The sequence below is a fragment of the Falco biarmicus genome, chromosome 2 (genome assembly GCF_023638135.1).
Source record: "Falco biarmicus isolate bFalBia1 chromosome 2, bFalBia1.pri, whole genome shotgun sequence".
In the NCBI taxonomy this organism is placed as follows: Eukaryota; Metazoa; Chordata; class Aves; order Falconiformes; family Falconidae; genus Falco; species Falco biarmicus.
The window spans coordinates 7,280,134-7,392,527 of NC_079289.1; the positions used below are offsets into that span (position 1 = coordinate 7,280,134).

General features: G+C 39.6%; 2 protein-coding genes across 14 annotated transcripts; one reads left to right on the forward strand and one right to left on the reverse strand.

Moving 5' to 3' along the window:
• Positions 1 to 4,476: 4,476 nt before the first annotated feature.
• On the forward strand, positions 4,477 to 75,589 carry PICALM (phosphatidylinositol binding clathrin assembly protein). 10 transcript variants are annotated; one of them, XM_056327768.1, is made up of 24 exons: positions 4,477 to 4,796; positions 34,380 to 34,522; positions 36,801 to 36,876; positions 38,121 to 38,223; positions 40,428 to 40,521; positions 41,031 to 41,142; positions 42,475 to 42,581; positions 43,845 to 43,886; positions 44,583 to 44,668; positions 45,881 to 46,004; positions 46,343 to 46,479; positions 48,796 to 48,896; positions 53,854 to 54,003; positions 55,458 to 55,541; positions 55,885 to 55,965; positions 58,544 to 58,651; positions 59,576 to 59,707; positions 59,797 to 59,827; positions 60,609 to 60,708; positions 62,464 to 62,487; positions 64,530 to 64,589; positions 66,780 to 66,884; positions 73,051 to 73,153; positions 74,120 to 75,589. In XM_056327768.1, the coding sequence occupies exons 1-23, from the start codon at positions 4,667 to 4,669 to the stop codon at positions 73,141 to 73,143; spliced, it is 2,223 nt and encodes a 740-aa protein (XP_056183743.1). In that variant the 5' UTR covers positions 4,477 to 4,666; the 3' UTR covers positions 73,144 to 73,153; positions 74,120 to 75,589. The 10 variants fall into 10 exon arrangements, with proteins under 10 accessions (XP_056183743.1, XP_056183744.1, XP_056183747.1 ...); XM_056327769.1 differs by lacking the exon at positions 62,464 to 62,487; XM_056327772.1 differs by lacking the exon at positions 55,458 to 55,541.
• A 5,380-nt stretch (positions 75,590 to 80,969) lies between these two features.
• On the reverse strand, positions 80,970 to 102,130 carry CCDC83 (coiled-coil domain containing 83). 4 transcript variants are annotated; one of them, XM_056327780.1, is made up of 11 exons: positions 102,025 to 102,130; positions 98,770 to 98,882; positions 95,870 to 95,954; positions 93,746 to 93,914; positions 92,959 to 93,126; positions 90,097 to 90,188; positions 88,867 to 88,935; positions 86,281 to 86,402; positions 85,171 to 85,256; positions 83,499 to 83,683; positions 80,970 to 81,630 (listed from the first exon to the last, which is right to left on the reverse strand). In XM_056327780.1, the coding sequence occupies exons 2-11, from the start codon at positions 98,853 to 98,855 to the stop codon at positions 81,439 to 81,441; spliced, it is 1,254 nt and encodes a 417-aa protein (XP_056183755.1). In that variant the 5' UTR covers positions 98,856 to 98,882; positions 102,025 to 102,130; the 3' UTR covers positions 80,970 to 81,438. The 4 variants fall into 4 exon arrangements, with proteins under 4 accessions (XP_056183755.1, XP_056183757.1, XP_056183754.1 ...); XM_056327782.1 differs by having other exon boundaries at positions 102,033 to 102,094; XM_056327779.1 differs by lacking the exon at positions 102,025 to 102,130 and adding an exon at positions 101,485 to 101,884.
• Between the last annotated feature and the right edge of the window lie 10,264 nt (positions 102,131 to 112,394).

Here is a 112,394-nt window from a genome sequence, read left to right on the forward strand (position 1 = left end):
ACAGAGAGGCACAAAAGAGAAAATGTGGGAGGAACATAAGAAACACCAAAGCTGTCACCATTTCCAGAAAGAGGGAAGAGAATTAAAAGAGGTGTCTGGTTCAGTGTGGACTTGATAAAGCTGGCTTTGTCTGCAAGGACAAGATTTGGACTAGACGGGAGGGCAGTGAGGAGCTAGAAGAAAAGCAGGTGCTGTAAGAGGAATGCAGAGCAATAGGTGATGTCAGCACTAACATTCTGGATAGGCTCAAGGCGGGTATTTAGATGGAAGAGGGTCATGTATTTGAAGCAGGAACGAACAGAGCATGGAATGATGATCAGTAGGAAAGGAAGGAGACGAGTACTTAAAGCCTGAAGGATCAGAAACATAATTTCATGCAAATTGAATACAAGAGAAGCAAAAGTAAAATCTATCAGGTCTTCATGTTACTTGTGGGCAAGAGGAATGTCTGGAGTAGTGGAAAGGGGTATCAATTAAAACAGTATCTCAACTCCACTGTGTCTTGTGACTATTTTGTGATGTTCCAGCAGTCCTCAATGTCATGCCGTCTACTCCCCCCACATGTAATCTGGCCACTCTGCCGGCTGCCTGATCCTGCTGGCAGCAAAAATGGGTAAGGAGAACCACACACCTAGACTACTTTATTTCACTGTGCCACTAACAAGTGTTGCTTTGACTGTAACTTTTCTACATCCCAGTTTCTTTATGTTTGTCTTCTTAGAGGTATTACAGGAACAAATTATTGTATATAAAATAATTTGATGAAGTTTCTATGGTGACACAAATTACATTGAATTATTATTATTATATTCAAGCTGGAGTATGGCTCTAACATAGAAAAGAACCATTGGATGAATCTTTGCCAAACTCTTTGAAAATGGTTTTGAAACTGTTGTACTACAGTTAAATGGGCAGAGTTCTACCAGGCTGGGCAAAATTAGGCTACTCAAGACTGCATCAATAACCTTAGATTGCTGTATATAGTCCATGAGTGGCCTGGTTCTAACCATGCAGCTGCTCTGGAGTTCTGCATTGCCAGAGGTGCACGATAAATAAACCTCTGTGGAACAGAACAGCAAGGGACATTGATGACTAGTTAACTGGAGCTGCACGAGAAGGTGACACAAGGGGATACAGGTCTTGAGAGGTCATGGACATGGGCATATGTCATAGCTTGCTTGCTACATCTAGGAAGCCAAAGAGCTGGTGTTTTGTTTCCTACAGTCTATTCTATAGTTTATGTCTCTAACTCAAACAGATGCTAAATTCCTGTGACTGAAATCAAATTCATCTTTCCTTAGAAGCTGGGGAGAATATTATAACCCTTAACAGCAAATCAAACTATGGTTTTGAAATGGGTCATGGGAAACATCTGGATTGTAACATGTTTCCAAATCATTTAAACATTGAAAGAGTCTTTCCCAACCCTATTCAGGTGGATTCACTGTCTCTGGTTTTCCTCCCCATTGCCTCCTTGCCTTCGCTGTCCCTCTAACCATTCCTTCAGCAGTTCCATCTCTGTTCCATTGGCTCACTCCCATTTCAAAATCTTGCCTCTCTGCAACTTTTCTTCATCACCACCTTCCCAGATTATGGTTGCTGGAGTTTTTTGTTGCTGTTTCCAGATAACACCCTCAATTCCTTGGTAATGAGCCTGCTACAGTTTATTAGCATGTGCTCAGCTTTGTGCCTCACCACTTCTGTGGCCTACACGGGCTGATTTCTAATAGACCCAAAATTCAGCCAAACCACCTGTTTTAAATCTGAAGCTACTTCTGATTAATAGTGCCCCCCAACCCACAGCCTTCCTAATCGTGTGCAATAGTACGAAGCGTGGAGGAAGGGCAGGGATGCCAGCAGCACTGTGAACACCAAAGCACCCAGTCGGATTGCAGGCACCACACAGAGTAGAAATGACACTGTTGCGAGAAAATCATATACATAATAAATGACAGAGGTCATGCTGAGGCAAGGTTTTCAGCACTATACAATACACATGGGGAGAAACAGCCCTGTCAGCTTGTCTGTCCTTCCAGGATAGCTGGATGCCAGTGAAACAGACACTTTTGGGAGCTTGTGAATGCAAGATACAACATTTTTGCAGGAGTTGGATCCAGACTCTGGAAGAACTTTTCACAAGAGAAAAGAATGTTGTTTAGGTTTGCGACTTTGCTAAATATAGGACTCCTATCTTTGCAGTAGTTTCTCTTCAGATATGTACTCCTTTCTCCTTTCATTCTGAAGCACTCCCAGGCACACAAACAAAACCAAATGAGTTATAAACTAATCAGACTTGTTTTTTTTCAGGTTGGAAAGGAAAAGATAATATTTTGATTTCAATTTCCAAATCTTTGGGAGGTGCTCTGATATTATCTATCACAGTGCTTCAAGCTCCTCACTGTCATGTTATCAACTGGCTCCCAAGCAATTAAAAAGCAACACACAATTACAAAAATGTTTTTTCCCATCACTTCTCTCTCCCATTTCTGCTTATGAACAAAAATAACAAGCAGAATTTTTAACTGTGGGGTAAAACTGTGAGGTTCCTCTGCATATGAAGAGCTGTAAAAGGGCTGAATTTATTTTTGGTTTTGGACCTCTAAGACCGAGGTCACTTTTTGTCCCCTTAGGAATGAGACATTTTGTCCAAATCTGGTCTAAGTAACTCCTAGGGTCACAAGCTTCCTTGGATAGTTTCACTGTTCCTGGAGAAAGCAATGGGCATAATCAGGGAAGAACTGATGGAGCCCAAATTACTTAGGCCAATTCCATGGAACTTCTCCAAATAGCAGCTTGAAGTGGGGTGTTGAAAACCTGGTCCTAGCTGAAGTTAGCATAAGAAATACCAGCAGTGTCAAAATTATTTATGTCTCTGATTTACAGTATAATTTTAAAACAATACAAAAAGATGTTGTATTCTCAGCAATATGTTTTGCTGTTTTCAATAGCCTATAGCAGTCTCAGTGTTTTCATGGTGTGAAGCTTTATGCTAAAGCTGTCTTATCTGAGCCCGCTGCTGTATGTATCAGTGATTTATTTCCCTGGCACGGATATTTGGGACTCCAGAAGCAGTTCAGGAGCCAAGACATACAAGCACGACAGTAGCTTCAAAGAGCCTGGCATCATGAAGGAAGCAAATTCTATTTGTCCGAGCACTCCTTGCACAAAAACAGCAACGGCGTTATTTGGGTTCAGCTTTTACCAGATGTCCTTTCTCTGACACCGATTTTTCCTTACACATTAAAAACAGATAATCCTACTTCTATATCCTGTCAAGCAGAGACGAGTATCATTTGTATACTGCTTCTGTTTAAGTTGCCTAATAAATATTTCAGTGGCTTCATGGATGAGGGACAGTTACAAGACAGCTCCTCAGGAGGCACTTCTGGGAGAGGAATAACATTTGTCTGCTGGAATCCTGTGGTTTTGCTGTCTTACTGCTGTGTGTTGGGGAAGAGGAGAAGAGCCCTACTGTAACAAGTAAGGAAAGTTGCAGGTAGGTGAGAGGCTGTGACTGCGCTTTGGCAACGCACAGCAGGAGGTAACATTACCTGCAGTCTGGGTCATGTACCTGCCAGGCTTACAGGAGGCACCTTACGGAACAGTTAAGTAACTTCTACGAACAGAAACATGAGGTAACTTCATATGAAATCCCAACAAGCTAAGAACAGAGCCACGGACCAAGGCCAGGAGCCCTGAGAAGCATTAGCTGAGGAGCAGAACAGTGGGAAGGTGATCATGAAAGACCCGTGCTCACGGAAGACCCGGGAACCACCAATTTTATGCTTGCCATGCTGCGCATTTGCAAAAATTTTTGGCAAGCTTTCAACTAGAAATAACTGTGAGGAGAAGCACCATCCCAGCAGCCTGCGCACGGATTTTTCCTTGATGCTTTCATTGTCTGAGGTGACAACTGAAGGAGTTCCCGCAAAACTTTGAAAGCTGAGGAATACAGAAACTTCCTTCGGGGCAGGGACACCTCACCGGCTCCACAGGATTTTACACAGCGCTTGAACTCGCCCTGCTGAACCCACACAGGGGGGGCCCACCTCACAGGGGTCCCCCAACCCCCCCCCCCCGCCCAGCCCCCGGGGCCTGCCCGCCTCCCCTCAGCGCCCTCCCCTCAGCGCAGGGAGCCGCGGGAGCGGGCTGAGGGCAGCGGGCCCCCACAGTCGCCTCGTAACGCCCCCCCAAAGCCCGCCACACCCGGCGGGGGCGCGCGCGCGGCGCCACGTGACTCCCCCGTCCTCCCTCCCCCCTCCCGGCTTGTTGCACTGAGGAGCTTCGCGCGGGGCGCGCTGGCGAGGAGGGGGCGGTGCGTGTCACGTGGGCGGGGCGCCGGGGCATCACGTGATGCGGGCGGCCCGGAAAGATCCGAGGAGGAGCGTCGCCGCCGCCATTTTCCTGCGGCGCCCAGTGTGTGTCCCCTGTCCCCGGCCGAGCGGAAGGCGCGCAGGGGGAGGGGACGGCGGCTGGGGGAGGGGGGCGGGAGGAGGAGGGGTCCCTGCTCGGGTGACAGGTCCGTCCCTGAGGGCGGAGCGGGGGCCGCCTGCGGCACGGCGGGGTGAGGAGTCCGTGCAGCTCCATCCCCCGGCTAGTCCTCCCGTCCCGGCCCCTGAGGAGGGAGCGGAGCCGCTGTCGGTTCCAGCGCCGCCAGCCACCCGCCATGTCCGGCCAAAGCCTCACCGACCGCATCACGGCGGCGCAGCACAGCGTGACCGGCTCGGCGGTCTCGAAAACCGTCTGCAAGGCCACGACCCACGAGGTCATGGGGCCCAAGAAGAAACACCTGGACTGTGAGTACCGGGGGGGGGATGGCGGCCGAAGGGCTTTCTCCGCGCCTTCCGTCGGGCTCCGCGGAGGAGAGGGGTTGCCCGGCCTGCCCTGGGGTCTGTGGAGCGGAGCGCCCGCGATGGGGCTGCCTCCGTGCCCACCGGCCTCGTGGGGACGTGAAGCCTGGTCAGGCGGAGGAGCTCCGTGCGTTTCAGCGTAGGGCATTCTCATGGGGGGGGTGGGGGTGGGGGGTGTAGGATCGGGGACGTGGCGGTGGAGAGCTTGGGAGAGGCTGTTCAGTGTATCTGCTCTCCAGAAGGGGCCTTATTAGCTCTTCGCTATGCACAGGACCCTGGACAATGAGACCTGCTTGCCCCGTACCCCTGCCTTGGAGAGAGAGAACCGCGGAGGCTAAACGGAGGAGTGGGCTCTAATTTCCTCACTAATTGATCTAATTTGTATTTTGCTAGGGCAGCACTCCCCCATTCTGTAGAGGAGGTGCAGGACTTTGAAGAAGGAATAGCTGACCAGTTACCTTAATTCTTTTCCAGATAGTCTATTAGGAAAAAAATGTATTATTACTTCTCTATCGTTCTTGTAACTCTTCCATGTAGAATATGGGAAATGAGCTTTTGAGAGGCTAATCTGCCTTAGTAAAGGTGTTCTTCTTAGACCTTTCTAGTCTGTCTCTTTCACTTGGGAAGATGGGCCTAAGGAATTCTTTAGACCTTCAGTACCGAAGCTTAACATCCCATACAGGGACTGGTCATTTTTCAGCTTCTATTGAAAATAGATCCAAGGTGGGAAGGCTTAAAAGGGTTTTTCATCAACTCTGATCCATCCAGGTGATTATGAAGAGAACGATGAGCACCAAAGTTCATATTAGTGTGTCTCCCACTAAGCTGTAAGGTCACAGGACTGAAGATGTTCTTGGCTTGAATACCTGATTATTTTGCACTTATTTATTCTAGGCCTTTGAGGACCCTTCTCTCCTCTCCCTGCCCCCCTCCCCCTGCCTTCACTTCTCCCAATATGTAACAAAAGATACTGGTGAGAGATGTGCGGCTGTGCCTTCTCTGTGCATGTCTTCTCCTTTATTCCCACCCACATCTGTGAGGAGAAGGTTGGGTCTTCGTGTGTCTTGAATTTGTGCCATCTAAGTTGCTCTGTATCCAAAGGAGAAGGCCAGATGATACTACTAGGATTAATTGGACTGTAGTTATTTTTTCTTTCCACCAAAATGGGGGTCTGACTTAAAGGTTTAAGAAATTCTGTGAGTACCTGAGTGGGATTTGATCAGTTTTTTAGGGTAGTGCCAGAACAGCTGCCTCAGGTTTTTTTTCTGGTATCCCCTCTTCCATTTCTTCTCTTGCCTGAAGACTGAGTAGTGAGTGAGTGGCTTTGTTATTTCTGGTCAGCCCAGGTGTCAGAAGGCTGAGGAAATCTTTAGGCTTTAAGTAACTTGGTCCTCCGGTAAAGAAGACACCTCGTCAAGTGGCTTATTTATGAAGCTGTGGTGTTACTGGATTTCACACAATGGAAAGGAGGCTTTCTGGAGAAAACTTTGTCAGGTTTAGCCTGGAATAGTCCTAAAAGTACAGTTTCAATAATAAGCTATTTAGCAGCTGAATTATTTCATGGTACAAGCTTTTTTAAAAGGGTGGTGTTCTGAACACAGTTGCTAGGGGACATCCTGATTGAGACCTATAGGATGCTGCTGTAGAAGGGTGCTTGAACTTCCTTAGAAAGCTAGCTAGTAGTTGCTGGATGATAAGACCGTTTCTGTATTTCCCTTGTCTACTCTAGACTGTCAGAAGTTCCAGTTCCTGCCTCATTCTCAGAGAATCCTTTTATCGGAGCAAAGCCAACTTTTTTTTTATTAGCTTTACTACTAGTCACTTTTTTTAAATGGTTAAAATAGATCATGGGTAAATAAGTTTTTTATGCTGCCCTTAATAGTTAGTTAGAAGTCTCTGTGCCTTGCATCAGGAAATGACACATAGTTCCTTATTTTCAGAATTTTCTTTGTTTGTAACATTTATGGTTGTATGTTTAAAAATGAATGCTTTTTGCACAAGCTGTGACTCAAGCCCCACCTCTGAATTATTTGCACATATCTTCCTTTTACAACAGTTTCACTAGTTATATCGATTGACATCTCACTGTGAATGACAATCAATATACCAGTTGTCATAGGTGGCATGCTCCTTAAATACTTTTCTAATTAGTGCTTATTGTGATAATTACAATTAATGCTTACATCGTTAAAGGTTGTTGGATGAGTTGATGAGCTGAGTTTTCTAATACTGTCCTGTAATGAAGTCTCAAGTTTTGTACGTTTTCTGTGACATGACATACATTCTTTGTTAATGTGGTAATTGTATTGGTTGTACAGATTGCAGTATTTCTGACTGTCCTGTTTCTGAAATTCTTTATTAAGCTTAAGTCATCATGAACACATTTAAGTAGCTCAGCCTCATGTTCACTTGTACCAATGGGGGGAAATCCAGCATAGGTACCTGAGCACGATTATTCCTATCCTTGTCTTGCTCTTGACTGTTTATAGAGTTCCAAAACTGAAGTGCTCCCCAGCTTAGGTGTGTGTCCCCTCTGTATTTCCCTCAGTGACCATTACCTTAATAATCAAAGAATATGAAAGGGCATTCTTAGCCCATGATGGTAAAAATATAATCTGCTCCAAAGAATGCTTTCTCTCCCATTACAAAGCTTAGGTGCTTGTTTGGTTTGGGGAAGAGAGAGAGAATTCTCATTTACAAGTGGACATGGCTTATGATGGGTAAGCAGCAATCATCTTATGGCCATAGATTTGTGCTCAGGATATGTTGGTGTTTTTTTTTTTCTTCTCGTTTTGAAGGTCCAGTCTTCCAGCTGGGTTAAAGGTTCTCTGTTTTGTAATCTAGGTGCTGCTTTTGTAATGATGAATTACTAGTTTTATGGTAATCAGGTTTAACAATCTTGAAGCCCTTAAAGCATAGTTCATGAAATTTCTTTTACAGAAAACCTAGTGTCACTAGGACTTTGTTCTAGTTTTCACACCTCTGAGCAGTGATAGCTCAAAACGGGTTTGTGTGTTTAACTTTTACACTGAGATTTAAACAACCCTTTCTTTCCTGTTCAGCTTTTTGTTGCTGTCTTCAGTGCTGTATAGTGATGCAAAGAACAAATGCTTTAGGTTGCTTGCATGTAAATGGTGCCGGAAAACTTGTTGCCAAGTTTCACTTTTTTTTACATGATCCTAATAGGTGCTATGCACATGTGTTTGCATGTGTATGTGGTGAACAATTAATATTTGGAAGACTGGAAGATACATACTTAATGCCAAGTAGGAGGTTTCACTAGGTCAGTTGAGTGAAACCACTGTAGCAGTGATATTGCACTAGCATAAAAATCTTTGTGTATGTGTCCATGTTGTGGAGTGTAGTTTAAACAGCTTTGATGTGAAACATATTTAGGGTTGGGTTCTTGAATGGGTATGGCATGGTAACCCTGTCTGCTTGTAGCTAATGGAGTAGTGCTCTTTAAAGGAGAATGTGGATGGATGGCTTGGAAGGAAGTTGCAATGCTGTAATTATCCATCCTTAACAGGAAATCTCTCTATGGTTATGCCAGAGTGTACTTCCTTGACTTCTTATTGTGAAGAAAAATCTGCATTTTTAAGAAAGACTGTAAACCAGAGCCTGGCCCTGTGTTGCGTAGACATTGGTGAGAAGCTCTGCAAGTGAAAATAAACTTAACTGAGCTTGTTGGGAACTTTTTTCCCCCCAAGTCCCTAGTGTGGCTGTTTCGGTTTTGTCTAGAGGCTACTACTAGTACAATAAAAGTCCAGCTAAAGACTTGCTTTATGTCTGTGCTGGAGACATCTTCTGTTTCCAGATGAGTTAGTAGGCAGAGGGTATCTTGTAGAACTGAGGGACAGGCATCAATTGTTTTTCCCTGTATCTCTCAAAAGATTTGTAGTAAAGCTGGGAAAACCAGCATTCTCAGTGCTCATCTAACTGCGTTATTTCAGTGATGTGATGACTTAACTCCTGGTGTCTGTGGATCCTACTCTGTTCTCCAGTAGAATTAGATTATCCACATTCCTTTTATGGTATTGTAGTACTTCACCAAATTCATATTTTCTTTCTGGTTTTGGCAGGATTACCTGAAGTTTCTCGTGGCTTTGCTTCCCATTTTATAGTTTATTACATTTCTGGAGGCAATCCATTGTTATTTTTGCCTAGAACTGTTCCGTGTAACTGTAATTGTTTCAAATACAGATAATTGCATTATTACTACTTTCTTTTGAAGTATTCATTTTTGAACTTTTCCATGATTCGTGTATCGTTTCTTCCTTAGCCAACTTTTCCTAACTTTTTACTAGAATTCTTTTGGAATACTTGTTTGTGCCTTTCAGCAGAGTACAAGAACTATCATACTCCTCTAGACTGCCAGAGGGACAATTTTCTACCACAGCTGCTCATTTGCAGAAAGAATAGCCATTTAGTTCTGCAGCTGTTGTTTTATTTTACTTAGCCTGAAGCAGTATTCTGCTTCGGATGAAGTAAGAGGCAGGAGCTAAGGAGGAGAAGCTGTAGGACACCTGCAGTCAGCTTCGTTGAATCTTCATACTGCCTTTGTTTCCCATCAGCTGTGGTTATTCAGGTGTCATGTAACTTTGGGCTATAGCTCTTGTTGTGACATTTTTTTGAAAACTGTTTTAATGGTGTGTTCATCTCATCTTCTAAAGGTGATGCTTGTAAGAGATGTTCTTTTGCAGTTCAGCCTGTGACCTAATGATCTATTTCAGTCTTTAGTTCCTAATCCTACAATCAGTTTTTGATCTGTAGATGGTGAAAGTTTTAAGCTGTTCCTAGTGACTTGGCTCACAAAGTAATACTAGTTTGCCTCATAATACAGAAGAGATGACTTATCCAACATGGAATTTAAAGCTTCCCTTTTTTGCTTTGTGTATGTTGCCTTATATAAAGTACATGATCAGTAAACTGCTGCTGCTGATGGAATGCTGGGAGAGTTCGCTTACAAAACGTTACTGACATCTTGCCCTCCATGGAAAATGCAACATGTTTTCTAAAGCAGAGACACTTTTGTGTTTGAGAGCTTAATTTTTTTAATGGCCTTCTTAAATTTAAGTGTCTCAATATCTTCAAAATCTTTTCACTCCTTAATTCTCAAACATCAGTTGCTTCTTTAAAAATAGCCCATTGCTCTGCTACTGGTTGGATATGTGCACTTTTGTTTTCTGTAAACCGTGCAGAAGCTGTTCCTCAAGCATGTTAGAAGAAATCAGGTAAGTATTGTAAATTACTTGTTTCTATAATCTCGGAGTCTTGTAGTGGGACAGTTACTAAACATTTCCAAACAGTTTATAATACCAGTTTAAAGCAATAATCTCAAGTATGTGTTCTTCTGAGTATCTTAGCAGGCTCTTCTGCTGTAGCAATGAAAACTTTGCTTTGTGTCAAAAGAACTGGTTTTTTTGTCCATCAGTGTATGACTTTTAACTGTTTAGATTTCCTGCTGGTTGAAGTCTTAATGCTGGAACTAGTTGTAATTTGGAGCAGATTGTTACCCTGAAAAGACTTAGGTAGGGGAGAGATTTTTATTACTGATTGTCTTCACTGGATTAGAAGTAAATAAGAAATAACTCGTTAAGTGGAACCAAGTGAGAAGGAAAGAAGCTGATGTTCGATATAAAATTGTTGGTTTGGATTTATTTTTCCTCTCGTAGCAGTGTTTTCCATTGTGAAATGTGATTGTGAGCAGGCAGGGTATAACTTTTATTTACTGTGTATCCTTCTAAGCTCAAAGGAAGTAGAAATGCTGTTGTTAGACTTTGTATTTCACTCCCAGCTTTACATCACAGCTTTATCAATTAGCTGGTAGTTTCTAAACCTCAAGGTAATGTTAGTAAATTCAGTGCTAACTTGTGGTAGACTAACCATGGCAAATCCAAGTTACGAGTAATATGTGACAAATTGGGTATTGAGATTTGAGAAATTAGGGAACTAAGCTGTATTTAAGTGTGTGAAAATAACTTAATGAAGTTAAGCATTTCATAAAGACTTAACAAATATGCTGGTTTTTCCAATTGTGACTAAACATCTCCTGTGCTATTTTGCTAAAAGGAGCTTTATTAAAGTAATACTTACCTGGATCATTTGTAGTATTAAACATGAGTAAATCAGGCTTTTATAAGTTTTACCTCAAAACAGAGGGTGTAAAATAACAAGGTTACACAAAATTTAACTTGGGATTGTCAATTCCTAGCATGAATCATAAGAAAATTTACTGGAGGGAACAGTGGTGGCATAAAGGGAAGTCTAGTGGTTTTATTTTAATTCATGTTATGGCACATACATGGTCTATAAAAAAAAAATACAAAGGTGGGTTTTATACTCATTCAGAGCTCTCGTATAATTTCCTTCAGACCTAGTAGTTTACTGAGGAAGAGCTCTGCATGTCAACCCCTTCTTTTTCCCTTTCTCCTGAAAAGACACTTTTGAAATATTCACTTAGTGTTCTTCATTGCTTCCTCCCAAGCAAGCAGTCCTTCAGTCATAACATCCGTATGCTCTCGCAGTGGTGCCATTCTAGCAGCAGTAATTCTTTTGCTTATGTAGGAAGTGGTAAGTTTGCACGAGTTGAAACTGCTCTGGTATTTCACATATTTACTCTAAATATGGTACTTGCAGTAGCATGTAGCTCAGCTATTCCAGTTGCCAACTGTCTGTTATGACATCTACAAAGTATCTCTGTTGTTTGTAACCTTTGGTTTTCATTTAATACAGTTTAAAGCACAAATTATGGATCCTTAAAAACTGTTTCATAGTCAAATACTTAGTGTATAAAATTATTTTTTTATTTTATCCAGTTGAAAAAGGTTGTAATGAAATTAGTATTGTTCCTCAGTTACTTTTGTTCAAAAAACCAAACCAGAAACAACTCACTAGTATTCAGCTATGTGGCGCAAGTTTCTAAAATTACAATAGTAAACTGGATTTCCAGACCCTGAGTGGATAACATACAAAGTTTTAAACTAAACACGGGTTACAAACAGAAATAAACGTGTTGTAAATATTTTTTAAAAAAATATTTTTCTTGCCTTTAATCTGGCAGTAAATCCATTCAGAGCAGCTCTGGTTGTCTGTGATTTTTGTTGCTTTATCTGCCAAATCAGAAGGTTGAATGTCTTGGCTATCAAAAGGTGGAAGCAGGTGTCTTCATGTTCCTTGGCATTCTGAAGGACTGCTTATAACTTGCTTTGCTGTTGGCGATGTTTGAATTCTTCTGGGGTGGATAATGAGCTGTAATGCGATATGGTAATGTTTCTGTACCTGTCTCTTGCTGTTAAAGTGTGTACTTTTTGTTTTGGGTTTACTTTTCTTATGTAGTGTTGTGTCCCTGTTTTCTCCTGTTCTTCCCATACGTTCAGGGATCTCATCAGCATTTCACCTACATTTGTTTTCAGTTATACTTGGATTATTTAGCTGGTATCTCTGCTCTTGCTGACAAATGGGTCAATATTGAATTGGAAATTGGGTCACATTTGAATTTGATTTATCCCCTTTCTCTCCCTCCCACCCGGTATTGCCATAATAGTTGCAGCCATCGTTGCAACCTGTTTCAAGCTTGATGAATTTTTCTGATCTGCAATTCTGTGTATTCATGATCTGACTATTTTTTCTGTGAAATGTTAAAAGTTGTTTAAACTGTTGTGATGGTTAAGACCCCATACTGAGAATGGTGGTGTAATTTGATTGGATTTAATTCTGTCTGGTTTTCTATTTGCCAGAAGCTGGTGTTTGTAATTCAGTAAGTATAATGTTATGAAGAGATTAAAAATAACTGTCACTTTAGAAATCAGTCTGTTAGGAATATTTACTGAAGTATAGCAGCTACATATAGCTGTAGTTTGCAAAGCAGTTCTTCATTTCTGTATGGCTGTAAAGCTAGCTTCATTGAGTCTTGCTTGCTCATGAAATACCTTCATCCTTTTCATCTGTCTTACAAGGGGTATTTAACCTTAATATTTACATAAGAAATTATGTCAGTTTTTAAGTTTTAGGGGTGAAATTAAGGTGTTTTACTTGCAATTACTTTTTATTCATCACTGTCTAACTAGTACTGTTCAAATCAGTTGTAGTTAAAAGGGAAAAATAACCTTTCTGAACAATATCCTCTTGACAAGCAGAGTTGTTTACTATTTAGAAATATACTAGACTCCTTAGATTTTTAAATTTGAATTAGTTCTCAGGCTGACAGTCCACATCACTTTGCTTTCGTTGATACAGACATGCTCTAACTGTCTTTTTTAATTCAAAATACTGAATTTGGATTTATTATCCTTTTAATAAGATTTTCAATAATACATTAATAACCTGTCTTACATTCAATAGGAGTTACTTCTCCCTGAAGTGCTTGCATTTCAGTCATGAGTGTCACAGTACAGCACTACAGGATAAAATGTAGACTATCAAAAATATATGTGAAAGGGATTTTAATCATAGGAAAGAGAGAAAAATCAATGGAAACCAATTATGAACACTTTTGCATTCCTGGGCTGTAGTAACTTATAATAAGGCTATGAAATGCATAGTAAGTTGCTGCATTTGATTAGCTTTTGAATGGAAAAGCTCCAGGTGCACAACTAGCTGTAAAAGGTTTGAAAGACAGGGACTAGCCCACTATGTTGGGCTTTGCGGGGAAATGATGTTCTAGATACAGGCTTTTATGTTCTTGATAGTTAAAGGGAATTAGCTCAAACTTTCTTCCAGATCTGTTCAGTAGGATTGTTAAGCCTATCAAATGTCATTAACTGACAAAAACAGAGTAAATTTTCTAGCAGATTACTTTGCATTAAAAATATGGTTTACATGAAGTTTGTTTTGGTGCTGAATTTGGTGTGTAAGTGGATGGAAATCCAGAGAAGCTTTTGTGTTAGTTCTCAGATACCAGGGAGCAGCACAGTTAGTTCAACCTCTGATATTTGGATTTGCATTGTTAGGAATTTGAAGCTTTTATAATTTCTAGGGGCTGATTTTCTGTGTTGTTGTTTCTTGCTTTTTTTTTTACATAAAATTATTTTATGAGGAGACTTTCTTCAGATTTGATTATCTGTATGTAATATACAGTGCACCGGAGGAGATACTTTCATCCTTATTTTAAACTGTTAATGAGGACCCTTTGTACACAGGAATGTGGTCAGCCTCTTAGTATATGGTAGGGCTGACACAAGATGTTATAACACCTTGTTTTACTATAGCTCCATATTCTTTTTAGCTCTCTGAGGTTTTAACCAGTGAACAAATCTTACTTTGAAGCAAATGGAAAACTGTATTTTGAATTGTTAAGGCTTTCCGTTATGAAACAATTTCATTTAAAAAATAGAATCTGGCTGAAGTAATCTTTCCTTTTACCGAGGACTGAAAAGCAGATGTTATTTACTTCTGCTCTTGGCTTTAGTTTATCTTAGAGGCTGTTTGTGATAGGGATATGTCTTTGTGCATGGTAAATAGAGAAATTCCCATCTGAAAGCTGTGGGATATGGAGGAGTTATTTCTGTGTACAGCTTCCGTTACTGGTCCAGTTTCAAACTTAAGTGTTTGAAGCTCCATGTTTGCTCTGAAACTTTGTGAAACTTGATAACCACATGGTCACTGATAAAGTGCTTGGGAACGACCTCTAAAACTGGAGGATGAGGGAAAGAGCTGATCTTGATTTATGAAACCAAGATATAAGAGCATTGCTCTAAGAGGGTGGGTTCCCCTTTGTAAGGTCCTTTGCTTTATGTACTGAAAATGAGTAAAGCTTCATGTATGGTGCTGGGAAAATACAACTTCATTTTCATTCTCCATGTTCAAGGATGACCATTCCTGCTCCACCCTGACCTGTATAACAGTATATTTAAAACTTTGAGCAGCTTTGACATGGGCTGTAAAGGATGGTTTTGATCCAACCAGCTGAAGCTGTTGTGCCCTTGTAAAAGAGTGCTATTCAAACGTACGTTGAAGCTGTACTTCGGCTAAGCCAGGATGAGTTTTGTTGGTTCAGGGAGCTCCGAATATTTCATGGGAGTTGTTAAGTATAAATTGAAGAAGGAAAACTAAATTAGGCAAGCATTTCCAACGTGTCTATTAATAGCATGGAGGATTTTAGCTGTTCCTTTACTTGACTGCCTCCCTTCATGGGAGAGCTGCATGCTTACAAGTACATGAGTGTCAGTTGAAACAGTTTTGTGATGATGCCTCTGTTTTTGATGGGGAGAGAAGTGATGGTTCTAAATTTCATTTTGTTTCTTTGAGCTCAGGTGCTCTGTTTTATCTAGTTTGTTTGCTAACAGTTCATGTCAAAATCTGGTCCTGTATTGGACAAAAGAAAAGGTATGAAAGTGGCTATCAGTGACAAATCTCCTTTAATGAGTTCACCTACTTTAAAGTGCAAAATGTGAAATAGATGGTATGGAGTTGATGGAGCTTGCATTACAGTGGCTGCAAGACTTACTTTAGATGAAAGTATCTTGAACTTTAGCTGCTTGAAAAAAGTGGTAATTTAGATCGTAGTGACACTACTTCAACCAAAATTACTAGAATTTTGCACATCACCTAGAATGTTAGCATGGAAAGAGCAGCTTCATGTGTTTTTAATGCTTTTTTCTCCTATTACTGCTGGGAAGAATGAAGATTAGTCCCACCTAGGGAGGAGACAGAAGTCATATAGAGATTGCAGATGTGTATATGGCCTTGAATATAAAGAAATCACTCGTGAGACTTAAGTGAAGGAGCAAGGAATAGAAGGAAAGCAACACAATGTTATGTCTAGAATTAATTTCAGACTTTGTACTATCATATCGGTCCTCATGCTTTTTTACAAAGCTATTTTTCTTTCAGTTTTTCAGCACAGAGAAAGATAAATCTCAGACATGTTCTGCAAAACTGTTATTCAAACTGTTTTGTATAACATCAGGGAGTACAAAACGTAGCCTGTTTGATCTCTGAGATACTAGCCCAAGTACCCAACTGTGTAAACCCGTGCTCTTGTGTGATTTTCTGCCAGTCACTATGTAGAAGGTTGGTGTTTGATTTTCGTTGAATGATAAATATTTGAAGTTTGAGGATTTGCTGCTTTGCACATTCAGATAATTTGTCAGGAGCTGTTGTGGGTTTTTTTTCTTTAAGAAAACAGATTGTATGATTTCATAGGCAAATAATTTAAATTGCTTTTGTCCTTGGTCTATTAACTGAGATTTGGTAAGGAAAACTTTGCAGCAAGCTTTGGGCAAGTGTCTTTACTACCCCTGCATTGTCACCAGAGAGGGAAGTCTTATGGTAAAATTTTGAGGGTTACTAGTTTGGGGTTGACCAGCTGCTTTTATAGAAAAAACAGAAAGAGAGTAGTATTCCTCAGCAAAACTCCCTCATGAAATCTGTGGGTTTTGTTGCTTATTAGTGTCATTTTCTTGACTTTGCCTTACTTTCCCCATTTTTCCCCATCTTTTTCTGTTTTTGGTGGATGACTACTAACGTCATGGTTTATAAGCTCTTAAATCAGAGCTACAGTTTTTATTAAGACCTTTTAAGCTTTGTTTAGTCAGCTAAAACAGTAAGCAATCATCTGACAGGGTTCTGTTGAAGCTATTTCCTGAGAGGTCAACAGAAAAGTAAGATACAGAGATTTTCCACACAAAATAGGAAATATTCCATAGCTGGGTTGTACCATGGTGTATGTCAAGTTTATTCATAGTATACTTCAGCCCATATTCTTACTGTCAGCAAAGTTTTGCTACAGTAGGTGAGCATTGTGTTGTTTATAAGGAAAAGCATATAGCACTGTCTTGTAATAAATAGTACTGATTAAAATCTGAAGAATTTGGACTTAATTCTGTTTCTTATGTGCCAGAAAAGGCACTGCTTGCAATAAGTTTATGTACGGGGCTTTTGATATTTCCTACATGAAAATGAACGCAAATTACTTAGTCATTTTTACATCTTTGTGATGTTGGAAGGGCATGATTTAATAATCATACCATTTTAGGATATAAACTTCTTTGTTGTTGGGTGCAGAAGTTTCCTAGATTTTTTTCCCTTTATCAGGTTAAACTCCCAATTTTGCTGCTCTGTGTAAGTATATGAAAAGTAGTGAAATGTGGAATATTGGGTTTTAAGCAATATACTGCAGGGCCATAAGGACCTATAATAGATACTGTTGCACCATCAGAATGTCTTGACAGTACAGCTTATTTTGTACAACAGACTAGCATGAACTCTTGACAAAAGAAGGCATATTTCCACAAAATGGTATGTTGCCTTGCCAGAAATTAACTGGACAGTCCTTCAGGTAAAGCTGTAGAGGATGGTATCTGCCAAGAAATGTGTCCTACCATGCATTTAAATATTTTTGCAATTACATTGAATTTATTGTCCTATATAATTCTGTTTGCTGAGGACACCAGTATACTTAGTGTGCTGCAGGCATTGCATAGCCTGGGAGGCTGCATAGTAGATGATGTGTTTTGGCATGAGTGCTTTCCAGAAACTGGAAAACCTTTATTGGAGAGAAGGTCATAGTCTGACCAGAATATTTTGCAGCACAAAGGTGGATATACACATCTTCATCTGCAGTTTCAGCACTGATGGAGGTAGATGAATACAGAGGCATAACTCCTTTAACTCAAATACGTGCTTCCTGACAGCTCCCAAAGGCATTCAGGAAAAATGTGCTATTCTTGCTCTGAAATAGATTCTGTTTAGAAGGAAATCTGATTTTCAGTTTCTTAATTGAAATTGGGAGAGAATAACAGATATTCCAAACCAACTTTGCTAGAGTGAGTAAGACTTTTGAGCTAGTGAACTGAGACAAGTATTGAAGTAGCCAAAGCTCAGATCAGATGCTTTGGTTATTTCTTATCCTTGGTTTTGTCTATTAAACTGTCTAATTAAAGATGCAGCACTGCCTTAGTTCTAAAATAACAAAGATCAGGAGATTTTTTTGGCTTGAAAATCTGTTCAGTGAGATGTGGTGGCAGGAGGTCAGGCTGGCGTTAATGCTTGATGGTGGATTTGGTTTCACTATGCTGTGTAGTGATGGCACACAGCTACTACAAAATTACTCTCTGATGCATCTTTCAGAAAGAAGTGATATGGAAGTTAAATATCAAAGAAACAGCTAAATTACACTTGTGTGAATACTTTGTATCTTTAGAAGATACATATATTTATACACTAGAGGGGTTTACTGACAAAATGTGCTGTGCATGAAGTCAGGTGTGTTTTCTCTGGTTGTCTGTAATGTAGGATTAGGAAAGTCACAGACGTTGGAGGGCAGCAATGGTACTTTGGCCGCTTTTGGGTATACTTTAACATGTTTGATATAAATCCCATATAGATCAGATGAGCTTTGGGACTGGAAGTTCTGAAGACAGGCCGTTTTAGCTGTATTACAAATGGTGGCATCAACAACTATGGGACTTACTCCCAGAAGTTGAAATTGGGAGTTCTTTGCAGGATTGAGGAGGGTTAGATAATGAAGTGAACCCTAGTTATGTTAAATGCCCATTGGAAAAAATAGGTCATCTTGCAGCAAAACAACTGTAGAGTTGTGCTCATTGAGGATTTTCTTGTTCTGCAGTGTCTGCTGTTGACAAAATGGTTTCTCTGTTCCAGTAGGCTGGGCTATAATAGTGTTACTGCTAGCAAGCTGCCAGGTAAGGGCATTTGTTGATACTTTGCAATCTAGGAGGTGTTGCAGGGCAATCTGCAAGGACTGGTTGCATTCTGTTGGCAGTACAACAGTGGGTTGTACATGTGTTTCACAAGTCTTGTTTTCAACACACATCCATTAGTGCTTTTTATTTTTTTTTTAATTGTATGGAGGTGTAATAGCTATGGAGTATTTACAGACGAAGTTCCTTTGGAACAGAAGGCTATAAGTGCAAAGTGCATGCTATAACCAAAAAATTACAGTAGGCAGATGGCTTGGGCACTATTCTTGTCAGAGAGAAAGATAGAAAACAGCATGGTGACATATGCAATGTGTATGTGGTGATGAAGAGACCTGAGGGTTACTATCTTTGACATCACATACTGATCTCTCTCAGCTATCTATAAACCATGTGTGCCTTCTCTATGCACCTTAAGGTAAAATCATTGGATAAACTTGCATGTGTGCAGGCTGTTTGCTTGAAATAGCTTCATGTTTGCAATAGGAGATCAAAGTAGTGTTAAAGCTATACAATTTTCAAAGTAGTCTTCATCAAAATAAAAATGTTCCACCCAATGCAATTCCTTGTGCTTCCATCCATCTATTGTGTTTGACTATCCATGCTATAAATATTAGATACGTAAATATTTATTATAATATTTAATATATTAATTTAACACTATAATATATTAAATACTTATTTCAATATTGCATCAAATAGCTGTCATTCAAAATTAAAACCAGCTCGACCACCTGTTCTAATGTATTCTCAAACAATACCAGTCACGCAGAACTCTAAGGTACGTACCTGCTTTATAGCTTGTCAGAACCTAAAGAAGTGGGTGTGTCCTCAAGTGTTTTCAGTTGTGCTCTGGAAATGTTAAACAAATAACTTTTCGTAATTATATTCATGAATGCATTGACACTAGCATGTGATCAGTGAGAAAGAATATTTGCTTCTCCCTGGCTTAAATAGTCCAGTGGGTTAAATACTCAGATGGAATGTATTGATTATGCAAGAATTGTCATGTTAGTTGGCAAATACAGGCATTTTTCATCTTGTAATCAAGAATCACCTTTAGAATATGATTCATAGGCTCACTATTAAGTTTGTTTGTAAAGATAGGATCAAGGCTTTAAGTTTACAGGTACTTTTCAGTGGGAATAACGTGCAAGTGTACGTGTGGGAGCTAATACTTGTTTTGGAGTAGATTTCATGATAAAATGCTTTTAAAAGGAACTGTAGGAATTGAATGTAGAGCAAAAGTGGTCAGTAGTTTTAGCATGTCTTGCATGTTTCTCAGCCTTAGGGTACTGAAGCAGTAGTTGATTTGTTTTATTTAGAGGAAGTACTTAAGGTCTTTTTTTTTTAAGAGTAATGCAATATTGATCAAACTTGGAACTCTGCAAGGATAATGCTTTAGTAGAAGAAAAATACTTCAATATCTGAAAAGCTGTTGTGAGAAGTGTTACTTAAATCAGAGGGGGAGAAAAATGTTACCTTTATAACTAATTGTATACATCAATCTCCTTCATGTGAAATACAGGCAATGAGGAGTTCACAAAGTTTTTGAAAATTAAAAACTTGTGTATACATGGTGTGCAGGAAGTGTTTGGCTACAGTGTTGGGCAAAATTTTTTTAATCTTTGTGACCTGGATCATTTCTGCTGCTAAGTGCCCCCCCCCCGTTTAAATTTGTTTAACTTGGTACATGTTTCAGTTAAGTAATGGTGTTGCATGTGGGAGATGGCAATTTTAGAGAGGTTTTTCAAACTGCTACCATGGTATGCAGAAGGAGAGCAATGTTACCGATTTGTAGTATGAAAGGGTACAAAGTCAGGCTTTCACATCCTCAGCTAAGTCAGTTCCAATGGGCCATGGATTATCTCGTGTAGGCTGAGCTCACATAAACCTCCACTGGTATGAACATTAGTTGGGAATTGCTGTTCACATTTTGTGCCAAGTATAGCTGTGGACTATTTTTTCTTTGGACTTTTTAGCTTGTATTCATTGAGCGTGAGTTCATCATATATAAATATCATCACTACATATGTGTGCTTAAAACCTGTCTCTGCATGTTGGATTTGTAATAAAAAAGTGTGTATTTTTGTATTGAAAAGATCTTATAATTCACTCTTTACAGTGGCATATGAAGAAAGCTGTGATTGGAACAAAAAAACCCCACCATACCAGCAAAAATCCCTAGTAGAAGACATAGTTCACTGTGTCAAAACAGTTTTTTTTGCAGAAAGGTGTGGAATCGCTGATGGTTATTAATCTGAAGATTTTTTTGCCAGTATGCCACGTCCATTCCAGAGATTCATGACCTTTAATTTCATAATAATTAACTTTAAACCATGCCTGTCTAAAAGTGTAGAAAATGATACTGAGATGGCTCAGACATTAACAGGCCTTTTTTCTTAAAGCTTCACAAGAGAGATAATTGTGACCAGATAGTTAATAGTTATTCTTTACAAGAAGAAAGGAATGCTGCTTCCTGCCACCCCCCACCCCACCCCCCAAAAAAAAAAACCAACCCAGAAAACCCCAAAAACAAAAAAACAACCAAACCACAAAACCCTATGCTAAGGAATACTTATGTTAGATGAATTCAAATTGGCAGGACGCGGTAAACATCTTCTGAAATGAAATTTTCAATTCTATCTTAAATAATATATTAAATTTTTGGTAGCTGTTCCTAAGAAAATGTGAAGACTGAAGAACGGCAGGCAGAAAGCAATTGTAGGGAAAGGAGAAGACCTGGAGTATCAATCTGTAGAAAGATGATAAATATTTCAGATACTTTTGTACTGATTGATATTTAAAGATTTTAACAAAGAGATTTCTTTCTTGCTACAACAACTGATCTTGATGGGTGCAAGTACCAAGCATGTTTTTTTGATATCCTTTTTTCTGCGTTACTCTCAAACTAATTAGTACATGGGAGAACTGCTTCAATACAGGTTGCTTACATCACTTTGCCATCAAATTGGAGGATGTTTAAAGTGGAGAATATGTCCGTATCTTGTTCTGATGATGCTTGTTAATAATAACCAGTCTGCTGGACTACATTGTGTATTAACAGGCAGTAGCATTGTGCTGGGAATGTTTGCAGCTGCTCTTTCAGACCAAGATTAGGAGACAAAGTTGCGCTGATAAATTGGAGTAGTACTCCCTGAATGCTTGAAAGTGCAGAGTTCTAAATGGGTAAAGGAAGGTGTCAAAGTTGAGTATAAAAGGGTTATCTGAAAGTGGAGAGGCACTACAATAGGCTCTGGCTCATTTCATTTTCATTATAAATTACCAATGTGAGGCTGCAGGAAAGGTAGGTGTCCATCTGTGTGCCTACAGAAAAATATTTCATGAGACAAAGTTTTTTCCATTGTATTTGGTGCTGGGGAGCTTCAGTATCTGGCTTGGGGCACTATTATTTAAAAAAAATAGTGAAACTGTAGAGAATCCAGAGGAGATCAGCTAAGGCAACTGGAAAGTCAGGAAACACTGAAAGAAAAATATTTATTTTATTAAGAAAGTAGATAATGAAGAATAGTGTTTTTCCATTGTGTTGATGGCTTTTATGCAGAAGGCAGATATTCTCTCTCCCCTGTAAAAGACAAGAGGAAGTTTCTTTTTTTAATTTGCACCAGAACATTGGACTTTTGGGATATAAGATAGGTCTAAGGAAATTTGGAGTTATGGGGGTGTGGAGTAACCACTGATGACCAAGGCAGACATCTTTGGAGAACAGTGGATGACTGTAGTTGGACAGTTGAGTAATATAATAGCTCATAGTTGCTGAAAGTGGTAGCACTTTTCCGCTCCTGTTTTTGCTCTTATTCCTGTTACTTTTGCATGTCATCCTTTCCTCTTCTGCAGTGGCTTTTGCTGGTTTCAGTCTTCTTGAGCTGTTTTTTATCTTGTAGAACAATGGAAAAACTATGTGGGACTGTCTCCCCATGCGTCATCCCCCATTATCCCACCCACCACCACTTAAGTTAGGGTTTTTTTCTTTTTATGAGAAATCAAAATGGTTTGGAGAGAAGTACACCAGTGCTGGCTTAATGTAAGTGATGGAAGTGTGCGGCTGTTAGCAGGTAGACACAGGAATGGGACCATCCTGTTTTGTGTCAGTGAGCTGTCATGAAAACATATCCTATGGGTAATTATGCTGAGGATGAAGCAGGGTAATTACGTGTTAACTGAGGTCCTTTCCAAACTTTATTGGTTTCTGTGATTTGGTAGTGATTGGGATGTGGTAAGCTAAGCCTAAGTTATGAGGGGTTTTGAAAATGAAGTAGCTGGTGTTTGAAATAGTGTAAAGGGTGGGTAGTTGGGGGACTCAAAATATAATTTAAGGCTTGCTCTTGCTTCCCCCTTGGTGATTCTCCTAGGCTAAATATGTATGTAACCATCCTAACCTATTCTTACTAATTAATTTTGTAGACCAACACAAACTTAAGTGATGTGTTAAACTTGCATCAAGATCTAGGTGAATTAGGCTGTGGCTTGTATTCAACTTGAAGAGCAGAAATGTTGGAGGAATGAAGGAATGCATTAGCTTGTAGCAGTAGCCACGTACGCTAGATCTGTTAGCTCCAAGTCTGTTCATTTGTGAGCTTGATAGCCTTTTCCTTACATAAAAAGGCAGCGAAAGAGTCATAAACCCAAACAAAACTAGTTGTCGCTGATACAGATTCCACAATCAGATGTCTTTGAGATCTCATTCCTCAGAGGGATCCAGTCTCTAACAACCTATGAGTTTACTCAAGACTGCAGTAGCTTAAGTGGAGCTTAGCAAACCTAGTTGGTCTAAATGGACCTGTTTCAGATAAGGGGTTAGAGTAGATGACCTCCAGAGGTTCTGCCCAACGTGAATTATTTTATAACTCGGTGATCCAAAGTATGTATAACTTAGTTACTCCATTATGATCTGGCAGTTCAGGTTATTTTCTCAAATTGAGCTTAAAAGAATACCAGCAATTTCTTTTGTCTGAAAGTGTAATGTGATGATGCTTGCAGGATGAGTGGAACAGCTTAAAATTGTCATTTCTTGCAAGGAGAAATGTATCTGATTAGATGAGTAGATAAGAGGAAGGATCGTGGTGTTGGTAGATTCAGTTTCTAAACTGCTCTAACTTGTTTACGTGCTGTCATGGTACGTTTATGCTTGTATAAATGTGCCTGTAACTGTTTCTGGATTAATGAGACGAATGTAGTTGAAAGTACAGTATTTATGATATGTAGCTGGATCTGTTGAGACAAAATTTAGCAGCATTTTAATGTTAGCCTTTTAAAGGGGCTACTTGACAAGTTTGAAAGTAAGAAATTATGTGGGAAGTGATGTTCTGCTATGTCTTTGGAAATCAGTTCTGTAAAAGTAGCTTAGTGAGACTTTTAATTTCTGTGGTATTTGTAACTGAAGAACTTGGAATAATCATTATGAATGTTGGATCAAAATGGTAATTGAGCATTTACTGGTATATGGGAATTAAGATGGAAAATAAAAAAAATTAAAAATCTTATGTGTTGGTTTGAGTTGTCCTTCCCTTATTTTTAACTTTTACTGTTTCATTTATTGATGCATTGCTTGTTGATGAGTTTTGGTAGACACTCCTAATGTTCCTCAGAAAAGTCTTCATTGTAGTAGTTGTCCAGCTGATCCCATTTTTACTCTTACTTTTCACAGAACTACCATAATCGGTTTTTACAGTTCTCAAACATAAGAAGTAAAGGTTAGTCAGTGTTGCTGCAGGAGTAAATCTAGACAGTTAGAGATGCCTGAGGCAGTAATGCTGTGTTCACAGGGTTACTGATATTTAAAGTTGTTTCTAAGAATTGCAATTAGAAATTGCAGTTTTAAGTAAGAGAACATGATAGTCTTTTTTGAATTGGAAGAAAAAGGCAAGATGCAACTTGAGGAAATGAAAATTTAAATCATTGGCTGTAAGGCAAGTTATTCAACATGATATTAAACCTGCTGTCTGCATTTTTTATCCTGCTTATCTAATATAAATAAGATTAAATCACATTTCCTTTTAAACATGGAAAGCCCTGAACAGAGTGGGTCTTCTCAGATTTCTTTAACTCTTCCATAAATTGTTTCCTGAGTCAGTGTATCTAGCTCTTAAGATGACATTATATGCAGAATAAGAATTGTCAACAGGAAATTTTATTGTTAATTTTGAGAAATGTGTGGTCCAGATTTTCTTGTCCACCCTTTTGACTGGGAAGTTTGCTGTAGGAAACTGCTTCTAGTAGTCTGGCACAAATGGGCTTATTCAGAAGAAAACAACTAAATTTAGAACAAATACTGCAAATACCTGTATTTTGTGGTAATTATGAAAACATTAAAGTATTCACTCAGTTTTCAATTTATTCGGGTTCTGTAATATTCTTCCAGCAGATTAAATGTCACTTAGTGGCTCAGACTGAAATTTCACATCACTATTTTTCTAGCCTGGTCACTTAAGTTTCTCAATTTGGGGTTTCTCTGTTTTGGCACAGGCTTCATTTGCAGTTACCAAATGTATCTCTTTGAGGAAGAAATCGATTTTAAAAAATGGTCAGTTTCACCTCCCTGAAGTCATGCTAAAAAACTACTTTAAGTATTTTTAGACAGATTGTTTGATTCTCTAATGAAAATTACTTATTTACATTCAGGAACTTTCTAATCGTATTTCCCATATTTAAATAATGACACCGCCTATGGAAGAGGCTGGAAATTATTTAGATATTTACCATATGATTACGTTAATTTACCTGTTTTAAAATGTCAGTTGGAATGTGTAGAATCAGATTTGAATGTGTCAGGGTTCAGTTATCTGTAGATGTAGATTTTTAATAATAGATTTTATAGACAACCTCTGCATTTTGTTCTTATTTCAGTATTTCTAATTTCTTGCCGTTTTTTTAGAAGTGTCCAAAATCCTTTCATGGCACAGTTAAATCCTCTAGTGTTTAAATATTTAAGAACAGTCAAATGTTAAATGTTCTATAAATGTTTTCAAGGGGTTTTACTAGAGTTCATACATTATTCAAATAAAACTGGTATGTAGTTGTGAGGTCATCTCAAGTTTTGGGTTTTGTGTGGTTTTTTAAGTTTAAGTGGATAAAACTAGAATGAACTCTTCATAATCAGCTTGTCAAGGTGAGTGGAAAAAATAACCTCCATAATCCAAAATACTTGTCATCAGCAGCCAACTGAAACTCTTCTCCTCGATGCTTTATATTGGATGTTTGAAAACGAGGGGCTATCTTGATTTGTCTTCTAGTCAAGGATGGAAGATGATGAGCTGTTGTGGAAATTTGAAGAAAACAATACAACTACGAAAAATATCTAATAAAGAGAGGTTGGGTAATTTTAATCTTTTATGTTACACTTCACATGGACTACTTGGGTTAAAAACCTTCTAGTTCAGTAAATGACATGATAAAAACTGACCATGGAAGACTTTGCTGCTGCTGCAGGGCATACCTAAATTAAGTTTCTACTTCGTTTGAGATTTGCTGGCAAATGTTAAATTAATGTAACTGGAGTCTCTGTTTGTTTTTTCCTCAATAACACCTGTTTTTCCCTACTGCATAGTACTTCCCATGTTCTTCTGGAAAGGAAAGATGTGGCAGGCATGTGTGCCTTGCCAGAACCTGTGACAGAACTATTTAAAATCAACATGGGTATATAGATAATCAGCTGATTTGGCGGGGGGCACACAGGGGAAATATTCATCCTAAACCCATAAAATTTGTTTAAAAAATAGTAAAAGTAAATTAAACTCTATACTACCACTAGTGCTTGCTGTAACTGTATTCCTAACACAAAATCAAAAGAAGGATTTTTTTTGTCTAGAGCAGAGTTCCTGATGGCATAAAACCCGATCACTTCAGATTATTTAAGTGATTTGATGCAAACTTGCTGACTTAGGATCTTTGAAATTTTTCACTAAATCCTTAGTAGAGTGTTAGCTGCTGTTACACAGTGTGTCATCATGTGGGAGACGAGTCATATCTGTGCTGACACTCTCATTTACTCTTTGGTAATGCCACTACCTGTGGAACTGTGTAACAGATGTTTATATTCAGCATTTGCATTTCAATTAAGATTGCTGATGAAATGAGGGAGCACTTCACATTTGTTGCTCTGTTTCAGTGAACAAATATTTGTGTAGAGCAAGAAGAATTAACATAAGAAAATGAAACCCTAACATAGTGGAGAGTGGTATAACTTTTAAGTTACGATATGAATTGAAGTCTAGACAGCTAGAGAAAGGAATTGAACTTGAGTCTTACCAAAGCAAACACCTATTTTTTTTTTTTTTTGGTTTTTTTTATTTCAGCTGTTGGGTTAAGTGGAGATCCCAAAGTTTTCCCCAATGTACACAATTTTCAAAAATACAGTAAAATGAAAGTTTTCGGCTTTGAATGTTATGTCTTGTGGAGAAACTGCTCCCCTAGAGGGGGGGAAAAATCATCCTGTATCATAGCTTTTTAAATCTTTAGCTCAAACACCTTATTAAAATAATTTTGTATGGCCTTAGATGAAAGGGGAATTGATCATAAGCATGCTCTTGAGTAGAATTATCTTAAGTATAAACACTGTCCCATATTCCACCATTAGTGATAAGCCACAAGTGTTCCCTCATGCAAGTGGAATGTCAGTCCACTAGCATGTTATCTGTTCAGTTTGAAAGCTAATCCATATGCTAAATGGATTGTGTTGTATTGAAGTCCTCTATGTGGATGTAATTTCATAAGAGTAATTGCTCAACTCATTCAAGAGATGTTTTATATTTCCTTTTACATTTTAAAAAAAGAAATGGCTTTGCTATGTGTTTTGGCTTCAATTATAAACTTACCAATTGGGTAAACTTGATCTGATGCATATTTGGCTTATACTTTGGATCCACCGATATTTATTTAAATTCTAGTAAGTTTTGGCTTTCATCCTGTTAAGATGAAGTGTTAAGGCAAATGAGAGCTTCCTGATGACTTCATACAATTTGGGTAACTTCTGGTGTGCTGAACCTCTGGTAGTTTGGATTTTAGATTTAGATTCTTAGTATTCTGGAAGAGTAGGATATTAAGAATTTTTCGAAGTTTTCATTTGTGCGTGATTATATATATATATTCCTTTGATCATAATATTTTCCTTGTCTGTGCGTTGGGATTATCTGAAATAAAGCAGCATATGCTGTCTGAAAAACATGTAGTCTATTCAGAATGACCTTTAAGCTTTGACAGCACCTTGTGGTGGGGGAGATACTTAAAATGCACATCTGCCCAAAGGTAATGATACAAAGAAATTAGCTATTTGCTTTATTTAATATGGTGGTACTTTAATAGTCTTTTTTTAAAAAAACTAATCAAAGAACCATTCATATATTGGGCTTGTTACACATTTACACAGTTACGCCCAGTGTTTGTGGAAGATCACAGAATAAATTGGAGACTCTTGTTGGACTTGGAACTAAGTATGTTCGTGTTCTGAATATATAAGTTCAGGCTGTTAACATGTGGTTTACTTGACTACTCATCTGTAGTGTCTTTTGTATATTGATTTTATGTTGGCTTGGGAGAAATCAAGTATTTGTTTAATGTGGTAAAGGCATATACGTGCCTCTCTTTAATCATTACTTGCACTTACAGTATTCATTAGTTTCTGAAGTTAAAATACATAATGGCAAATTTTGCCTCTCTTATTGTTCAGGTGGCCATTTCCATATTGAATCTTGCACCAAGTTGCAATGCTGTATTTGTGACACCTATTTCTGTGTCAAACACAGGCTTGACTTCTGTAAGAAGCTGCTCTGGGAGATACTGAGGTTTAATAACAGTAGTACCTCTAGCAGGGGTAAAAACAAAAAACAAAAAACCAACACACACAAAAAACCAGAAAACAGAAAAACAAACAAAAAAACCACAAAAAACAAACAGCAAACATGCTGTCCAAGCAAAGCCACTCACACATTGTGTAGCTGCATTGTGAAAACTGGATCCTTTAAACAGGAGCAGTCATAAGGCTGATCAGCTTATCTTGTGGAGCTCTCCTTTTTGAGCTCTGTTTTTCACTGTTGTGTTTTTGGTTTTTTGGTTTTTTTTTTTTAAATCTGTAAAATGAGCTAATTCTTGCAATGCAAACTTCTTGAGTTCCTGGCAGGACCTCTGACTGACTTTATTTTCTAGTTGTAGTTTGTCTGAATATTGTATATAATACAATTCCCAGCATTGCAGTACTTGTTTCCTAATAATTTTCCAGTCAACTTCATAAAACTGCGATATCCACGTACATGTGTGAATGAAGAGCAAAGTGCTCATATTTTGAAGATTAGTTTGGTCCTGGTTTAGACCAAATTTAGCCAATCTGGAAGAACTATATATTGTCATATTTTCACTTAATCTTTTTTCATCAGCGCTATGGTAATGGGCTCCTTCATTGGAACTGTTACTTGGAGATGCTATTTCATAGATCCCTCGTTCTGCTGTAGCTGCCCAATTTATGAAGGCACTATGTTTTCTAGAATAATTTCTATTCCCAGGGAATTTCCATGTAAGTGTTTAAAAAAACCCTTGTTTTGAAGCAGTTTATCCTGGGCAAGCTCAACGGCTGAATCTTGCACTAGAATAGTCGTGTTTTCAGTAGTTTTAGCAAACATGAATTTGGATTCAGTGAGATGTAGGAAATGAGCATGTGACTACTGGACAAAAGCAGTTAAGCGATTTGAAGCTTTTTTTTCCCCAAGTTATTACATGAGGGGCTGAAATAATTTAATCTGTATCTGAGGGAATATATAAATAAAGAATTGGGTAAGTGGGATGTCATTTACTTTATTCTCCCTTCATGTTTTTTCTAAATTTTTGTTGGTTGGTTGGGTTTTTTTTCTAAAGAATTACTAAGAATGTAATGTGTTTAACTCTTGGCACTATCTGTGCCTACTAATATTGGATGATCAATACTTCAATTACCTGCTTACTGAATGGATGTCAGTCTCCTCATCTTGTATTATAAAAAAACCCCCACCCAATCAACCAACCAAAAAACCCCAACTATCCAACTATCAGCATGTTGGACAGCATAACTGATTATGTGCTCTTTCTAGGTAGCATCTTTGGTATAATAGATGAGAAAGCAATGGTTACCAAGATGGAAATCTGTCATAGTTGCCTGACCTATTTTGGAGTAACTAGGGGTCTGGAGCACACTTTCTTGCCTGGAAGATCTCGTTCTTGTAAATATTTTCAGGTTGATACTTACAAATAGGAGTGTTCAAAATGAGAGGTACAGGCAAACCATTGGAAATGGTCAGATACTGTATGTATATGAAGTAGGTAATTCTGGCCTATGTTCAGTCTACTTGTCAAGTTACTGCAAATGATAGTCAGTTAGGTGTTTCCAAGCCAAATTTTTATAATCTTGGTGTGAATTAACACAGGTAAGATTCTAGGGGGAAAATTTGATTAAAAAAAAAAAACAAACAAAACTTGTTCAGGTTACCCAGTGGTAAGGAGGCTGCTTAGTGCAGAATGAGGCTCTGCACGAGGACTTTGGTCACAGACACATGTTGAAAGCACACATGTTCTCTAGGGTAATTTGTGGCAGATGCCTTTGATGCTTTATTATCTAGCCTAGCTGCCTCATGTTTGATCACTTACAGTGGACTGGCTATTCCACACCTACATGCCTAGTGTGGAGTAGATGCTGTATTTCAAATCAAAATCATATCCTTGTAGCAGCTACTTTGTGTAGATGATCACTGCTTGTTTCTTGGGTATGAATCTTCAGTCTTGCTGTAGATACTTTTTAATGTTTATACTTCTTTTGCCTAATAACTATGAATTGTGTAAAGCAATGAATTATTTGGATCTTTCCTGTAATGAAGGCTAAATGGTTGTGAAGACTGTAGGTATCTTGCTTGGGAGTGCATATATATTCTTTTTCTTGCTCAGAGTATTACACAGTATTTCACTGCATGTTTTATATTAGTTAACTTGAACAGGGTTAGGTAATACAATGGCTTTGGTACAGGTGCACTTGCAAATTTTCAGTGTTACTGAAATGTCTGCAGACCAGACCTTTGTTATGATTCCTTGCAAAATTTTTGCTTGATTGGAAAAAAGCTATAAACCCAAACAACTGAATTATGTGAAAGTCATTTAGTAGGAAACAGTTTTAACTGTGTTAACAAAAATAGAAGAAACTAAACCATACTTATAAACTTCTAGCAAAATCTAGTTTTGACATCTTTGTTGAAATTTGTCTGGTATAGGTAGGTGAATGGAGTTCTTCAAAATGTAAGTCTTACCACTTAAACAGGTCTAATGCTTTGAAATCTTTGTAAGTATATACTCCTGTTGGACTACTCTTTTGGACTTCTAAGTTACTTTGTAAGTGACTTCTCTAGTTTTGCCTGTCTTCATTTTTCTTATTTTCTTTCCATAGACAGTACATAGAATTGCAGATTAATTGAGGTTGAAAGGGGCCTCAGAAGGTCCTGTAATCAACCCTTTGCTTAAACCATGTCAAACTTTAAAAGATCTCGTTGTTTATGGGCTCTAGTGCCTGACCACTTTCATCATGAAGTTTTTCAATTTCTTCATCTGGTAAGAATTTCCCTTGTTGCAGCGTGACTGCTGCTTCTCATCCTTTTGCTGTGAACCTCTGAGAAACATCTGACCGTGAAGGTAGCGTTTATATTCCCCCTCCCTGCCTTTAGCCTTCTGTTCTGCAGATGGACTAAACTAATTTCCTTCAACCAGCTCCAGCTACATCCATGGATACGACTACGTTCATTGTTGTCTTATCTTCCCTCATACAAGTCTCCCAGCCAGCTGCAAGCTTTACTTAAAATTCTTGGTGCTGATTGCTGCCTTCTTTGAAACAATGATCAACGTTTATTATTTAATATCTGTATGCTGTGTGTCTTACACTGTGGAAATTCTAACAGCCTTTAGAGGGTTTGTACTTCCCAGGAGAGCTTTTTTTTTCAGCTGTGAGGTGTTGTGGGCATTAATACAGAAAGCCAGTAGACTGAGTGACTTTCCTTTCTGTAGTATTGATGGGGGTAAGTATTCAATCCTTCTCATTCTCTCCTATGACAAGACGACCAAACATTCAGCACACTTTCACCAATGGTTATTCTTTTTTGTTTGCTCGTTATTTTTTTTGGATTTGTTCTTTTCTAAGGTTAAAGCTATTCCCCTTAGCACTGGGCCCTTTGGTTGTATACATGCCTCTGGTATTGGTCATACCATACCCAGTAACTAGCAGACTTGAGATTTGTTGCTTTGGGCACTTAGGCTTCAAAAATAGGTAGGTAGTATTTTCATAGGTGGGTGTGAGATGAGTTGTGTGAAGTGTAGGATGTGAAAATAATTATATATTTCTTCCTCTCCCTTAATGAAGGATGTCTGTGGGAATAGGATAAATAAGCAAGAACACTGTATTTGACAGTCCTCCTGAATAGGCGGTGCAGCAGTGTGGGCTGCGGGGGACTGTCTTCTCTTCTGCTGTGTCTGTAAGCTGCTGCTTATGTTATGGTTAGCACAAAAATCGCTGATCTAGTTTAATTTAGCTGTGCAAATATTTCTTTATCTAGTTAGCATTGCTTGTGCAAATACTTTCAAAGAAGCTGTCAGACATAACTTTTCTGAAATGTATATAACGTAGGCACTTTGGGTTATCAGGACCTACCAGATTATTAAGCATCTGTGTTGTTCAGCCTGCATTTTGTAGAGAAAGAAACTTCATGTTTTGCTAAACTTGGTTTGTAGTAACTGGTATCGCAGTGCCTCTTCCCCTCATTTACATTTGTAAATTTATTTCCTGCCCTTCAAGGCTAGACTTGCCTGTGTACTTCTGTTCTTGCCTATGTTCTCTCCCAGTTGGCTACCAGTTCTCCTTTGTAATGTGCCTCACTCCCAAGTTCATTGATGTTCTTTTCACATAAACACTCATCAATTCTGTGAAGGATGATTTTCTGCTGGGTTATAGAGCCTGTTGTTTTTGGGTTTTTACACACTGTAACAGATACCAAAACATGATTTGAAGGTCCAATGGTGTTTCAGACATTTCTTCTGGCACAAAATATCATCTAGAATAGATGTTATTAAAAAATATAACTAGATAGTGGATTTTCAAGGGGCACCTCTTTCTTTGTTACTGTTGACTAGTTGGCAAATGTTGCATTTAAGAATAGAAGTTCTCACTTTCTCATGTGCACTTGCATCTCTTATGCCAAAATGTATGACGTGACATCCTGTGATGCATATACCTTTATATTTAATATGCATTCCTACCAGCTAGCCTTGCACAAAACTGCTTGGGCTATTACTTAGGTGGGAAGACCTGACGATTAAGAAGCTGCAGGGCTTGGTTTTAATGATCCAGTTCAGAGCATGCCTCTTGCTGAGTAATATCCTAGCATTGTCCTAACAGCCCCAAATCATCATCCAATAATAGATAACTGACTTAAAAATGAGGTCATGAATGCCTGTAGTCATCAGTTTTGCTTGTAGATAAAGGAATGGCTAATCTCTCTATCTCATCAAATTTTGAATGTAGAAATCATTTCCTGCTTGCTTCCTTTAATACTTAAACTTGTAAATAGCAGCCTTTCAGTTTAGACCATGCTAGTTTGTGTAGCTGTGCTTTCCTGCTTCTCTGAGGGCAGCCCTGTCTTTCAGGAATCCTTCATGATGAATGATTGTTCAAAGCACAATACAAAAGTGTCTTCAAAGGTTAAATATTTGCCTTCAGATTAAACAGATACTTCCAGTTAATCTTAGTAGCCCATAGGCAGGCATAGGGCTTACTCAGGTCGTGATACTTACTGAGCTATGGCTTTTGGCAGGGCTGTCAGTTTGAGTGAAAATTACTGTTTTGTTTTTGGGGATGGTAATAGTAATAAAATGTCATCAGTACTATGTTGCATTAAGTTAAGCTTCATGTTAAATGCTAGCAAGCTGTGTTATTTCACACCTAGATGTTAATACAGTGGCTCCTGTTGTATTTGTCACTAGCATCATGATCTTAAGTCATCTCTTCCTTCATCAACATTTGGAAATTACTGGATTATTGTATATGGCTATATTGGTTGTATTGTAAATATGGCTCTTTGTTTTTATACAGTTGTGACGGTAGCAAATCTAGATGAAAGGCTAACTTTAACAAATATTTGAAGTGTTGCTAGATCTTGTCTACTGGAAATCCAGGTTGAACAAAAATTGGATAGCTTTGTTTTAGCTAGTCAGCCGTGGGTTTTGGTGTGCTTCTAAACAATCTTTTCAGAGAACAACCTGGTTTGTTTCTAACCAAATTCACCTGTCAGCCTCTGGCATTGTAGCTAGAGGCTCCTTTTTCACTTAATGTTTCCTCTGCTCTTTTGAAGGTGTTGATTGCATTGTATCAAGACTAAGCAGTATTTAGATCTTTTATTACACCCATTGAACCAACATCTACAAGGCTTTACTGGTCCATTATGAGGTCGGAAATCTGACGTTACGGTTAATTCTAATCATTATCTTCCGGTAAAACTTGATTAAATGGCAAGATGTAAGAATTATTTTGCTATTTAATGCTTCAGATGTTTGAAACCTGGGAGGTGTTAGTCAGAGATAGTGTAAGTCATTATGGTACTTTTATTCCAGGGGCACTTAAGGCAACTGCAAAAGCAATTGAGGAGCTGGAATCTTGGCGGTGAGCAGAGTGGAGTTTGTATTACAAGGTTCTGGTAGACCAGTGCCATGGTGCTTTTCAAGAGTTAACTTATTTTTCTGGAAAGTCCTTCAGTTTCATAGAAAAATATTACTATATAAAATGAGTGTACTGATATTTTTTGTATGTTACTGATCTTCCTTCACAGAACTCATAATAACAAAAATTTCTGTATTGCAGATTTAATCCAGTGCACAAATGAGATGAATGTGAACATCCCACAGCTGGCAGATAGTTTGTTTGAAAGAACTACTAACAGTAGCTGGGTAGTGGTCTTCAAATCTCTCATCACGACCCATCATCTAATGGTGTATGGAAATGAGGTAATACAAAAACTCCTATGTCTGAGAACAGTTACAGCACTTCATTGCTATAAATGCAAGCTAAATGCTTCCGCTAATTATCTTTGTAAGAAAATCTTTATTTTCACCTTTTTGTCTAACTCTGCATGAACACAGGTCTCATGTTTGTCTGCTTACTATGTTTCTACTTTAAAATCTGTAATTCTAGAATTAAAAGTCAGTGTTCTGAATGCTGGAGGTACATTGGGTTTTTTTCTGTGGTGTTATTCTCATAATGAAACAAACAAAACCAACAGAACTTAACTTGAATGCTGAAAATAAATGGAAGGTTCATGCTCTAGCTAATCCAGATGGTCTTTTCTCCCAGATAACTTGATTCTGAACTGATCTTAATCATTACACCCTAACCTTTTGCATTGAAGACAGATGTATGCCTGTGAGCTGGCTTTGTGCGTGAACATATAAATAACACCGAATACTGTACAACAATTGAACAAACAAACCCCCAGTTGACAGAAAAAGGAATAAGCTTGTTTTGTTCCACAGCTTGAATTCCTATCAGGCCTTATTTTTCAAAATATCAAGCCAAGCATAGCATAAACTTGAATCTTTTGCATTTAAAAACCCAAACCAATATTTTTAAAGCTTTCTTAGGAAGTGTTTGTAAACATTTTTTTACTGCAAACAGTCAGTATAATGTAACCTATATGAATATTGGAATTAAGAGGGATAGCTTTAGAAAATTACAGGCAGGATTTTGTATAGAGGACCAAAACTTTTCAATTCAGGTTGCATTCAGAGTTCTTACAGGTTGTGTAACTGCTTCCTCTGGCTGAATGGCTGGGTTGTGGGGGGTTAAGTGGTGGGGTTTTTATAAGTATACACATATATATATATATATACACACACACACTGGTTTTTCTTGCAGGTTAGCTGCAGAGTGGTTTTGGTCTTATGAAAAATCTATTCTTTGAAGCTAAGTAAGCCACAAGAGGGCAAACTTCTCATGTTGACTTTGAGCGTTATCTATCACTGGGATAATTGACACTTTCCAAAATAGTTTATACACTCTTGCTGTGCTTGCACTTTGAGTCATATAAACTTTAAACTGATACCAATACACTTCATAGTAAGTCAAGGTATTTCATTGGACCACTATCTGAAATCCTTTCTATTTTAAGAATAAAACTGCCAAACAAATCTTGCTTGCCAAATGTGTTACAGAAGTAAGAAGATTGCTGTTCAAGATGAAACTTTTCTAGATGAAGCTAGAAATAGTACTTGAACAACAAACATGGAAATAAAGTGCTTAGAGAATCATGTAGGTTGGAAAAGACCTTTCAGATTGAGCCCAACTGTTAAGCTAGCACTGGCAAGTCCACCACTAAACCATGTCCCAAAGTGCCATGTCTACATGCCTTTTAAGTATCTCCAGGGATGGAGACTCGGTCACTTCCCTGGGCAGCCTGTTCCAATGCTTGAAATTATGAAAACTGTGAAATTATTTAAAAGTCTAGAAGTTTGTCAAGAACCTGTAGATCTTTGTAGAAAAACCTGAAAAGCATTTGGTCCTCCAGATTTTGCTTGCTTTATTTACAGCAAAGGGCTGAGTGCCTTTACTCCAGTCTTTTTTTTTGATGTAACCTACATTTATGCTAATGAAAATTATTCAGTAGCACATGTTATGCTAATCAGCATTATTTTTCCTCTGTCAAAATGTTATTGCAAGTGAATGATTGGTTTATTTTTGTAGGAGCTCTCTATACAGTGGTTCATAAGACAAAACTATTTTTTCTACTAAATTAAAATGTGGTGCCAATAATCTGAAATGTGTCTTTACAAGATGAAAATAGCATTCATTAGTTTTGTGAAACGTAATATCACCTTATTTTCCTATTTAAGCTAAGTACCATTACAAATGTATGCTGAGCAAACATTGGTAAAATGCAATTAACTGTTACAAAATTGAAGTCAGTGAAACAATTGTGAGCACATAAAATGAGAATGTATTTGGGAGATTTTTTTCCAAAGCTTCCAGTTCCATATTCTGGCTTAAAATAAACAGTGTCTTTCAGTCAGAGGCCTTCATGCAATATTTATGTGACTTTGATTTGTTCAGATTTTTACATAAAAAAATAACTAGCTTCAGTTGAAAATTCAGCTGACTTTTTGTAATAGTTTCCAGGTTTGAGATCAGTCTTAAAGCTTAAAAGTCGGATAAAAAGTTTCTAGTACTGTTACCTCAGTTCCAGCTTATTGGTAATATAGTAAAAGCATTCAAATTTTTCCTTTCATCTAGCGTTTTATCCAGTATCTGGCGTCCAGAAACACATTGTTTAATTTGAGCAATTTCCTAGACAAAAGTGGATTGCAAGGTAAGGCATCTTTTTCATTGAAAGTTAGTAGTGTGCTGGGTGACGGTAAATGCAACTTGGTAACTCTAATGGACAGTGTAATTTAAGAAGTAATTTTTTTGTCTGTTTTACCTCACACTCCATTTCTTTAAAATGCAACTGCGGTATGGCAGAAGCTGCTGGAGGAATTTTTCATGTTTAATGGAAAGCTTACTTATAAATGCTTCTGACTTAGCTAAACAGATCTGACTTGTTATTCCTCTTAGTTTTGAAGAGATTTCTCCATTTGTATAGGTATATTTTGATTAGTAAGTTAAACTTAAAAAAATGCATCGTATGTACATCAGATACAGCGTCTCAGGGAAATAAGAGCTATGTCTAAAAAACCCACCCCAAAATAACTTTTGGGAAATAGTTTGAAGACCATTCCATCCATCTTTGAGACTAATTCCATGGGCAAGTAAGTTTTTTCTCTGGAAGGGTATTTCAGTTGAAACATCTGAACCGAACCGTGATGCTGCAGTTCAGTGCAGTTCTGATCATACGTGTAGCTGTCGTAATTATTTTTTCCTCCCGAGGTTGTTTCTTACTTTCTGCATTACTTCTTATGTAGCTTCTTCTAATTTTTGCCAGGAGTTTGCTGAAACAGGCACACAGGTTGGTTGCCTGGGAACAGAAACCTCTTCGGTGTTAACCAAGGATCTACCAAATTGCCTCATTTTATTGAGTCTTAATTTCCATAGTCTCAGTATAGATTATGAACAGATCTTTTTATTTTTCTGTATTCTTAGATTGACAGTTATCAAAATATTTCCTGTTGCCACTGTTTTAAAATAGAAGAAATTCTGTCATGTCTTAATGTTGTCTGCAATGCCTTTTTTTTTTGTACTCAGTTGCAATTGAGAGGATGTGTTGGGGAGTTGATGCAAACATCTTTGTGAATGCATCATGTAATTTTTTTGATAGTCATTTATGTTTATATTATGAAAGAACTTGCATACAAATGCTTTGTTTTGCTTTTGGAAGTAATTTCCTTAGAAATTAAATGTAAACTTCTGCGTAGTTCAGGTCTTCTAGTTATTTGCAGTATTTTCTAATTTACATGGTGAATTTAATGAAGTGCACAGTCTTTCATAATACATTGTATTTTTGCCTGATTCTTGATATTTAATGAAGCTATGTTGTGTTAATATCTTGCAGTTTATTTAGAGTAAGGTTCTTGAATTGACTGGGTAAGTAACAAGCTTCTGAAACTTGTTTTTTAGGTTATGACATGTCAACGTTCATCAGACGGTATAGTAGGTATCTGAATGAAAAGGCAGTTTCCTATAGGCAAGTGGCTTTTGACTTCACAAAAGTAAAAAGAGGGTAAGGACTGGATTTTGTTTTGCTTACCTTAAGGTTTTGTCTTATGTCCTGTAATTCAAGTGGAAAATGCCAATGTTGGCTCTAGCACAGTAGAGACATGTGCTTTTTTCAGTTGAGTATCTCCTGTGACACAGAAAGGCTCAAGTGTCCAGTTATGTGGATTGCAAAAATATTTCACTTCAGTTGTTGTAATTTTGCTTCTTTAAACATTAACAGTTTAATATAAAGAAATGAAAAATGGTATATATCAGAGTATATGTAAAAAAAAAAAAGTTTGGACAAATCTTCCATGATACATCACAAAGTTACTTTGTCTTGCACGTAATATAGGGGACTTTACAATTTACTGATGTTTCTAGCTCTGGAATATTTAAATGACAGGTGTTTTGTGAAATACCTTGCAGTCCTTCTGCGTGTCTCTATTCTTGTTTCAAAATATCTGTATGAAGTTTACTACCTTTGTAAATGTAGTGCAATTCATACTTTTAAACAGAACGTTGCGGAAGATGGTATTCTCAGTTTATCTACAGGAATTAAATTTTTCCCTGGAAAGTGAGCTCCTTTAAGAGAAATGAGTTGTTTGAGACTAGGTGTCTGTTTACATATAAAATAAGAGTGCAGAGCACCAGTAGTTGAGCAAATTAAATGTTATAGTGGATGATAGAATTAATTGGAGATTTCCTTCATTGGGAAGGCTGGAGAGTATGCACTGGTCACCGTTGAAAGTCTTTCCCTCTTTGTCCATTATCTCTCAATGCTGTGCTTTTTAAAGTTTAAAAACCTAATTTTAGTTTTACATTTGGGCATTCTTTCTCATCCATCCATGGGTTAACTTCTGTTGAAGCTAAAAACTTAATTCTTAACCCACAAAAATCTCAAACCTGTTAAATAACTGCAGTAGTAGGCTGTCTGATGATGCCTTGTGTTAATGTTAAAGGCATTGGGAATTGGCCTGGGAGCACAGTCCAAATACCTTATGCGTCCTTGCTAATAGCATAGTCTGATTGGTTTTGAAGTGTGATGATAAAGTAAAAGCAGGGGGAATGCTTGGGCCTCTTTTGCTCTTCCTGCCTTTAGAGATGGTTGGAGTCCCAACAGCACAGAACCCTTTTGCCTTTTCAAGGTGTAGGATGTGTGTGTGGTCAGGTATCTGCAGATACACTAGGGAGATACGCAGTTGTTCTATAATCAGAAGTTTTAGGCCTAATGAGGTGAATTATTTAGCCTATAGCATGTGCCTAGAGGTCCTTCTGTGAGCCAACAGGGCTAACTGTTCTGGTGGCAGCAATCGATCTACCTTTTCCACACCTTGGTTGTTTTTTTTTCAGGGCCCATGCCCTGCCACATTAAGCTCATTGCAGTTGCTCTTTGCTGTTAGGAGGGAGTATACAGCACAAATAGAAAGCTGGAAGCAGCACGCTTTCCATTGCTTTCCAGCCTGGAGAAGAGCCACAGCCTTTTCTGTGCAGATGCACTGCAAGATCTGCACTTGCAGGAAACATTTGGTTTGCTGTGTGCATGCTGATGAACTGCAAGTCTGTCCAATTTGTCTTGCAGAAAGCAGTTGTTTCTTGTTACTGAGGTGATTTAGTCTTTTTCTCCATTGTTGCTTTTCTTGGATAGTTTTGGTATTAATTTGATGAAGTTTTCTCAAATACACAGGCAATCTTAGTCTATTCAATCTGAACAATTAATAAACAACCAAATATTGGTAGTCAGCCATTAAAAGGAATTGTCACGTAGTCTCTATAATCTTTCTGAAAAAACTTGAAAAACACATTGCCATATTTGTTTGTTCTTTCTTACTGCTTTTAGTTGAAAAGAAAATCATCCAAACTGACACAAAATAATAATCAGGTGATTGGAAAGCGTGTAGGTGAAAATTCGCTTCATAAATAACCTTCCGAGCATTTTTTTTGGTCGCCTGATGCATCATAGCTCTGCTGTGTTTCTGAGCATTATCAGTTTCATTTCCTCTGAATGAAAACTCAGATTCATATTTTGGCCAAATAAGTCATTGCTTGGGTACACTGTGGTTATTAGAGTTGTATTGGCTAGCCAGCATTCCTAAACACCAAAATGCCTGCTCTGAATGGCAATGATTTAAATGCTTACTTTGACCTACTTTAATTTTCTACATTATGTTTCTTACTATCAGTTGCCTTCAATTCAGGTGAGGAATTTTATTTTGTTTTGCATAACAGGGCTGATGGAGTGATGAGAACAATGAGCACGGAAAAACTCCTAAAAACTGTACCAATTATACAAAATCAAATGGATGCACTTCTTGACTTCAATGTAAGTTTAGTAGCATGTATGTGTCTAACATACTATTGGCTTTGTCGTACAAACCTGCACAGACTTGTAAAATAGGTTGAGATTAAAGGTTTTGAACTTGGTTCCGTGTTATCTGCACAGCTTAACACAAATAGTGTTGTTCATTGGTATACCCCCAAGAAATCAGAAAAAAGAAATATGATGCTCACTGGAGAGAATGCTTTGTGCTGAATTAGTGGTGTTTGTTATGTACACTGTGTAAGAATTGTTTGTTCACTTGAAAGTAGTTTATTTCTGCCCTTTGTCTTCTAGTTACGTTAATGTTAGTTAAGAAAAATGTCTGCCAAAATGATGTGATCTAATTCTGTGCTGCGAGATCCTGTGTTGATTTGCTGTACTGCTACTTTCCACTAATAGCCAGTGAGATGACTGGAAAGCATGCCTTGGGATAGACTACTGGAGTTCAGCTAGAAGTTTTCCAATGAGGAATCAATTCAGTGAAATTAACTTTTTTTTTCTGATCTTCCTAGGTCAATAGCAATGAACTTACAAATGGTGTAATTAATGCTGCCTTCATGCTGCTCTTCAAAGATGCCATTAGACTGTTTGCGGCATATAACGAAGGGATTATTAACCTCTTGGGTAAATATAACTGCTTTCTGCAATGTTAAACTTTGGGGAGGGAACTCAGTAAACAGTTGCAAAGAGCTGAAATAGTTGAAATAGTCGAAATAGTCTTACTGTAAAACCTGAAAATATTACTGTTACTTCCGATTCAGATTTATTTCCAAGGTTTTTCTGGCCAATTGCATTTTCCATTGCATTGTTTACAGGTATGAAAGCAAAGCCCATTCAGGATTTTCTTCACTTAACTTTTTTTTTTCTTGCATTGGTGCTTTGTGGTTTGGGTGTGGGGGTTTTTTTGTCGTATTGAACTGTATGGCAAATGTGAATTATGGTATTTGTTTCTTTAAGAAACAAGATCAGACTTTGTTTCTTTTAAAGTGGAATAAGTTATGTTCAGTTAAAAATTTGTAGTCACAGTATCTGTGATTGCTTGGCTATTGAAACTCTAATGTTGCTTGGTTTTATAGATTGGTTAGCTTATGTTTCTAGAACATATCTTACATTTTAAGGGGAATTACACATTCAGGGTTCAGGCCCTTTCACTTGCACACACTGGATACGCAGGAGAACATAAATTTGGAAAATAATTAACTTGAAAGTAATCTGATTTGCTTGACTTGGTTGCATGCTGTGATTGGATCAAGCTACCTGATTACTGTTATTACCCAGTGCTTGCAAAAACAGAAGGCAAAATCCAGAATTGGTAAAGGACAGTCTGAAGTCAGTCTTTTTCGGTCTGAAGCCCTCATCTGCTTCTTTTCACTCACTAAGAATTAGCATGTGGGTGCCTTTGCTCATGTTTTGAGTGAAGCTTAGTATAGAAACAGGCCTTGAAAGTGCTGTTTCGAGAAGGGGGATGGGACCCTCTTGCTTTTAGCATGGGTGTTTTGTAATCAATTGCACTTCATTGCAGACTGCACTGCAACAAGAGGCATCAGTCTGGCAGAGTATCAAAATCCTGTGTGACATGTGGCCGCTGGAATAGAGTAGATGCTTGACAGCCAGATTGTAAAATTGCCTTCCCTCCCTGCCCCTGCCAAGAAGATAAATTTACATTTTTCCGGGTGGCCTATTGTTAAACTTGATTGCCCTCTTCAGGGTGGTTATGCTTTTGTGAGATCTAGTACCTGCAAGGTAAGGTGCGGTTGCATGCATATGATCATTAGCTCCTGTTCCAAGAAGCTTTTGTTGTTTGGTGCAAGTCAGGCATATTGACTTCTGCAGTAAACGTAATGAAACAGATCTGCAGGCATTTTCCATTTGTCTTGGTTTACGTGCTTTTACTTTGCATATCCTTTGCAGAATGCTTGATTTCTTACTTAATGTGAGTATTCTTACTGTTCGTAGAAAAGTACTTTGATATGAAAAAGAACCAGTGCAAAGAAGGCCTTGATATATATAAGAAGTTCCTCACTAGAATGACACGGATCTCGGAGTTCCTTAAAGTTGCAGAGGTAAACTTCAGTTAGCCAAACTATGCCCTTTATTTGAAGCCACTTATAAAGTACTTGTTTTCTCGTAAAGCAGGTAAGTGTTCCTTCCAGCCTAACTGCGGTTCAGTCAAGGGTCATCTTCTCAGTCTTGACCCTGGTGATTAGTTCATTTCATGACTGTATTGAAAAACCTGGCTGCAGAATGTTTGTTTTATCTTTTACTGAAGGAGGGTGTATAAATATGCATTTTAAAACTTCTTTATTTTGAATTATATATATTTTTATATAATAATATATAATTAATATATTTTTATATTTTATATAAAACTTCTTGGTTACATAATAATTGTGAGCTTTCTTTGAAGAATAGCCTTGCTTTAAACAAATAAAGTAACTTCAAGGTCATCTGCTGTTTTATATGATTCTAGCTGTATTCTAGTTTGACATCCACAATTCTGCCATAAGTTTTAGATGAAATAACAGCTTCACAAGTAAGAAATTGAGACAAGTAGATGAATGTGATTTTTTTTTTTTAAGATGTTTTGGCTATAGGTGTCTTCATAGATGAAAAAGTAGTTACCTCGTAAAATATTTTTTGTTTTATTTAAAATATATTTAGTCTGTTGCATTCTTGTTTGTAGAGCATTGCTGACTTGATATTCTAGTATTATGGAATTCCTCAGTTGATGTGTTCCTGTTCTTGTTTTGCCTGCCTTCATTATTCATACCTCTCTTAACAAAGAAGTTTTAAAGCTTTTCTCACTGTTCTCTGTTGGAGATACTACCTTCAGGTATCTTCAGTGGATAAGACTATCAACTGAAGTGGAAAGTATTAATCTTTCTGTTGTAACAATATCTATCCTGCTGCAGGGTATCTTAAGTTTAATCTGCGTTTTAGAAAACTTCTTTACAGAACTTTGAAGGTGCTTTGTTTTAGCAAATGCATGCTTTATATCGGTAGGTCTGAGAACTTGGCGCGTAAATTGTGGGATAGGCAAACTGCTCTAGTCTTAAGATTCTGAAACACTTGATTCTTGCTCTGTTCTATTTATGAGGTTGTATCTCTTAAAATATCTCTGTAACACACCTACGTCAAATGTATATACATTTAACAGAAGAACGTATTAAAACCAGCCATTATAGAGTCAGACTGTTAAGATTTAAAATGTAAATGGACAGGTTTGTGCTTTTTACATGACTTCGTCTTAATGTTGTTTGCTTTTTGAGCATCTCTGCCTTTAACAAAAGCAAACAGGTTCTAAAAGCTCATTTGTTTTATTACAGCAAGTTGGAATTGACAGAGGAGACATACCAGATCTCTCACAGGTAGATAAACCTATTATGTGTCTGCCAGTTACGTGTCTGTTTTGGGGCTGCATAATCAGAAAAACTTGGCATTATGGCATTCGCTTATGCTTTCTTGTGTACACTGTCACCAAGTTTTTTCCAAGCTTGTGATTAAATCCAGCCTCTGTTAGAACCTGGCTTCTATATGCAGTGATCCTATTGTAAAAAATCATAGATAATTTCTGTCATACTCCTGAGTGTTAAGACAACATTATTTCTATCATCCTTGAAGATGCAATTAATACCTGTGAGTTCATTTTAAGAAGCTGTGTTTTTTAGCAAGCTTACTTCTGGCTACATGCCCATTAAATCATTGTGAAGGCTTGCAGAGCATGTGCATAGAAATGATTTCAGGTACAGTCTCCTCCTTAGTCTCTCTTGAAATACTGACTGCTTCTGATTGTCTGCTTGCTGGTTCCTAGCTGTTAATTTTAACATCTCTTGACATATTTCAGTACTTACTGGTGAGTCGTCATGACAGAGTAATGTAGTGAGGAGAGTATATCACCTGATATTTTAAGTAATTAAATACATACAGGAGGCCAAGATGCTGTATAAATATTCTGAGCTGTTGTACCAGTTGCCCTTACAGTTGCATTTTCTGAAAGTCTTTTAACTACTGATTTGCTTTCCCTTACGTTCTTCAAATCTGATCCTGAATGTTTCTTTTTGCAGGCACCGAGTAGCCTTCTTGATGCTTTGGAACAACATTTAGCTTCTCTAGAAGGGAAGAAAATCAAAGATTCCACAGCTGCAAGCAGGTGCTTATGCCCTTGTCCTTTTAAAGAATTGTTGAATTGAATGTTAAATCCATTATTTTTGACTACGTTATGAACTATGGTTTGTGTAGGTTACATTGAAGACGTATTGACAAGTTATCATGTGTCTTTTGCTGAGTACTTAAGACAGCTTCTTCCAGGTCAACAGAACTAGAATCTAAGGAGCTGCAAGCACTTGCTGTAGAATCCCTTGTAACATCTAATCTTGAAGTTCTGAAGAGAAACTAAGTTTTTTCACTTACTGCCTGCAGATGTTAATTTTATGTTAACAATTAGATTTATATAAGGTATGCGACATTTATTAATATCCTTAAACTTTTATATCTCAACGTTAATCCCTTTTTTGTCAAAAGTAAGGAAATGCATCCAGAAGTCCTTATGTTTAATCCCCAATTACTTTAAGAATGGATTCTTAAAGCCATATTGTATATGATAAAAGGCATTCACTGGTTTTTGAGTGCTTGCTAAAACACAAAGTGCAATCCAGAGAAGTCCTGTAGGTAACTAACTTGTTTAAATTTGAAGAAGCTTAATACTGGGGGGAAGACTTTCAAAATTAAGTAGTGTTTCTTTATTGCATGTTCAAAAAAAAAGGCAGTAATATTTTGGTTTTTTCATGGTAGTGACAATATCAGGGCTTAGCACCATTTCATTAGCTGCTTTTCAGAATATTTGCTTTCTTTTGTAGGTTTACTTCAGTTTTTAAAGTGTTTGTTTTAAATCTTCTTGCATACTCAAATGTGATGATAAATTGCAAACTTTTCCTCTGGGATATGCTAGGTGCATTGATAGTTTCTTAACTAAACCTGTGAAGTTAGCAGCAGTTTTAATAGGAGCCCAGATTATCGGAGATTCCCATGTGTCTACAAATAATGCCATTTTAAACAAAGAAGAAAAGAGCAAAGACTTCAAACATGAATTCTGTGATGCAGTTCGGAAGCAAAACATTTCAGGGGGGAAAATCCAAAATCCGGTGTATCGGAGTAAATAGCGTGATTTCTAGGCATTTTCATTTTGCAGTTCATGTGGTGTGTCTTGTTAAAACTTACCACTTTGTATTGTGCAGTGTAAGATACAGCCAATGTTACGAAGAGTTCAGGAGGAGACTGGGTGGATACAAGCAAAGTGTTCTTTAGATGTTTCTATCACGTGTCACCTATTAACAGCCAGCTTTTCTCCTGTTGATTACTTTAGGGCTACCACCCTTTCCAATGCAGTCTCTTCCCTTGCAAGCACTGGCTTGTCCCTCACAAAAGTTGATGAAAGGGAAAAGCAAGCTGCGTTAGAGGAAGAACAGGCTCGCTTAAAAGCTTTAAAGGTAGGCATACAGAATTTTAAACTGAAAACACTTTTCCTATGTTCTTATTAATAGGTTATTAGGATTCTTAAAGGAGCAAAGGGGAAAAAAGTTATTAATACTGAACATGTACTGTTGGTACAGTGCTGGAAGTAGAATCTTACGTACTTATACCATACAATTTGTGGAGGGTTTGTTAAAATAATTTCTGAAGCATTTGTGGCACCAGTGACTCTTGTAGCTGAATGCAGAGTGTGGAATAAATAAAAAACATTCTTGAGTTCCGCTTTATTTATCTCCAAAGTCATATACGCAAATGCTGTTTCTGGATTTCTTACGCCAGCTCACTTTCCCAACAGGAACAACGTCTAAAAGAACTTGCAAAGAAAACTCATACCTCTTTAACAACTGCAGCTTCTCCTGTGTCAACTGCAGCAGGAAGCATCATGACTACACCAGCCATTGATATTTTTTCTACCCCTAGCTCTTCAAACAGGTATGCTTCATGGTGTTGCTTCACTGTGAGATGCATAGCAGCTAGGATTTCCTCTTAATTTCTGTTGTGGAGTGTACAATGCAGAAGGTTGGGTATAGAGTACATTAGTGATGTGATAAGAAATGATGTTTTGGGTAAAGTTGATGGGGAAAATAACCTATTACCATAAATAATGTGTTTTCATTGTCCATTTGCAAAATAGTTTCTGATATGAACCAGCTGCTGACAGCCCATGTAGCTTTTCTTAGTCGGTGAGCGAGTTAGTTGTAAACAACACATGCTTTGTCCCCAAAGAACTGTACGAGTTAATTTGGGAATAGTTGAAAAATTTAGTTTGGGAGATCATAAAGATAAAACTGAATTTGATGTTGCATTTATAGATCTTTAAAAGTAGAGTGGTAACAAAGTTCTTGATAGATTTTCAGAAAAAGGAAAGCCTGAAACAGGGTTTGAAAGAAGAGGCAGGTTTTGCAGTCTTGAGTTGTATGTGGAACATCTCTGTCTGCAGGGACTTGCAAAGATAGTGCAAGAGTACTTCCTGCACACTAACATTGATCTTTGACTAGCAGGAGCTGTTGGTATGAGTAAATGTGTGATCTTCATTCTGTAAAATAACCTGTCAAATCAAGCAGTAGCAGAAGGTACAGTGCTTTTATCAGTATAGAAGGAAATAGCCCTCTGAAAGCATATTTTTGCTTTGAGTGTGATTCTAAACATAAAGGATTGCTTAGTAGTTAAAACTCACATAAGAATGTACTTGTCTTTTAAAGTAGTCAGCACTTTGACAGCCACCTTTCCCCATTAGAAAGATATTGTAGGAATTTACTTGACACTAAATATGTAGAAAATAGTTGAATCATGTATTGGGAGCTAGAGAATCTTGTCAGTGTTAGTAACTGAAAAATTTTCTTGAAAAAAATTTTATTTTAAATTGCTTGTTAGAAGCCAGAATATATGAAATGGATGTATGCTTTGAACTAGTAACTTGGATATCTGATCTTGCTTGTTATGAGGTTTGAAACATAGAAGCATCTGATAAAGCTTCTTTAAACAGCCAGAAATGCTACACAGTGAAGACAAGAGCATTTTCTTCTAGAAAAACAAATGCTAGTTTTTCGTCATGTTTAAATTCAGTTGCTGGCAGCATGACTGCTGTGAGCAAAGACCAGATTTTACAGCAGTAGCTGCTATGAAAGGGATATGTTGGGTCATCAGATCAGTTGCTTGCTATTAGATGCAAAGTCTCTGATTAATCCTTATCACTAACTTGAGCAGGCTTTACCTTGAAAATCATCTTGTTTCTGCTGCTCACCTTACAGGGCTGTGCCACACCGTGCTGCTTTTTAACAGGAGCAGTAGTGGCAAAATGTGATTTCAGTCACTGTTGAAACAAAATAGTAAAAACTGAATGATACAAGTGATTGGGTCAGCAAGTGAATATACAGAGATCTAGGATGTTCCTACTTGCCTTTAAACTCATGCCAGTCCCATTTGAAAAGATGCTGGGTGCCACAGTGACTTAGCTTCTGTCTGTGGTAACAGCTGTACATGCAAATTTTCGTTCATTTTGTGTGCTAAGAAGTTCTGGGTGAACCCAGTACTCCATTTATTATCATTATTCAAGACTAATTTAAAGTATGAAACATGCAAGAGGTTGAATTTTACCGTTCCTGTTAGACTTGTATGTTAAACTGCTGCAATAATTTCGAGACTTCACTCTATTTTCATGTGATGGTCTTAGATCTCAGTTTGGTTTTGAATAGTCTAAAATGTGCATTTAAATAAATTTTCACATGACTGATGTGTGAGCAGGTGTTTCAAGGCTTCTTATATTTTGCTTTCCCCAAAGTTCTTTAATAGCTCATTTTTCAGTGGTGGTTGACACAGTGGAAAGATATGAATTGTGGAATTTAGATGTAACATTTTGGTGGTGTAGCCCACTAGAGTTCATTCTGTCAGTCTGCTTTTGTCATACTGCGGGACTTTCATGAGGTTATTTTAAAAGTTGAAGACTGCTGAACATAAAATGCTATATCCCTGGTGTTGGGCTGTGAGGAAGATGAGAAGACTGGTTGTCTTTCTGTCTTAGCTTTGACTAAAGTCACTTGGCATAACACAGAATTTAGTTTGCTTAATTAACACTTTTCTGCAGAACTGAAAATGTGAAGTTCACCACACTTTCTGATTTTGGCATCATTCTGTTTTGTAATGACTAATTAGTAACAAAGCTTTTCTTATTTTTGACAGTCACTAGTGTTTTCCTTGCATTGTAAACTGTAATGAAGTTCAAACAGTTGTATTAATTTATCTTTGTAGCACTTCAAAGCTGCCAAATGATCTGCTTGATTTGCAGCCAACTTTTCATCCATCTGTACATCCTATATCTGCTGCTCCACAAGTAGGAAGTACCTGGGGAGGTAAGAATTCTGATTGGGATTAAGGTTCTAATTGCTATGGCCATGTTCCTGTAAATGTTTCCCCTAGTCTGTGGGCTATTTCTTCCTTAAGACATCTTGCAAAGACAAGCTACAAGGGATGCGGATGAATGATGGGAGCAGAAAAAGTCAAAGCTAGGTATGAATTAAAGTAATGTAGCAGCATGTGGGGATTACAGAGCATTTCAAGATGAGAGTCCTTAGTAGCAAAGTTACTTTAATTATTGACCAGCCCTGTCAGCCCAGCCTTATATCTGTTGTCCTCAAAAGTATGTGAGAAGTTGGTTCTGTCAAGATGTCTGCCAGAAAGCCCATGTTGCACACATGGGAACTTGCACACAGAATTTTAATACACATTTTAAATTTTGTCTGATGTTAAATCAAATAACGGTTGATGATAACCATTGCAGGTGATAATAGAGCAGAACTCGGATGAGGCCTGAAAGGAGGTATTTGTGATAGGCGTGCATAGAAGGAAAGAAAATTAGTTACGGAGTTGGTAACCAGAGTTAGTTACTGAAAATACAGTAAGGCATCTCTTTACAGAGCCTCTGCTGGGTTTCAATTAACTACAAAGGCAAATTAGCAAAAAGCTATGGTTGGATCTCTAAGTGAAGAGACAAAATTTATAAGGAACTTCCCCCCCCCCCCCTCTTATTTTCTCCCCCTTCCCTCCAAAACTTATTTCAGAACACCCAAATTATCATTCTGCCCAGTTGCTAGGGTGGACTTAATGAGTTATACTATTTTATTGACATAGGGAAGTCCTTAAACCAAGGAGGCAAGCAAGAGCATTCTAGGAAGTCATGAATGTTACTTTAATATTAGTTTGAGTGTTAGAGCTTTTAGTCATTTGCTTGAAGCCATTTTTCTCTTTGCTGCTTTGCAATGTTTCAGAATGCTTCTGGTATAGGTAACGTTGCCTGCTTACACCATAAGTTATACTGGTGGAGGATTGAAAGTCTCTTACAAAGATGTTTCTTTTTACTTTTCTGCATAAGTGGCATGTAATAAGAGTAAACTCCTGAACTATGTGGCTATTTCCAGGTTATTTTTTTAAACATAAATCAGATGCTTGCAAAAATGCTTTCTTTTATGATGTGAAAAATTGGGGGTGGTTACTTCAGAAAGTTTCATAGGTGTCAGAAGAATCCTGTTTTGAAATTTTACTATTTTTTTGAGCTATAGCTTTTCCTATATATCTTCATAATAAGCAGTGTTTGTATTCTACTTTTTTATTTACTTTTTGCTGCTGTACTTTGTTTTGTGTACCTTCTCACATTTGTTTGCAGAGAAATAATACGCAATTCTGAGTGATGGAGGCAATACTAATATATGTGGTAGTGTCATAAATATAGTTGTTTACTTGTCCTTTAGTTTCGAGCAGTGCATCTTTTGAGAAAGATGCAGTGAGGAGCTTATGGAGTTATGCATACAGATTTCAATGTTTAATAGGCTTAGAGTTCAGAAATGGAGGAAAGTGTTTTGACTCATCTTGTTTGCTTTCTGGAAAATATCTTCTGTTTCAGCTTGTCCTATTTGTTTCATGGCTGAGAGATAAAAGGGGAAATTATCTTCCTCTCGAAGGTCACATCACAGTCTAGCATTTCTTTATTAACCTGAAAATTGAGCCTGATGAAAGTCTGTGTTTGTTCAGTGTTGTTACTCCTGGTAAGAGTCTTCAGTAACAGTCATTGATGTATCTGTTTACTATTGACGTATTTCTAAATACTTCTAAGATTTAATTAACTGTGAAGATGTCAGATTGTGCTAAAATTTTGGGCTGAAATTCTGAGATCACCATTTTTTGTTACTTTTCATAAAAAAAAAAAAAAGAAAATCTCTTCAGCTTTACAGACATGAACACTTACTTCACAGAGGTGAGGTAGATAAGAAGTGCTTTCCACATTTTACAGATGGGGAAATCTGAGCAATTAACTGACTTGTCTGAAGTCATACGGCAAGTCAGTGGCAGAGCCAAGAATGGAACCTGAACTATTTCCAGTCCTGTGCTCTAACCACTGCACAGCATCCCTCCCTTAGGTAATTTTCTGACATGATGATGTTTTTATTTGGTGTATATGGTGACTTTGAGAAGAGTATCAGACCGGCTACAAGCTGCAATGGACTAAAATCAGTTTACTGTTAAAAATTTTATGCAGCAGCTCTTAGGTGTATAATAAAAGGATAAATTGTTACAAAAGCATCATATTTGGGTTGCTGCCTTTTGTCTTGTGCTTCCAAAAATGTTAAAGCTAACAGAGTTAACAACTCCCAGAGAATGGGTTCTATAATTTAATTCTGGGTTCAGGTTATTTTTTTTTTCAAACTGTAAGATGCCACTGAAAAACCTTTGTCATTGTTCTCTCAGGTAAAATACTTCTAGTTGGAAAAGTTAAAGGTACAATTTTGCAAAATTCAAGTTACTCTTTTTAAATGCACCTGGATCATTAACCCTTAATGATAGCCTGAAGGTGCAGAGTGATTCCATTGACACAAACAGGTGCCGTGTGCATTCAAGGATGAAATTGGGCTTTAGAAACAGAGGTGTTGCTGTCAGGAGAGACAGCAATTTTTAGAGTTCTGAATATGCAAGGCTATAAATTACCCAAACCCAATTAATTTTCAGTTACCTTTGTCACTAGCATTGGCAGGTTTTGAGACTTGGACAAGGTTGAACACACTGGCTAGAATTAGAATGAGGCAGACAAGGGAAAAGAGTCTGACAACAGATTATCAAGACTTTATCAGAAATGTAATCTACAGTTGAATTGCATTGTCTTACTAGTCAAAACACATGAAACTCCATGTACAACCTTGGGATTTGGGAACAGAAAGTCTGTAGTAATTTTCCTGTTGAGTGCATGTGTAAAGTCATTCCAGAGGACAGTAGTTTCAGCCAAATACGGTTAATAACTTTGTCCTTTTTAGCTTTATTGTTTTTCTGAGCTGTTTATTGAGATTGTTCGGAGACCGTTCCAGCTGTGTCTGGTATATGTGCCAGCTATCAATCTGTACCTAAACTTCAGAAGCAAAGCAACTGTATCGGTGTGGAGATAATCATTCTGACCTGTCTGTTTGGATTTTTTCCAATTATAAGGAGACCAAATAGAATGAGAAGAATGTGAAGCAGCAACATAAAAAGCAAGCAGGAGCTGACTAAAGGATAATCTGACCTGGTTTATTGTCAGGTCTCATTGTTCTACAGCTTCTAGGATAGTATTTGAAGCAGACAACAGTTTTAAGCAGTACCTGAAAGCAAGGACTCTGTTCAGGTGGCTGGCTGATTGGCATGTCCACAAGTGCATTAGGTGGTAATATTTCTGTCTAAAACATATATAAGACAATACAAAGTGTTGTATTGCTGATATATATTACAAATACTATATTAGTTTATTCTGTTTATCCTTTATTCGGTGTTGGACACTCATTTTGCTGACTGAATGATTTGGAAAAAGGCCTTTTAAGGTGCTTTGCTCAGTCTTGCAACGTAGCCAAGCAATTTGGGAGAGAAGTCGGGTCTTACTGAAGATACCTTGAGTTTGCAGCAAGTCAAGGCATGTATTACGCTGCAAAGAATAATGCAGTTATTGTAAAATTTAATTTTCTTTTGGACTTGCATATAACTGAAATCTACATGTTATCGAGCTGTGTGGGATTTATAGCTAAGAATCAGGTGGTCAGATTCAGGGGGAGAGAATAATTTGTACTTTCAAGCTGCTGCACACATCATGGTAGTATTTACAAGAGTTGTGGATAAATCATTAATCTAACCAGATTTAAAAAAGAAAACCATCCAGAAACTGAAATACTTCAAAAAAACCCAAACAAACAAACAAAACCTCTCCTATAATTATTATTCAGACTTTTCTCTGTAATGGTTTTGCCTAGAAAAGCAAGTTGCAGTTCTAGGCGCTGTGATAAAACAAGTAGGGCTAGATGCAACTCTCGCTTATTTCACTAGCAAGTTCTTGAGTTTTCCATCAAGGATGCTTTGAAGCCAGACAGCTAAACCACAGCTCCTTCTGTCAGCAAGTATTGTAGCTGCCTTTCCTATCCTGTTTATCTATTGGATCCTGGAGTACAGGAGTATTCTAGCTTGGCAATAGTATCAGTCTTCAGGAAACCTTGAAACTCTCCTGTGTGCCTTGGGAAGTGACTCACAGAGCTCCAAGTTTCCTTCATTCCTCAGTATGGTCTGACCAGTGGTTTTTTTTTTTTTTAATCAGGAACATTTTCCTCATCACTGCGCACTGGTTGTTGTCCCTCAAAGCGGAGTAGGCTTTTGCTTGCTTGCAGCTAATGGCATATCCTCAGTAAGCTTGTTGCTTCTGATGCCCCAGGTAGTAAGGAAAGTGCTTTTGTACTGTATGTTACCTTGGTGTATTTGCAGCTTTTGAAAATTTCATGATGCCCAATAAAAAATAAATCCATAAACACAGTTTGAAGAAGGAAAGTACAGTTCCATTGGTTTTATTTGTTCAGGTTTTTAAAACTATCCTCAGGATGGTAGTGCATCAAAGCCTTGCTTAGCACCTGGGGTTAAGTTGTGCTGAGAGGCAGTCTCTGCTCCAGGGAAGTTGTTGCACGTGTCAGGATGTGACTGAGTGAAGCAGAAAGTGACTGTGTTTTACAGAGGAATAACATACTAATTTTCAGTGTAACACACACTCGGGAAGAAGCACAATTTATAAGTCCAAGGAAGAAAAAAGTAAATGTGTAGCTAATATCTGTAGTATTTTTTTCTTGAGCAGAGAACAGTTAATTCTGGACAACTTGAAAATTAAACAATGAGCCAGGTTATCCCACGTTTAGAGATGTCAGGAGAAAACTATACTTCCTGGACACTCTTTAACACTTACTCTTCTGTCCTAGGAAGCAGCATGTAACTAAATCCGTCTCCCTTTTCTTCTTTCTCTTGCTCTCTGGAATTGAACAGATCCTTTTTCTGCTACTGTTGATAGTGTTGATGATGCCATTCCAAACCTAAACCCTTTCCTTACAAAAACTAACGATGCTGCTCATCTGTCTGTGTCTTCTGATGTATCTACTTTCACCAGTAGGACACCCACACATGAAATGTTTGTTGGTAAAGTACCATTTTAAGCTAATTTCCTATTTCCTAAAAAATTTAATGTTATTTCAGTTTCTAAAGTATATCTGTGGGGCCTTTTAGAAACTAAAAATGCTGGTCATTTGAGGCTGATCTTGTGCTATGTTAAACTTGATTTAGTAACTGTGCCATGAAAATGGTATTGATATCCATACGTGGCTACCTAGATGAGATTCCACCTGATGTTAAGGAACTTACTTAGAGTTAAAGCAGTTGTTTGAATGCAGTTTTATGCCAAGTCTCTTACACTTAGGAGTTTTAAGATAAAATAGTGTGTATGCCTGAGAATGAAAAGAAGATGCTGCTCCTTTGCTTCTCAGGTTGAAATGTTCTTTTTGAATGTAGAGGCTATCTCTGATTTTTTTGGTAGTGGATGTTTTTCCCTGAGTCGTGCTGGCATTAACAAAACTGATAAAGCTATGCATGTTCTCGTGCATGGTCTGCTTAAACCATTTACCTACTAGTTTATTAACTAATGACTCACATTTTTAAAACTGTGGAAATCTTACTTTGTAGGTGATTCAGCATGGCTGTCATATTAGAAATCCTAACATTTCTGTCAGTGCAGCTACACAGTAATTTGATTACTTTTCAATATGAAGAATTAAATTAGCTTTCATAGACTGAAAATCAATTAATTAAATGTCAGTGCTGTTTTTGAGCAAAGCTAGGTTTAAAGACAATAGTGCTGCACCATGGGGTTCTCTTAGCAGGTTGAACCCCACTAGAACTGATCACAGAATTACTCAGTTTCTTGTTAACAGGGATATCAAAGATCTCTTTGTTACAAGTATCAGAGCTAAAGGGATCTCTTTGGCGATACTGGTACCACCTACAGTTTGTCACCTTAGCTAACTGGTTTCCTAGCTTGTCTTTGGTTAGTGGAAAGAGAAAGCGAGAAGGATCAAGCACAGGAACTCTTGCTGTGAACTTACCTCCACAATTCCCAGGAAGGATTAGTTGGCTAATCTGACGTGTGTTTCTAATCACTTTCCCATGTTTCCAATAAAATTTGTATGGTACTTGTGAATGAACCAGGAGCCATTCATGATTATCTGAAATACAGCCTTTTGGGTTGGTTTTTTTTGTGGGGTTCCTATTCCATCAGGTTGGTTTCCTCTGTATAATTTGTTCTGAGTCATACAAAAAGCTGCAGCAGTGCAGGGCTGTGAACAAGGAGCTTGGTGGGTTTGTAGCACTTGGTGATTTGCGCAGTATTCATCACGCAACAGCACTGAAGTTGCTGGAGATGGATTGCGTTGATACACCGCATTCCCTTCTGATGTCTCATTCTCTAAAGATGTGTCTAGAATCAAAGTGGGACCTCCTGACTGATCATGTGAAATGTAAATGCAGTTTTAGTGGTAGCACAAACAAGGTGCTACAATGATGTGAATGTAGATTTAAAGTAACTCTTTCTGGTTCTTTAGATCATTACAACTCGTTTACTCAACTAAATCCCTTTGTGGCAGCCAAATATGAATCCACTATTGGGCTGTATCCTTATACTTCAGGTATAAGAAAAATGCCTTGAAGCTTTTACACTTTTTTCTTCCAAGGGTGTAAAACATGGCATTTGTTTGGAAAAGAGTAAATATTTATCCTAATATAGTTGTAACTTTGAAACTGTGCTTTCCCCTTTTGTGTTATTGATGATGTCAGCTTGTTTCTTGCTGTATGTCTGATGTGTATTGATTTCATTCCATTGGTTCTGTGTTACTAGAGTGTATGTAAATTTATAGACTAACCTAAATTAAATTTTTGAATAGCAGATAAACAGTATGTCTTGGTTCTCTTTCTGTAACTCTTCCTCTTCTCCTTTCCTGGCTTTCTCTCTTGTGTGATACGCCTTATCAGATTCTTTTTGTGGCCCTCAAGCTTACCCTAATGCTTCTCATTTCCGCAATGAGCCTTCTTCTGTAGCTGGTCTATTTGGAGGTAGGTAATGGGGTACATCCTTACCACAAACACAGCAATTTGAATGTGTTTTGTGCCTAGAACTAGTAGGTATTGCCTACAGAAGTGCATTGTTATAGTGGCTCAAATTTGTATTCATGTGCTTGTGCTAGGTGTGTCGTCACAGATGGTACACACTTCTTCAGTTTGTGCTAAGCTAAGGCTTATTTAGTCTAAACACGAAATGAGTATCTCCCCATTTCAGGATCTCTTGTAGTTTACATGTTGCTACGTACCACACAAAAGACTTGCATGTTACAAGTATTTTCTCATCTTGCTCTACCTCATGCTTTTTAAGATAAAGGGACTGGGATGTTCGTGCTGCTTAGGGCATTTTTATTGAGAGATATTACTCTCAAACGGTGCACTAAATTAGTACGAAGCTTTGCAACAGGACATGAGGTGGAGGTATCCACTGCATTAAATTACTGGGTAATCATTTGTGCAGCTGCGTAAGGTCTGTATAGTAACCCAGGACTGATGCTGGTTCCGGAAAGCCATCCAGACAGTTGGCAGGCAGGCTGTGGACTGTGACAGATGATAATCTATCTAAACCAGATTGAACAGGGAGCATTAACATTGTTGCCATGCAAGGTTTAGAAATACCTACTGTGGAAGGGTGAGTTCTTAAAAGCACCAGGAAGTCACGTTTTGGTTTAGTGTCTTTAAGTCGTTTAACAAAAGGTTAAATAAATACTACATATGACTCTGTTCCCTTTGTCCCATATCCAAAAAGAGGGATGGTTAGTTTCTATTAAGCCTTGTTGGTTTTTTCTCTCCATTAAAAATACTGACCTTTTGCACCTTTCAAAACATCCATGTTAGAGAGAATGCCCTGGGCTGCTGGTTCATCCTGGGAGTAGGATTTGATCTTTTTCAGAGGCTGATTCTAAGAGGTCCTATCTATTGTTTTGTCTTCTGGCTTGTCTCATCTTGTTAGTTTCATAAAGCTTGAAACTTCCTAAAATGTGAGAGCAGGAAACTTGGCTTGTTTCAGTTCAGGCTTTTTTCTAAAGGAAAATACGAGCTCTTGTAAGTCAAGTTTTCTATTGGTACAGGCACAGTTTTAAGAGTTGCAGGACATCCCATCCAAAGAATTCCTATCCGCAGTTCAGAGTCTCTGAAATGGCTTGTTACAACTTGACGGTATACTTGTCATAAAGATACTCATTTTGTTTTGTTGATTATTTACTCGCTATCTTTTCCCACGTTACTGCTTCCCATGTTTTGCTGTATGCTGTTTTCTTTGATTTGTTTTTAATGAAAAGTACATTGTTTAAATTCTTAGCAATGGATGCTTTTGAGTTACAAGTTTTATGTTCCTTTAAGACAAAATAGGAAGGAACAGGTAATCCAAATTTGTTTTTTCTGTGAGGTTTATGTTCAGGGATAGCATAGCAACCTATACTGATTAATTTTTTTAGGTGAAATGTGAATGATTTCAGGAAACAGTAAAATTGAAATGAGGTGCTGTCACAGCAAGCTAAACGAAATCAAAGTAGTATTTTTGTCAGTTATTTCCACTCACTGTAATGTTTCACTGCTAAAGTATTTGTGATCCTTTCCTTTTATTTCTCCATATCATCAAAATTTCTGTTACAATCCAGACGAGCTAGTTTTCAAGATGCTGTTGCATTTTTTTGGTGCTTTTCATATAAAGTAGTAATTACTTCTGTAACTGCCTTAACATCAAGGTGAAGTACATGCACGCTTGTGTGCATGATCGTGTATAACATTAAAAAAATATAACTTTAGAAACAAATCAGTGTTCTCTTACATATTACCACACTATCAACTTAATACTGCCAACCATCACACACAATGCTTTGTGCTGCAATAAATTTTCACAGTATTGAAAAAGTGTATTTGGAGAACACTGCTGTATAGATACATACAGGGAGACAAATGGAGTAAGTTCAGACAGGAGTAGGCGTTGGAATGTGGCTCTAACTCGCTATAATTACTGGAAATATGCCTGCAAAACGTGTGTTCAAAAGTGTCTTAAGCGCTATAAAAATTACTAATGTTAAGAATGTCTAATTGAAGGCATTACTAGTCAGGAACTTTGGGATGGTTTGGATCTTACTCCAGTTGTATCAAAGAGAACTGTTCAACTAATATTAAACAGAGTAATTGTCAGGCAAGTAATCTTGAAACAGGTTCTGTACCCAGCCAGCTTATTTTCCTGGAGAAGCATGGGGATTATTTCCTCAATTTTATTGTAACTATTTGGTAAAAGAATAAGGAAGATGCAGATAGTTAGTCCAGAGATTTAGCAATTGGAGGAGTGTGTTTTTGGGCCTCTGTCTCCGGTTCTTAGACAAAACCTTTCTTTGGAGGATTAACTCCAAATAAACTTCAAATGAACTGCTTCCAGCTTGCTCTTTTACATGCTTCTCGATGTCAGGGTGTAGTGTGGACCTTTGAGGTATTCCTAGTCTTTCTGTGGTACTTAATCTACGTATTCAGTGTGTCTTGCATAAAGAAGGTGGATTCATGGGAAATGCTGTATAAAAACATTCAATTCTTTTTTTATTTTTATTTTTCCCCTGCCCCACAGGGTTCACTGCATCTCCTGTTGCTCAACCACAGCCATCAGCTGGCCTTAATGTTGACTTTGAGTCTGTGTTTGGAAACAAATCTTCTAATGTTGTCCTAGATTCTGGTGGTAAGGCACTTATTAAAATAGATGACGTATGTCCTTTAATTTTATTTTTATTCTTGAGGTATAAATCTCTTAATCTGTATTTGCTCGTACTGCTGTGACAGTGCTCCAGCTGAAGAAAAAGCTGGCTTTAAAAGGTCAATAGCAGCATTCTTCATCCAGTTTTTCTTAATTCGTAAAAAAATTTTTCCTTATGCACTATTTCTGTGTGTAGCCTGCTGAAATGTTTACATTGGTTTCCTTCACTTAAATGTTTTGTGCATCAAGACTTCACACAGTGAACAGCCTTTAGTAGTTTTACATACCATCAACTGAAATTAAGCCTGTATTTGTAGAGCATGGTCGGAAGAGTTAAAGTTGCATCTTAATTTTATATACCTGTGCAACACATTTTTGACACTTCTTTGCCTACATGTTGCTCTTTCTGATGTTAAGTTTATTTCAGAAAATGATTAATAATCAAAACATACACAGTTAATTTTGATTGTAGTCGTAGTCAGTACTTTTCTTTTGAGTATCTGGAAAGTAAATCCTTTCTAGTCTTCTGACATTGTACTTGACATTGGATTCGTTTTGGGAAAACAGTGATTTGCTAAAGCAAATACATACGCTTTGTATAAGTTTGAAATACTTTAAATATTTATTCCTTATTTTGTTTTATTTTGATTGCTTTGCTGTCATTGTGACTGCATCCCATGTAAAATTGATGTCAAACTAGTAAAGTGAAATCTCCTTGCTGTAGTAGATCTTAAGTCTCTCCTTTATCAAGAGGCATAGTAAGTTCTGTCCTTCTTGTATAGTGTAGCATCACTAGGTTAAATTTTGTATTTTAGCTGTTGTTGAACTTGCTGTCTCTTGTATTGTATGTCATGACATTCATGGGAGGCCTGTGATTCAGATCACTTACTTTATGTTTATCCTTACCAGGCTTTGATGAACTAGGTGGTCTCCTAAAACCGACAGTGGCCTCTCAAAACCAGAGTCTTCCAGTTGCCAAAGTACCACCTAACAAATTAGTGTCAGATGATCTGGATTCATCTTTAGCCAATCTTGTAGGCAGTAAGTATCAAACCGCTAACACATTCATACTTTCTTAACGCTTTTAAGTGAATGGTATTTCAATAGTATCTTTTTCCACTTTGTGACAGATTTGGGCATTGGAAATGGAACTACTAAAAAGTGAGTATGCTTAAGGTTGAACGTTTTGATTTTCTTGATAGTAAATTTTTATGAAAGTATAGGTTCAAACCTGTGTGTACCACATAACGTTAGCCTTCAGAGCGCGTTTGGGACTGTACCTTGTTTCTCATACAAGGTATAATGAATAGGTGAGAGCTGTTGGGAGGTGACAGTAGACTGAGTGGGAGTGACAGTGTCTGATACCTTTCAGGTTTTGTATATATTTAGGAAATGAGTTCATCAAAATGTTCCTTTGTAATTGTAGGCAGTCTTAGCACAGCTTATAAATACTTTGTGTGAGTGTGTGCAGGGCTGTATTAAAAGATTGTGAAACCACAGCCTCTGACTTGTGGTTGACCTTTTTAGACAAGTGAATTTTGAAGCAGGGCATATTCTTGGATTGTGAACATCTGGTCTAGCAGCAAAGTTGAGAATGTGATTAGCAAATTCAAGGCTTATAGGGACCATCTGTGCCAACTCTGAAACCATTCATAAAATCTAGTATGCAGTTGCTCCTAATTTTCACCCAAGGAAAGTCAGTGAGACTAACGTACCTGTGCTGAGGAACTTGACTGGAATTAGATGAAGCTGTGGTGGCTCATGTACCTTATTTTTTCTACCCAAAACAAGCTGTCATGAGACCTTTTATCAACTCCTTTGCTACATAAGCTTCTTCATTAACAGAAGAAGCCTCATTTCAAAGAGGAAATGGTGTTTACCTGAGGGAGTTTTGTGGGAAAATCCAATGTTTTCTAACAATTTTTAAAAAATCTATTTGAAGTGATGTTAACTGGACTCAGCCAGGTGAAAAGAAACTAACAGGTGGTTCCAACTGGCAACCCAAGATTGCACCTACAACTGCGTGGAATGCTCCGACGTTGGTAAGCAAATACTCATTTTAAAATAGTGAGTTCCCTGCAACTTAGATATGCAGGCTGGTGTGTAACAGAGCAATTTGATACTGTTCTATAGTTGCAGTAAAAGGGTAGTAGACAATTGAGTAAGGGGTGCGTTTGAGATGGGTACTGCTTGGATTTGTTTTTCTTAGCGTTGAGGTTCTAGTAAATAGTTTTTGATGTGACATGTGCAGGTTTAGCATAAACTTCCATAGTGTTTGACCAGCCTCTCTCATGGCAAGGTAGCAGCATTCGTGTTTCACTCAACTGACTTTTTACAAGGGCAGGCAGTGACAGGGCAAGGGGAAATGGCTTTACACTGAAAGAGGGGAGATTTAGATTAGCTATTAGGAAGAAATTCTTCCCTGTGAGGGCGGCGAGGCGCTGGCCCAGGCTGCCCAGAGCAGCTGTGGGTGCCCCATCCCTGGCAGGGCTCAAGGCCAGGCTGGACGGGGCTGGGAGCAGCCTGGGCTGGTGGAAGGTCCCTGCCCCTGGCAGGGGGGTGGGACTGGGTGATCTTTAAGGTCCCTTCCGACCCAAACCATTCATTGCTTCTATGACATAAAACTGAATTCCAGTGGAAGCAGGCACTTTGCAGTCTAGAAAAGTGTAAGTGTGAGAAGCGTGTTCTTCAGGTATACTGAGATGTCAAGTGTGTAGACATTGCAACTCAGCCCGCTCTGGGGACAGGAACAGGCTGAGAGATTAATCTTCTTGATTCTTGTAGAGGTGTCTGTGCAGTGACACGGGCAATACTTCCTTAATGTACATAACGACTGCTTTCCTGCCCTGATGTGCGCAGTTGTTTTAAGTGCATGTCAGTTTTGGTGACCAACTTCATGGTGTCTATTGTAGCAGGTAGAGCAAGGGTTCCTAATTACACATTAAGAGTTTACATGAGTAGTTTTCACAATGCTAACAGAATATTTTTGCATGTGAATCTTACTCACCCTTTCCTTAATGATCTGGAGAACTGTATAAGGATGGAACGGGTAACAAACCGCTCCCGAGGATTTATGGCATCTGACTCTGACTGGGGGAGGGTGAATCTGCAGTGTAATAACACAGTGTTGCAGATTTGGAAAGACAGAGCTTGTATCCCTGGATCCACTACCTCTTCCCTACTGGATGTCCCTTATCAACTTGCTATATTTATGAAGGGAGAAATGTTTGTGGACCTTACTGGAGGGTGTGTAGATATTGAAGGAACTGTAACTACTCACCTGCTTTAATGACTGGTGGTTTGAGTTTACTTGTGTGCTTGAATCTGTTTTAATAACTCATGTCTTGTATACACATCTTCTTGTGATAAGTCATTATCATTTAGAGACACTGTTGAGGCACTTTTCTTCCTGTGAAACTGTTCTGATAACATAAAAATATTGAAACAGAAGTAATCTGGAGGGGGGGAAGTTTGTTTTCCTCTGCTGGTCTATTTATTGTGGAGTTGCTGCTGCTTGCTAAATAAATATGCTTTTGAAAATAAGGCTTTCTCATCTTTTGGAAAAAAGGCATATACCAAATAAATGGACTGTGCAAAATAATTACAAACCTAATAATGATGACAGTATCACAGGTGTATGTTGTCTCAGTAAATGACTTGAATTACAAGAATGTGTTGGGGTAAACATGTAATGTATTTGTGAACTAAAATGCTATCTGTGTATATTCCGTTGTGTAAGTATTTGCTTCTAATCCAGTGTTATTGCATTATGTAATTGTTCTCCCTGGGAAATACAGAATGGCATGCATTTTCCACAATACGTAAGTGAAACAACCCACAGCCTTTTTGCAATCGACTGGCATGCTGATATTAACCACTGCTGTTGCAGAATCTCATAACCTTCTTGCTATTTACACATTTCTCATTTTAAAATCTTTGGTGTGCCAAAAATTGAGCTTTTCCTAGCGTACACAAACTTCATAGGTGGTCTGCAGGTTCTTGATTCGAATGATGGCATGGGAAATACCAAGATTATTTTTCCTTGCTTTAAACTGTACCATTTGCTGCCAGAGAGCTGGGGTTTGTGTCTGTGCTGCCTTTAATGCACTTGGTGAATTTTGAATGAAGATAAAAATGTTTGTGTTTGAATAACTGCATGAAACCTTACGGGCTTCTGTTATACTTGGCACTTTATTCACGTTTATGGTAGATCTTGATTCTTTTTTTTTTTAAGTAGGGAGAGACCAATATGTCATTAATGCTCATATGAAAAAAGAAGATCCAGGCTGACAATTTACAAAGGGCAAGCAATAACCTGTGCTTGCTGTCTGAGGAATGCAGTCTTTCGTTTCAAAGGATTTTTTTCTTTATGTCAACGGTGATATTGGTCTTTCCCTGTATTCTGTTTTTATTGCAGGGTAACTGACTGAAGGATGGTAGGTCCATACTTGAGCACTCAAAAATCAATTTAGTCAGCATGTTTGTGTGTGTGTAGCTGTGTGTACACAAGCAAAACAAACAAGTAATTTTCAGGCTAGCTTTGACAGCCATGTGAAATACATAGATAGTATGTGGTTTAGATAATTCTTGATTGGTGAAATCTGTTCTGATGGCAGTTGAAATGGCAGTGACACTGGCTGGTGTATATGAAAAGGCAGCTGATACCTTAGAACTGAATTCAGAAGCAGTCCTGCTGATGTCCTATTCTCAATACTACAATTTATCTGCTTTAATTAATCCAGTATTATTAATATTTTGTCACTTCCCTCTTTTCTGTATCAATAATCTCTGTGTACCAAGGAACGCATATGGTCTTTGTCTCGTGATGAATAGTAACCCCCACAGCAATAACACAAGAATTAGACTCTTTTTTTTTTTTTTTTTTTCTTAAAGGAGAAACTAACAGGAGGTGGAGTGGCTAGACAGCAAGTTAGCTGAATATTTATAAGCACCAATATACAGTCTGAAAAAAAACTCCCACCTTTTTTTGTCCATGTAAGGGTTAGTATTTAGAAAGTGGGTAATGAAACTATAGAACAAAGAAAGAAAAGTGTATTAAAGACAGTTCTTCGTATCCTAACCATATTCGAAGAGTTATCAGCTGTTTTTCTAAGTATGTGTTGCCAAGCTGTTTACAAAAGTTAGCTTCAACCCCAGGTGTTGCCTGTTGACAGCAATCTCCCTGTAACTTCATAAAAGCTAACTTAGCTTGAGGGGAATATCAACATATCTGCAGATACTAAGAGGACCGTCTTTAATCTGTTCAAATTCACTGTACGAAGTGGGTGAGTGAGAGGGAGTGCAAGCTGGATATTCATGTTAGAGTTCAAATTACACTGAAGCACACTAGGAGAATCCCCATAGCGTGTACATCCTGGCTAAAAAGAAAAGAATTCTTGTCTTGTTGGCAGAAGCAATGGTAATTTGGTCTTTTCAGTCTTTAAAATTTTTCTGTTGGCTCCTTGCGTACCATTCCTTCTGATACTGAAACAGAAGTATGTGCTTCATGGGATTAAAAAACATGCTTCTGCTTCCTGAATATTTTCTCTCAGACTTCTCCGTGTCTCATACTGTGTTCTTTAAACAGGGTGCTAAGGGAATGGCAGCTTGCTGTTTAGTTTAGTCAGCCAGAATCCAAACAGGTTAAAAGCAAATACAGAATTGTAGATTTGCCAATATCACCTAGAAACTTTAGGTACTGTATTCAGTCTGAAATCATTTGGATACACTCTTAAGACTGCAAATCCTGTTTATTGTTTGCTATATTCATAATAAGCAAAGAGCTGCAGTTGACCCTTAGAAAGCAGTGTCTTACCAGTGTGCAGCTGATCTCCTCTCAGTTCACCACTGTTTTTCACACCAGGCACCACCTGTCATGGCATACCCTGCTACAACGCCGACAGGAATGATGGGCTATGGGATGGTGAGTGGAACTCCTACAACTCAAGTCAGATGCTGCGTGTCGTTTGTTTGCTCACAGTTTGGTAGCAGTTGTTTTTCTGAACTATTCTACTGAAGATTGAATTTCAGCTCCTCATGGTTTATTCTTCACCACATCATTAAGTCCTGGTTTTCTTAAGTACTTCAGTGGGTTTTGTCTGATATTAAGTCTGCCCTTTCCTACCTCACTTTTTAAAGTTTATGAAAAACTAAGACATTGTCTGTTCTTGTTGGGCTTTATTGGTGTAGTAATAAAGTGATCGTAGAAATGTTTATCATGTAAGTATAACTACTACCTTCACAACAGGCATGTTATCGGCAAAGTGAAACCTTCCTTAAATACTTGCTCCCAGCCTCAGCAAAAGTTTTCTGTAATGATCAGTGCTACAAAACCGCAAGTTTGTGACACTGCGACACTGTCCTGTGTCCTGGCATTGGTTGAGTATTTAATCTCCTGGTGACACACCGGTTCTGGAAGTCGGAACCTTTTGACAGAAACCTGATCTTGCTGCTTGTTGCTCTGAAAAGCTGTTCAAATTTTTGTTCTTCCCTCAAATTTTAAAATATTTCTGGAATTATATGCCTTAACACTTGATTAGTACAGTTTTGATGTAGCACAGCTTTGCTGGGTGAATAAAAGGGGAGAGAACTTCTGTAGAACAGTTACTCTGTTAAATGGCTCACTGATTAGTATAATAAAAATAAGCTAAATGTTTCATCATATAATCAAATAGATTAATGATTTATAACTTGTACGTGCTCAGTAAGTGAACTGCAGAAGTGGCCAGCTGTGTTCTTGAGGGTCTTTTGGGAGAGTATTAAGTTCCCCGTTACCCATCCATGATCTCCAGTAGTATGTTCTTGTGCAAAGTCCTCGTGATTAAATTACTGTTTGTGTAGATTAAGTTTGAATCAACACTACTTTGTACTGATGGTACTGGAAACATTTTTGAGTTATTTTAATTCAGCAGCTGGGGAGGGTTACATATTTAGTGGGTAGAAAGTAATCTTGCATGTTTTGTAAAGCAGCATTCATCATGGGGTTCAAACGCCAATGTGAAATGGAAACTGGAGTTCACAGGAGCCGTAGCTGTTATCCCAGGTGGCTGTTGCTCATTCAAAAGTGTGCAGTGTCTGAGCAGATGGGTGAGACAGGTCGTTACAGAACGAAGAACAGGCTTTCTGGCGCATCCTGATAACTGTCCTGGCTCATTCGAACTCTGCTCAGGACACGTAACTGTTAGGAATCTCTGAAATGTTGACCCACTTTACAGCCCTTGTGTTTAATTTTCTGAGTGTGGCCATTTTGAGGTGGCAGTCCAGTAGCAGGCTTTTCCCTTGGTGAGCACTTACTGGGACCAGCAATTTTGTTAGTACCTTAGCATTCCCTGGCTGCTGGTTCCTGTGTCTTTGTTGTGCCAGCAGTTATTTTTAAACTTGCGTTTTTGTAGGGTGTTTACATCGGGGTCACTTTCTTGGATGGGATCACCATGTGATTGCCCAAAGAGCTGGCTGGCGTGATCGGAGGAGTACCAGGATTAGTCAAGGAAAAGCTGCTTGGAATAGGGATTGTTTCAGTACAGCTGCTGCTGGGTGTCAACCCAAGCTGAAGGGGAGTGCCAAGAGCAGCGCCCGAGATGGGCATTACCTTAAATAAAACCTGACTTCCAAGACCATTAATATATGTTAAATTCTTAATTTGGTTCAGCCAGCGAGGCGTTAACATTTCAGACTTTTGATTGCATAATGACTTAACATTAATTGGGAATATAGTTCTCAGTTTTCAGTGTTTCTTGAATTGTCAGCTCTGTATTGATACCTGTAAAACTGTTGGGCTTTCGAAGGCAGAGAGGGCAGCGCTGTCAGACCCCGGTCTGGGGAGCAGGAGGACCAGCACAAATGCTTGTGCTTAAACAACTGTGCCAGTGTTTCAGATCTCTGCAGCAAGGGAGTAAACGGCCTCAGTTGTTACTGGCTCCTTGAAAAGGTTCTAAGGCTCCTTTCTGTAACTTCTATTTGCAGAATATTGTAGAAAGATCTTGTACGATTGCGTGTATCAAATATGACCAAAATTTTTCATGCATTTACCATTTTCCTTTCTCTCCTTAAATACTTGCAATGTATTAATGATAGGTGTGATTTGATGTTGTCTGGATATTTATTTTTTTTTTAGCCATCGCAGATGGGAGGCATACCAGTGATGACACAGCCAACTTTAATATACAGTCAGCCAGTCATGAGACCACCAAACCCTTTTGGCCCTGTACCGGGAGCACAGGTGTGTATATTCAAAATCATTGGTGCTGGGAACCAATTACGGCTGGGTCAATTTCTTTAAAAGTGTTTTAATATTTTCTTCTGCTGGACAAAGGTACTGCATAACCCCAGTAGTCCATGTAAGGATCGCTTCCAAGCTTTTACATCCAGGTTGGCAGCAGCGAGTATGTTTTACAGAAGCGAGGAGGGATAGCATTTCAAGGCAATGTTTTTCTGAGGTGTGGCTGAGGTTATTCTTAACGCTTTAGTGAAAGGATAAGAACAGTTGATGTCTGTGCCGTTCGCTGAAGGCAGGCTCCTTCCCCAGAGTCACGTCCTGTGTGGTTTCACCTCTAAGCGTGGCTTTGAGATTGCGCTATTACAGCTTTCTCCGAAGTATATGTACCACTCTTGGTCCGCCTGGTAGACTTAAAAGTATTAGATTATAAAGTAACCAAGGCTGACCGTACCTGAAAACTGTAAGTGGAAGCTGCATCCTTGTATTACAGCATTTTGCAGAGGGCAAGCAGGCTGTTTGCAGCCTTTTGAGTCTATGAATGTTACAGATGGGTTTGCAAAGAACATGGTCTCGAGCTTGGTGAGACTTCAGTCCTACGCCTGGTTGGTAGTGCTGACCACTCAGTGGGAGGCACACGGCATGTTCATCTAGTTTTAACCCTTGTGTTCTCCAAAGGTCTTTGTATTCCTCCCTGGTTTTGCAGCAGACAGTATTTACAGCATAGCGAAGATATTCAATAGCTATACCAACCTATCTGGCCTTGCCCTCTTAAGTGTTACGTTAAATGGAGTGTTCCTTAAATTGCCTGCTTTTCTGCTTCTCGTGATTTGTTGTGCGTAAATTCATTACCTGAGGTACCAGAATAAAAGCGTGCTGAAGAGTTACTCTGAGCATTGGGAAGAACTGACTTTATCAGTACTGAAGTTAAATACATACCTCTTATTGTTTCGCAAACTACTGTCACTGGAACGAACTCACTTTTTTAACCCAAATGCCTTCTGAAGGTAGTTTTTTGCATCAGGAAGAACATTTTAGGGGGAAGAGGGAATGGACAGCTTTGAACACCTTCATGCTATTTTCAGGAAATACTGAGATTATTAAAGACTTTGTTCTGTTTGTGAACTGCTGTTAGAGGCAGAGCCAGGTTCACCTGGCAGATTGGAGCTCCAGTAGTAACAGTGTGGTTCGACTGATCAGTCAGGTGTTTCTCTGTCAAAGTTCACACTGTATGTCGTGACTGTCAGAAAGAGGTAACACACTGGGACTGTATTTTGATCTTACTGCAGAGAGCTCTGTTTGCATAGGTGACTGAAAACATGCGTGTGTAACTTAGGTATACGTTGGCGTACGTGTGGGTTTGGGGACTGGTGTGTGGAGGGAAGAGAATTCAGCAGCAGGCTGGAAGGGGAGAGAGCCTCAAGCCTTTCCCGATGCCTGAACCTGATCCTTGAACGGGAGAGGCTGTGCCGTGTGCTGCCAGTGGGCAGCGTGCCCTTTGTCTTCCTTAAAACAGAGCCTTGGGGATAGAGTTTTGGGGGTTTTTTTTGACTTTTAAAAGGCTTTCTCTGAAAGAGACACTGTTAGTTTTCTTTAGCTGGAAATGCGGTTCTCAGTTTACTTTCTCTTGGACTTGAGCTGCTTTGCACATTCACTGTCACTTAAGTGATTTGGTATCTTTTGCATGGGTTTTATACTGTCTTATGCAGGGGGGAATGTTATGAAATTTTTAAAACAGAAAACAAGTTAAAGGATCTTCAAGAGTTTTTTTCTAGAATTCAAAAAAACCCAGTTTTGAAATGATCTTTTAAAAAATAACCTGCCTCAACTGCCTGTAAACTGCCTACCTGCCTAATTCACTGATAAACAGGTAGGTGCGTCTGAACAGCTGGGTGAGCCTTTCTGCTTCGTTTGACATTGCAGGGCTTGGCCTTGGTTAGATCCCAGCTGGCTGTCATAACGAGAAGGAGGAATTAGTCACAAGCGAGGTGTGTAGGGCCGTGTTTATTGTGCTTCTCTGACAGCGTTTGGCTCCTGTGAGAATTACTTGGATAGGAAACACACCCTTTGAATCAGCATTTGCTGTGTGACCAAGGGTTTTCCCTGAGACATGTGCTATGCGTTGCTTACAGGTGTGTTCAGAAGTCTGACATCAATAAAGCAACTTCAGTGCAACAAAGGCTGCATGTGAGAGCTTCTTCCCCATATAATGCATAGATGGCATTTACTGACATACAGCCACAGAGGGAAATTGCAATATGGTTATGCTAAACTTACCGTCTGCTTAGTCTTGAGGTTCTTCTGAGAGCATATTTGTCTGTTTAGGTTTAGTTCCTGCTCCTGTTGTGCCAGAAATAGGAATAGGAAAATAAAGAAATAAAAATGTGTGTTCTTGGGGTAAGTAAACAAATCTTAAAGAATGAGTAATGGTAATCTGAAAGGCGTACGCGGTTCAGACTGCCTGCATCCCACGGGGGCCACTCTATAAACACCGTTGTTCTAACATGCTTTTTGTCCATGTTGTCATCGCTGCCCAAAACTAAGTTGTTTTTCCTGTTTATGTCTAAAGCACCAGATGATACCGCTTATCTCTGGTCTGCTGATAGATTTTTTTCTTTTTTTTTGGTTGTTGTCTATAGTAAAGAAGCTTGAAGGTACTTAAAAGCATAACAACAGATAAGAAGCTGTTGCTGAAAAATTATCTTGCCAAGTTGCTGTGTGTTGGGAATTCCTCCTGCTTTGTGTAGGAACTGGTAACACAGGCATCCCAATGTTGTCCAGTTTCTTGGTAATATAAACTGGTGTTTCTAGCTTGATACTCTTCAGGATTTGTCTCAATAAACACACTTTTCATACCTCTAGACGTACTTATTTTGCTTCTCTTTCAAATGTTCAGTTTACATGCTTGCAACTTTAATTTTTGCTCTCAAGAACAGGGCTACTTTGGTTTTTTAAGGGCAAAATCATTTGAAACAATTGAGAATGAGAGACTAGAACACTCGCTGCTTTGGAAATCCGAGTGTGGAAGATATTTGTAGTTCTAAAAGTGGTGTGTAGCTTCTTCCTTTGAATACATTATGAATGCACTTCTCTTGCGTTAGTGTCAGTGTTTTCCACTAGAGAAGGAAAACAGTAGTTTTCGTCATGGTAATAGCAGTCTTTCCTCATGGCAAAGTAATATATCATGCTGCTTGGGACAGTGAGAATGGTTGGAGTTACTGATTAAACTGCAGCTGGTAAAGGGAGCATGTGCGAGGAAGGGACAGGCCGAAGGTCCGGACAAGGTTGAAGAGTAGCCAGAGTGACGGCAGGCGTGGTACAGTACAGCAAACGCAGCATGTTTCAGCTCAGGCAGATGTGAATGCCATGCAGGCAGCTGGAGTATGACCACCCACTGCAAGACCTGAGTGGCCCGATGCACAGCAGCAGTGCCTGATTGTTCACCACCACCAAAAACCTTATCATGTTGGCTGAGATAACATGGTACGCTGCTGACGGATCGGTGGCATGCTACATATTCTGGTCTAATTGCCCCCAAAAGGACATGGCCTTAGGAGGGGAAGCAGCTGGGTAGTGAAAAATTTTAAGGTTTCGAATAGAATAAATTACTCAGCCTGCTGCCAGCATCTGTGTGAAGTGTAACGTGGCGGTGGTTAATGTCACTGAACTGTACAGAAAAAGCGGTAGCGGTGATCACCTTGTGATGATGAAGAATAGGTAATTGTGCAAATGAGTAAGTTGGGTTGGGGGGCGGTTGTGTGTGTGTTTTTGTTGTTTCTTTTTGTGTTGGGGTTTTTGGGATGTGGGTTTTTTTGTTTGCATTTTTTTTTGATGGTAGTTTGTTTTGGGCATTTTTTTGAAACTGGAAGAACAGGGTATGAAGTTCAGGACAGACTTATGCCAGAAAGTAGACTTCACAGGTGCTCCCTCTGGCACATTAATTGTAAAATGCGTGCTAAAATAGCTTGACAGACTTGTTTAATGAGAAACCAGTATCTAGCTAATGCTGGGAATCCAGCACAACCCTTGCTCACAGATGGGTTCTTCCATCTTACTGTGACTCCAGGGAGTTTTTGTCTTTGTTGGAAGCAGTGAGAAGACTGCTGCTGGAGATGAGACTAAGCTTTGGGCCTGATCCAGCACAGTATGTTACATTTCAGATCACGCAGGCACTGGGCTGTAAGGGTAAATTCGCAGCTGTAGGTGTACTAGCACTAAAGAAACTGATGGCCAGCGCTGCCGTGTTAAATGCTTCTCCTTAGAAACTGCTAAAGGTAGGTTCTGGTTTTCAGATACATTTATAAGCAGTAACCTGGACAGATGCAGTGTAGGAAACTGTCTAACTATACTTTCCGCATTTATTTTTTTAGGCCTCCTTTTTTGTTAAGATAGGTATTTACTGTAAGATCCGATGTCTTGTCTGAATTTGGCTGTGGCGTCTAGGAAGTAGAACTGTCAAGGTTTTCGCCAGTATTTAACCTGAACAGCTTTCCTGAAATTTCACCTCTCTTTCTGGTTACATGCTGATGTCGCACAAATGACAGAGCTCTAAACCTACCAGTCTTCCACACTGCTTTCAAACTGGGGCATTACTTTGGACTTGGTATCAATTGGAGATTTGCCAGCTTGATTTAACAGGACTTGCAACATGTGACTTCAAGCCCTTTGACCACGAAGAGGAAGAATGTCTCGTGAAATCAAGTTGCAGCAGGCATGCCTTGCTGAAGCCATGACTGTTAGGTTTTTATCATCAGTCCGGCTTAAATCCTGGAGAGGGGTGGGGTGTGTTGAGCTATGGCTTTCCGAAGGGAAGAACCAAGTTTAAAAGGGGAACTTCTGACATCCTGAAACCGCTTCTCAAGCGCTTCCCATTCCGTCTCACGACTCTTCCATAATCTGTTTACGGGGACTGGATCAGAGTGCCCCATTGGGAGTGGGAGAGGGATAGAGATTCCAACCCAGACAGAGAGTACTGATCCTGAAAGAACTCCTCCTCGCGTGGTTTCTGAGATAGATATTGACGTGAACAGCTTAAATTTGCAAAGGCAGTGTTTACACTCTGGGCACTTCTGCAAGCAGTTCCCATAAGCATGTTCCCTGTCCTGCGCCACTGGGCAGGCATTCAGTGTTTCCAAAGGAAATACGTCTCCATATGATGTTGTTCGCAAAGGGAACGAAGTGCAAGTATGCACAGGCGATCAGTGTGACTCCGTGTGAGAAAACCGTTGGGGTGATGGGACCTGCAATGGAGAAAGCTGACTTTTATTTGTAACTGCAAAAAACATGCACGTTCTACAAGCTGGGGGCAAATAGACTTTTAATAAAGCACCATTTATAACTGGGAAGGCACTAAGAAAGAAAACAGCTAAAAAAATTAATTCAACGAATAGCACATGCTGCTGCAGTTACAGCCTGCAGATTACTGGTCCCTTCCAGCAGCAGCAGCCGGAAGGCAGGTATTACCTACTTGTCAATTATGTGCTTATGTGGCTGAATTGGTAGTCTGGTGCTTTTTAAATACGTGGCTATAGGATGTGGGGTTTGTTAGTGTGTAACTAGCAGTCTCAGTCTTCAGTCCTCACCTAAAATAGCAGCAGTTGACATACTCTCACTTTTTAAAATTTTTTTTTTCCTCCCCACCCCCAGAATATATCCTGTGTTCTCCTTCTAGGCCCCAGACTGAGAATTATCCATTATCTACTCTGCAGCCTCTTTTTGTACACATCCTATTTTGAGAGGAAAAGATGCTGAGAGCTGTTTCTTCTGGAGAAGGTGTCTGCAAAGCTGCCAGGCCCCCAGCCTCGTCTCTCCCTGCCAGTACACAGTTTTGCCAGTCAAGCAGGGAGAGTGCTACCCTTTTCCACAGGAGTCAGGCAGGCGTAATGTTTAGTGAAGAAAGCCACTGCCAAAGTGCGAGGTTATCTGCTTATTTGGCAAGTGCCAGTTGACATTTCCTTCCCGGAGGGTCATGCCCAGCTTGTTCCTGCATTACACCAACCATTAAAGAGGCTTTCTGTTTTCCATGTGACCAAACACCTTGTTTTAGTAGTTGATTTCTGCCATGTTTGCCTCTTAACCTCCCCATGTTCTTTCACTACACGTTCAGCTTTCATATTCTGTCATTCTGAGACCTTTTTTTCTTTCTTTCCCTTTCTGTCGTCTTTCCTACTAGCTGTCTGCAGCATCCAGCCCTTCCAGTCAGAGTCCTCACAGAGCCTCAGGAAAGGATCCCTTTGCAGAGCTCTCTCTCCAGGATTTCTTGTAGAACAACTTAGGTATTGTCCGTTATTCTGGGGAGATGCTGTTTTTTGTGATATAAAACAAAATTGAAAGTTCTAATTCAAGATTTAACATGAGGAGATCTGTTCCTGAAGAAAATAAAAACAAGCCATGTTGAGTTGGAAGCATTGTGGAAGCGATTTGGAAACTCTGTATACTTAGCTGCGGCGGTCTAAAGGCACGATGAGGTCATTTTGCTCCAGCCCATTGGAAATGAAGTTCGGGAGTTCCCTTCTGGGCTGCGAGTGCCGGCAACGTGGCACTTGCTGCAGTTAGGGAGAAGGAGCTGGTACCACCTGGTATTTACCACTTCAGCAGGAAAATGTTTAGCTTGTGGTTAGCAGCAAACACCTGTCTGCTGCTGGCAGTCTGCTCGTGCACTTTACCAGGCTGCTCGACCAAAGTGTTTGCTTTATGCAGGAGGAGGTGCGTGTTTCTTGGTGGTGAAGGATGAATTTTGCTACAGATGTGCGCAGGAGGAGTTCTGTTCCTTTTTTAAGCAATCAGGGATGGGTGGGAATTAAATACTAAAATGAGTGAAGATACAAAAACTTCAGGGATATGTAGTAGAAAGAGAGTAGGCTCTGCTGCACACAGCATCCTCTTTTGTGCACTTCCTCTGGTTCAGCACAAAAATTGACCTTGAGTTCTCTTCGTAATGGTGGTGTTCCGTGTTACGCTGCCACTGGCGATGGCATTGTGTGGAGGAGTAGGGTTTTTTATTGTTGGGCAAGCCAGCTTAATGCAAAGAGATGTTCTGAAGGCTGGTGGAGTTGGAAAAATGTATTGGTGGATTTTGGTTGTTTTCTGGCCCTGATTTTGTAGAATTTTTATTTCTGTTCAAAACTTCAGATCCTCGGGGTAGCTTGGGCGTATGAAGAATGGAAATTTGTGAAAACACAGGTTTATAGCGAAGTCCTGCTTCTGTTGGATGTTAACACGATGGTTTTTAATCTTTCCAGATTCAGTTTATGTAACTGTGTTAGATGGAAGAGAAAGGAACGTTTCCAAAAAGATGCGCTCACCAGTAAACCCCCACTTCCAGGAAGAAATGAACAACAGTCTCTCACTCTCCCTTTAAACGATGCAGTGAAATGATGAAGACCAATGAAGGAGCCTGGGACAACTCCGTAAGAAAACATCAATATACAATACAAAGCCAAGAATTGCCATGGGTTAAGACTAAGATCTGGGTTTTTTTGTCCTGGTGACTAACGTGTCAATCTTTCAGCTTCCTAGTAATACCCGTAATCGGTAACATATGAAGAGAAGCATTTATTCTGGAAATTGAGATTGGAGTTTGGAAATGCTGTCTGGAATGGAGATGTGTCCTTTACCGTAACTCAAAACAAGACTTTGGGCAGGGGAGGGTCAAATCCTAACTCTTAATTCTGCAGTTACCTTTTCTTCAGTCCTCACAAATGTAGGCACAGCAGTAATGGAAATTAACTTTTTTAAGAAAATTATATATTCAGTTTGCAGTAGACATTCCTTATGTATTATTGTTTGTATTTATTTATGATTATCAATTTAACATTAATATTGTATCAAAAAAACCTCCTTATGAAAATAAGTATGGATGTATACAGTATGTCTGATTTTTATCCACAAAGAATGAATCTGATTCAGAACGCTTTTCAGCTGACATACAGAGCACTAAATATTTTAAAGGTCTGAATCTAATGAATTCTCAGTGTATATGGGAATTAGGGAAGAGCTGTAAAATGCATTAATCCTTATAGTCAATTCTGTGCCTAGGATTTTGCAAGGGAACAGTTAACTGACTAGAAGAAGCACTACATTTTTAATTCAGCATCAGTGCATCGGGAAGGAACTTTATTGCTTTGTGCTTGGCATGTCATTATTTTTACATTTGACATTATAAGGCCTTTCCAAAATGAATGTGAGGAATTGCTTTCATTTTAAGACTCCTTCTTTTCTGTAAAAAAAAAAAAAAAAGTATAAAATAAAAAACTGAGGTGGTGTGTGTTGGGGAAAGCCTTTTCATTTGGCTAGTGCCACGTTTATGATCATGTACCTTTTAAAAGTAAAAAAGGGGAGATAGCTTCCTTACGTACGTCTAGTGGGTGTTTAGTTAATGAAGAATTAAAGTAGCACTGTTGATCGGTGCTTTGTGTAAATACATCATAACTTTTGGGCGGAGTGGGGCCTTCAGAAGGATAGTCAGTGATATGAAAGCAATTCTGTACATGAATTAAGCATACTTGCTGCATTGTCTCTGCAGATTCTATTTTTGTTTAAAATATTAAAATGTATGTTGGCACAAATGGGTGGATTTTCAAATAAAATGCAGCTTCCACAGAACTTTTGTTACGGTATGAAAGTCTGAGGTGCTTTTTTTTTTTCTTTGCTGCTTAAAATGTGCACTGATAATTGCTTTGTTTACTTAATAAAATACCAAATGTATTTCATATGTGCATATTGTATTACAGGAAGTGCAGCACTGTGAGTCTGCGAGTGACATCATCCGCGCAGCCTCTTCCCGGCAGGGCTGTAGTAGACGGCCGTAGTTCCACTGTGTTGAGTTGTTCCGTTAAGAGCTGGATTCCTTACTTTAATGTGGTAGTTCACGTTCTTCTAGTTTTTTAAAATACACATGGCAATAAACTTGTACTGTTTATAACTGAGCGAGGAGCATAAATATGCCCCAGAAATTACTTAGATGTCTTCCCTGATCTTCCAGCAGAAGGAAATGCTGGAGAAGCTTTGGGTGGTTTGCTGAGACCATCATCTGTCAGAAGACACTGGTTTTCATCACAGGGAGAGTTGATAGAAGTGGAGCTTGCTTCTTCTCAACTACCCGAGGCCTGTCATGGCAGATGTACGTCATAAAATGAGCAGTACAGATCAGTAGATTTAAAAGCATGAATAAAAAAATCCCCTGAACCTGTTACTTGTAGAGTATGTAATCTGGGGAGTTTCATATGCAGTTTGCTTAACGTACGCAGTGCTTTCCTACAAATTACGCTGTCGCTGTGGGACTTAACACAGGAGAACTAGTTCTTAGTTTTTGCTCGCACTTAAAAATATCAAAAATGTGAATTGTCTGAATTGGGGGTCAGCTGGAAAAAAGGTACACACTCAGGAAAATTAGCTGCATTGGTAACTACAAGGGCACTAATTGTTCTGAAACACAGTCCATAGCTTGTGTGAAAGAGTGAGGTCGACCTTCCTCCTCCATAGTCCAGTGTGCTAGGTTACGATAAAAACAGAAGACAACCTCGTCATCATTTCAGGTCTGTGATTCTCTCTGTGCAGTGGTTTCAGGCTGGTTTGAGGCTGTTGACTGAGGCTAGATCTGCTTCCTTAGGACTTAGACCTTTTTGATCCCTTGGACCCCTGTTGTGGGGCTGTGGACTTGAGGTTGCAAATCATGCAGGTGCCAGAAATCCCCAATAGAGGAAAAATCTCTTCTGCAGGGGTGAGGAATTCATCTGTTACCCTTCACTGCTCACTCAGAGTTGCTCTGTGTTCCTCGACACAGCTGCTGTGCAGGTTAAGCTTTCTTGTCGGCAGCCTGGCTAATAAACCTTGCTTTTGGTTTACTCTTCAGAGACAAACTGGCTTGAGGATTTTCCTGAGGATTATTTCTCCATTTGCTTTGTTCCTAATGAGTACGTTTGCTTTCAGGATCGCTGGAATAACACTCAGTTGTAGTTTAATTTTAAAGCATGGGTCATAGACATTTTTCTTTTGAATTACCGGCCATTTTCAGTAATGGTTGGTTGTGAAAACCTGGTTCTCTTCAAAATTGAGTTCAAAGGCTGTTTAATCTAGGAAAGCAAACTCTGTCTAGGAGAGCTGCCTGCGTTAGCAAGCGGTGGAGGACGTAGTGTGTTTTTAGAGCTTTGTGAAGGAAACTAGCGTGTCGGAATAGCCACAATAATTTTTGATCAGATGTATATAAATGAAAACAACTGGCTTTACCTTTTGAGACAGCTACTCTTGCCAGAGCAAGCACCTGAACAGCTAGTAATTTCAAGTGTTTTCTGAAAGCCCAAATGTAGAATCTTTATCTGAAGACAAATATAAATTCTTTTGCCGCTTCTCTTTGTTTCAAAGTCACAAACTAAACTGAACCTTAGGAAATGTTTGAAGTCTGTGTTTATGTGTGACTTTACATGACATCAGAGGGTCCATTCAACCAGCTACAGGAACAAGTCAGAAACTCCCAGCTGCTGAACAGCCCTGCAGCAAGAAGCAGGGACAGAGTGAAGCCCTGCATCTTTTATTAGACAAAAAAAAGGCCTGTTTCCAGAGCCTGGTATCAATTCTGTAGTGACATAAATTAATTGCAACTTGAAAGCCATGACATAATTGAGATAAAGATTGTGGCAGAAAAATGAGAATTGGCTGCCAAAAACACTGGGAAAGACAGTAAATGCTGATGGGAGCAGAAGATTGAGAAGATAATGTGAGGGGTAGTGAAGAAATGTGCTGAATGCAGAAGAAAAAGCAATGTTCGTGGGAGCACGTGTAAGCTAAGAGCGAGCTTTCTCCTTGGCCTGTCGGCGTCTGACTCGCCCTTTGCAGCTCTCCCATACGGCAGTGGAGGGAGCAGAAACAGTCTTGACATCTTTTGCTGAATGTGCCCAACAAGAAAAATCTGTGAGTTGCTGAGGTTTGCTATGTTTGAACTGGAGAGTGAGGGGACTTGGCTGGTGAGTAGGCTCTGTCCTGGCTAGATGAGCAGAGAACCCGGAGCAGCTTCCCCTGAAGGTGTAACATTGCTGCCCCGCACCTGGCACCCGTTTATGGCTGAAGGCTGAGTAAATCCTGTATCCAGTTCGCTTGTGGGAGATGACTTGCCCAAGATCAGTCGCATTTCTTAGTTCTTTCCTTGCTTCTCTGCTGATGAAATTTCCTACGGCGAAGATCAAAAAGCCTTGGAACAAACGGCCAACTTCCTTAAAGGTTCTGTTGTGTGAGCTGAAAATGTGTTGGAATGCAAGCACGCTGCTCTGGGTGTCCGGCAGCTGCGCTATACAGGGAGAGCTGGGGTCTCGGGTTTATTTTCATAGCACGGATCTCTGCTTTGTTGAGGGTGGTAACTGCTGAACTTGCCCATGCCAGCTACAGCGATTGCCCAAGGACTGTTTTTCTATAAAATCTAGTGTTACTCGATACTATTTTAGCCCCTTGCTGCACTTCAATCACTAGAAGTGAGGAAAAGGTCCAGTACCATGGCAAATCCTGGTTTTCCATGGCTCAGTGGCGATGTTCAACGGGCCGCATAGGGGAACAGTTACTGGCGTCTTGTTACCCTGTTCTGTCCTAAAACAACAGTGTTTGTGGTAGTCTGCAGAACACGAGCTCTGAAGTGTAGTATTACAAAGAGGCATCCTTACTTTTATAGTGGACTCCAAATCCAAGGGGGGAAGTCTTTTGCAGAGGAACATCCAGCTGTAAAACATCAGTGGCTTAAGATGCTAATGCCATTGGATTTTCTGTTCCTTGCTTGTCACTATAGTGTAACTTTTCAGTCCATTAGCTTCCGCCTTGACCTTATTCTGGCAAACTCCTCTTAGCCCACAGAAGGAGAGCGTTTAATAACTTCTCTCTCAGAAAGCAGCCAAACAAGAACAAACGCTGCAGAACAAGTCTCCTACCCTCGTTTCCCAAAACATGCAGGTCTGAACCTGTGGACAGATTGACTTGTTATATAACCTAGCTGCAGTGGAGGCTGCAAACCTCTCGAAAACCAGACCAGAAGTTAAGTAACCTACATTCCCTGCAGCCCGGGCCGGGGAGAGATCATCCTTGCGCAGTCAGACTATAAAGCGATACAGTCCAGTTGCTTGACTCTACAGGGAAATTGCTCGGAGAGGGTTCAAACCAGCAGTGTGCTGAGGTAAGCACTCCTGTGATCGCTTAAGTGGATTCAGGCTTGCAGTGCAGCCCACCCCGTGCCATTGTGCTTTTTAGGCATTTGATGGATTGATACTTCCCAGTTCCAGCACATGGACTTTAGTTCTACTAGAATGGCTTTTATTACCACACACTTACACGCAGCTTGGGTGATGCTCATATTTCTTTAAATTGCCAGTGAACACTTGTGAGGTTTTTTTTCCCCTTGTTGAAACTGCAAGTTTCATAGCGTTGTGTGCCAGTTAAATACATAACTCCAGCTCACCTGAGGCTTTGCTTGGATTATAGTTGGACATATGGACACTTCTGTGCATCTTGTAGCCTAAGTAGTGTCTCATGGTTCTCGTGTGCAACAGAAACACAGTAAAGAAAAGGTTTTTCATCATTCTGGGAATTTGAGGGTGACTGCTTTAAGTTTTGTCCTAACTGGAGTAGTGAACCCTCACTTTCACTCCCATGGTTAAGTAGGAGCGGGAAGCATTGGCCATGCTGCCAGAAAGTGGGCTGATCAGCCTTCTGTTTTATATATATATGTTGCTCATTTCTGACAGATTTTTCCTGTAACAAATGTATCAAATCCAGATGCCTCATTTGCTGTAGACCATTTGCTTTCTCCATATAAAAGCCTCACACTGGCCTTAACTCTAATCCTATAGAAATCAAGGGGATTTGGGACACTTCACTAAATATGTTTTGCTACAGGCTGTTGCTTCTGGCTTGCCAGGCTGCCTGTGGCTTGTACCCTAATTAGCATGTTTCAGATTTCTTTTTAACTGCCTCTGACCCACACAGGCATTTATGGTAAAAGGCTAAACAGTGACTTGAAGAAGCAAAGTTTCTTTTTTCCAAGGTACAAGTTTATGTTGTCCTGCCATATGCCCTACACATGGTGGTATGCATTATGGGCATGGGCAAAGAGAAGCCTAGAGATGGGCCCTATGTTCACATCACTAGAAAATGTAAATGCCCTTTGGGGAGCGGTGGGAAGAAGAGGAGGCCTTTCTTTGACTGTAAAGCTCTTCGGCATAAGCCATATTCTAATTCTGTGACTAAACGAAAAGCTAAACTAATCACTGAGCAGAACTAATCTCTCTTTCAAGTAAGCCATTTCATGGGGCTTGCATTTCACTCAAAGAAAGCCAGTGTAGCTGAGGGGAGGCGTCTGTTGTGGTGACAACACCACTCGTAAGCATGGATCCCCATTCTCTGGGACACCCGAGCGCTAGGAGTCACCTCAGTCTTTGTGGTAACTCGGGTTACAGCAGGGACGTGTCGAAACTCATTTCACTGTTTGCTACGTGGCAATGCAAGTGAGATTCAGTCTGCGACCGAGGCTCTGACCTTTACGTGTCTACTTGTGAGCCCAGCTTCTGGGGGGCTGTAGTCAGCGGATCCCAGAGTACAGTTCGAGTCACCTGTGACTCAAGGAGATGCCTGCTCGGCAGCGATATCTCAGCTCAACTGGAAAATGAAAAATTTGACTGAGGTACAGGGTAAGCTGAGACATTACATTGATACAAGGTTTTAAAAAAAGTTTCTTAAAAAAGCTTTGTTCCAAACAGCTGATTAACCCGTCAAGGTTTTAAATCAGATAATTCAATGCTTTCACAAGTTTCTAAAGGGAAATGCAGAGGTTGGAAGCCTGCTTGTGCCTGTGGAAAAAACCTGCATTGCGTACTCCTGGTAGAGTGTCCAGGATGTACAATAAGCATAGAAACCCCCTCACTGAATCGATGCACTAAGATACTGTGCTCATACAGACCAGCTACAAACCAAAGATACAGGATTACACAATGTATTTGGCCAATTAAAAAAAAAAAAAAAAAAATTTAAGACTTTCATAATTTTTTTCATGATTCTTTAATTTTTTTTCCATTTTTTTTCCATTTTTTTTTGTTATTTCGATATATTTAGGGGGGTTTTATGGAGACAGATAAAATGCATTTAAACATTCAATTTCTAGCAATAGTTGAGTTGTGCTTGGATAAATTACATTGTTTTAGCAAAGTATGTAATAGTTCTGCGTTTTATGGCAGCCTGTATTTACTCATTCTGTGTCTGATCAAGAGGGAATTCCACATTTGACAGACTGCAAGTGGGGACCACAAAACCTACATATTAACTATGATCCTTTATTAGCTATCTGAGCAGCTATATGTGGACTGAGAAGCCAAAAAAAGTGCACGAGAGTGCTCACAGTGGTAAGGGAAGCAACCTTTCAATTAGCCGTCTGCACACAGACATACCTCTCATTCAACTTGTATGTGTAAATCATGATTCAGGCACTCAAAAATAGTTTCCACAAAGCCCAGTGCCACACATTCCTTGAAGAACAGAGCAAATATTTAATGAACTGAGAATGTTACATTTCTGCGTTAACAGCACAGCTTGTTTATTTTTCACCAACCTTTTCTTTAGATAAGGCCTTGATCATCTGGGCTGTGATGTGCCCATCTGATTTACCAATAACACCATCTTCTGTGTGGCTCCTGCTTGGCATTTCTTCTGGTTCTTCATGAATAGGCATGGCTCTTCCAACCACACACATTAGCTTTGTCTCCAGAGGACCCAGTTTTAAGTATTCCTTAAGAAGAAAGAATATAATTCTTCTGCAATTACATAGAAAAGCAACCGTTCTTAAAAAAAAAACCAAAAACAAACCCTAGCAACTTTCTTTTTAAAAGCAACTGTAACGATGCTGCCCTGGGTTTGCTGTGTTTGGTAGCATCAGTGTTAATGGGCTTGGTCTACAAGCCAGCTCGGCTTAGGAGGCTGCAGCCATGCTGCCCTCTTCTTTTCCTGTGTGTTTTCACTGATGACACTTTCTCTGCAAACTAAATTCTGCTCTCAAGTTCAGTTCTGTGAGAAGAATTAAACTAATCCAACAGTTCACTACTGCCAAAAGAGAGGTCCGAGCTCAGCCATGTGCTTCCACCACGGCTGTTCTGGCTCTGGTCTTCTCCAAACCTCTGAGTCAATTTGGTTGAATAACCCAACAGAAAACTAATTCAGGAGGAGAAAAAAAGGCAAGGTTTTCTGCTGGGTTAGGGAGTGAATCAGCTACAGAAAAGGCTGATGTGCACTCTGCCTTCCCTAAGGGCAGGAGCAGGCCCGCAGAGCCAAGGCCAGGGAGAGGGGGAAGGAACCCTGCAGTGCAAGCCCTTGAATCACCTGTCTTTAGTAAATGCTTTCATAATAGTTGCCAATGCAACTCCACTGTCAGCAGTTATACCTTCATTGTTAGGAAGTACAAGAACGTCAGCAGCACCTACGGCCCTCAGCAGGGTGGGCTATGCAGTGCTAACAGCAGGAAGAAAGAAGTAAAGCTAGCATTCCTCTCCCGAGGCAACAGCTGCAAGGGAACAAGCACCTGCAGAGAACGTTTTTGTTACGTGTTCAGCTTTTCTCTCTAATGACTCTTCAGGACCGAGCCACTCCTGATGTTATCTCTGATCAAGGCAACAGGATGATTTCTCTGAAGACAAGCTGCATGGTATTAATCAAACTAATAACAAATTACTAGAAAAAGAGTTGTAGCTGGGGTTATTTTTGTGTGTGTGTGTACGTGTCTCTTTAAACTCCATAATGAGTAAGTTTGAATAAAATATTCAAGAGTAAAGAAACATTATGGAGAAGTATCTTTACACAGCAAGCCCTGCAGTCTGCACCACGGCTATATCATCTTTAATTTGCAGTAGAAATTGATGATGTAGAGTAATATATTTTCTAAGAATAGTTAGTTTATTAAGAAATGTATTCAAGTTTTCATAACAAGAATGTAGTATCAAAGGCACCCAGGAAACATCTTTTTGCAAGCTAGGATTGAAGACCTCCTGAAGCAGCTGCCAGCACCTCTTTTGAGAGCCACACAAACTGCTTATTTACATATAACCTGTACCTTTTTATTTTCTCAGCCCCTGTATTTTGCACCCAGGAACACCTTCATCCTAGCTTTCTGTTGAAGGAATAAATTACTTGTTGAACATTTAATGCTCCTATGCAACATAAATTCTAAAGAACCAACATCCAAGCAAACAATTCTATGCAATACCACAGAAAACTGTCACTAGCTGACACTCGGGATTCTTGCTAGGGGAATTTCATCCTGACACTCACATATGCTGATTCCTAGGACAGCATTCAATTGCCAGAATAACGCATCTTGTGCTACGAGAAATGCCCTAAAGCATCCAAAACATCCAGGTGAGACTGGCCTATATGACACAGAACCTATATTCTTTTGGCCCAGCATCTGAAGGACAGGGAGTGTCCTAACGATCTCAAATAGAACCAGATGCCTATGATTAAGCATCTGAGTGGCACACTAGGTAAAAGACATTGGAGTTTTCTCTGCCATAAAATCACTGGGAGTAGAACGCTCCTGGAAGTAATTCATGCTCCATACAGAAAGATGTTTGTGTCAGTGAAAGACCTGGTAACTTTAACTCGTACCTGGAAATCTTCTTCAGCTTTGTACAACAAACTATCAACAGGTGGAGTGAATGACTTTTCCCACAGCTCCTCATCACTGTCTTGAGGCTTCTCATTCTCTGTTTTAGACTGAATCTTTGGAAAGGCTTTCTTTTTCTGACAGGAGACCGTGTCACTTCTGAGATTTTCATCTCCATCTGTCTTTGCTTTTTAAAGAGAAGAACGTTGATGTGTATGCAATCATTAAGCCTTATGAAAATCAGAATTAGTACATGATATGAGCATTGCCTGCAATCTTTAATGTGGCTTGGCCAGTGCAATGCAAAGAACAGCTTGGTAGGATTTTAATTGGCAATCCAAGCCAAATGTTGATTTTGCTCACTGATTTTTCTATATTTATTTCTGTTCACAATTTCTGATCAAGCTCAGGGACTGAAATTGATTGGAAGTTAGAAGTAATGGGTCTGTGGACAGGCCAGGAGGAAAAAAAAAAAGAGCTTTTATCAGTTCAACTTAAATCTTACATAGTCCTGAAAAAAAAATATGGGACAGGCAGCAAAAACAAGTATAATTTTTTAGTATATCCATGTATCTATATCTACACATACCCAAGTTCCTGAAACACAGCTAGTCTACTTATAACTCCCCTGAAGAACTCACATTTGCAGTTCATGATTTCCCAGGATGGCAATTCTGGGAATTTGCCCGGGACAATGCCCTGACCCCAGCTTACTGAAACAAAACCTACTTCTCCCAGTAACATTTGTAAAGGTCTAGCAAAGGTGATAGAGCTGAACTGTTTGAAGCAAACATATTTCTAATTCAGAAATCTTAGTCAACATGTTTGCTGGTGCCTGATGGTTCCAGAAAGGCCCACCAATGGCTGGAACTGATCAGAACTTCAACAAACTTGTTCGCGTATCCATAACTGTATGGCTTCAATTTTTGAAATTTACCCCTTTGATGTAATTTTGTCCTTTTGCCCCCTATTTCTTCTGCTCACACAGAGATATAAAATAAAACATGAATCCATAAAAAGCCACCCTAAATAAAACAAGAATCCATAAAAGCCACCCTAATTAGATAAGCACAGTCACATGGTCCTTCTTGCCTAATGGTATATTCTTTTCCAGGGCACACCTACCAGAATAGATTGGGATTCAGCCCAAAATTCAGTACTGCTTACCAAGATTTTCAGCTCGGGCTGAGCTCCACGTAGCTTCATCTGCTCTTGCCAGGGATTTATTTCTAATCTAACTGCAGTATATCTCTGTGAGCTGAATGAATGTAAAGTGCATGTACACTTCAAGTGAAAGCCCATGTAGAGTTCAAGAGTGTCCTCTCAGGGACAAGATACAATGAAGTTATGATGATATGCATCAGCAAAGAACTGATTAAGATATGAATCATATCTGCATAAAAGATGGCCAATCCTGTTAACCACATGCCAGGCTAGCTCTATATCAGTAATTATATTCAACAATCTAAACATCAACTTCAATTTTAAAACTGTATTACAGGTAGATTGCGGTTTTGTCTTCTTAACACAAACTGCAGTCTGTCATTGCTGTAGTGGCTGCAATTAAGTGGGAAATTAATCACCATGTCAAACAGGCAGTTTGATAAAAAAGAAAATAAAAGTATGTAAATGTTCAGTAACTTATAAGTTCTAAGCTGCTGGCATGTGCATTACCTGCATGTTTTCTATACTCTGCTTCTTTCATTTCATCCTTAGGAAATTCATCTTGCAAGCCAGCAGTCTGGGTAAGAAACAAATGCCTATGAAATTAAAAACATAAATTGATACTTATATTAGAGGTCTGAATTTTCTTTCTAAATTGTTCTGTGCAATATTTTGGGGTGATGGGAAGGGCACCCTTTCCGAAAGCCATTTGCCTGCTTAACCACAAATGCGCAATGGTTTAAAAATGCAATGGAGGCAGCCAGGTAGCTTAGTGGCTAATAAGCTGCTCTTTTTTTATTCTTCGTTCCTAAGTTCAACTATGTCCATGAGACTAAAGGAAAACAAATGTTATAGTCTCCAGTCAGTCCAAGACTCAAACCACAGCTGGCAACTCTTGCTTAAAAGCAGTCCAAAGTTTGGAGAGGAGAGAAAAATGGTCATTTCTTAGACTTGGAACTTTTTCATGCAATATGGCTAAAAACACTGAGCTGGGACTGGATAAATGAAGATGGATCATTCCCATTGTTACACCGTGGTTTTAATATCATTAGTGTCTGCATTTTGCAGCTAAATTAATCTTTCTCTAGGGAACAAGTTAAATAATTGCAATACAAAGGAACTATTATTACAGACACATCTACAGACAGACCTATCCCAAGGCCTCTTCCTTGCTCAGTACCAGGTCATCTGTTTCACTTGAGATTGCAAAACCCCATATATTTGCATATTAATCTTCACATCCTTGAATGTTTTGCCAACACTAAAGGAAAAATCTATTACTCAGCACTTGGATGGAGAAGCTGGGTCTGAGTCAATTAAAACGGAGAGAAACTATTTCCAAGCCCCAGTAGTATCCCCACTAAAAGAAAGCGAGTGTCACTAGGTCTTAATCGATTATAAAAGAACCCCATTTCTTTCCCGAATTTTGGTATTTGGGAGGTTTCAATGTTGCTATCATCCTTCAGAGATACAAGTCCCACTCAGTTAAATCCTGCCTCCCCTCAACTAGAAAACTACCTTGGCTTTGTTGTGGGAGAGCCCAAATAGCTCTAGAGGCAGAAGGCAACATTATCTTTTTAAAAAATTAATCACTTTTGAATTTGTAAGGCATCATTTTACCTGTGTGCTTTCAGATTCTGAAGTCTGCTATTGACCAGTTTTGTCACTAAACCAATATTTTCTTCTTCCAGGAGGTTGATAGAGGCTTTCAAATCACTTACTTCCTTTTGGTACATCTTAATCTTTTGACAATTAAAGAAAAAAACAACCAAGAAAGAGAAAAAAAGAATATAATATTACGAAGTCTATAGCTATTTTGGAAAGCTTTAATAGTAACTATCTTCATAGCACATGCCTAGAAAAAATGCAGCTTTATCAGCAAGACCACATTTGGTGGAGAAACAGTGACACTTTTTTTAGGCAAGGGGAAGGCCTCTCTGGCTCTTTCACACCTTTATTAGGAGCTTTTACTGGGACAACTCTGTCAATCACAGCCACACATTTGGGCTATGCAGCCCTGATAGTAAGCCTTCTCATGCAGCCAAACAGGTCTAGTAGGCAGAAGCTCTGGATTTTTTCATTTTTGCTTTCACATTAGAGCTTTGAGAGAGAAAAACCTTCTTTGCAGAGTTAAATTCAGGATCCTGCTCAGCTAGTGTTGCTTTTCTAATTCCTGCCTATACATAAGACCTTCCTACCCAGAATTAGTGAAGCTTTTGGTCCAAGTAAGCTATGATGTTGGCTAAACTGCAGGTTCTACTTTCTTTTGGACTGGTAATCGCCCCATGTTGCCATAAAGTTTTACTAACAAGGGATACTAGTTATTCAGTTCCCACAATTCCTCTTACTTTTCCTGAATTTCTTACCCCACTTCACAAGGAAGTGGAATGTACTATGGGACAGGTACCTTCCAAGAAATTTTAGCCGTAGGCACATGTTTAAAAGCAGCACCTAGTGATCTGAATGCATCTGTTCTCACCAAAGCCAAATTAACCCAGCTATACTCATCCAAATTTGCAGTTAAAAACTAGTTCCCATTTCTTCCAGGGATTAAAAAAAGTGCAAATGACAGGGCAGTAACCAGTAACAGGACATGGCTTGGCACAATGAGGTGATGCAGCTTTGCACCATCTTGGTGTGACACAGTAACTGTAGAAAAATGTGACTTAAGTCTCCAAATCTGTTCAAATTTCAAGGTAACTAGTTTAGTGAAGGTAACTAGTTTAGGGTTGCTTTGGCAAGTCATTTTTCAGTTGGTTGGCCAAACTGAAAAAATGATGAATTTTGAACTGAGACAAAACTGAAATTTTTTATTTATCTCCCCAAAAGAAAATACTGGAAGAGTCTGTCAGCTACATATAAACATTAGCCTAAAAGAAAATATTACATCTGTATAAGAAAAGCAGAGAAAATGAAAGGGTGAATTCAGAGGACTGGGGAAGTTAGTGATAATAGTTTGGACTTCCAGAATAATTCAAAGCACTAATTCATAACATAGGAAACTTCTAGTTGAGAGGAAAAACCCAAATCCCTCAACTCTGCAGTGAGGGCCCCTCAGGACATGAGTACTCCAAAGTGTACCTCTCTTGTTGACACTGCCTAACATGGGTAAGATTCCTAAGTGTTCAGTGAGAAAGGGAGATGGGAAGGGAATTCGTACTCATTCAGTGATAGGATGTATAGATTTGAGCTCCGGTTTGTTTATACAAATCAAAACAGTAATTCTTTCCTATTGGCCCCTACCTCGTTGCCTAAGAAGCTGTGGTTTGGACATCCACCCTGGCAAGTTAAGGATGCAAGCTCAGAGCTTATTAAAGGGAAGAAAGCAAGCTGTATCCCTGCACACAGGCAAGTATCTTAAACCAGTAAGTAAAATGGGGAAACCTCTGCCAGGTTTGTTGGTGTAGCACAGAGAAATAATAACGTCATTCATTTCCCCAAAAGTTTTGCTCAGTTCTAAACGGTGAGGTTATAAAGGTGGGAAAGGGTATTGCTTCCCTCCAATGTCTTGCCTAGATTTGATCGTAACAAAGAACCTGTATTGATTGGAATAAACAATAAAACTTTCACTGTGGAAAAATCAGTTTCCTAAATTTGGCTCACAAAACAGTTTTTTCTTGATGAGGAAAGTTACAAAAGTCTAATATGTAGCTCTAAATTGCCATTAAAGGATAGTATAAGAGCTATCAATTAATCATTTACAACTATATACGATCCTGATTTTCCTCTCTTCAGTGTACTATTCTCCAGGGTTTCTTTATTATGTCCCGTTTAAAGCTGTCTCAAAGCTCTTTCTCCAAAATGTTTTCCAACATCCATATCTGTTTCCTTTCAATACTGCAGCACTAGAACTTTAATGCAATTCAAAACTACACTCTTCAGGTACTTACATGGTTGAACTTTCACATTATATAGTAACTCAGTTTCCACAGATACTTACTTGTATGGAACGTTGCAGCCCTTCACATAACTGCTGCTGGGGCAAGAAAAGGGGTCCTTCATTTGTGAAAGTAGATGTTCACCTTTTACCTTTATTCAGCACATACACTGTTTGCTACTCAGGATTACAGATTAATTACAGGAAAAGAGCTCTCCTTTTCCTATGAAAGTCTTCAGAGGTTTGTCACTAGAAACAGTTACAACTGTAGGCCATGGTATTTCACACCTGAACTACGATGATAAACTGTACACAGGTGATTCTCTTACCTCTTCTTTCAGCCATTCATTCTCTTCAATTTCTCTGCGACTGTTTTTGTCTAAGCATCTTAGGGCATTCTGAGAAAACACGATTTAAGATCATCTCCTCTGAAAGCAAGACTTTGACAGTGCTGCATACTATAAAGAACCTTCTGCTGTTTAGCAGGAGATAATTAAGAAACATCCACACAACAGACTGTAGCATTGAATCCCCTGAGGGATTACAAGGGGATTTAGTCCACAAGACCAGCTGTTTCTTCATCATCCTGTACGGTGTGGTTTATATGTCAAGCAATTTACCAATATTTTGTAAGTTCCCATATTAAAATAGGACATTTCCTTTTGGTCTAACACATTCTGCTGTGTTCTCACTACTGCTCAAATCTTCCTGTTTTCAGGAAATCAGACAGAAATTTAGCTATTAAAAAACCCAAGCAAAATCACAAATTAGGCAGTACTGATCTATGACAAGGAGACATCTATGCTAACGAGCCAAGGCTACAATTTAATTATTGATGTCACTAAGTGGAAAGGAACAACTGGGAAGGAAGATGCTTCTGTAGATCACCACAAGCACAGTCCTTTGGATTATGTTCTCATGTGACTGAAAAGTCCAGCATGGAAGCCAGGGGAATTTAAATACCTAATGGGCCCAACCAGTGATTTGTACTGGTGTGCTCTGCATACAGTGTAAGAAGTCATCACCATAAATGCATTGTAAATCATATTTGCAAATCAGAGCTGGCAGAGATGACAATGTATCAATAAGCCTAAATTTTACTGTAAACTGCGTTATTTTGGCATTTTAAAAATGTTGTACTTTATAAGTACAAGGCAACAACTTTTTCTTTTTTCAAAATTATGTATGCTTCCATGCAGACAATCTCTTAGTGCTATTTTTTTCTGAAGTCCATACAAATGTCAAAATCAAAGTCACAGCAAAAGTGACATGTTCTTGAACAAGTCATATCAGTGCGTGGTGCCCCACTTTCCCATACCTCCTTTGTCAAATTGCTCAGGCTACTCATTGTTAGCCTGATGTAAAAAGGAAAAAAAAAAGTACATGTGTGTATAACAATAACCAATGCTATGTTTAGTAAGAAGTTTTACAGTTTATTTTACTCCTAATTTATTAGAAAAGTTTCAAATCTTAATTTGAGATAAAATAATTATTAATGCAGAGTAGATGACTGCTAACTAAGATGAAGTTAGCACTTTTGAAAAAGGCAGAAGGAATACCTCATGAGCCTGTTCCTTACTTAACTCCATGTGCCTCTCAAGCAGTCTGTCATTTTCTTCTTTCACTGCTTTCAAAGTGTTTGTGTAATATTCTTCAAAACAAAAAAAGAAAATCAGAAACCATTATTTGACATCAAATTCTGCTGAAAACAAATAGATAATCAGCATGTTGTTCCTAATCTGTAACTTATTAACCAGCATCACATGCATAGATGCTCCACAGAAAGGATTCAAACATTCTTCTCCACAGAAACTGTCCTCCTAAACCCAAGTTATTGTAGTCTGAACTACAAAACTAAAACCTGAAGTGGCTTACACATTTCTGTTGGCAACTACAACAGCTGAGCAATTCACTGCTACAATATTGGGATCTTAGCATTAAATTTTGTCTCTATCAATCACAGAACTCCTGGAGTCATGCAAGAGATTTGCTTAGAAAACTTGTTTTTTAGGTATAGAAGCATATTGGATCATCTTATCCATGTGGCTTTTTTTTTTCCCCGACAGTTATTATACAGAGCCTAATACATTTTCTGACTTATCTAAGCCTTCCAGGGTGTTCTAATTTGACAACAGGACAAAATAGAGAATGTGGCAATTGCCTCAAATATTTGCTTTCATCGTTACTTGTGGTCGTTATTTAGGAAGCGTCTTACGTTAAACTGAATTTATTTGGCCTCAAGTTCTAATCACTTGGTATTTAATTATTTCACCCTTCTCTTCAGTTGCTTTTGTGCTATTCTAAATAGCCCACTGCTCCTTAGTATTTTCTCCTTTTGAAGGAATGAATGACACTGTAGTAATTTCAAGGAAAGCACTTCATACTTGTTCCAGAGGCTTAAAATTCAGCCTGGCTCTGCACTTGTGTTGCAGACAGCCTATTGCTGATCTGGCTGTAAATGAGTATTTGGTCACGGACCCACTGTGGAGTCAAAGGCAGTCAAATATGAAAGGTGCATTAGTTGTGCATTAGTTCTTAATTTAACACTGTGGAAACTGGCCTGCTGTAATCAATCCACCATCTAGACTTGGCAGAATGAAATGGAAGTACTTACATACTATAACTAATTCATCTTTTCATTCTTTCAGACAAGTAAACAAGCTGAGTTGTACTAGGAGAATGAAGAGAAGGAGGAACTGTTCAGACATACCTGCTGTTTCTAAGGAGGCTATTTTCCCTAACTCTCACTGGAACAGTTTCCCCCACACCTCATGTAAGTGTATAGCATTCTTTTTCTTCCTCTTCCCTCCAGCAATTTTGTTTAAAATGTCACCCCCAGACTACATGAACAGTGCCAGCATCAAGCCCTTCAGTGGTACCTACAGAGACAGAAACCTTTTCATCTATGTTTATTCCCTAAGCCTGTTGCACATTCGAGAAGTGAGCAAGCTGACTTTGCTTCTGCATTACTCTGGATGCTTGTTAGATTTTTCTTTCTTTCTTTCTTTTTTTTTTTTTTTTTTTTTTTTTTGTGCAGGCTAGAAGGCTGTACTCCCAGGCTACTTTATAAGTTTCATTTTAGGAAGTTGAGTAAAATATTATGCTAACATCCAGTACTGGCAGCATCATTTTGCAGTATGTTAATTAGGCAACTGCTATATATACCTCTCTAACTGTCTTTCTATAAATACACTTCCGTTTGACCACAATTTTTTGGCTCTGTATCCTGTGACATGCATGAGGTCAGACTGAATGTTCTTACTAGCCCATTCTGGCATTCTATATAAAAGCCCATTCTCTTTTTCGTATTTCAGCAGCTCTATAGGAAAGTTACATTGATTAAGAACACAGAAAATGCATAATGAAAAATATCAACCTCTCCTGAATACAGAGATGGATACCTGACAAGCTATCTGGCAACACAGAAAACACAGATCTTAATCATGATAAAATATGTTTTAAGAAACAAAAAGATAGCTTAGCTGGCTCTTATCCACAGTAGTTGATGCCTGGCAATGGTTGGCACAATATACAGAGACCCTTAGAGCAGTGTCACTGCCTGTTACTACCAGCTGCTTGGCTGTGGTCATGCATACTGAGAGGGACATAGAGGAAGAAAACCAGGACATCCTTCTCCCCTTAGAAGCATGGGTTATGTAACAGCAAAATATTGAAATGATTTTAAAATAATGCAGTAGTAAGGAAATCTTTGTGAAGCACTCAGCACCAGAATACATAAACTCTCAAATGAATTCCACTGTTGTGTCAGTATTGAAGCAGTTCCCAGTATTTGTGTATGTCTGTACTGTCAGTTTTGCAGGGCCTCCCTCATACAGGAGAGGATGCAACTCGGAGGCAAAGTTCCGACCACTGGCTAAACAGCTCCCTCTAGTTCTGTGTTTAAACCAGTATGCTCAATCGACAGCCTGTTCCAAGAGTGAGCTCATCGCACTTTCCTGTCAAAGGAGTTTTCAACATGTGAAGTGCTTGCAGCATGCTGAGAAGCAACAACAGCAGACAACATTTTCAAGTATGGCCTGCTAAGGGAATCCCGTGTGTAGGTGACCTAGATATATGTAGATTTATTTTTAGGAAATTGCTGTCCTTTGCAGTAACGTTTCTTAAAAATGGGTTGCCTGTATTTTATAAGAAAATCATCAGAAGACGAGCTTATCAGTTTCTTTAAATGTTCATAATTTCTGCAACTTTGTCAATTTCTTTAGTAAAGGGACTTTCACAGACACAGAGACAGAGTTCTTCCATTTTACAGGATTATGCAGCCCACCTTAGGTGCACTGCCTTGGAAAAGTTGACAGAAATTCCTAGAACTTGACCTCAAATTAAATTTATAATTTAATTAATTCCTATAAGTAATATACAGACAGCCTGTAAAACTTGCATTACACTAGCTGTAAACTGACCTGTAGTTCTATGAAGGTTATCTTTGACTTCCTTAATGTCTTTTTCTAGATTCATAATCTTGTTGGCCTGTGTTTCACTTCCTACATTTTTGTACTCCAACCAAAAATCTCTCTCACTCTGCTTTACTGAAAGTTTTTGGGCAGTTTCTTCAATTTGGGAGTGCAGATCTATTAAAATAAGAACATCAGAAGACAAGTTCATTACCAATTTTTTCAACTGATAGTCCATAATTCTTACAACTCCATCACATTCTATATTAAAGGCAGTTTCACTGGGACTGGAGAAAGAAGGATGTTTCTTCTACGCTACATTACGACATGATGGCCTCACAGAGTGTCAAGAGCCATTATCACTGCCGAAAACAGTCTGATCTTATCCTGCCAAGGAGGCACAACAGTCTCACTGAAATGTTGTAACCTAAGACATGTGTCTCCCTCAGAATCACAGGGATGGCAGACAGAACTTTCAACAATCAAAACTGGTCATTTTTGCTGACATCAATACTTTTTTTTTTAACTCTTCCAGTGAAGCCAGTGCTCAGGGCTTTCATGGGTTTCAACTGTATAGAAAAAATGAAGCCTCTCTATTTGCACAGTAATATACATCACTTGGAACAGATTAAGCCCCCACAATCTCATACCACGTTGAGAGAGTTTAATTTTGGGGAGAAATATCTTTATGCCTTTTACGCAACAAGGAAGTTGAATCTCTACTTAAAATGCAAAAAAAAGTACTCAATCCCAACTGTGTAAACTGCAGACTGCACTTCCACAACTCACAACATACCTTTCAGAAGTTGTTCTTTGTCCTTAACATACTTCCATTTTGCTTTCAGTAAGTCTTCCACATCATCTCTAGTTACAACCTCCTTTTCATCTTGTTTTTTCTTCTCCTCTTTTATTTTTCTTAGCATGCGCCTGATGTGTGCCTGCTGTTCTTCCTTCAGAAGGTCATTCTACGAAAGAACAACACAAGAAAAGGCATGTATTAAAACATTTTCAAATTAGTTTCAAACTTAAGTAATAAAGAAAAATAAAATCTGACCTAGTGCCAGGATACACTGCAAAAACACTCAGCTAAATACCTATTCTTCATATTAAAAAAGGATGAAGTTGAAGGGAGAGTCTGCAAGTCTCAGAAATTTCTCAGTAATTTCAGGATTGTTACAAGAAAATGAGAGACAAATGACTGCTGTACTTGGTGCAGCACTTCAGTAGTCCTCCACTGCCTGCAAAGAAAGTTCCTTGTGGGTCAATTTAATAAAAATATTTACTCATAGGAGTTATTTACTAGACACCAACATCCTTCATGAGAATGTACCACCTTCATGTAGAAAAGTCATCAACCAGGTCACTTGTATACACAAAAGTAGAGAATCTTGTCAGAGCTGGAATTAGTTATACCTACTGATTCCACAACTGCAATTATAATCCCTTGCCATGACCCTTCAAGTGACACTCAAATTATTTGAAATTACTGATTTGTGTATGTTTGCTCTGAAAGGATACTGTAAAGGAGCAAACTGTAACAGTAACTGCAGCAGCCTGAGCCTCAAGCATTACTCATTCTAGAAGGATTAACTCAAAACCACTCAGAAACATTAAGAAGGGAACAAAGAATGGAGCTAAAAAAAATGTCAAAACATGGCTAAATTAAACAAATAGCACTTCAAGCACACTCTGAAGTACCCTGCACAGTCTAAAATATGGAGTTCTTGAGAGAACATGAAGTAGCAGCAAACTGGGGGAGCAACCATAAAAGACGCCTGCAGAAAGAAGAGCCAAATGCCACTTCTACTGATAGTTAAGGCCACAAGTGAGACACCATCCAGGCATCAACACTGAAAGGACCACCAAGGAAGGCTAAACAGATTGATACTAATAAAAGCAAGGCAAGTATCAGGCATGGGAAGGACAGAGAGGCATTGTTCGATTCAATGTTTCACTGTTACAGGAAGTGCAGGCTGCAACACTGTTTAATCTCACAATCCAGTTTAAGGCTTTTTGAGTGATTTTAATTTATTTAATTAGGTGGCTGTATATATATCCACTTTCGAAGTTCACTGCTTTCAGCTATCAGATGCCATATGATGGTTCTTTATATACAGTTCTTTATTTGCAGTTCATATGTACGGTTCTTTAAAGTGTCACTCAGGTACAATCAGTAGTTACATAACTGCATTCTAAACATGACCCAACACAACTCTCAAGCCACAAGAAAGTGAGTCTTCATCAAGCAGTGCTACAAATTGCACCCAGACAATTGTGTGATGCTCGTTCCTCTTTGTTCAGTTTTCATTAAAACGAAATTTGCAAGAGTAACTAAGCTGTCATAGAGACCTGTGCAATTCCAGATCACCTTAGAAGTGAACCAAGAAGGTCAGCAAATCTCAATATTTGGTTAGAGCTGCTAACGTTACTGACAAAAAAAAATAATAATGAAGTTAATACCGTTTTTTCTTTACGCACTGAAATATTGAGGAATATGTGCAAGATTGTTTAAAAAGGCACACCTGAATGTACTGCAGTAAAGTTACCTACTAAAAGGGGGCTTGCTGTGCTCTGTTTGCTTCAGAGTAAGATTAAATACTTAGGCGGTTACAGAAAACACCTCCACTGAACTCACATTACCTTACCGCTGTCTGCTATTCTGCAATGTTTTACCACTGCAGCTCCTTTTTTGCATGGCTATATTTAGGACATTTATGCTTTATGCCACAGTTAATTCAGATCACACTTAACTTTTAGCACATAAAGTGACTCACTAACGCTAGTTTCATTGACCGTAAGAAATACACTGCAACGACTAGTTTCAGTGAATGTAGTATTAGGACTGAAAGAATAAAATCGAATCTGCAAGTTAAAATACCACATATATAATGTGTTGAGAGAAGGATGCACAGTCACTTACTCTTTTATGATATTCTTTGTTCTTTTTTTCCACTTGTTTCAGATCAAATAAAACCCGATCAATTGCTGCTTCTTTTGTCTTAATTCTGTGGAGAAAGAGTAAAGAAAGAGACATTCTTACAAAAACAGAAGAGAGGAATGTTACTTAAGCTAGATTAGATGTAAATACTACTGAAATGTTTATATTCATATCATATTGCTTGACCCACTTGGGTTGATACCACTATCCGCTTACTATGTGTAAAGAAATTATTTCCCATATACATCTAGACTGTCATGTTAGTTTAGATCTCACACTCCTACTGGGAAACACACTCCCCAATTATGCTGTTCTTTTGTAACCGCTAGAGAGGATTAAGCTGAATTATTCTTTCTGGACGTGGTTTAGCTGACCTATTGCACCGGTCTTTTTTAGGACAAGGATATTTGCGTTCCAGAAATATTTATTTTCCACTCACTATAGAGGAAGCCTAGGCAACTAACTCAGACATAGATCAGATGAATCCCAAACTGGAAAATTAAATGGGATTCAGTTTTTCTGAAAATGTGGTTTGTTGAGCTTCATAAACTGCATTTATACACCAATAACTTGTTAGCCTTTAAGAAGCCCTAAGGGAATAGGGACTGCAGCCTGAGTAGTATCTTCTGAGTACATTTACACATTTTTGTCGAAGAACCAGCTTACTGCTTTCACAATTTTCATAGACTTATTTATCATCTTCTTTGCCACAGCTGTAAAATAAGTATTTTTTTCTGATGTTCATTCTTCTAGAAGAAGAAATACTGGGTTGCAAATGGTATCTGTTTGCAGAATTCTCTGTAATCTTTCCCTCTGTTCCCAGAATTAATTCACCATATGGCACATCAGAGCCAAGTATTACAATTATCACAATATCTTTTACTGTTCCTTGAGGTTTTGTTTTGGGGGGTGGGGGTGGGGGGGGTGGGGGGGTGGGGTTGCCCCTCCCTATTAAGTTGTTTTAAAAGAAGATAATTTTTTGCTGGCTAAGTTCGAATCACTCAGTCACACAAATTGCAGGTTATTAGATTTGCATCCTCTGGTGTCAGTGTGCTCCAAGGTATTCTTCAGGTTTTCTATTAAGTACAAGGATATTAATTAAAGAGACTAGAACAGAGATATGGAAGTATGGTGGTGATGGCTACAGCAAAAATATATCACTTATTAGACAGAGGTGACAGCTTGGCCACACAGTATGACCTCCTAAATTACCTGCCATTTTAAACCATTTCTGTATCTTGAATACTGCTGATGTTAATTTCTGCTACTTTAAGATTTTCCATGAAGTGGCAGTCCACATCCATCACTTTGTTAATGCCAAAAATTTATATGAGTAGAATTTGCTAATTTGTTCACTACATATTGGAACTTTCCTCTTTAGATTATTTTTCTTTGGTATTTGCAAGATTAAAGCAACAAAATAGCTAGACTGATGATTCCTTTTGTATTATTTTTCTCAATCCTGTATAGTAGGTTTCATCTAGATGATTTAAACATCTAGAAACAACACTCCTCTCCCGTACCATGACAGTTTTTCCAGTCTGTAGGATGTTACTTGGGCAAGTAATCCATGGGATTTTTGTTCCTAACCAATCCTGAAAGAGAAAACCATACTAAAAATGCAAAATACCAAATTCACTAGGGACAGCAACCATTCTTCAATCCACAGAAGAAAAATCAGGAATGGAAGTTAAATAAATACTATGCACTCTATAAATCTTGAAGCCAAATGTGACATTCACTTATGTGATTATGCTGCTTTGTTCAATTAAGTGGTACAGAAAATTTATAGATTAGAGAGGTAAAGAAGGAGAGGGAAAGAGAGGAAGATAAAGACAGAAAGAAAAATACTTTTCTTCCCTTTTCTCCCTACCGTTGCTGTAGAAACTAAATATGTTTAGTGTCAGTGGACGCTGTGTCAGTACAGAACCCATTTCAGTGGAAGACTCTTCAGACAAATGAGTCATTTGCTTGGATATTTGAATATGCCTAACAATTTTATCAGGAAGTGGTGCAGGTTTTTTTTTCGGCCTAGCAATACAGTTTGCTTATTTCTTAGCAAAATAGATGGGTTTGTTGACTTTTTGGATGGTATTTATTTGTTATATGATTCAGCTAAATCGAGTCTTGTTTCGCTGTGGAAACTTGTACTCTGTTCTTTGTGAAATGAAATAGAAAATCCCGCGTAAACGCTGTGAACTCCTACAGATGTCACTTGAGCTATATTTGGTTGCTCTTCAGTTTGCTTAACCCGCTTTTCATTTCTACACCAAGGCACTACTCCTTGCTCCTAAATGCTGATAATTGTTGAATATTGGATGCTATTGAGGTTTTTACCTCCCAGTTTCTGTCTCTTTGATAAAAGTCAAAGAGCTTCATTTTTCTTCTTCTCCCTATCTACTCAAGAGACTGCAGATCAAATGAATTGGTCTATTTTGTAACTACTTCAGATATTCTCCTCTTGGCCCTTATTTTTCTCTGCTTGATTTTAAAAGACCTTTAAGTTGTCCCTCCATTATTTTCAAAATAAAGCACTTCCCTTGTGCTCTACTCCCAGCTTCACCAAGGGAGCAAATTGTAGATCTTGATGTTCTGGCTAGTGACCACATAATAAAACTCTTTTTGCAAAGTTATAACCTAACGGCATAAAATTATTTCAGACCCACTTAAATGCTTTCTTATAGGTATGGTTTTGAAACTGTATATTTCCAAAATAACCTTGAAAACCCATTGAAAACCCTTGAAAACAAGAACACAAAAGAACAGTACATAACTGCCACAGTCAATCAGCTCAGGCTCTGAACTGGGTAAATTGTCTTTGTAATCTGCTTTATACATTCACATATTCTATATGAGTGAAAAGTTAAATACATTAAACCTACTGAAATTCTAGTAAGGCTTCTGGGAAAGCTGATTCAGGCTCTTTAATTTGCTCTTCCGGTTTCTCCTCTTTCTTCTTCTCTTCCATGTTTTTTGTTGTACTTAGAAGTTAAATCTAAAGACAGGAAAGGACAAGCAGAAAAGAAGGGGGCCGGGGGGGGAAGATAAATGAACGATCTACAAAACGTCGTATGTTCACCAGCTTTTTTCACTTGTGACAAGTTCTTAACAGTTCTGAAATAAACAAAACAATGTTTTTTGACAACAATAATCCTGCCCAGGGTAGCACCCAGGCCCATGTTTTGGGGACATCCTGAAGTGTTGCCCTGAGTAAAGATATGTTCGTGAACAGTGGCCTCTGTCACTAGTCACTTATTGCATCCCTTGCTGCGAGCTGTGTTTCACATTCTTGCAAATCAAACAAGCAGTTTTTCCTTTTCCCATCGTTTGCCTCTGTTTCTTTATCGGGCTTGTTTTATCGAGTCCACTTGTTAATATGCATCTCTCTCCCGCTCCTTCTGTTCTCATAGCACTATGAATATTTGTCTTTCACTGCAACTCTGATATCAGTTTTCATTGTCAGAGCTGGAACAAAACCATTCTCTGAAGTGATATGCATGTCAGCAGTATTCCCTGGGCTTGTTGTCACAACTACCAAGCTCAGAATTCAACTGACAATGAATAGTTCTGTAATGGAACTGGTAGCACATATTATATAAAATAAAAAAGGTCACAAGAAAAGGGCACGTACGAAGATTCTTCACTTTTAGTGGTCACATAATTAAATGCCAAAACCAGATTAGTTCATATAACAGAGGAGGTTTTACTGAATGAGTAGAAACACTGTATATAACCTGTTTTCATATTAAACTGCTTTTCTGAATTTAAGCTCTGAATTCTATCAATTCTCACTCTAATAGCTAAAATTGATAACAACTTGTTCTGTGACTAAATACAGCAGACGGTAGTTTTCCCATTAAAATGAACACAAGGAAACAGAAAGAAATCAGTGGAAAGCCACATAGCAGGCCTGCCAAATCAATGTAAAATCAAGGGAAGGAAGTTAAAACAACTATTGACAGATGCACTCTAATCCACATGCCAGCGCATGCCTTGTCACTGTATTCACTATACCCTGAAGCAAGGCAATGTCAGCTTTCCATACACAAAATAACTTTCTACCCTCGATTAGTTGATGCCTGCTGATGAAACAAGTGTGTGCTGAGGGCAGGCAGTGTGCTATATATTGCAGAAAGGCTTGTAAAAGGGATGTTCACTGTGTGGCAGCTCTACAAGGTAAGTGAAAAGGTAAACATACCTTGGAGTCTAATATCTCCACACAGCTCCTTAGCCCTTGGAATATCTTTTTCATAATGTTTTATCCAGAAGAATTTTATTCCTAGTCTGTTGGAAACCTACTTGTGCAGATTTTGTCTGTTCTGCTGCTGAAGAAAAGTTCAGACTCACAGGGACAGTTGTCTACAGCTGTCAATCACTGCCTTTGCACCACTTGGTTATTTATGTTACTGGTACAGCTAATGTAATTCACAGAAACCTGGAAAATCCTGACTCCTACCAGCTATACTTTTAACTTCTGAAATGTCCCAGATCAAAGTTTTAATGTTTGCTACACGTTAGTAAAATATTTCCACTGTGAAACTTCCAATACAATCATGCCTGTTTCACAGTATCACCACGACTGCAGCAAACCTTACTGACATTTACATCCAAGAAAAAAATCCTTTTGTACCTGAACGTCCACTTGAGTCTGAAGCTATATTGAGTCCTAAATATTCACACACAACCTTTGCAGATAACAATTATACAATATTTTTCATGAAAGTTTTAAAAACCCTAAACACATGACTTTTGCAAGATTGAGATTTTTAAAAAAGGAAGTGAATTAAGAAATCTCACTGAAACAGGAAGTTAGGTATGTAGCATCCCTAGACCCCTCTCAAATTTCCAGTCCAAATGCACAAGTGCAGGATATGGGTTTTAAGTATAAAAAAAGAACTTGTCATCTTTCTTCAGTGCAGAATTAACTGGGCTGGTGTTGATTCCACTTTCACTTGAGAATTCATTGTACTGATTTTCATCAGAAATGGAAGATCACCGCAGCAATCCCCAGCTTTTTTTTTTGTTTTTGCTTTTTTTTTTTCTATCCCTTTCACTAAACAAATAATCAAATACCCTGCTTAAAACTAGATACAAACTGAAACATTTTGAACAGCAGTACTTTGAAAAATTTTGGGGGTTTTTTTTGGAACTCCAGCCCCAGGTGAGCTCCAGCAATATAATTATGAAATTCTTCCTGTGGAGGGACCAACAAAAAAGCCTCCAAGCTGTACAACAAGGTAAAACCCCATACTATAATAACAGATTTGCTGGATTTTGCAAACCATAGAAAATGCACACACATGAGAGAGAAGGGGACGTGTTTAGGGGGACTGAGAATTAACTGCAGATTTTAAACCAGCAGGAAAACATTTGCAGAGGGCAAGATTTATTTCTTCTCTTCTCCCAAACCATCTATGAGGCACAACTCTTCACAGCCCCCCCCCCCCCCCCCCCCCATTATGGCTAGCAGCACTTTCTCAATCAATAACAACACTGTCATTAGAGCCCTAGAAGAAGCTAGAAGATCCCAGGCACTGCCACCCCACTACTGTGACTTTCCAGACACTCCTTGCAGGGACCACCCGCTCACCACTCACCTGAGCTCAGTCACTCTCCTCAGTGCCGCCCACACCAGCACCTGCATTCACACCGTTACCACTGTATCTCAAGCAGCTGCATTAGCAGGAGCCTCCCTCAGCTCCCCGTCAATAATTACCTCAGCACCCTGCAGCCACACGGGGACCTCTTCCCAGCCTCCAAAGCAGGCTAACACCTCCCCCTTGCCCTCAGTCCCGGCATGTCCCTTGCACATATGCCCGCATACTCACCACCAGGCACCTCAGTGGGCAAAGCTGGGCCACCCCTTACAGTGGACGGAGCCTCCCTGTCCACAGCCACCAGACCCCACTGGTCCTGTCACCTGTGCCTAAGCCTTGCCACACCACCCCGCCACTAGCCCTGAGCACCCACCACCGAGGAGTTCCCTATACAGCTAAGCTTTGAAGCATCTCCCCTCATCCTCCCGCCACCCACGCCACTGCCCACATCCGAGTGCCTCCCTCCCGATCCAGGGCCCCCAAGGGTCACCACAACCTCCCGACCCCGGCACCCGGCCAGCACCCGCATCCCCTCCGCACCCACGCACAGCCTGGGCCCCGCGGCGGGCGGCGGGCGGTCAGTCAGGGCCTGCCAACAGCCACCTCCCCGCCAACAGCCACCTCCCCGCCAACAGCCACCTCCCCGCCAACAGCCACCTCCCCGCCAACAGCCGCCGGGCGCCACGGCAACGGCCGCCCCGCCCTCCCGAGCCCTCCGCGGGGCGGCAGCGCCCTCTGGCGGCAGCGCGTGGCGCTTGCCGACGGGGAAAAAGCCCGCGTAAAGCGCCCCGCCGTCCCTCGGCGGGCTGTGAGGGAGCCGGCGTCGGGCCGGGGGCAGGGAGAAACACTTCCAAGCCTCTCCTGCAGAAACAGCCAGGTGCATTTGCTTTGTGACTCCTGTACGTCCGACCCGTCTTAGGAAGCGAGGAAAGCAAATGTTAACAGGGCACAGGGGTTATTTAAGTCCTGAGAGGGATTCCTGATCGGCAAAGGTCGTGGGGCAGCTTGAGTTTCACCCAAATGGATAACTATGATGGCAGGCTTAAAATTGTGAAGTAAAATTGCAGCTATCCTCAAGAAAAAGAGTGTTTCCAAGCTCTGCGGTTGTAGGGGCAGTTCCACACCAAATGTGAGCTGGGTCAACTGTGATCACAGAGCTGGTTTCTCAGGAAGAAGCACCCTAAACCACCCAAGGTATTGGGACAGAGCAAGCTCCTCCACCCTGGTAATAGACCATACACTACTGCCTGTAACTCCCTTTGCCTCATACATCAGTGTTGTGCAAAAAGCCATGCCCCAGCAGTGGGGACAGGGCAGAAGAAGATGGAAAGAAGGGTTGGAGGCTGGTCCAGAATTACTTCTGCTTCTCTCTTGCTGGCCAGTGGACCTCCATCGGTTTTGGATGGGCTCTGTACATTGTTGTCTCTCACAGGACATCAGTGCCTGAGCCACATAACCCTTGAAGCCATACTCTACCACTGAAATAGATCTGTGAATCACTAAAATGCCTTTGTCCTCATTCTTGGTCAAAATTCACGTTTACCTACTTTGTTCAGATTGTGGCCAGTCCTGTGGAGGAGTATCTTATCCTATGACAAGTCCTGTTTGACATAATACAGCAGTCCCTGTAATTAAGGCGTATCCATTAAAGCAAGAACAAAACGCTTTCTATAGACAGAGATTGTAATTTGCAATGCATCTATATTGAAGACAATAGGAATTGTTTATGTTCATTCAGTGGCCCCATATAACTTCAGATGAGAAAGCAAAGAAAGAAACAATTACACACAAAAAAACCCCAACAACCCCTAGTCATAAAAAAACTAGTGACTTTTCATTTCCTTCTTGTATATTATGGATTTAATTACGTTATTAGGACACAGCAGCTAGCTGACACATAAGCCATTGAGTAGAAGACAGAAAAAGAAAGAACAGCATCTTAAATCAGCTGGCAAGGATAAACACAGCCTTGACCTTTGTACTTTGTAGCACAAGACCTTTAACTTGAACTTATTTAAATCTCACTATTCCAAAAAGTAACTTTGCTTAAACTTGACAAGGGGTGCCCCTTGCCTTTTTCTATTTGCATGGGCAGACACTACTTAGATCTTTTAGGAAGTCTTGCCTTACATGCAGAAAGAGACAATATTATGGTAAGTTTGAGTCCCTGTTTTGCAGGTTAACAGCATTGCCCGGATCAGGCAGTGCTTTCAGCTCTTCTTTGCCCCTCTGTTAACAACCTTGAACATGGGTGCTAGGAAGATCTGCTTCATAATCTTCCTGAAGCCTGAGTTTAGGCTGACTGCTCTGGATAGTTCCCTGGATCCTTCTTGCCCTTGAAAATGAGTGAGACATTTGTCCTTTAATGGTCATCAGGAACCAATATTTATGATGTATGCAATATATATAACATACAAAGAAAATATATGTATAAAGGCGTAGAGGAATGAAGCTGGGTTAATTAGCATTGATAATATACAACTGTGGGTTGGCTTCAGGGGCGGCGGTTTGGCTGGTGTAGACAAGGTGCAGCTGTGGCTGGTTAAATTAACTGGTTGAGAGCCAATGAAGAGAGAGCGTGCCCTGGGTGAGGTGAGGAGAAGGCAGCAGAGGGACTGTATGAAGAGTATGCTGGTATGAGGTGGTTAAAGACCTTGTTGCAGCTTGATAGTCTGGAGAGTGCTGTGACAATTGGTGCCCCATGTGAGCCCCTTCAGATTATGAGACTGGGTGTAATGAGCGGTGATGGCTGTGCTGGGAGGTGTTTGAAGCTTTGAACAGTGATGATGGTGCCCAAAGTAGCGGAGACAGGTGGGGATAGCCTGCGATCCAGATCACATTGAGATAGGTTGGAAGAGCCTGGGGATCTGGATCAGGCACCAGTAAAGGTGAGCCACTGGGATTAAAGAGAAGGAAGCCTGACTGCTGTGGATTTAAGGGACTGAGGGTAACGGGTGATAGTGGTGGAGTACCCAGCCAGACGTGGCAGCAGCCTGCAGCAGCGGCGGGTCCAGAATGGATCTGGCTAGACAGTGGTGATGGCTGTGTCAGGGGAAGGCATGGGAGCAGCGCATTGCTGGGAGCAGCTCCTGCCATTGCTGCTGCTGCTCGGCCTGGTGGTATTCTTGCTGGTGTTTATGTGCTCATTGAAGGTGTCTCCAGCTGAAGAAGAAATGGGCGACCCCAAAGAGGTTAAGAATTTTTTCAGGACACAGAATGATGTTAGTGCTATATTCTAGACCTGCAGCTGCTGAAAGCTCACTCGGGTTACTGTCCAGTATGATCCAAGAGGCAAAAGGACAAGGCACTCTAAGTTCATCAGAATCCCCTTCTGAAGAAATCAAAATCCCAGATGCTAAGAAAGCAGATAAGAAGAAAGGTGATCAACCTGCAGAAGATGAAAAGCCCAAGATAAAAGTAAAGAAGGAATATGAGTATGAGTTCAGGGACAAGTTGTCCGAACCGTATGAAAAGTTTATTTGTAAAAAGTGTGTGATGGTTGTTTAAAACATGAGGTATGAAATGTTAAAAAAAAAGGGGGGGGGGATTTCTAGAGGAGTTAGAGGACTGTATGAAAAATATTTGTAAAAAGGTTGTAATGATTGTTAACAACATTTTAAAAAGGGGGGTGAGAAGAGTAGAGGAATGAAGCTGGGTTAAGTAGCATTGATAATATACAGCTGTGGGCTGGCTTCAGGGGCGGTGGGTTGGCTGATGTAGACAAGGTGCAGCTGTGGCTGGTTAAGTGGTTGAGAGCCAATGAAGAGAGAACAGCCGAGGAACAAGAGGAGAGGAAAAAGCAAGAGGAGAGAGAACACATGCCCTGGATCAGGTGAGACAAGGAGAAGGCAGCAGAGGGACTGTATGAAGAGTATGCTGATATGAGGTGGTGAAAGACCTTGTTGCAGCTTGATAGTCTGGAGAGTGCTGCAACATACAGGAGTTACCTAAAGGGAACGAGGAAGAGAAGATGGGGAAGAGAAATAGCTGAACGCTTGAAGGAAGGCATTGTAAAAGATCTCACATCTGCCCCTGAATCCAGAACTTAATGCTGATGAGCATGGGACTGCCATTTAAGACAGATCTGGGTGGTAAACCAAGATATTCTCACTGGTACATACTTTACATAGGACTTTTTTCCCCAGCTTTTTTTGATACAGTTCTGGAAAGGTGATCAAAAGGTATAAATCTTGAGTTCCAAGACTGGGAAAAAGGTTCCTTCCCTCAAATGGCAGAAGATGAGTTTTGTGACAAGATTTAAACTTTGTTCTGCTATGTGGTCGTAGACTGTCTGGACTCTGAAGAAGTGGTGGAGAGTTGCTGCTTCTGTTGGCCCTTCAGCAGCAGCTGTGATGCTGGAGCTCACCTGCCTTTCTGCTTTATGATGGCAGGTCAAAAGAGCTTTGGGAGGAAGCAGCTTGTCTATGAAAGCGTCTGGAGCTGGAAGGTGGTGCTAAAGAGCATGGAAATGCTGTGTGTGCGGATTCCACCTTCCCTCCTTTCTCAGGAACTGGGCCTGGAGAATTCCTGATGACAACCAGCTGAATCCCAGCGGCCTTTCAGTCAGAAGGGCTGTGGGTACAAAACAGCAAGCCCATTTCCTCCAGAGGAATAACGCTGAGAAAGCTGGGGTTGTTCAGCCTGGAGAACAGAAGACTCTAGGACGTTATAGATGTTATAGCAACTTCCAGCACCTAAAGGCACCTACAAGGAAGCCGGAGGGAGATTTTTACAAGGGCATGCAGTGATAGGACAAGGGGGAATGGCTTTAAGATGAAAGAGGGGAGATTTAGATTGGATATTACAAAGAAATTCTTTACTGTGGGGGTGGCAAGGTGCTGGCCCAGGCTGCCCAGAGCAGCTGTGGGTGCCCCATCCCTGGCAGGGCTCAAGGCCAGGCTGGACAGGGCTGGGAGCAGCCTGGGCTGGTGGAAGGTCCCTGCCCATGGCAGGGGCTTGGGACTAGGTGATCTTTAAGGTCCCTTCCAACCCAAACTAGTCTATGATTCTATGAAATAATTATTTTTGGAAAGCGGCAGCTTGTGTCTGGGGGATGCTGAGTTCAGTGAGATTCAGTTGGAGCAAACTTCTGCCTTCCCTATCTGCAGCTCAGCCAGGCCATCATCAAGGCTGTGGTGGCTATGATGGGCCTCCTTCTTCATAAAGAATTTCAATGTATATGGCCACATGTCCCAGCTGACAGACCTGGGTACAAGTCCTCTGAGGACATGTGGGTTAAAATTGCCCCTCCTCTTTTACATTGTCTCCTTGACTGAGGCAAGAAGTCACCACCTTCTGCTGTCCTGTGTTGCCTCTTCTCTCTGGTGCCCTGTCCTGAACCTCAGCCTGGGTATGAGACTGAACCCAGGGAAGGCTTTCAAGTGTTGCTCTGCTTGGGAAGCCAGGTAAGGCATGACTGTTCTGACCAGGGATTTCATGGTCATTGATGTATTTTCCTCTGTCACTTCAGCCCTCCACTGACTGCAGGAAGACAAGCATCCTACTGTGCAGCAGGCAGCAGCTCAGGTCCTGAAGGACAACTGAACAGACCTGCAAAGCCTTCAGAGCAAGTAATAAATACTCAAAAAGCATTTTCCACAGGAAAGTGAGGAATAGGAAGACTACACAGGCAGGGAAATAGCAGCTAGGCCACGAAGAATTGGCTGGCTATGTTACCACTAGAGCCAGTGCAATCAGCAGAGAAGAAAAAAGCATTGCGTGTTGAACAGAACCTAGGGGTGCTTCTCTGGGGCCCAGGGTCTCTTGGCAAGCCTTCCTCTGGAAGTGCAGCCTTGGACCACTTCTGGGACTTCCAACTCTGTTTTTTATGTGACCTAACCCTCAGTGGGGGCTTGCCCAAGAAGACCCTGGGGAAAATTTGAGAAGGGAAGGAAAATCCCTGTTCCTTTTGTTGCAAAATATCCAAGAGATGTTTGAATCCTCTGGTAAGCATTGGAAGTCCTATTCTGCTCTTATTAAAACCTGCTCTTCTGCAAAGCCTGAGATGGAGTGAAAGTGATGGGCTGTTCCTGGTGGAGAAACAAACAGCTCTAGTTATATTGAAGGAAGGATGGCCCAAGAAGGTGTTCTTCTCTCACGTGCTTCTCCTGAGCCATGTAGAAAGCTCATTGAGAGTCTGAGGAGGTATACATAGGACCTGGGAAGGGCTCTGAAAGGTATGGGATCTAGGAGTAAGGCAGAAACAGAGCATATAACTCTAGAAGCCCTACATTCCACTGACAAAATGTCCATCACAATAAAGAATGTAAGACAACACAGTATTGTTAGAGCTAGTTTTGAGCCGGCAAATCCTGCTGCTTTCAATAAATATCAATATTGACAAAAGGGCCATTTGAGGGGTTGCTTAATTAAGTAACTAGAGAAATTAATCTAAACCTTTTGTGAACAACCTCTAGGACGGCAGGAGAAACCTTCACTCTTTTGGGGCACTTTTTTCCAAAATTCTCAGACTTGCACCCTGAGGGAAAGAAACCCAGAAAACACAGGTTGCACCAAAAAGAAGCAATGCAGATAACACGGTTTCCTTCTCAGTGACCTTCTAAGATGGGTTGCAGAAAGTGCTGCTGAAAGAAAAGTTCACTCCAGAGAGCTGGGTCCTATTCTGACTCCATCCCTAATGCTGAGTTTCCTACTGAGCTGTCCCACTGACTTGACAATTGGAAGAGAAGTTCTCATGTTTCTCTAAACTTTTTTTTTCTTCCATGTTTTGTTTTATTTTTAACTTTGGAAATCTGATAAGAGAGGGTAAAGCCATGGTGAGATTGGAAGTTTCCATGCAAAGTGCCAGACCCATTTTTTGTACATCACTATTAAATGCAACTTGTTTGGGCTCTGTCTTCTGATCAAGTTTAAAATAGCAAATTATTCTTTTTACAGATACGTGCACATACAGAACAATTGTCACAGCCTAAAACTACGTATGGAAAGGACCAGAAAGCACCTAGTATCAAGAGTTTATTGACAAAGGACTATCTAATTTAACATGAGACAGTATTTCTCATCAATTGCAAAGCAGAAACTATCTTGATCAGTCTTTGAGGAAAGCGGCAGCTATTCATAGAATCCTTCTCACTTCCTAGTACTCATCAAACAGCAGGTGAGGGCTTCATGTCTTTTCCTTAACTGGGCATTTGAGGGCAATCGCTAGCAAAGCTGCATAATAGTGCAAATATAAAGTTGCCCTGGTCAGCGGCAGCAGGACTTAAGTTTGGTTTGTCTTGGAGCAAAAGAGCAGGAAAATGATCAGGCCCTATTTGTGCACATTTGCTTGTTAAAGCCATCTCTTTCATGATCATTGTTATCAAGACAATCTCTTTCTTACCACAGACAGCAGCATATACAGCTAATTTACCTACACAGTTTCCTTTCACAGTTTACACCTTCAGTGTACATTTTCTTGTTACATTTTAAAATATTTTTTAATAATTTAAAAAAATATTTTTGAAGACTTAGTTTTTAAAGTTGTAAAGAAATGCCTTCTGTTGGTAAGATGACAGAGGATTTGCCTCTCCCATGTGACATGACTCAGAAAGGAGGTCAGAAGTAGTACCCCCCCTACACACAGCAGCACGCAGAATAGAAAGCTACTCATCCCCCTCTTCCAAAATAATTTAAAAAAAAGGTAGAAATGGCATTTAATAAAAGACAGGACAATGCTCAGCAGGTGCAGGACATGGGCAGACAAGTACACTGACCAGTCCTGTTTAGATGTGACTGGCCCCTTTTCTCCCCTTATCTGTGTTTTCCCATGCTTGTTCCTCTCCAAACCACCTTTATCCCTCTTTTTTCCACACCTTTGACTCATGCCCTGAATATCCCATAGTAGGTCTTGTGCAATCCGAAAATCCTCTTTGCTTGCATCCTACATCATGTCCGTTCCCCGCCCCCCCCCCCCCCCCCCAGGCAGTGAGGTACTGAGGCACCCAGGGACAGACTGGGGAGGGGCTGTGTCTCTGAAGGGGTTACTTGGGCTCCCCCACCTGCCCTTGTGCCTCCATGCTCCTTCCTGTCTGTGGAGATCTTTGATGGGCTGATAGCTCCTGTGATGGCCTTGGGAACTGCCAGGCAGGGTATTTCTTGGGCTCCTCCACCCATTGTTGTTCCTCTGCCTTCCTTCGTGTGTGTGGAAAAGAGCCTTGTATCATGTAACCTAACAGTGCAGAAGGTTTTAAAGGGAGAAAAAACCAAACAACAAAAAAAAAATCAAACCTTGGGACCCAGGAACGAAATGAAGGATGCAAAGCAAGGAGCGATGCAGTCAAAGCCACCAGCCAGGGAAATATCACTACAGCACTGGAATCAGCAGCATCTGAGTTAGCTGTGATTCATGTTAATTCACATCAGGGAGCAGCCGAGTGTTCAGAGGAGACTGAGATTTTGTCTGGATGAAGCTGGGGCAAGGAAAGCAGCATCCAGTGGATTTGCTTTGCTGAAAGTTACTATCTTTTCAACCTAATACCTGCCGCTCTGTAACTGAAGCGTGCATTTATTTTTCCGTTAATGGGAGAAGATGGGATGACTTCCTCTTTCCTTTGGATAGGGGCTAGGGAGAATGACATGTTGAATGAGGGGGTGAAGGGAGAAAACTGATCCACTTTCTGCATCTGACAGGAATACCTCTACATAAAGATATCTGCAGGGTTTTTTGTTTCCTGAAGATGTCGTAACACTTTGTGTTGCATTGCAATCAAAAACATGCTTATATCTTTTGATTGTGCTGAGAACTTAACAGCTCTGTGGCAATGTACGGAGAACACAAAGAGGAGGGTTCATAGGGCCCATCCTTTCATTACTAGTTTTTGTTCTCTTGGTGTCACCTTTAGTGTTCAGGCTCAATTCACATGAAAAACACCTGCTCAATGCTTACAAAAAACACCCAGATTCTTCAGATCTACTACACCAGTGCAGAGCCACTGTGGGGACAGGCTGTATACTGGTTGTAGACTTTTCCCATCTGAAGTTACTGAGGATTCCGTCTGAGGGTCTTTACCATGCAGGTTGTTCAGGTATTTTCAGTTTCTCCTTTATTGCAAACACTCAAGCTATGAACTGGCCACCAGTCTGAGCTGGGACAGCCCTTGCATACATATTTCCACAGATTTCATTTGAATACATCTCAAGAACAAATCACTAAACTAAATGTGAATAGGAGCGAACATACATATTTCACTGTGTTCCGTTCTGCGCTCCCCAGCTCCACAGAGACAGGGAGCTACTGGGGAGGGGCCAGAAGAGGCTACTAAGATAGTGAGGGGACCGGAGCATCTCCCTGATGAGGGAAGGCTGAGGGAGCTGGGGCTGCTCAGCCTGGAGAAGAGATGGCTGAGGGGGGATCTCATCAATGCCTACAAACATCTCAAGGGCGAGTGTCAGGAGGACAGGGCCAGGCTCTTTTCAGTGGTGCCCAGACACAGGACAAGCAGCAACAGGCACAAACTGCAACACAACAAGTTCCATCTGAATATGAGGAAAAGCTTCTTTACCCTGAGGGTGACCAGAGCCCTGGCACAGCTGCCCAGAAAGGCTGTAGGGTCTCCTTCTCCAGAGACATTCAGAACTTGCCTGGACACAATTCTGCACAACCTGCTTTAGCAGGTGGTTGGACTAGATGATCTCCAGAGGTCTCTTTCAACGCTGACCATTCTGTAATTTTAACAGACGCAGCACACACCCCATACTCAGTTTTGCAGCCATCACTTGTCACATGCTGGAGGCTCCTGGCACCTGGAACTTCCTAGCAGCAAGGAGCTGCTTTTCCCTAAGCTTGGGTCCAAAGTCCTTGATCAAAGAGGGTATTGGTTTCGGCAGTGGGTACACCAGGCCCATCAGTTCTGGCTCCATCAAGCAAGGGCCAGGTGTACCCACATCTGCCAGCTGATAACAGTGTGTCTGGTCTCCAAAAGGCTGTTTTACCCCTGCCTTCTTTATTCTTCAGGACTGCTGTGAGAGAGGAAAAAAAAGAGATATTTAATACCACAGAAAATAAGTTCCATGTAGCAAGAGTGCCAAAAGGGCCCCATTTCTAAGGAACATACTGAACGTTCCCTGTTCTGCAGTGAACAGGAGTTCTGTGTGGGTTTGAATAGATACGGCTTAGTATGTTGCATTAAGATGAATATGCAGGATATATGGATGAGAGATGCTTGAATGAAAATTATTGGAGGGAGAAACTGAGGTCTAGGCTTTCACAAGGTCTCTAATTCGCTTCGATCCTTGTGAACTGAACAGAAGCCTTATTAAAGGCTTATTAACTCAGAACTTTACTGGATGGTGCATAAAGCATGCTCTAGTCCCTAATTTTGTCATCAGGAAGGAAAAGCCACATATAAAATACATGAAATTGAAAAGACATGTAATTTACCAAACCTTCATACCAGCACCATGTATACTAAATTTCCTTTAAAAAGCATGAAGTTGTTTCACTGGATCCAAGTTTGAGTGAAACGTAAGAACTGACAGCAGGAAGCCAGAGCTGATGGTCTAAGCCCTGGGGAGCTAATGGACTCAGGCTGGGGATACAAGGGCAAAGTCGCATAAAACCAGGCAGCTGCGAGCGAGACCAGAGCAAACGGGCGGGCTGCCCGCGGAGCACAGCAGGCCCTGCTCCTAGGCCCTCCGGGGGCTGAGATCCTCCAGCTGCCCCCAACATGGATTCACATGTAAAGCAAGTGCTGTGAGAGGAACACGCATAACGGGAAAATAACCACCACACCAGCGGGTCGGTGCTGTCACCCTGCTCCCGGAGGGACTCCAGCCTCAGAAACCGCCTGGGTGCCTTGGCTGCTGAGCGAGAGGTGCTTCGAGGGGAAGGTCCTGCTGAAACATCCCATGAATGGTGGCGTGTGCATTCCGTGCCACTAATTAAACAGAAAAGCACTTACAGCGGCTTC

Excerpts from the sequence above, each read along its gene's own strand:
- CCDC83 (XM_056327780.1), bottom strand. The coding sequence starts at position 98,855 with ATGGAAGAGAAGAAGAAAGAGGAGAAACCGGAAGAGCAAATTAAAGAG. Across the intron at positions 83,684-85,170 it reads AGAGTATAGAAAACATGCAG|CAAAGACAGATGGAGATGAA; the intron begins GTAATGCACATG and ends CTCTTTAAAAAG. Across the intron at positions 81,631-83,498 it reads AAGCTGAAGAAGATTTCCAG|GAATACTTAAAACTGGGTCC; the intron begins GTACGAGTTAAA and ends TTTCTTCTTAAG.
- PICALM (XM_056327768.1), top strand. The coding sequence starts at position 4,667 with ATGTCCGGCCAAAGCCTCACCGACCGCATCACGGCGGCGCAGCACAGC. Across the intron at positions 46,480-48,795 it reads ACCCCTAGCTCTTCAAACAG|CACTTCAAAGCTGCCAAATG; the intron begins GTATGCTTCATG and ends TTATCTTTGTAG. Across the intron at positions 60,709-62,463 it reads CGTGGAATGCTCCGACGTTG|AATGGCATGCATTTTCCACA; the intron begins GTAAGCAAATAC and ends TGGGAAATACAG.